The 144,179-nt window shown below is 34.9% G+C and overlaps 9 protein-coding genes and 1 pseudogene across 13 annotated transcripts; 6 read left to right on the forward strand and 4 right to left on the reverse strand.

Moving 5' to 3' along the window:
• Positions 1 to 12,792: 12,792 nt before the first annotated feature.
• Positions 12,793 to 20,498, forward strand: LOC133302049 (PH, RCC1 and FYVE domains-containing protein 1-like). 4 transcript variants are annotated; one of them, XM_061501781.1, is made up of 11 exons: positions 12,793 to 13,066; positions 13,742 to 13,828; positions 13,957 to 14,046; positions 14,148 to 14,234; positions 14,319 to 14,427; positions 15,174 to 15,187; positions 15,657 to 17,717; positions 17,810 to 17,947; positions 19,127 to 19,301; positions 19,380 to 19,593; positions 20,281 to 20,498. In XM_061501781.1, exons 1-11 carry the CDS (start codon positions 13,019 to 13,021, stop codon positions 20,447 to 20,449), a joined length of 3,192 nt encoding a protein of 1,063 aa, XP_061357765.1. In that variant the 5' UTR covers positions 12,793 to 13,018; the 3' UTR covers positions 20,450 to 20,498. The 4 variants fall into 4 exon arrangements, with proteins under 4 accessions (XP_061357765.1, XP_061357769.1, XP_061357758.1 ...); XM_061501785.1 differs by having other exon boundaries at positions 17,825 to 17,947; XM_061501788.1 differs by lacking the exon at positions 15,174 to 15,187 and adding an exon at positions 14,707 to 14,714 and having other exon boundaries at positions 13,016 to 13,066; positions 15,663 to 17,717; positions 19,127 to 19,593.
• Positions 20,499 to 26,302: 5,804 nt separating this feature from the next.
• On the forward strand, positions 26,303 to 42,544 carry LOC133302040 (transcription initiation factor TFIID subunit 4b-like; annotated as a pseudogene).
• Positions 42,545 to 56,459: 13,915 nt separating this feature from the next.
• Positions 56,460 to 57,805, forward strand: LOC133302092 (uncharacterized). The gene is made up of 2 exons (XM_061501819.1): positions 56,460 to 57,044; positions 57,179 to 57,805. The coding sequence occupies exons 1-2, from the start codon at positions 56,460 to 56,462 to the stop codon at positions 57,803 to 57,805; spliced, it is 1,212 nt and encodes a 403-aa protein (XP_061357803.1).
• Positions 57,806 to 78,758: 20,953 nt separating this feature from the next.
• Positions 78,759 to 91,361, forward strand: LOC133302071 (regulatory-associated protein of TOR 1-like). 2 transcript variants are annotated; one of them, XM_061501796.1, is made up of 23 exons: positions 78,759 to 79,264; positions 80,770 to 80,872; positions 81,326 to 81,408; positions 81,495 to 81,653; positions 82,193 to 82,309; positions 82,436 to 82,593; positions 83,147 to 83,301; positions 83,426 to 83,570; positions 83,655 to 83,733; positions 83,909 to 84,010; positions 84,725 to 84,808; positions 84,886 to 84,996; positions 85,622 to 85,975; positions 86,076 to 86,262; positions 86,741 to 87,328; positions 87,483 to 87,812; positions 87,894 to 88,008; positions 88,389 to 88,513; positions 88,599 to 88,744; positions 88,877 to 88,978; positions 89,925 to 90,010; positions 90,282 to 90,366; positions 90,511 to 91,361. In XM_061501796.1, exons 1-23 carry the CDS (start codon positions 78,941 to 78,943, stop codon positions 90,847 to 90,849), a joined length of 4,077 nt encoding a protein of 1,358 aa, XP_061357780.1. In that variant the 5' UTR covers positions 78,759 to 78,940; the 3' UTR covers positions 90,850 to 91,361. The 2 variants fall into 2 exon arrangements, with proteins under 2 accessions (XP_061357780.1, XP_061357786.1); XM_061501802.1 differs by having other exon boundaries at positions 82,193 to 82,291.
• Positions 91,362 to 92,898: 1,537 nt separating this feature from the next.
• Positions 92,899 to 98,887, reverse strand: LOC133302083 (TOM1-like protein 6). The gene is made up of 10 exons (XM_061501808.1): positions 98,682 to 98,887; positions 98,427 to 98,588; positions 97,762 to 97,840; positions 97,519 to 97,617; positions 96,316 to 96,429; positions 95,685 to 95,848; positions 95,496 to 95,577; positions 95,324 to 95,409; positions 94,936 to 95,196; positions 92,899 to 94,378 (listed from the first exon to the last, which is right to left on the reverse strand). The coding sequence occupies exons 2-10, from the start codon at positions 98,543 to 98,545 to the stop codon at positions 93,103 to 93,105; spliced, it is 2,280 nt and encodes a 759-aa protein (XP_061357792.1). The 5' UTR covers positions 98,546 to 98,588; positions 98,682 to 98,887; the 3' UTR covers positions 92,899 to 93,102.
• A 12,567-nt stretch (positions 98,888 to 111,454) lies between these two features.
• LOC133302133 (protein LURP-one-related 10) lies at positions 111,455 to 113,820 on the reverse strand. The gene is made up of 3 exons (XM_061501883.1): positions 113,443 to 113,820; positions 111,956 to 112,183; positions 111,455 to 111,793 (listed from the first exon to the last, which is right to left on the reverse strand). The coding sequence occupies exons 1-3, from the start codon at positions 113,725 to 113,727 to the stop codon at positions 111,650 to 111,652; spliced, it is 657 nt and encodes a 218-aa protein (XP_061357867.1). The 5' UTR covers positions 113,728 to 113,820; the 3' UTR covers positions 111,455 to 111,649.
• Positions 113,821 to 115,897: 2,077 nt separating this feature from the next.
• LOC133302109 (uncharacterized) lies at positions 115,898 to 116,281 on the forward strand. Its single transcript, XM_061501853.1, has one exon. It carries the CDS (start codon positions 115,898 to 115,900, stop codon positions 116,279 to 116,281), a length of 384 nt encoding a protein of 127 aa, XP_061357837.1.
• An 8,741-nt stretch (positions 116,282 to 125,022) lies between these two features.
• On the reverse strand, positions 125,023 to 127,184 carry LOC133302142 (protein LURP-one-related 10-like). The gene is made up of 3 exons (XM_061501895.1): positions 126,912 to 127,184; positions 125,293 to 125,520; positions 125,023 to 125,160 (listed from the first exon to the last, which is right to left on the reverse strand). Exons 1-3 carry the CDS (start codon positions 127,182 to 127,184, stop codon positions 125,023 to 125,025), a joined length of 639 nt encoding a protein of 212 aa, XP_061357879.1.
• A 3,012-nt stretch (positions 127,185 to 130,196) lies between these two features.
• On the reverse strand, positions 130,197 to 132,682 carry LOC133302153 (protein LURP-one-related 15-like). Its single transcript, XM_061501906.1, has 4 exons — positions 132,547 to 132,682; positions 132,117 to 132,301; positions 131,051 to 131,281; positions 130,197 to 130,430 (listed from the first exon to the last, which is right to left on the reverse strand). Exons 1-4 carry the CDS (start codon positions 132,605 to 132,607, stop codon positions 130,323 to 130,325), a joined length of 585 nt encoding a protein of 194 aa, XP_061357890.1. The 5' UTR covers positions 132,608 to 132,682; the 3' UTR covers positions 130,197 to 130,322.
• A 4,366-nt stretch (positions 132,683 to 137,048) lies between these two features.
• On the forward strand, positions 137,049 to 138,548 carry LOC133302163 (pentatricopeptide repeat-containing protein At2g38420, mitochondrial-like). Its single transcript, XM_061501913.1, has one exon. The coding sequence runs from the start codon at positions 137,049 to 137,051 to the stop codon at positions 138,546 to 138,548; it is 1,500 nt and encodes a 499-aa protein (XP_061357897.1).
• The last annotated feature ends 5,631 nt before the right edge of the window (positions 138,549 to 144,179 follow it).

Below are 144,179 nucleotides of genomic sequence, written 5' to 3' on the forward strand. Positions count from 1 at the left end.
GTCTTTGCTCTTTTCTGCAAACCCCTGCATGAACTTTACCACATGTAGCACATAGAGAAGCAGACTTAATATTTCCAGGCTTAGAATTTCCCGCCTTTTTGAACTTACCATCAGACTGTCTAACCTGCAACCCTTTTCCTTTAGAATTCCCAGAAGTGTTTTTAGGACCAGAATTAGGAGCAGATTGGTCCTTATGCTTCCTTCTATAGTACTCTTGAATGTTTTTACACTTTTTAACGAGTGCAGCAAAAGTATCAAAAGTGTGTCCTGCAAGTTTTTCAGAAATATTATCATGTAGTCCTCTATGAAATTTAAATACCAGATCATCCTCAGTAGGTGGAACTCTCTGGAAATGAGAGTATTTGGCCAGCTTATTAAACTTATTCAGATATTCATCAATAGACATCTGGCCCTGCTTTAGTTCTTCAAATTCACCCTTCTTCCTTGTCCGGGCTTCAGCCGGAAAGTATTTCAGCAAGAATTGCCTTTCAAATAAAGGCCAGGTAATAGCATAACCCTGACATTCCAAGGGCTGACGGGTATTTCTCCACCAATCGGCTGCATCATTCTGCAACATATAAGAAGCATACAACAATTTCTGCTGATCATCACACTCCATGACAGTAAAAATGCGATCCAATTCTTCTAACCACTGAATTGCAACAATAGGATCAATGCCTCCTTTATAATTTGGTGGTGCATGTTTTCGGAAGGCATTAAGCATTCTTTCTCTTTACTCTCTATTAGTGGCTGGCTGTGCCACACCACCCCTGTGACTAGATTCTTCATTCATATCATTATTTCCTTCACCCTCCACAACAATGGGATTATGAGGAGGAGGAACAGGCTGTTGTGGTTGTGGCTCAGGCTGTGGCTGTTGCAAAGGCTGTGGCTATGGACCTTGCCCACCAGCCCTCACCTCAACCAAGAGTAATCTCATCATTTCAATATTCGCCATTCTGCTTGCTGCCATCATTTCTTGATTGGCCAACCTATTAGCCTCTAACAGGTCTTGATTTGCTTTCATCATCACTTCCAGCTCTCGCTGCCTAGCTACAGCCATATTTTGTTGCATCTCAGTTAAGGCCGTTATCATTGGATCTGGCTGTGAAGTATTTCCCCGCTGATTTATTCAGGGTCTAGCCAAATCTGCTAATATTGGATCGGTCGGGTTAATAGGAGGATCATAAGTCCTTCTTGGACGAACCATAATTCTGCATATTTCACACAAAGGAATGAGTTAGCTACGCTCACACTCGGTGATCAGACATGCATATCATAGTACTTCAAGAAAAACTCAAGAATATAGCAACCCGAACAATCCATGCAATATTTCACAGGCTCTCCTAGAGAAACTGCTCTAATACCATAAATGTAACATCCCCGTCTCGAGCCGGTTCAATTAACATACATATGATACAAACAGAAACAGCGGAAGACTTAACTTACGAAAATATGAGCTAACTTTTTCTTTTTCCTTTTAAATTCTCATTCATCGTAAACGAAAATCGGACAGAGTTTCCTCTATAAATCGGACAACTAGGGATTTTCCAATCCCACTCAGAAGCATTTCCTGATAAACAGTTTATACAAATATAATCAAATGCCCATCCATGGGCGCATGCATAACTTGGCTCAGTGCCACTATATCTAACAGCATGCAATCCAACACGTAAGCATATCTGAATACTACATCATCATATAACGTTCCTGAATACTCAAATGTACATGCATCAAACTGACAGACATGTACAAAACATATACGAGGCATATACAAAATAAAGGATCAATGTCATGATCCATCAAAGGCGGAAATACAAAACGACATGAATATACTTCCAAAAGGTAGTAGCCTACAGCCACTCAAAATCTGATCCGTCAACTGCCTCAGCCACGTGTCGCGTCCCTGCCTAGTGAGGACTCACCGGGAATCTGGGCACCTGAAAATATGTCCCCAACGAGGGGTGAGATTACAAATCTCAATAAGCTTCAGGTTTATAGAGAATTCTCCATACCCCTGGCTCACTCCTGCATGAAAGTCAGATACAGAGTATACAAATACAACATATAACAGATATCATAACAGAACAGAGCATATATCCATATCATATTAAAGATGTGCGCCGTCATTCCCAAGGGAGGACCCCAAGCGAAAATCAACGCACGTGTTCCCGAGAGAGGACCCCAAAGCGGAACCAGACATATCAGAGGCGTACACCATCAGTCCCGAGGGAGGACCCCAAAGCGGACATCGGGGTACTATACAATCAATGGCCAGAGATTGTTACAGAAATCATATTTCAGAAGTCATATCAGAGCAAAACATATCATGTTATCAAATAACTCTATATGAATGCATCTATACAAAGCATCTAAATCACAGTCATACAGTCCAACCATAGTTCACTAACCATGGTGGAGCACTCAAGCAGGAAAAGACTCCTTAAACATATAGCTTACCTCTTGAAGCTTTATCAATCTGCTTACTTGTGGCACAAGTTACTTTTATATCTTCAAGAGATTTCGATCCTTTTCAATCCCTAGGTACACCTAGAGAAGAATCCACAACAAAATCAATAAAATGATACTATGCCATAATTCTTACATAAGGCATACATTTTATCGTTTATTTTTGTTTCTTTTAATTTTGTCAATCCTATGCCAATTTACAAGTCATATACTAATTCTTTTCAAACTTACATATAGAACCCCAAAGCTAGTTAACATAAAACCACCAATTCTTAGTAGGCATTTCTCACTTTACATATACTTATCAAGTCCTTAACACATCATACAAATCATAATTCCAAGTCCAATACAATTCCAACCCATTTACTTCTTTAAGGGTTGAAAATGACACATGTAGGTGTGTTCATGACCTTTCTCAAGCTATCTTTTGTTAGTGACCATTCCCTTCGTCACTATATCGGATACCCATCATCATCTCTTATTTAAATATCACTAGATACCTCATTTGTACCTATTTCACGATGAGGGCAGATTTGCACTCATAAGTGTTTATCATCTTTTCATGCTTTTATTTCCTTTATTTCTCCCTAAGCATAACTCCAATTAAGTAAATAATCATTAACCAATCTCAAGACACATAAACACACATTCAAACATATTAAAGCCTGATGTTCCTTGTTCTTTTTCCTCTTGGCCCGAATACTTATATATATAGGAATTATTTCTTTTTTTCTCTTTAACTTTCATCACTTTTTCCACTCCTAATTCACACCACTTATCAATGATTACATACTCGGTATTATTTTCACTTGGGTATTTCATCAAACACTTGGTCTACTCATTTTGTTTTACATAGGATGAATTATGTATTAGAGTGAGCCATCCAATTTTTCTTAATTTTCAACATTCATTCTCAATAATTTTTCAACCACTACCAACAACAAGGCTCAATGAACAACTTCTACAACAAAATACTCATTCAAATATCCTTTACAAATCTCCATGAAACTATGAAACTTCAAAAAAAAAAAAAAAACTAAATAATATCTTGAAATTTAATCAACCAAATTCAAGTTTCACACCTTGAATGAGCTTTCCAAGACCTAGAGACCATTTCCCATCATTCAAACCTTGAAAAACCTCCACTTATGTTTCTGTGAACAGTAACAGGCGCATGGAGGGGAGGAGAGATCAGCCACAAGGCAGCCCCATTTGATGGTCTAAAACTAAGGTTAGGTTACTCACTTCCTAAGCTTTCTTTTTTGTGTAGAGAGATTAACCTAAAAGTGGCTAACAATGGAGCTTCATGCTTGCCCTTTCCACCCTTGAAGCGTCGGCCAAGTATAGAGAACAAGGGAAGAAAGTCGCGTGGGAGAGAGAGAGGAAAAGAGGTGACCATATATCTTAAGTGAGAATGTGTTTTAAATTTGTTCTATTGGGCTTTTTAACTTACTAATACTATTGATTTGTATTTTAACTCACTTTGACCCATCTAATTTAATTTAATAATATTAACTTGGATCCTAAATGACTTTTTGGCATAAATTGAATTTTCTCATTTTGGAGCTTTACCGGTAATTTAACAATAGTATAATTTACCGGTAAAATCACTATTCACACATTTTCTCAAAATTTGCTAGATTATACAAAATTTCATTCTAAATTCATATTTGACGTCAGAATTGTCAAATTATGTCTATAAAATCATTTTACTAATTTAAGCTCTACCGGTTAATTCACAAGACTGCAAATTCTCCGGCAGAACGTACTGTTCATAACCTAGTCATAATTACAGCAAAATACTCGAAATCACTCACTGAATCTAATTATGGCATTTAAATCCTTAAATTAAATCTCTAATTAAGATTTACCATTTAGGGTCATTATACTACCTGTGCTAAGAAATTCCACGAGAGAAAGTGGGGGACGGCGAGGCTCTGATACCATGTAAAGAACTGTGGGATACACCACCCCAAAAGCTAGCTCAAAGGATGGGAGTGCCCAAGGCCTTATAAACTCCACATTAGTTGGCTCATACAACCAATGTGAGACTATATATCTCAACACACCCCCTCACACGAGAGCCCATTGGGCTTGAAGCGTGGCAATGCAACAGGCTCAGCCTACCTGTGCTAAGAAATTCCACGAGAGAAAGTGGGGGACGGCGAGACTCTGATACCATGTAAAGAATCTTGGGATACACCACCCTAAAAGCTAGCTCAAAGGATGGGAGTGCCCAAGGCCTTATAAACTCCTCATTAGTTGCTCATACAACCAATGTGAGACTATATATCTCAACACGCCCCCTCACACGAGAGCCCATTGGGCTTGAAGAGTGGACAATGCAACAGGCCCAGCCTACCTGTGCTAAGAAATGCCACAAGAGAAAGTGGGGGCGACGAGGCTCTGATACCATATAAAGAACCTTGGGATACACCACCCCAAAAGCTAGCTCAAAGGGTGGGAGTGCCCAAGACATTATAAACTCCACATTAGTTACACATACAACCAATGTGGGACTATATATCTCAACAGAGTGAATTTGTCTAAAGGACAAAGGGTATATTTACGAGGAAAATGTTATCCAAACTTTTTTATTATGGGAAAATCATTTTAAAAATAAGTATAAGATTAAGAACATTGTAGTTATAAATAATATTTAATATGTGATGCAAATTTTGACCGTTTAAAATGAAATGTAAAATTGTTATTCATATATACACATATTTTTATACCTCTCCCTCTAATATATGAGTGTAAAGTTTCTAAAGTTATTTTAGATAATTTTATCTAATGTTCACAAAAATATACACAAAAAGTATGTGGGGTCCATTTGATCCATGTCAAGAAAAGAGAGACAAAAAGAAAACATGGATCACACACATTTTTTTGTGTATATTTTAGTGAATATTAGATAATATTATCTAAAGTAACTTAGAAATTTTAAACCCATATATATATATAGGGGCAGGATCCTTTGACCCTGGTATCAAACTTTGAAATTTGATACCAAATCCTAACCGTTGATTTTCGCCAATCAACAATTATCATTTATAGAGAATTAACAGTTAATTAATAAGTTTGATTCCCAATAAATGATAACTGTTGATTGACAAAAATCAACGGTTAGGATTTGGTGTCAAATTTTTTAGTTTGGCACCACTGGTAAAAGATCATGCCTATATATATATATATAGGATATATTTTTCTTATTTTGTAGAAAAAACTATCTCATGTTGTAGAAATAAAAGTATAAGTGGGACCTACAGGTAAGAGGAGAGAGAAAAAATAGTGGTGGGATCCAATCCCTTTTTGTGTGTGTAGGAGAATTGTTTATCTTCATGTAAAATGAGATAAACATAACCATATATATATATATATATGATAAAGTACAGTTTGGGTCCTCAACAAAAATTACGAGGCCCATTTTAATCCTTTAGAAAAAAAAAGTCAATTTGTGGTCCCTCTAAAATTCAAAATAGATCTAGTTAGTCGAAATTGTGGTCCCTGTGAAATTCAAAGAAGACTCACGTTAGTCCCTCAAAAAGACTAACATGAGTCTATTTTGAATTTCAGAGAGATCATGAGTCGATCTTTTTTAAGGGATTAAAATGGATACCATGATATTTGTTGAGGACATAAAAAGTACTTTACTCATATATGTATGTATATATATATATTAAAATCATTTTACAGCCGCTATACGTACAACAATGACAGGTGTATAGATATGATTCCTTATATTTAATGCTTTCATCTTTTGTATGGTTATGATTCCCCACATTTAATACTTTCACGTATATGGTTATGATTCCTCACAGTTAATGCTTTCATCTTTTGTATGGTTATGATTCTCCACATTTAATACTTTCATGTATATATATGGTATAATATCCCTAACCTGTTTACTTAGAAAAATTCATGTGATTAAATAATTAATCATGAATTATGGGGTTTAATTAAGTAAAAGGCTTAATTAAGCGAATTTAAGTCACTTTAGAGGTAAAAAGTATAGTCAGTGAAAATTATGGGGTAAAAATATGTGTAGGGAAAAGTACCCAAAATATAAAAGTAAAGTTAAAAATATTACTATAAAAATATTATAGTCTATTAGGCTAAGTTTGGTGGTGAATGGAGTTGAATAGATTGACGAGCTTATACCCAGTTGAAATAACTAACTTATGTTAAGTGACAAAACAAAGACAAACCCACCCATTTCATTCTTCTTCTTCGTTGGAAATTTGGGAGAGGAGAAGAGAAGCCATAGCCTTTGAGCTCCAAATCCTAACTTTTCTATTTCTCATCCAAATCAACTCATTCCAAAGCCAAAACCACTTCAAATCCTCTCCTCTTTCTTAACCTTAACTTATTTTTGAGTGGGAACCATTGCAGAATGAGATATTACTTGAGGAAGGGGGCAAAAATTTGACATTGGTTGAGTCTTCCATTCTTGTGGTTTGGAACCCTCACCTTGGACCATTGTGGTTGGATTGTGGTAAGTTTTCCATCCATTTTGGTTAATTTGAATGAGTTGCATGTTTAGGGTTTTAATTTGAGAAATGCATGAATAGTGGGGTATGTTAGAGAGAGATTGAAGTTAAATTCCTTTGTAAAATTTGTTATGAATGATAAATAAACGATAGAAATTGACTTAGATTGTCATTTGGTTGTTGTTCAATATATTGGAAAAATTCATGCTTGGACATATGGAGTTTCTTGCATTGTTGAGCCATGTATTCGTATATCTCACCCCGTGTTGTGGGGACCCCTTTCAGGTACAGATGTTGCGGAAGCTTCTGCTGGCAAGTGGTCATGCTTAAGTTAGAGGGATGCATAATGATGCTACATTCTTTTGGTTATGCATGCCATTGGGATAGTTTACCATGTACAGGACATGTTGGATGCATCTTTGGTATAAGTCTTCATGATGGACTTAGGAAATGATTATTGACATTTTGTATAGCCCTTGCATATATAGATAGGGACTTTGATAATATGCTATTCTAAGTTCTTTGGCATGTATATAAATTTCGAAGAACATTGGTGTAATAGAGATTTTGACACATTGACGAATGTGATGCTATATTCACCATTTTGAATTGTATAATTAACTGATGTAATTATATGCTAATGGATATCATGTGTGCCTTGAAATCGCAAGGAATTATGTATTGAACTGGTTGTATAATGTCAATTAGGAGAAAGAAGATATTTAGATTGGGAATCAATGTAAATATAAGGATACCATGTCTTGTTGACCATTTTTCATATCCTATATGATAGATTTGGACCCTTGTGTCTTAATGGAAGTTATAAATCTTTTTTGGAAACTGATCCTAATTACCTCTTTGAGGCGAATCAGAACCCCCCGGTATCCCCACGGGTTCGACTTTTTGAGCCGCCTATGGGACTAATCCAGAGTTCGGGTGCGAGTCCAAGGATTACGGTACTTATGCCCCTCCCCAGATGGTGTTGGTGGGATTCGAACCGAGGTCCTCTCCCACCACTCATTTCCCATGCTGGAAGTTATAAATCTTTTCTTATCTTTCCATCGAGACCAAGATTGCGTCAAACGGATAAGTATAACTCAAATTATGGGTAAAATACCAAAGAATAGTAAAATCTCCAGAACCGTGGCGCTTTTGGCGCCACCAAATAGTGGGTTGGCGCTGACGGTGCTGTAACATGGGAAAAAGTAAGTGTTTTGGCGCTATCAGTGCGGGTTTGGCGCTGTCAGCGCAGGACCCCCTGTGAAATTCGGCATTTTTATTCAAAAATTAATAACTTAAGCTACGGTGCTCCGATTTGAGCGCGGTTTGAATCCACGCGTAGTTAACGGAGAGATCTATAACTTAGTGGGAAATGAGGACCATAAAGAAAGTATAAAAATCCTTGAGAAACTAAAAAGTGAAGGTGTTTAGTGTTGAATATTGACAAAAAAGAGCTTTTAAGCCTTGTTGGTCTAAAAGGGCTACTTGACACACTGTGGTAGCAACGTATGGTTTAAATAAATTTTATTAAGTGTACCACTCATAGTTTAAGTTATGATTACAGTTTTTGAATTATTTTAATTACGGAAATGATTTTTAACAGAATCGTTTATTAACGAAAAAGGAAAAAAGTTATCCGTATTATAATTCAATTGCTGTGATTGTAACCATTGTTGTGAAAACCGGACCGGACCGGCCGGGTCGACCTGGAACCCGGTGAACCGGTCATCTAACCGGTACGGTTATCACATTGGATCGGTCAAGTATCAGACCCGGTACGACCCGGTGCGACCCAGCTGGTTTTGATGAAAAATTGGTGACTCGGCCCGGGTTTTTAAAAAAAAAAAATTCAAAAATCTTTTTTTTTTTCCAAAAAAATAAATCATAATTGACATATTTGAATGATCTGTTACTTACTGACTTACATAAGTTATGTACCTACAATCTTAATATTATCTCAATTATGCACTATGCAGGGAATTTTGATTTGATTGTTAGAGATGTCGTTTACCGAACCTGAAACACCAATATAACAAGCATTACGTGTTTGTTTGATCCTTTATTGGACAATAATGTATAATTTATTATTTTTTACATTAAAATATTTAGAATTTTTATTATTTTTTCAGCTATTTGAGTATATTTATAATTTTTTAATATAAATTATAGATTTATATATAATCACCGGGTCATGCGGTTCAACTAGTGATCTATTGGTTGAACCAGTGACCCAGTAACCCAATACCTCGACCGAGTCGTTGACCGGGACGGTTTGAATAACATTGATTGTAACTGCACTTAATGTCATACGTAATGTTAACAAACCGATTCTAGAACGGGGCATTACATATGGCAAGTATTATATATATATATATATATATATATATATATATATATATATATATATATATTTCTACAACCACTTTAGATAAGGTTATTTACAGCTACCCCAAAAACTACTTCGTTTTGATTAATGAAGGGTGTTTATGTAATTTTAGGTGAATTAATGAAGTTTGTTTCAGTAAAATGCATATGATAAAAAAATAAACAAAATTACGGAAACACCCTTCACTAATTCACCTAAAATTACATAAACACCCTTCATTAATCAAAACGACGTAGTTTTTGGGAGTAACTGTAGATAACCTTATCTAAAGTAGCTGTAGAAATATTTAACCCTATATATATATAGCAGGATCCTTTGACACTGGTGTCAAATTTCAAATTAGACACCTCATCTAAGAGCCGTTAGATAAAAAAGATCAACGGTGTTACATCCTTACAAATCAGAGTCGTTAAATCTTTTTTTATTTAATAGCTCTCAAATAAGTGTCAAATTTCAAATTTGTGACACTGGTGTCAACGGATCCTACCCTCATATATATATATATATATATATATATATATATATATATATATAGGGAAAAGTATTTCTACAACCACTTTAGATAAGGTTATCTACAGCTGCCCCTTTTTAACTAAGGGGGTGTATTGGATTAGGATTTTAAAAGACTTTTTTGAGATAAAAAATCCTACAGATTTTAAAAGACATTTTAGAATTGGAGAAACTTTATAGACTTTTTTAAAAGCCTTTTTTTACAATCAAGATTTCATAGGATTGAATTTTAAAGGATTTTAATAGAATTCATACGATTTGAAAAGACAATATGGATTTATAAGATTTTAAAAAACTATATGAATTTTTAGCAAATATTTAATATTACCAGAGTCAATAAAAACAAATAACAAAGAAATGCAATTATATTAATAAAAAAAGTAAACTTAACAACGGGTTGAAAATAATCTCAAAAATTACTAAGCAACAACTCTCCACATATCAATAAAATCTAATATAATTTTCTCAATGAGTCAGAGTTTGAGTTTGATGTGCGAAAATAATAACCATATATCAACGGTTAACTTCCAAGGTAAATATTAATTAATAAGTTTGATTTGTGAAAATAATAACCATTTATTGACAGAAATCAAAGGTTAAAATATGGTTGTAAACAAAAAATAGGTTGTAAGTATAATATTCTCCATAAAAAAATAACAAAGAAATGCAATGAAATTAATAAAAAAAATTAAAACGTAATATAATTTTCTGAATCAGTAAAAAATAATATAATTTTTAACAAACATTCAAAATTACTAAACAACAGTTTTTCACATATCTAATGGGTTGAAAATTATCTTCTTTATTGGGTATCAAAGTTATGCATATATGATTATAAGACATTTTTTTTTAAATATAAAAATAATTCTAAATTTGCATATAGAACCTAAAGTTCATGATAAAATTTCGTTTGAAATTTTTTGCAATTGATCTTGAAAATCTTGGGTTTTTGTTTTACGTGATGAGAGTTTTCTAACCATATATCATATGCATATTTTCATTAAATATTCTAAGAAAATTTTGAATCTGAAATTTTGGGTTTAATTACATGAAAGTTTAGAAAATTTCTCAAATTTTTTTCAGTCGATACATTGAAATCTTAAATTGCTTTGGGGATTTTGAGAAACAAGTTTTTAATTATCTATTGAGACAAAAATTGTTTGAAATCGTTTCCTATAGTGGAAAAATTTCGTTCATGAATGTATTGTTAAGAAATATAGGGTTCATATTATGAAAGTTGCAATCTTTCTGTAAATTGATATTGTTTCATTGATGTAAAACGAAAATTAGTTTGAGAGTTTTAGTTTTCCTTTTATTTTTTCACTGTTTTATGTTGTTTTTAATACAAAAATCACACATTTTTGTGCCAAAAAAAACCGCAACCCATAGCTTGAAAAATCACTATTTAAACTTCCAGAATTTATCAAAAATAGCTCAAAAATAGCTTATTTTTGAGATAGATTATATTAAAATCTTGTTGGTTTGTTTTTTTAGGTTGTTTTGTGATGAAAATTACTCAAAAATATGCTCTCTTTTTTTAGTTTTGACGAAGCTCCCATGGCAGAACCCAATTTCGAGCAGTCAACCTGCCAAAGGAAGAAGAAAACACTGCAACAGAAGAATCTCAAGACATCCTAAGGGTTGGGGTGAGATTGTGAGAGAGACATCCTATTTATATTTTTCAGTAAAAAGTCTTACGAAATCCACACCAATAGAAAATCTATTAAAATCGTCGGATTTTTGAATACCACGAGATTGTGATTCCATTGTTTAAAATCCTGATTGAATACCAACGGATTTGGACGGATTTTAAAATAATCCTTTAAAATCTTAATCGAATACCACGTGACTTTTTTCAGTCCATTAAAATCCTAATCGAATACGAACGGATTTTTTTTGTCCAAAAAACAATCCATTACAATCCTTTAAAATCCCAATCCAATACACCCCCTAAGTATGACCGGTCATACTTAGTTATAACAATAAAGCTGCTCTTTTTTTCTCTTTCCTCAGACACTGTCGGCTGACGTGGCGGAGAGAGAAAATGCAATTTAAATGTATGACCGGTCATACTTAGTTGAAATGGGGTAGCTGTAGACAACCTTATCTAAAATGACTGCAGAAATGTTTTTCCCATATATATATATATATATATATATATATATAGGGGAGGGTTCTTTTGAATCCAGAGTAAGACTTTTAAATCTTATTCCTCATCTTAACCGTTGATGGACGGAAATCAACAGTTGTCATTTGTAATGTAATTAATAATTAATTAATTAATGGGGAAAAAGTTTGCGATGTTACTTTAGATAACTTTATCTAATGTTCATCGAAACGACGTCGTTTTGGAGTTGAAAAATTAAAAAATTAGAGTGATAAAGACTATTATAACCCTGAAATAAATTAAAATTACAAAAATACCATGATTTCCGTCTCAAAACGACGTCGTTTTGATGAATTATCTAAAGTAACATCAGAAAAATCAAACCCTTAATTAATATGACTTACTGAACTATAACCATTGGATAAACGGAAATCAAGGGCTGAGATGAGGAGTAAGACTTATAAATCTTAGTCTGGAGTCAAATCATCTCTCTCCCCGTATATATATATATATATATATATATATATATATATATATATATATATAATAAGTTAGTGACATGATACGTGTTTTTAAGGGAGATCTATGAAGACGTGTGGCAAAAGACGTTTTGTTAGTTGGTTGAGATGGAAACAATGTAATGTAAGTACCCTCCGCCTCTGAACTCGTTTTGTATTCTTTCTCAAAAACTGACCACTTACTTCCCACTCATTTCGCCTCCACTCTCTCTCCCTTCTCTCTCTTCCATAGTTCCTTTGGCCAAAATCCAATTTTTCCCAGAAAACTAAGACACTTGATGCTAATTTCACAACCCCTTTTGACCAATTTTGATGCAAAGGGCTAGTGACAGTTCTTCTCTGAGCTTTCAAGCTTTGGAATTCATTGCCCACTTTTTGTTTTTCTTTTTTCTCTGCATTTTCAATTTTCCTTCAGGATTGTTGGACATTTTGATGAGAGGCCGAAGTAGAAACCTTATCCATCTATGGAGATTTTGATGCAGTTGATGTCGCTTGAGCTTTGTCTTTGGCGGTTTCCTTACAATTTTTTTCAGATGGAATGGCAGATCCTGCTAGTAATGGGAGTCTTGAGCGTGATATTGAGCAAGTTAGTTTCCTCTTCATTTCCCTTAACTTGTTCTCTGAAATGTTTCTGTGAATAATGATCATGTAAATTAAGACATGGTTTATTTAGTTCATTCATTTTTGTGTTTGTTTAGAAAAACCAAAATTTTAGGGCCATTGTATTGGTACATTACTCGCATTCAAAATGTTATCATATACATTGGAATTTAATTATAGCTATTGGTGGTTTCCCTTATATAGAATTGTGTTTTCCTTTTTCTAAAAGCTGTTGGGCTAAAGATAAGGTCTTCCCAATTGCAATTTGTTTGATAAGGAGGAGAAAGGTGGGAAAGAAATGGAAAGAGAAAAATATCTTGTTTTGAGCCATTACAAATCATATTCATGAGGAGGAGAAAAACTCTTAGTTGAATAGTTGCATAATTGAGAGTGTAGAAAGAAGAAGAAAGTAATAAGATATGAAACTTGGATCATATTAAGATGACATAATCAATAGCTAGCTGATGTTCTAAGAGGGATAGTATTGTGCCTTTCTTGATGGTTTTATTGGTGAATAATCAAAATCATTTTATTGGGAAAAATGGCAAGAAAAACATTGTCATTATTGAAAAACATGATCTGTTGATATTATATTTAAGGATTATGCTGCTTAGGTGCTTCACCAACTAGGATTTATTGTCTGTTTCAACTCATTTTGAAGGCACTCATTGCTTTAAAGAAAGGAACTCAGTTAATAAAGTACAGCCGGAAAGCAAAGCCAAAAGTTTGCCCATTCAGACTCTCCCTGGTGAGATTTTACTGATGAATTCAATTTATGTTCCAGCATTAGACATGCACTATTTCAATCTCTAGAGTAGGCATGTGTATGATGAATTTGATATATCTAAATAATTTCATATTTAGTGGCATTAACAGGATGAAACAACACTGATTTGGATTTCTCGTAAAAAGGAAAGGAATCTGAAATTATCTTCAGTTTCACGTATTATCCCTGGACAAAGAACTGTAAGTTAAAATACTTGGTCTTTGGATTCTAGCTGATATTTATGGCCATGTTAATAATATCTTAAATATATCCCTTGTTTTTTATGACCATTTCTTTGCAGGCCGTCTTTAGAAGATATTTGCAACCTGAAAAGGATTATCTTTCATTTTCACTTCTTTATAATAACGGGGAGCGTACACTTGATCTGGTTAGAAAACACTTTGACAGTAAACTTAAATTTCTTAATTTGGTGAAAAATTTGAATATATTGATTCTTTTTTTTGATTTATAGATATGCAAGGACAAAGCTGAGGCAGAGGTATGGTTTGCAGGCCTTAAGACATTAATTTCAACTGGAAAGCTTAATAATAGGCGTACTAGAAGTGAATTACCTGATGTGAGTTTTAATTGGAATCCATTCAATGATCATTTTGTCCTCAATTACTCACTGTTTACGTAATGTCATGTATTCTCTGCTTGTTCTTTCAAAATTTTCATGGATTAATTTTCAAAAGTTTTGCAATCAAAGACTAGCTTACTAGAGTCTTAAGCTATGGGAAAAGTTTAATGTTGGCTTTGATTTCACTACTTTCTGCCACTTCCAGTAATAAATGTACTAACTTAAATGTTGGTTTTATTTTCTTTCCATTTCTTTTTTTACTTGTCACATTTAAATGTAGGCTTTCATGTATATGATTTCATTGAACTCTGCAAATAATGTGAAATGTGTAGTATAGTCTATTTTACTTTTCATTTAAATGTGTTGGAAGTCTCTATCAAATATATTACAATCCAAACACTGAACCAACAACAGAGAACAGGAATTTTCTATATTTTCATGGAGTTTCAAGAAACATTACTGTTGAGATATATAGTGGCGTGGGGACTCCCACCCTTTGAGCTAGCTTTTAGGGTGGTGTATCCCAAGGTTCTTTACATGATATCAGAGTCTCACCGCCCCCCACTTTCTCTTGTGGAATTTCTTAGCACAGGTAGGCTGGGCCTGTTGCATTGTCCACTCTTCAAGCCCAATGGGTTTTTATGTGAGGGGGGGCGTGTTGAGATATATAATGGCCTTGGGCACTCCCACCCTTTGAGCTAGCTTTTGGGGTGGTGTATCCCAAGGTTCTTTACAATTACAATCCAGATGATAGTGAAACAGTGACACAATTACAGCGGAAAGGAAAATTAACAAGTGACTGGGCAATGAAAAACAAAGCAGAAAAGGAAAATGATAGTGTGAGACAATTGGAGAGGCCTCACTCTCGGAGATTCCACTCCCAAGACTATTTTTCAGATGGCCCTCACTCTTCTCCTTCCTTACTATTTAACCACGTCAACCTCACTTCCCACGCCATTCTATTAGAACCAATTGCAAGCGGTCATAACTGCCTTGCTGAGTCAGCCATATTGCTTTCTCTAAATTGTCATTAGGGTGGAATCGTATCACAGTTCTTTGAGATTATGCACCTTCACAAGTCAATCTAATGAAATGCAAGTCTTCTAAGAGGTTGCTGTTTATGTGAATCCTGGGAAAGTGAACCACATATATTTGTTGTGTCATGTAGTGATCATTCATTAAAAGTCTATATTTTGTGAGCATGTTAATCAGGTACTTCTCAAATTTCAGTTTCAGGATGGTGCTGATTTTATTCCAAATGGTCGTCCTTTTGGTGCAGCACTAGAGTTTACTTCAAGCATTGCTCGTGGTAGGTTCTCTACTGATTCAGCTTCTCGTGAGTCAGCAAACCCACATGTTGGGTTAGAGCGTGCAAATATGCAGCCAAGGACAAGTGTTGGAGATGGTTTTCGTGTTAGTGTGTCGAGTACACCTAGCTGTTCAAGTGGAGGATCAGGAACAGATGATATAGAGTCACTAGGTGATGTTTATATATGGGGTGAGGTTTTTGCAGACAGTGGTTCAACTGATGGATTTGGCACTCAGGTCAGTTCCACAACAGACGTGTTGATTCCTAAGCCCTTAGAGTCAAGTATTGTTCTTGATGTTCAACAGATTGCATCTGGTGTGCGCCACATCGCACTAGTTACTAGGCAAGGAGAGGTTTTTACTTGGGGAGAAGAATCTGGGGGAAGACTTGGTCATGGAATTGATAAAGATGTTGGTCACCCCCAAATAGTTGAGTTTCTAGCAGTTACTAATGTGGATTTTGTTGCATGTGGAGAGAATCATACATGTGCTGTATCTACATCAGATGATCTTTTCTCATGGGGTGATGGCACATATAATGTTGGACTTCTTGGCCATGGCACTGAAGTTAGCCATTGGATACCAAGGAGGATTAGTGGCCCTCTGGAAGGACTTCAAGTTATATCTGTTGCATGTGGCACATGGCATTCAGCATTGGCAACTTCTAATGGAAAACTTTTTACCTTTGGTGATGGAACATTTGGTGTCTTGGGTCATGGAAATAGAGAGAGTGTATCATATCCAAAGGAGGTACAATTATTAAGTGGATTGAAGACTATTAAGGTTGCATGTGGAGTATGGCATACTGCAGCTATTGTAGAGGTTATGTTTCAGTCCGGTTCACATGTTTCATCCAGGAAGCTATTCACTTGGGGAGATGGTGACAAATATCGTTTAGGACATGGAAACAAGGAAACATACCTTCAACCCACCTGTGTCTCTGCACTCATTGAATATAACTTCCACCAGATAGCATGTGGACACACTATGACTGTGGCCCTTACTACTTCTGGTCATCTCTTCACTATGGGAGGCACTGAAAATGGTCAACTAGGAAATCCTTCCTCTGATGGAAAAATACCTGGCCTAGTACAAGACAAGTTGGTTGGTGAATTTGTTGAGGAAATATCATGTGGAGCTCATCATGTTGCAGTCTTGACATCAAGAAGTGAACTATATACTTGGGGGAAAGGTGCCAATGGAAGATTAGGACAAGGAGACATAGAGGATAGAAAATTTCCAACAGTGGTGGAAGCCTTGAAAGATAGGCATGTAAAAAATATCTCTTGTGGCTCAAACTTTACATCTTGCATATGCATCCATAAATGGGTATCTGGAGTTGACCAATCTGCTTGCACAGGTTGTAGACAACCATTTGGTTTTACTAGAAAAAGGCATAACTGTTATAATTGTGGATTAGTGCATTGCCATGCTTGTAGTTCAAAAAAGGCATTGAAAGCAGCATTGGCTCCAACACCAGGAAAACCTCATCGTGTGTGTGATTCTTGTTATGCTAAGCTTAAAGCTGTTGAGGCAGGTATTACTCCTAATTTGAATAGAAAAGTTACTACCCCACCTCGTGGTTCCTTAGATGGCAGAGAAAGATTTGGCCTGGGAGAAATAAGGTCTTCAAGGATTCTCTTGCCTCCTACCATAGAACCAATAAAATACCTTGAAATAAGGGCTAATAAGCCTGGAAACTTTTATTCTTCCGGGTTCGCACCTTCTCAAGTTCCAACACATTTACAATTGAAAGATATTGCATTTTCAAGTTCAGCAAGTTCCATTCAATATGCTTTGAAGCCTGCCATACCTCCAAGTCCCCCACCAACTCCACCTCTGAACTCAAGACCAGCATCTCCATATGTAAGAAGGCCGAGCCCACCGCGTTCTGGCACTCCTGGATTTTCTAGAAGTCTTATTGATAGTTTGAGGAAGACAAATGAGATTTTGAATCAAGAAGTCTCAAAATTGCAGAACCAAGTAAAGTTTCCACCATTTTGCTTTTGTATATTATTCTCTGAGAAACCTCATATGTCACCATTAATTAGTTTGTGAATATTCTTTTTATATAGTTTCGAAGTTTGAAGCAGAAAAGTGACATGGAAATTAAGAAGCTTCAGAAAAATGTTCAGGAAGCTACCTCGTTGGCTGGAGAGGAATCCTCCAAGCATAGAGCAGTTAAAGAATTTATTGAGTCCACAGTAGATCAGGTATCTTCTTTATATATATGTTCAAGCAGAGGTATAAATGGGTCTGCGGGCCTAATAGATACCTATTACTCGTCTTATTACATATAATTAAATCTCATGCTTCAAAAAAAGCCTAATTACTTTCTTTTACATGACGTGCCTATTAGGGTTGGCAAAACGGGTCAACCCGACCCAACTCGTGTTTGACCCGAAAAAAACGAGCTGGGTTAGGGTTGACTCGAAAAATAAACGAGTCAGAAAACTCAACCCAACCCGACTCGAGTCGGATTAGGGTTGGCTCAAAAAAATAGAAAATAAAATAAAATTTCATTGATGCTATAACTTCTAAATTTTTTTTTCCTAAATTATTAATTCATTCAATACAAAGACATTATACAGATAAACCATAGAAAATTTTGCATTTGAACTTCGACTTATTGGCAGTTGGCACCACATTCACACTGTCACACATACTATAAAAAAGGTCATTAATGCACGGTTTTGGACTTATTGGTAGCTGCAGGGTATTTTCGTTTGGGTCTACCATAACTCACAAGCCAACCCGTTTGACTCGTGGGTTGGCTCAGTTTTTTTCGAGCTGAAACGAGTCAGGCTGACTCGAGTTACTAACTCATTTTTCCTAACCCAACCCGGCTCATTTTAGCCGGGTTACGAGCCAACCCGCTCATTTTTGCCAGGCCTAGTGCCTATAAACCTACAGCCTATATCATATTATTTATTTTAAATAAAATAAATAAATTATTATTTTAATAATTTTGAATAAAAAAGAAATATTATTTTAATTATTTTTTTAATTATTGAATGACTAATAGGCTTAAACAGATTAACAGACCTTGGTCAAGGCTTTTGTTTATTAATATAGGTCATACAGACTTATAATTTGGACCTACACAATGCTAACAGATCAGAGCAGACATAAAATATTTTACACAAGCTTAACTTATTTAAGTCAAAGTCTAAACCAGCCTCGTTCTATTTACACCCATAATTCCAAGGCTATATCTGAACTTGTTTAAATTTGATTTCATTGCTCCAATTATTGAACAACGATAAATTAATAAAGGGAAACTGGAATAAAATATCATGCAAGTGGAGACATGTTAAGAAATCTTTGGCAATAAATCAAAAAATTTATAGTATATAATGCTAACTAGGTAACTTGTCTTTGGTTTTATCCAGTTGAAGGAAATGACTGAGAAGTTACCACCAGAAGATTTGGAAAGTGAAAATTTGAGAACCATGCTAACTCGAGCTGAAGATTTTCTAAAAGAAAATTCAGAATCTGAAACATCTTCTGTACCATCAAACTTGGAGTCCGAGCAACAAAATGAACCGAATACACCAGCCTCAAATAGTGACTCTTCCAAACTGCAAGAACACAGAATAGAAGAAGATAATGAAGCTGAAGGAGATAACCAATCTCAAGACGGAGGAAATGTCCTTCAAGAAAGTAATAGTTCATCTTTATCCAGTACCGAAGCAACAGTGCCTCCACAAAGCTCTGAAAATCACCCAAAATCACTGGACTCTTCAAGATCAGGGAGAGAAGGAGAAACACAAGTCATTGAACAATTTGAACCTGGTGTTTATGTTACTCTAATAGTAAAGCATGGTGGTATCAAAGTTTTCAAACGAGTTAGATTCAGGTATTACATTTACTTGTTGGTCCAACAAATTCTACATTTTCAATTTCTATGTTAGTATGCTTTGTGATTATGATTGAAATAGTTACTATAATACTACTCAGCTTCATTAAATTGGTAGTATTTTCATTTTTTTCATCTCTATGTGAGGATATGTATATCTAATTATGCAGGTATATATGTGACTAAAATTATAATTACATTTGTACCCAAAAAATAAAATAATAATTACATTGTTTGAATTCCTAGGTCTTAGATTTGCATGAAGATCATTAATAATATGATTTCCATTAGCAAATAAAGAAGTTGCAGAAATTTGAATTGACAAATTCTTTAATTTTAATATCACAAAGTAGGGTCATTCATGTAAGTTACATTCTCAATTTTGGTCGTTGATCCTATTTATATCTAAGAACTCTGATTTATTAGATATTTGAGCTATTAGAAGCAACACAATCGATAACTAAGATTTGGCGTAAAACTTCTTATTCTTGTACCCGTGTAAGAATAGTCTGCCCCAACAAAATAATATTTTTGGAATTCTCATGTGATATTAGTTTGTGTCTATGGGTTCTTATTTGATTATCAGAAAGGTTTTCCATGTCGCTCAAGGTATTGCTTTTTTGGTTCATTCTAGAATATTGATATCTCTATATCTCTCTCAATTTTTTTTATAAATTTTTTATGCAGTAAGCGAAGGTTCCATGAGCATCAGGCAGAAGAATGGTGGAACAAAAACAAAGAAAGGGTGCTTAGGAAATATAGTCTGCCTGCTACTACAAGTCAAGAAGGTACTGAGTCATCTAGCACCCCACCACCTGCTGAGCAAAATATTGAGGCAGCACCTTCCGAAACTTGAATCCTAGTTTACATAGAAATCACCTTAGTTTGTTAAAGTGATAAGACAATAGAAGCATCATTGATCTCCCAAGTGTAGCATAAGCTGTATCTAGGCACATTAATTTTTAGAATTTTGCAGCATTCTACAACATAGCATGGATGTGATCATGTATTCATTGAGGATAGAAATAGTAGTTCGAACTACACATATGACTTAGATATAGGAACATTAATGTGTGCTTTTCTTTATCAATCAGAGAGTCTCATAGATTATGAATTTTACATTAATGATGACAAATTACTTATTTTATCAATATTTTCATAACCTATAGTAAACACCCAAGATATTTGAAATAAGTTTCAAAAAAAGTCATATGAAATTTAAATATAGAAAATATATGTCCTAGTAAAATAACCTGAATAAAAGGGAATGGCCCTATTTCTAACACCTTCAAATTTGCCAATAAGCCAAGTGACTTATATAATTCATCAATCCCACCTCCAATAAAGGAAACCAGCATATCATGGCTTGTATAAAGAAATGCACCCATCACAAGAGTGAGAACCATTAAATTGCACTAGTTATTCAAAAGATTATGAATAACTTGCACTAACTAATAAAGTATCTAATCACCGGCTCCTTCTTATTTTAGGGGTTCATTATAGTAGATTCCATTTTGTGGTTGCATAGTACCCAAATAAACCCATTTATTTGTTCTAGGCAAGAGCCTATCATAGTAAATACCCCAACCAAACCATTTCTGAATAAAATCTCATGAGTTGAAGGGATAAGGTATATTTAAACCTAGTTTCTGCATGTAACATCCCTGTCTCAAGTCGGTTCAATTAATATACATATGATACAAATAGAAACAACGAAAGATTTAACTTACAAAAATACAAATTAACTTCTTCTTTTTCTTTAATCCTTTATCACATGATATATCACATTGCATACTTCTACTAGTTTAATTCTTATTGGACGGAGACAAAAATTGACAGAGTACCGTTTGTAAATCAGACAAATGGGGATTTGCAAATCCCACACTCAAGGTTTTCCTAATAAACAATTTATACAATATGTGATCTCAGCACAACCATATACCATATAAGACCATGTACACATTCATGGGCGCATGCATAACTTGGCTCTGTGCCACTATGTCTAACAACATGCAATTCCAACATGTAAGCATATAACTGAATACTGCATCATAATATAACATGCCTGAATACCCAGATGTACATGTATTAAAGCGGAAAATATGTACAAAACATATACAAGCCATATACAAAGTAACAGATCAGACATCATGATCCACCAAAATAAATGAAATACTAATGCAAATCACAATCCTCCAAAATAATGGTAGCAGACTGCTACCAAAAAATTCAGTTCGCGATACACTCTAACCACGGGTCGTATCCCTGCCCCGTGAAGGCTCAGCGGCAACCTGTGCACCTGAAATGATGTCCCCAAAAAGGGGTGAGATAACAAATCTCAGTAAGCTCTAGGTTTATAGAGAATTCTCCATACCCTTGGGCCCACTCCTGCATGAAAGTCAGATACAGTGTATACAAAACATCATATAACAGATATCATAACTAAACAAAGCATATATACATATCTTGTCAGAGACGTACACAGTCATTCCCAAGGGAGGATCCCAAGCGAAAATCAAGGTACGTGTTCCCAAGGGAGGACCCCAAGCGGAACCAGAACATATCAGAGGTGTACACCGTCAGTCCTGAGGGAAGACCCCAAGCAGACATCAGTATACAATACAATCAATGGCCAGAGATTAATACAAAAATCACATCAGAACCAATCATATCATATTATCAAATAGCTCTATATGAATGTGTAACACCCCGTGTATACCCGAAATATTAACATTACATCGTATTAAGCGGTGCTTAATTAAAAAATGCGGAATATTCTTTTTCTTTTCAATTATGACGTCATTATCAATTACCATCTTGATTACTTAATCAATTTCTTAAAAACTAATGCCTGTATGTAAATTGCAAGACAACTAACTGAAATACCTCAATATATAAATATAAGTGAGTATCTAAGTCACGGATCTACATCTAGTAGTCCGGACAACATCCTGATACATTATTACAACTCCAACTAAAACAAGACATAAACAAGACTATGTGTCATGGACAATCCCCATGCTCACCAAATCAACAGCGTCTCAACATGATAATCCAAATCATAAACTGAAGCTAAAAGCATATAAGCAGCATGCATAACCAGCATCCAACAAGTCAGCATATAATATCATCAATATCTAACTCAGCTCCGGCCTCCTGCCGCCTGAGGTCTCAACATTATCTGAACCTGAAATAAGCATTCCCCAAACGTGGGGTGAGATCTCTAAACCAGAAATCTCAGTAAGACAAGGGGTCCTCAAGGATCTTCCACCCCAAGCTCACTTACATGTGCAATATAAGTTCTAAAAGCATTTTATCAATATAAGTTCTCAAAACTATGCAGTGCAACAGATATCTATGGCATGTGTGTTAACACTATTCTACTGGCCAGAGAAATGTAGGAATACGTCTATACCTACATGTAATACAAGGAACACCGCTTGCATCGCACCCACAGCCTCACCATATTGTATGTTCTACATACTCAGGCTTACCGTATAGGTGGAACACCTCCATGCATATCAACAAGGCACTAATATATAACAGCTCAACAGCATTTCCAAAACATCAAAAGCATGTAACACAACATGCATATAACCATATCCCCATGGGACATGGTGGAACCACAACATGGCTAAACCGAGGACATGAAAGCTTACCTTGCAAGCTCACTATCCAATGCCAAGAGTCCTCACAGCTCAAGTCCAACACACAGCAGATCACAATCTGATTTAGGACCAGCAAGTGTATCAACATACATAACTCAAAAGCATTAACATAAAGACTACGTTCTCCTTTAACGATTTACGTCTTAAGGCTTCCAACAAAGCCACAAGCTCTTAATCACATGATTCTGACTTAGTTCATTATTTACAGAAGTTCAACTTCATCAATCTAGGGTCCACAAACCCCCAATAGCCTACTGTACACACATCACAGCTACAGTTCTTCGAAATCCCAGAATATTCGGATATTCCTCGGGTACATATTCGGATATGCAATATCCGGATATCTCACTGACCATATCCAGATATACAATATCCGGATATCCAGATTCCCATATCCGGATATTTCTCGGGCAGATATCCGGATATTTCACGACAGAATGCAGAAACTGCATTTCGTGAAGATATCCTTCCAAGGTTGGGTTTTTACCGATTTTAAACACTTAAACATGCATTTCTAGGTGTGTTTGACATTACCCAACATTAAGTTATCATCTTTTAGCCTTTACATACATCAAGCTTCCATTTTTAAGCATAAAAACTCAAGTTCAAAGGTGGTGATCATACCATAAGCCAAAACAGAGGATGGAGGTGCTCTATGGAGCACACAACAACTCCCAAGTCTGCCTCAACACTGTGCACGAAAATGCACACCAAGAAGGGTCCTTTCTTCACAAAGGTTGACACTTTGGAGCCCCAAGTCAAGAACAAGACCTTCACCACCCAAACCACAAACTCAGAACCTCAACACCTCACTCACAAAGGCTGGAACTTAGGGAAAGCCCTCACACTCCCTCACCAAGCAAGCTCTCACAAGCCCAAAGTATTTGGAGAAGAAACCAAGGAGAAAGGAGGCTCCTTGGCTCACAACAATGGAGAAAAGAGTGGCAAAAGGTGGCTGGAGCTGTTCAGCAAAAATAGAGGCACGTAGGAAATCTGATCTAGGGTTTTGTGCCCAATGATTAGAGTATATATAGCCACATAAGCATAAAACACGCAGTATTAGCTTTAATTGCTACGCTTAGCATTTTAATCCCAAACTTTGGATTCTTAACCTACTCAATTTTACAAGAATTATCATATTTTTATAATATTTTTCTGAGCACCTTTCCGGTACGCGCTTTTCTTAGCCACTATCAGTTTCTGGCATCAGTACTCATTATTTGGACTTGAAACTCGTTTTACAAGTCCTTCATAACATTCTAGTAATTAACATGCACTTACTTTAGTTTTTCGGGATACTTTTTCGATACGCATTTATACCGACTAGCAGAACTGGTATCTGCACTTTTCTTCCGAAAAGCGACTATCAGCATTCTTAACCACTTATCATAAAATTATTAGAGCCTCATAATAATTATCAGGGTCAATTATGGAATCATTTTCTAATTTTGCATAATTAATTAATTAAAATTCCTTAATTAACGGTGTGAGTTCTTAATCTATACCAAGCATCAATACAATCCAATCATAGTCACTAACCATGGTGGAGCACTCAAGCATGAAAAAACTCCTTAAACATAGAGCTTACATTTTGAAGCTTTATCTATTTGCTCGCTTGTAACACAAGTTACCTATTTAGCTCCAAAGAAAATCCAAAGATGCTCAGTCCCTAGGCACACCTAGAGAAACAATCCAAAATGAAACCCAATAAAATGCTCTTTTTCGTTACGTACAATCAAAAGCAATCCCTAAACTTGATGTATATGGTATCATAATATATTCCTTGTTTTCAGTCCAACACCAATAATCCAGTTTAAAATTTCTTTTATGTATTTTTGGTTTCTACACATACAATAGTAACAAATTTTTCTCTCCCTTAAAATATATTAGTTTCATATACAGGAATAATATTTCTTATAGAAGATAAATTTTATCTCTTATATACAGATAAAATAGATGAAATTCATTTTTTTTCTCTTCTCCTTATATAGTCGCACATATTTTTATGTATATATAAAAGATAAAATTATTTCCTACAATATAAAAAATATTAATCCCTTCATATATAATGCATAATCTATATGAATTAGTTTGCTAGTCATATGACAGTAATCCTTTGCACCTAATCTCTCCTTTGCACCTAATCTCTGTCTTCCTATCAACATAAAGTAGTGAAACTTTCTAAACATGCTCCCTTAAATCCAGAAATTCTGGCTTATAATGAATTTTTTTTGGGTAGATCAATCAAATGATTTTTTTTTTTACTTTAAAAACTATTCTTAAAATAAATTTAACAAGCAGTAATTTTTCGATAATTTTAAAACCCTTTTCAAAATTAATTTATCAAATAGATTTTTCTCTTCTTTCTTTGATTCTGAAAATCAATTCTTATATTTCAAAAATTGTATGTTTTGTGAGGGGGAAGGATAATGTAACAATCAATTAGTGTTACTATCAATGTTACTACCAATCGATTTCACTGTTAGATTGATTATATTGATCCAACGGTTATATTTATTTTCATCTTTATATGGTTATAATTTTTCATATTTAATACTTTTTATTTATTTTGATAATAATATTAATTAGTTGTTACAATATCCTATCATTTTTGTGACAAAAAGTTATTCCATTAGTTGGCAGGGACTGAACAAATATTTTTTATTTGGGATAAGTTATTTTATCTACTATTTTTTCTGCTTAACTTTGCCTACAATTTCAAAACACCATTAAATCAGAATCTTAACTAACATTTTTCTTTCTTTCTCTTCTTGAGATTTTAATCTAACACGGTTGGAGAGTAAAAGACAAAAATAGACAGAAAAAAAATAGTAGAAAAAATATCATATCCCTTTTTATTTTATCGTCTCATGATATTTTAACATCAAAAGAACGTAAGGTGGTGTTTGGTTGCGTTCTTTTTCAAACTTTCCTATGTATCCGAAGGAAGCATTCTGGAAAGCACTCGTTTGGTTCCATAGATTTAGTCTAAATCCCCACCAATCCTAATTGCATTGCATTTTGAATATGCAAGTGGAATGATGGTGTTTGGCACTATTCAGAAAGAATTCTTGGAGGTGATTTTTTGTGAAAACCGGCAAAAGCATTTTGTAGACAATATCTCAAACGACCAGTATACCCTCCAAAGACACAAATTTTTTCTTGTTTTGAAGGTAAAGGGTAGAATGTTTGTTTCAAAAAAAATTTAAGACATGGGTATTTTCGTAATAGCATCGTTCTTTTCCATCTATATTTTACCTACAGCCAAACATAGACTTCATAAATATTATCTAATTTTTTCGGTAATATTTTTTTTAACCAAACAACTTTTTTTTTTTTTATAGACAAGGCCCATTCAAGGACAAGCTGGGCAGCAGCACCCTGTAAGGATGCCAACTGTTAGTTCAGGTGCAAGACAATTGAATGATCCCAATGCTTTTGCGCAGATGCATCAGAGAAGTATGAATGCTGCCGCTGACCAATCTCGTATGACTTCTTCAGCTGTCCAAACTGTGGAGAGCAATGCTAGAAAATCTCAGCAATTGGATGTTAAAATAGAATCTCAAGGATTGCGACCTAACAAATTGTCATCTTCCAGTTCCAATGCTGTTAGTCAAGAAACAGAAAGATCATCAGTTTACATACAAGGGTTTAACAAGCAGCAGCAACAACATCAACATCTACATTTCCCATCAGCATATGGAGGTAGTAGTGGTAATTATAACCCTTTTTCTGGGACAACCAGTAGTTCTACTTCATCTATCAAACTGCAACCACATGATTCACATTTGAGTCAAATTCCACATCAAAGCATTGGTTCAAATCACTTAGGTGGGGCAACACAGGGTTTGAATGTGATTGGTATGCCAAAAGTTGAACGGCAGAATTCTTTCAATGATCCCAAGAGACTGCCAGGTGGATCTATGTGTACTGCTGTAAATAATACAGCATCTCAACATACTTCAAATACTCGGCAACCATCAACAAACAAAGAACAAAATTTGGGCTCATTATCATCTGTTTCTTATGTCAAAAAGGAACTTGGTGACTTGTCTACTGAGCAGCAACATAGGCATAATTTGTCTAAATTGCATGGATTGCCTTCTGTTAATTCTGCACAGATCGAGCAGGGTAGTGTGAATCAAGGAACTGTAAAGGATGAGTTTTCAAGAGGTCTTCCAGCATCCACAAGCATGCCACCTACAACCTCTATTAGCTTGCTGCCACTCAATTCTGCTTCCCCTTCTGTGATGATCCGACTAGACCGTAGTGTCTTGGTAAGTTTGAGACTGATATACATGATTTTGTCTAAGATACAATGGCTAAAATTTTCTGGATTATATAGTATCCAAATTTATCTTTGTTTTCTTGGGCAGTATGCATCCCTTAGTGCTACGTCATGTTGAATGTAAATTTATGAAACATTAATTCTCTCTATGTGTTCAGGAAATTTCATTATGTTTGTTAATTTGTTTATAGCAAATAATCTTTTTCACTTATTGCTCTGTGAAACTTTTTGTATCCTAGTTTTGAGTACGCACAGATAGTTCTCAATCCCCTTCCCCTGTCCCTTTTTTTTTTGGGTAGAGTATTAACTTTACTTTAATGTGGAACTAGGTATCCAAGAATGGATAAGAAGAATTCTGAAATTTCTTTATTGTCAATATTCAAGCAAAAGGTTTCAAAGTTGTGAAAAGGGAGATATTTTTGGCCCTCCACAAGAACTTACCCCTCCCAAAAAAAAAGGGTGATAACCAAACTGGAAATAAAGTGGGATAAGAGTATATCTACCACTTGAAAAAGGGTATTCTGATATATTTTAGAATTGTAAATAATGTGTACAAGGGATTCTCTATTTATAGAGAATATGTGACCTACTTTTAACCTAAAGGCCTTGGCCCAATACAACAAAGGGCTTGGCCCAATACAACAATAAACTAAATAATAACTAAATCAATATTATTTACAACACTCCCCCTCAAGCTGAGGAATAGATATTTATCATTCCCAGCTTGCTAGTAAGTTCTTGAAATCTGTCTGAAGGAAGCCCCTTTGTTAATAGATCAGCTAATTGACGCCCAGTGGGAATGTATGGAGTGGTAATCAACCCGCTATCAAGTTTCTCTTTGATGAAATGGCGGTCGACCTCAATATGTTTAGTCCGATCATGTTGAACTGGATTATGAGCTATACAAATAGCGGACTTATTATCACATAGCAGCTTCATAGGTCCCTCACATTTTATTTTGAGATCATCAAGTACAATTTTCAGCCACAGTAACTCACAAATGCCTTGAGCCATAGCTCGAAATTCAGCTTCTGCACTTGATCTGGCAACCACATCTTGTTTCTTACTTCTCCATGTCACCAAGTTACCGCAAAGAAACATGCAATAACCAGTGGTAGAACGACGGTCAGTCATGGATCCAGCATAATCAGCATCTGTGTAGACTTCTAAAGATAGATTGCCATCACGTCGGAATAACAATCCTTTACCAGGAGTACCTTTAAGATACTGGAGAATTCTCTCTACAGCCTGCATGTGTTTTTCCTTTGGATTGTGCATAAACTGACTGACAACACTAACAGCATAAGCTAGGTCTGGTCTAGTATGGGCCAGATATATCAATTTCCCAACTAGCCGTTGATATTGTCCTTTATCAACTGGAGGACTCTCTTCTTCATAGCCCATCTTGTGATTCTGCTCAATAGGAGTATTAGAGGGTTTACACCCGAGCTTTCCTGCTTCTTTGAGAAGATCAAGAACATATTTCCTTTGGCTGATAAAAATTCCTTTGCTTGAATGAGCTACTTCTATCCCTAGGAAATATCTCAGTTTCCCAAGGTCTTTGACTTCGAACTCAGAGGCAAGCCGTGTCTGCAGAATCTGTCTCTCCACAAAATCATTACCTGTGATAATAATATCATCAACATATACAAGGAGCACAGTAAGCTTCCCGTTTTGGGAGTGCTTAAAGAAAAGAGTGTGATCTCCTTGACTCTGTCTATATCCTAAGGTCATCATAACCTTAGTAAACCTCCCAAACCAAGCACGAGGTGACTGCTTCAATCCATACAAGGCCTTTTTTAATCGACAAACTTTATTTTCCCCCTTCACAGAATCAAAACCAGGCGGGATTTCCATGTAGACTTCTTCTTCTAACTCACCATTGAGGAAAGCATTTTTCACATCAAATTGATTTATATCCCAATTGTAATGGGCAGCAAGGGACAACAAGATTCTCACTGTATTCATTTTTGCAACTGGAGCAAAGGTTTCTTCATAATCAATGCCATAGGTTTGAGTGTAACCTTTGGCGACTAATCGAGCCTTGTATCTCTCAAGAGTGCCATCAGAATTATATTTTAGGGTATAAACCCATCTGCACCCTACTGCTTTCTTTCCGTTGGGTCTATCAATAACCTCCCATGTTTTATTTTTCTCCAACGCATTCATCTCCTCTTGCATGGCTTGAGCCCAATTCCCATCTCTCAAAGCTTCATGTACTGATTTTGGGATTGAAGTAGAATCTAGTGCTGAAACAAAGCTTTTGTGCTGCACAGAAAGATTAGCAGAGGAAACAAAATGGGAGATAGGGTATTGAGTACAAGAGGGACAGGAAGAACAAGATTTCTTGGAACAAGATCTTTTTCCTTTTCTTAAAGCAATGGGTAAATCATCAGAAGCAGTAGTAATGGGTAAGTCATCAGAAGTATCATGATCAGAAATATGAGATTCAGGACTTACCAGTGGTTCAGACGATTGAGGTTGCTGTTGAGGCAATGTGGGCTGTTTCCTTCTTTGATATACCAATTCAGGTGTTACAATCTTCCGTATCTCTTGTGTACTTGATGTATCAGTCATAGGAGGATCAGTCACAGACACATTAGGAACAGGAACAAGAGGAAGAGACACTGACACAGGTGAAGGAGTAGACACTGAAGTTTCAAAGAAGGAAGGTGATGAGTCTTCTGGTGAATCATTCTCCCCCTGAAGATGAGGACCTTGGAAAAAGGACTCAGATTCCTGAAATGTAACATCCATAGAAACAAAAAATTTCCGACTTCCAGGGTGATAACACTTGTAGCCCTTCTTATCAGGAGCATATCCAAGGAAGACACATTTAAGAGCCCTAGGATCCAACTTACTGCGATGCTGTTTATGAATATGAACAAAGACAACACACCCAAACACTCGAGGAGGAAGACTTTGCAAAGTTGGAATAGAAGAAAAAAAAGAAGTCATGGAGTGAATAGGACTTACATGATCGAGAACCCGAGTGGGTAGACGATTGATCAAGAATGCTGCAGTAAGAATGGCATCTCCCCAATAGCATTTGGGTACATGTGTTTGAAACAATAAGGCACGAGCAACTTCAAGAAGGTGACGATTTTTCCTTTCAGCAACCCCATTTTGTTGAGGGGTGTCTACACATGTAAGTTCATGAATCATACCTTGATTTTGTATAAATTGGGAAAAAGAGTGATTGACATATTCAGTACCATTATCTGTCCTTAGTCTTTTGATTTTTTTACAAAATTGAGTCTCAATCATTTTATAAAATTGAAAGAACAGTTTTGGTACCTCAGACTTTTCATGCATTAAGTAAACCCAAGTTACACGAGTGCAATCATCAATAAAAGAAACAAACCATTTATTTCCAGAAGAATGAGAGACCTTAGAAGGACCCCAAACATCAGAATGAATAAGATCAAAAGGTTCAACACTTTTAGTAATACTAGAAGGGAAAGACACACGATGATGCTTAGCAAACTCACAAACATCACAATGATAAGACTCAACAGACTTAGACAAAAACAAAGACGGAAATAAAGACTTGAGTAAACTAAATGGAGGATGTCCCAAGCGCTTATGATGAAGCCAAATCAGAGAATCAGCAGTTGACTGGCCATGTGACAGTAAGATGTGATCCTTAACATGAGTTGCAGGAGATTGTGACACCAAATAATACAGCCCACCTTGCTCTTTAGCACCCCCAATCGTCTTCCCTGTGGCGAGATCCTGAAAAACACAGTGAGTAGGAAAGAAGGTTACAGTGCAATTTAAATCTTTTGTAATTTTATGAATAGAAAGAAGATTAGTAGAAAGTTTAGGGACATGAAGAGCATCTTTGAGATGTAAGGAAGGCTGTAATTTTATGTTACCAGAACCCGCAACTGATGTATGGGAGCTATCAGCTACGGCTATCGTATGAGTGCCAATGGTAGGGTTATAAGAAACAAAGGGGTCAGCACAACAAGCCATATGATCAGTAGCACCAGAATCAACAACCCAAGAATGTTTAAAATCAATACATGAAGTAAGAAAAGAAGAAATTTTGGAGCTCATACCAGTCATAGCCAAATCACTAGTACCAGATGGCTTACTCAGAGAATCAAGTATGGTTCGAAGTCGTTCCAACTCATCTGGACGAAATGCAGGTTGGGTCTCATTAGGTGTAGGAGCTATATCAGAAGAAGTAAAATGCGCTTGACCATGCATCCTTGCCATCTTTTCTAAGACAGTTTGTTTTCCATGGAGGCGATAGCATAGATCCTTGATATGACCTGTTCTTTTACAATAAGAACACCAGCGATCATCTTTCTTAGGTCTAGAAGATGCTCCATCAGAATATTTTGGAAAGGAACTCCTGTAAGTAGAACCATCTTTTTTTGTTGAAATCATAGCAGACCCATCAGTGGGTTTAGAAGCAGCACCATCTTTTGATGATAACATGACAGATTTATCAGGGTTCATCATAACACCCCGACGATTCTCCTCTCCCCGAACAGTATTGAAAACAGCAGAAAGGGATGGAAAAGTTTCTTTGCCAAGTATCTGAACCCGAATAGGATCATACTCGGAATTCAAACCAGCAAGAAAATCAAAAATACGCTCATTTTCTACCTCCTTGGCTAAAGCAGTAGCATCTGCAGTACATTTCATCTTCAAACTCTGAAATTGATCAAGTTCAGTCCATAACTCCTTCAAGGTGCCATAGTACTCAGTCACGGATAAAGAATCTTGTTTTGTAGTGAATATTTTATTGCGCAATTCATAGCGCGCAGCCATATCCTGTTTCAAGGAATAAGTGGAGCGGACAGTTTCCCAAATCTCCATAGCAGAAGACAAGAACATACAATGACGACCCACTTCAGGAGTCATCGAATTCCACAACCAAGTCATGATAAGAGAATCCTCATTATCCCAAACAACAAAATCGGGATCCGTGGCAGCAGGAGCAGGGCCATCAAGATGAGCAATCTTATTGCGACTCTTGATGGTAGTACGAATGAACTGAGACCATGACAAATAATTTGATCCGTCAAATCGATAACTCTGATGTAGATTTGGAAGATCATTGTGACCAAGAGGGGTCACCACAGATGAGGTAGAATTTTTTTCAGATAAGTTTAGAGTTGAATCACCGTCGGAAGCGGCCATACTGCAAAACAACTCAAGGAATAGTACCAAGAAGCCAAAAAATCACGAAAAATTACCAAACGAGGTCCGATCAAAGAGGTGAGCACAGATCCAGAACGAGCTTGGAGAGTCGGTCAAGACTGCACCGGTCCGCAGCCAATAGCAACCGTCACGCGCCGGTGAAGCTGGCGGCGCGTGAGATTCACGCGCAGGGAAAGAAGCGGCGCGTGGAGGCGCGTCTGACGTCCGATCGGGCTGGGCTTTTCAGGCGAAGGTCGTCCAAGGGTTGCGAACCTATCTGGGGCTGATCGGAGTTGAATGGTCGCCAAAAAGAAGGTCAATCGCGATGAACAGTGTTCTTGGTTAGTGAAAAACGCTTCTGTTTGGAGGTGGCGTGGAACGGTTCAGTTTGGGGTCTTGTTATTGAGGAAGATGAGAGAAAAACAAAGAGAAGCAGTGATCTCTCGGTCCAAGAGGTCCCTGGAAAATTTTTCCGTTGGCGGCTGATGGCAGCGAGAGATGGAAAACAAAAAAAGGGTTTCGTAGGCGCGGAAGCAGAGCCCTCAAGATCGAGAGCTCTGATACCAACTTGAAAAAGGGTATTCTGATATATTTTAGAATTTTAAATAATGTGTACAAGGGATTCTCTATTTATAGAGAATATGTGACCTACTTTTAACCTAAAGGCCTTGGCCCAATACAACAAAGGGTTTGGCCCAATACAACAATAAACTAAATAATAACTAAATCAATATTATTTACAACACTACCTAAACAAAGGAATCCCTAACTTAAAATTCCCCAATTTAAAAAACCACAAAAACCCTTCTCAAAATCAGTTTTCTTATAAATTTTAACTAGTCCACATATAATGCAACTGTGTTTATATTTATATATCGATATATATATATATATATATATATATATATATATTCTCCATGTAAGTTGTAGATATATTGCCTCTATATATGGTAAGGCCTTTCTCTTAAACTTCACAGTTCAAAATGGTTTTTTGACACTATATATGGCATCCATAAAATACATGATATACTAGTGTCAAGCAAACCAACTTAAGAATCAAATTTCGTCCTATTTTTTTTTTTTTTTATTAACTATAATTGTGGAGCTGTTTATATATTCCCTTTGATCTTTACTAGATCGTAATTTTTTAGAGTTGTTTAGGATTAGTAACCTGTTACTTAGTTAATTTCATTAGTTCCATTCTAGGGGTGTTTTGATAATTTTCGCATTCATAGATGATAGTCTTTATTCGGGCTTGGGTTTATGTTACTTATATGCCAATGGTTCTTATTTTGTTGTCCAAATTTTTGTCATTTGTCAGACAGCACTAAAAATTGATATTTTTGAAACCTCCATTATCCGTGCATGTAGGATTGGAAATGACTGAGTGGAGCTGAGCTAGTGCTCTTTCACTTTTATCTCAGTTCACTATTTGTTCGTGTTCTGTGTGCTAATTTTCTAAGCTCATGCTTGGCTCAAGTTAGAGTCAAGAGCTACTTGAGCTGGCTCAATGAGCTCAATCGGGTTGAGCCAAGTGAACTCACAACATTAAATGAGCCAATTGGGTTTTAAAAAAGAGTTCCATATTGCATAAAACTGGTTCTATACGTATAATATACTGCCATATTGAAATCAACACTCATGGACCAAAAAATAATGTTTTGTAATATTCTTGTGTTAAAAACTTTGAAGATATGTTTATTATGCTACTTCATGAGCAAATGAGTTGAGCACTAACTAACTCATGCTTATCTTATATTTAAAGTCAACCATATATTCTAGCTCATGCTCAATTCTTTTGCTCATGAGCTTAGCTTATTGAGCCAAAATAGAGTTGAGTCATGAGTCACCTGTAAATGCCTTGAATCATTTTCATCCCTGCTTACTTGAATTCGCAGCAGAATAGGACCCGTCAACCCTGAATTTCCAATTTTGTTAGCCTTGAGATTTGGCTCTGTACCCCACCTTTTGTTTGCAAAGTTGCTCTTTTAGAATAGTGGGTCGTATTGATTGTATACAACTATAAATATATGTACTGCTGTGTAAATAAATCAATTCAGTTTTCACTCTGGACAATTCTGTAACGCCTGGCAACTTGCAAGGATCAACGATTTTTCCCACACACTAACACGAGACTTTTCAGCATGCTTTGTCCTCACTCGTACACTTCCCGGGAAAACTTCCCAAGAGGTCACTCATCTCAGAATTGCCCCAAGTCAAGCACGCTTAACTATGGTGTTCTTCTGTTCCGGGTTACCGAAAAGTAGATGCATCTTGTTAGTATAGGTAGTACCAATTGATTCTTATAAGCTATTCTCAACTGTACCGTCCCATATCAGCACAGTCTCTGGAATCCCTCTCTTTCAGGTATTGATTTGATTCATTTATGTACCCCCGTCGCTGGAAGCCTGCCAGGAGTCGCTTCTTCCCATGCCCTTTCACATCGGCGATCACTCCCCGCCCTCGTTAGCGCCCAGGACGTTACATGCCCACCAACTTCCGCCTGGTTCGTCCTTGAACCATACCGTACTAGAAGAGAGATCCTGCTCTGATACCACCTGTAACGCCTGGCAACTTGCAAGGATCAACGACTGTCCCCACACACTAACACGAGACTTTTCAGCATGCTTTGTCCTCACTCGCACACTTCTCGGGAAAACTTCCCAGGAGGTCACCCATCCCAGAATTGCCCCAAGTCAAGCACCCTTAACTATGGAGTTCTTCCGTTCCGGGCTACCGAAAAGTAGATGCATCTTGTTAGTATAGGTAATACCAATTAATTCTTATAAGCTATTCTCAACTGTACCGTCTCATACCAGCACAGTCTCTGGAATCCCTCTCATTTAGGTGTTGATTCGATTCATTTATGTACCCCCGTCGCCGGAAGCCTGCCAGGAGCCGCTCCTTGTCCATGCCCTTTCGCACTGGCAATCATTCCCTGCCCTCGTCAGCGCTCGGGATGTTACAAATTCAGAGGAATTTCCTTTTCTCTCTCTGCACTTTCTCTCATATTTTCTCATACTTTCTCGGAAAATTCTGATTTCATTACATGTTTATAGTGATATCTTTAAATTTGTTCTTGTATAATTTCCTTAGCCCCACTTCTGAATATGATCAATTAAGCTCTCAGATCCCATCAAATGCTTCTGGAATTAGAGCAAGGATACCTCTTAAAAAGCCTTCGGTTGGCCAGAAAAAACCACTTGAAGCACTTGGTTCCTCACCTCCTCCTCCAAGGTTATATATGTCTTACTCTACCGGATCATTATTCACTTATTTTTTGGGTTAACTTCATAATTTCCAACTCTTTTGGTTTATGCATACTGTGCCTGTTATTGTACAGTAAGAAACGAAAAGAATCTGGGGTATCTGTATAACAAAGCATTGAGCAACTTAATGATGTCACTGCTGTTAGTGGAGTTGATCTTAGGGTATGATACTTTGTCGTGTTGAACTAAGCCAGATAGCTCAATAAGCAGGAAATGTTTACTCTTCTATTTCAAAATCTGGAGTCATTTCCAATGTTTCTCTCTTTTACAGGACCAAGAAGAGCAGTTATTTTCAGGGCCCAAAGAGGACAGTCGAGTTTCAGAAGCATCTCGAAAAGCTGTGCAAGAAGAAGAAAGGCTGATCTTGCAGAAAAAGTTAATTGACCTTAGTTAGTTTTCTATTCATGCCATACCATTTTCCATATGTTTTAGTTATTTCCTTTTGAGCTTATCAGGATATGTACTCGGCCTTATACCTGTTTTATGTTGTTACTCTTGTAGTGGCCAAGTGTGGCATGAAGGGTATGAGCAATTATGTGGATAAATTCTTGTCACTGGTGAGATTCAAGAAAATTTTCACTTTTCATTTTTTGTAGGTTTGCATGTAATCATCTTATGACTGAAGGTAAATGTTCAGTGTGAGGAAAGGATGCGTGGACTGATAAGTAACCTGATTAGACTGTCAAAACCGGTCAGTTATTTTCCCTAGCTCCTTGTACGACTTGTCTTTCATAGTTGTATAATTTTCTTACAAGAATTTTCCTACTAGCGGGTTGATTTTGAGAGCACAAGACATTGGACTGTTGTCACCTCAGATATTTGCCAGCAAGGGATGAGTGGGAGAAAAAACAGGCAGAAGCTGAGAAGCTTCGGAAGCTAAATGGATTGAGTTCCAAATGTTGAAATTGTGTTGAGTTACTAATAGAGATATTTTGGGAAGAGAGATTTTGTATTGATTAACCAAAGAAAATATAATGCAATAGAAGAAAAGAGCTAGCTCCCAGATTTGAGGAATCCCTTAAGCCCCTGGCTCATGTGGCAGATATTCAAAAAAGTCTAGATATATTCCCCTATGATCCTACGATATTTCTATTTATAGAGAAAAAACCATAACAGAGAACAGTAAGGATATACATAAAATTAATTACTTATCCTAAATAGGAGATAAAGATAACAATTATCTTATCTCCTTATCCTAAGTAATAACTTTAGAGTAAACACCCTTTTTAGTCCCTGGCAATATCTACGAAGTCCTTTTCAGTCCCTGGCAATAAAAAAGGACCAAATTGGTCCCTGAAAGTACAAGAAAAGAGCCACTCTACATATTTGGGAGTTGACATAAGGACTAACATGGCCCTTTTTTTATAATTTCAGGGACCAATTTAGTCCTTTTTTATTGCCAGGGACTAAAAAGGACTTCGTAGATATTGACAGGGACTAAAAAGGGTGTTTACTCATAACTTTATAACAACTTATTTTCTTATCTTAAATTCTCTCCCCTCTAACTAACTACTAATACTGATATAGGCTGAAGGAAAATTGAAAACTAACTAATTATCCTATCAGTTACTGTTGTAAATATTAATATTATTTATTTATTTATTATTTGTTGTATTGGGCTTAGCCCATTAGATCAAGTATTCTAGGTCTTGTATTCTCTATAAATAGAGAACCTTTGTACAAAGTATTTACACAATTCTATAATATATCAGAATACCTTTTTCAAGTTGGTGTCAGAGCTCTCGATTCTGAGGGTTCTGCTTCCGCAAATCACCATCTTTAAAAACCAACTCTATTTGCCTCTCGCCGCCACAAAGCCGTCGCCGGAAAAAAAATTTCGGGGACCTTTTGGACTGTGAGGACCCCTGTTTCACTCCGTTTTCTTAGATCTATCATTCTACGGAGGTTACTTTTTCATCAGACTACTGGAACAGCTCAAAAAAAAAAAAAAAAAACGCGGTACTGTTCAAAAAAAATATATATATTCCTGCTTGTTTTTTTCTCTCTTCTCCATGGATCAGCTTAAACCCGCTATTGATAATATGTGTAAGCCATATGACCGTTCTTTGATCTTATCTGGTAAGAACACACGTTCTACATCTCTTCTTGCTTCTTGCACTGATTTTAAAACCTCATGGATTTTGGATTCTGGTGCAACTGATCATATGGCTTGTCGTACTGAGTTGTTTTGTTCTTATCACCCTACTGTTGGTAGTTATACTATATCCGTAGCTGATGGATCCCATAAATCAGTTATTGGTTCTGGTAACATTCAAATTCAACCTTCCTTGTTTCTTAAGAATGTCCTTTATGTTCCTCAGCTTTCTACTAATCTTATCTCCACTCAAAAACTTACAAATGATTTGAATTGTTCTATCACATTTTTTCCTTCTCATTGTGTTATTCAGGATCTTACCACGAAGAAGACAATTGGAGTTGCTAATGAACAGGATGGGTTGTATCATCTCCTTCCAGACCATGCTAGCAAAAATCAGTTATTAATGACACGTCATCCTTCTGCTGCAGAGTCTATGATTTGGCTCCATCACAAGTGTCTGGGCATCCACCATTTAGTCTTTTGAAGTCTATGTTCCCCTCTCTGTTTCTCAATAAGTCGGTTGAGACCTTTCATTGTGATGTTTGTGAATTTGTAAAACACCATCGAGTGTCATTTCCTTCTAGCATTATTAAAAGCAAGGAACCTTTTTCTCTTATCCATTCTGATGTTTGGGGCCCTTCTAAAGTGCACAGTGTTTTAGGTGCAAGGTGGTTTGTTTCTTTTATTGACGATTGTACTCGGGTAACATGGATATACTTGATGAAAAACAAGTCTGAAGTACCAGAGATATTTATTCGGTTTCATCACATGGTTGAGACTCAGTTTGGTAAAGGTATTAAAAGACTCAGATCTGATAATGGTACTGAGTACGTCAATCAACGCCTGTCACAATTCATTTCAGACAGAGGTATGATTCATGAGCTCACATGTGTTGATACCCCTCAACAAAACGGGGTTGCTGAAAGGAAAAATCGTCACCTTCTTGAAGTTGCTAGAGCACTACTTTTCCAGACATCTGTACCTAGTTCTTATTGGGGAGAAGCAGTGTTAGCTGCAACTTTTTTGATCAACCGTTTACCTTCACGGATCCTTAACAATATAAGTCCTATTCATTTCATGACTTCCTTCTTTCCTTCTGTTCCCATATTGCAGAGCCTTCCACCAAAAGTATTTGGATGTGTTGCCTTTGTCCATGTTCATAAACAACATCGGAGTAAGTTGGATCCTAGGGCTCTTAAGTGTGTCTTCCTTGGTTATACCCCTTATAAAAAAGGGTACAAGTGTTATCATCCACCAAGTCGAAAAATTTTTGTTTCTATGGATGTCACCTTTCAAGAATCTGAATCTTATTTCCTGGGTCCTCATCGTCAGGGGGAGAACAGTTCTTCAGAAGACTCGTCCCCTTCCTTCTTTGAGCCTGGATCAGTCTTCTCTCTACCTAGTGTATCTGCTCCTGGTGTGTCAGAACCTTCAAATACACCTGAGATACGGAAAATTTTGACACCTAAATTGGTATATCAGAGGAGGAAACAACCCATACTGTCTCACCAGCAACCTCAATCGTCTGAACCACTGGTAAGTCCTGAATCTCCTGTTTCTTCTGAGTCTCTTGTTTCTCCTGAATCTCATATTTCTGATCATGATGTTAATATTTCTGATGAGTTACCCATTAATGTTGATTCTGATGATTTGCCCATTGCTCTTAGAAAAGGAAAAAGATCTTGTCACAAGAAAACTTGTTCCTCCTGTCCCTCTTGTACTCAATACCCTATCTCCCGCTTTGTTTCCTCTGCTAATCTTTCTGTGCAGCACAAAAGCTTTGTTTCAGCACTAGATTCTATTGCAATTCCAAAATCAGTACATGAAGCCTTGAAAGATGGGAATTGGGCTCAAGCCATGCAAGAGGAGATGAGTGCGTTGGAGAAAAATAAAACATGGGAGGTTATTGATAGACCCAACTGAAAGAAAGCAGTAGGGTGCAGATGGGTTTATGCCCTGAAATATATTTCTGATGGCACTCTTGAGAGATACAAGGCTCGATTAGTCGCCAAAGGTTACACTCAAACCTATGGCATTGATTATGAAGAAACCTTTGCTCCAGTTGCAAAGATGAATACGGTGAGAATCTTGTTATCCCTTGTTGCCCATTACAATTGGGATATAAATCAATTTGATGTGAAAAATGCTTTCCTCAATGGTGAGTTAGAAGAAGAAGTCTACACGGAAATCCCGCCTGGTTTTGATTCTGTGAAGGGGAAAATAAAGTTTGTCGATTAAAAAAGGCCTTGTATGGATTGAAGCAGTCACCTCGTGCTTGGTTTGGAAGGTTTACTAAGGTTATGATGACCTTAGGATACAGACAGAGTCAAGGAGATCACACTCTTTTCTTCAAGCACTCCCAAAATGGGAAGCTTACTGTGCTCCTTGTATATGTTGATGATATTATTATCACAGGTGATGATTTTATGGAGAGACAGATTCTGCAGACACGACTTGCCTCTGAGTTCGAAGTCAAAGACCTTGGGAAACTGAGATATTTCCTAGGGACAGAAGTAGCTTATTCAAGCAAAGGATTTTTTATCAATCAGAGGAAATATGTTTTGGATCTTCTCAAAGAAGCAGGAAAGCTCGGGTGTAAACCCTCTAATACTCCTATTGAGCAGAATCACAAGATAGGCTTTGAAGAGGAGAGTCCTCCAGTTGATAAAGGACAATATCAACGGCTAGTTGGGAAATTGATATATCTGGCTCATACTAGACCAGACTTAGCTTATGTTGTTAATGTTGTCAGTCAGTTTATGCATGATCCAAAGGAGAAACACATGCAGGCAGTGGAGAGAATTCTTCAGTATCTTAAAGCTACTCCTGGTAAAGGACTGTTATTCCGGCGAGATGGCAATCTCTCTTTAGAAATCTACACTGATGCTGATTATGCTGGATCTGTGACGGACCGTCGTTCTACCACTAGTTATTGTATGTTTCTTTGTGGTAACTTGGTGACATGGAGAAGTAAGAAACAAGATGTGGTTGTCAGATCAAGTGCAGAGGCTGAATTTCGAGCCATGGCTCAAGGCATTTGTGAGTTACTATGGGTGAAAATTATACTTGATGATCTCAAAATAAAATGTGAGGGACCAATGAAGCTGCTATGTGATAATAAGTCAGCTATTTGTATAGCTCATAATCCGGTTCAACATGATCGGACTAAACATATTGAGGTCGACCGCCATTTCATCAAAGAGAAACTTGATAGCGGGTTGATTACCATACCCTACATTCCCACCGGGCGTCAATTAGCTGATGTATTGACAAAGGGACTTCCTTCAGATAGATTTCAAGAGCTTACTAGCAAGCTGGGAATGATAAATATCTATTCCTCAGCTTGAGGGAGAGTGTTGTAAATATTAATATTATTTATTTATTTATTATTTGTTGTATTGAGCTTAGCCCATTAGGTCAAGTATTCTAGGTCTTGTATTCTCTATAAATAGAGAACCTTTGTACAAAGTATTTACACAATTCTATAATATATCATAATACCTTTTTCAAGTGTTCCTGACAAGATAAAGGCCTTTTTCATGCCCATTTCTTGTGCATACATGTGTTTCGTATATTTGCATTTGAAACTTGTGTGCCTATTGATTAAATGCTATTTTCAAATATAGATGGAGAGCAATATTGGAGTTGATGGTGACAAGGAGAAGGATGATGGTTGTTCTGAATCAACAAAGGTATTTATGCCATTCTTATGTTTCACCTTTATCAAAATTGAATTTTTTTTTCTTTTATTTAATTTGAAGTTAATGAATTGTGTGTGTAATGTGATCACACAAGACTTTTTTTTTTCATATTTTCATGTTTGTTACAACTAGTATAAATTAAAGTAATTAATATAGATAACACCATAAGTAATAAATGAATACTCACTCCAAAATTTTGATGAATGAGCAGTCGTGACTTTCTTGAAATATCTCATGCAATAAATAAATTTGACTTTATTCCATGCAATTAATTAATACATAATTAATGTGTAGTTAAACAAGCACGACAGTTCTTTCAATGATGATGGAGAGGATGCACACGATGCCCAGGGTAACAACACACACATGCCGAATGCTGACCAGGAGGATGCTTCTCATGCTTCTGATATTATGCTTGCAACAGATTTTGTTGTTGATGAAGATGCAGATGATCCTCCTCCTCCTCCAGCTAATCCACAGGGATACTCCTCTCATGATGTCATGATTTTCCTACAGCAGATGCATCGAGATGTGACCCATAGACTGGATCGCATGGACGGGCGCTTCATTGACTTAGAGGCACGCATCACTAGGATAGAGACCATATTGGATCAAATGAGTAGCACATATATAACATAGATTGTCATGTTGAGAGCTTTATGATTGCATAGACAGATGTTTCTCCCATTTTTGAAGATCCTGACTATGAGGACCTTGCTGCACCTGATGATGTAGCAGATGATGGTGTTAAGGACATGACATTTGATTAGACTTGGATTGTTTGTTTTTTGTTGTTATTTTCCTTTCCTAGTTAGGTTTTGTATTTTGGACTTTTCTTAGTTTCCATCGTTGTTGTCAAAAACTAATCTAAAAGTGTATAAATAGTAGAAACGCACTGTAAAAACGGTCCTCATTCAAATTGGATAAAAACGCCGCGTAGAAACGTAAAAATGGTAGAAATGTAACTGTTTATGTTTTTACCATTTTTTCTTAAACTTAATTTTTTTTTTTAAAAGGCTTTAATATTTTTGCAATGAATATAGATAAGTTATCTACATTCGCTTTCAAAACGACGTCGTTTTGGATTAAAAAATTAAAAAATTATAATGAAAATGACTATTATAACCCTGAAATAAATTATAACTACAAAAATACCTTGATTTCTGTCTCAAAACGACGTCGTTTTGGGTTCAATATAAATAAGTTATCTACTTTGACGGTAGAAAAAGTGAACCTTTTTAAAAACCTATTTTCCATTTTGTTAAATTCAATTTTCTCTTTTTGCGTTTTTAAACTTATGTCTTATATAGTTATGTGATTTGTATTTTTATTTTTTTTGGTAAACTGTGATTTGTATCTTTTAAATATGAAGTTATTTATTAAATTTTGAGTACTGATTTATGTGATTTTTTGGGGGGTTTATATTTCTCCAGTCGCCTGACGTCCAACAATCAAATAGTTACCATATATATATATATATATATATGGAAAAATATTTCTTCGGCAACTTGAGATAAGTTTATCTCCGGTCACTCCAAAATTACGTTTTTTGTTTATTTATTTTCTTATATTAATTGATTCACCTTTGATTGGTTATGATTCTATTTTTCTCTCTCTTTCTTTATTACCATTGATCCATCTTTGTACGGTTATAATTTAGTAGCCGAAGATAAAATTATCTCCGGTAGCTTGAGAAATGATAATCTCATATATATATATATATATATATATATATATATATATATATATATATATGATAAATTATTCTGCTTACTCTTATTTTACCTACCTTTGCGTATCCCTTTCATTACCGTTCGATTACGATCTCATCCAACGGTCGATATTTGCGATATAAAATAAACTCTCTTTTTTCCTTCTTTCTTCTCACTTCTTCACACACCCTTTCTATCTCCTTCCCTTTCTCTCTTCCTCGACGACCAAACCGGCCAAGCTGTTCGAAATGTTAAGCCGTTAATACGTTTTAAAATTCTCTCCTCTGCCAAAACTAATTTGCTATTACAGTGCACGAAAGGCAATACTGTTTATGTGGACTTTAAAAAAAAAAATATTGAGTACATGAAAAACCTAAAAAAAAGTATACTATTGAATGGATAAAGGTGTAGCAAGATAAAGGTGCACACCAAAGGACGGTGCTGCAATTTCCAAATCCTTTTAAATTATATCTTGCATATTTGATTGTCTCATATTTAAGATTTATAGAATTATATGGACTATTTTCGATTATTCTTTCTCTGATGGCCTTTAATTTTGAAGATATTTTGTTTAGAGATAGGTAAAATAAGTGAGGTTTTTTAATTGATAGTCGTATGTGTTTTTCGTCGATTTTCTTGTTATTTTTTATCTTGGTCGCTGACGAAGAGAGAAAAGGGGGAAAATGGTTTATTTTATATCGCAAATATCGACCGTTGGATGAGATCGTAATCAAACGGTAATAAAAGGGTAGGCAGAATAACCTATATACATCGAACGGTAATAAAAGGGTAGGCAAAATAAGAGTAGGCAGAATAACCTATCACTATATATATATATGTGTGTGTGTGTGTGTGAGGCATGATCTTTTTACACCGGTGTAAGGTTAATAAGTCTTACACTGCATCTCAACCGTTAATAGACGGAAATCATCGGTTGTCATTTATAGTGTAATTAATAATTAATTCATATTAATTAATTCATATAACTTCCTAAATATTAACCATTGGATGCACGAAAATCAACGGTTTGAAAGGTGGATGATGCATCAGGCCCATCCTATCTCTCCTAAGAAATTTCATAAAAAAAAATAAGGGGCAGCAAGGATCGAACCTAAGACAACCAGACTTTGATACAATGTAAAGAACCAATTTAATCCAAAAGCTAAGTTGTTGTTGAAGCTACATTAATGATTTTATATATGTATAACGTGCATCTTCATTGTTTTTCATTTCTTCTTCTTTCTCAAGTTCAGGTTCTGCGAGTTCTTCTTCTACTTTTACTACTTTTTCTTCACGCTCTAATTGTTCCAGAAAATATAGAATCGTTTCCCTTAGTTGATGAATAGACTCTCCTAATTTTCCCATCTTTTCCTCCACTCGTCCCATTCATCGCTCCACCACTTCCAATTTTTTCTCCATATTTTTTTTTTAGATATGGACCAAATCCACCCCTAATTCGGAAGTGCTCTTACACCAAATTGATGGAACCCAACAATGTAACAACAAATGACAACAAAGAAATAACACCAAACCATTATATTTGTATTAATATCACAGAATCCAGCAATTACAGTAACCGATAATAGTAAATGCAAACGAGAAGTGATGACAGTGACACGATAACCATGGCTAACATATCCTTGACATATTAAAAAATAAAACAAATAAACCCAAAAGACCTCAACTGCCCCTCAAAGCCAACATACCTAGGCTCCAAGAGTTCCCAAGAGATCCTTCACTAAATTTCCACTCAACCAATACTCAATACACGCCCTTACACCAAATAGAAGAAAATAATGAAGCTGAAGGAGTTGACCAATCTCAAGATGGAGGAAATGTCCTTCAAGAAAGTAATAGATCATCTTTATCTAATACTGGAGATTATTTGTTGTGGTCCGGGACCACCATTTTTTAGGTGGTCCTTTAGTGTAAATGGAGGGGTAAAATTAAAAAAAAAAAAAAAAATAGTAAGGGTAAAAAAGGAAAGGAAAAAATGATGATGTGAGATGGAGCACCAGATCATTGGGTGGTCCTGGACCATAATAAATATTTTCCTAATACTGAAGCAATAGTGCCTCCACAAAGCTCTGAAAATTATCCAAAATCACTGGACTCTTCAAGATCAGGGAGAGAAGGAGAAACACAAGTCATTGAACAATTTGAACCTGGTGTTTATGTGACTCTAATAGTAAAGCATGGTGGTATCAAAGTTTTCAAACGAGTTAGATTCAGGTATTGCATTTACTAGTTGGTCCAACAAATTTTACATTTTCAATTTCTCTGTTAGTTTGCTTTGGGATTACGATTGAAATAGTTACTATAATACTACACAGCTTCATAAAATTACATTTGTATATCTGATTATGCAGGTGTATATGTGACAAAAATATTAATTACCTTTGTACCCATAAAATAAAATAATAACTACATTGTTTGAACAATCTTCTGGGTCTTAGATTTGCATGCAGATCATTAGTAATATGATTTCCATTAGCAAATAAAGAAGTTGCAGAAATTTGCATTGACAAATTCTTTAATTTTAATATCACAAAGTAATATGTTTTTGAATTCTCAGATGATATTAGCTTGTGTTTATGGGTTCTTATTTGATTATCAGAAAGGTTTTCCATGTCGCTCAAGTTATTGCTTTTTTGGTTCATTCTAGAATATAGATATTTCTATATCTCTCTGAATTTCTTTATAATTTTTTATGGAGCAAGCGAAGGTTCCATGAGCATCAGGCAGAAGAATGGTGGAACAAAAACAAAGTAAGGGTGTTTACTACAAATCACGAAGGTACTGAGTCATCTAGCAACCCACCACCTGCTGAGCAAAATATTGAGGCAGCTGTTGGATATATGCTCTTTTGGTCACTAAAGTCCTATTGGGCTTCAGTGAAACTTGAGCCCATGAGGCTTAGGGTTGAGTTATGTCTAAGACCTAAGCGTATATATTCATAGTTTTCTCCTCTTGTGCCTCCAAGGTGAACAGATCATCAGAAACAAACCCCAAGAGGCAGACGTTCATCATCTGAACGGTTGCCCACACAACCATCTCATCCTCCTCGAGAGATAGTCTGGAAGATCTGCCACAGTCCAGCTTCAAGGAGGTTGTTCGTGCTGCGGCGCTGAGGTGAGCTGTTCGTGAAGAGGAATCCTACAAGGGAAGATTCTACACGAGACCTGCGCACCGAGAGGTAATTGTGAAACAAGGATGATTCGGTAAGCATACCAATGTACTAGGTCCTAAATCGCTTCCGCATAAATCTAAGATTTCCTACAATTGGTATCAGAGCCTTGGCTGTACATTGGTATGTGAATCTAGTTTCACTATTCATGTAATTAGTTTTGCTTCTTGAGATGTGGCACCTAGGGTTCTAGGATTATGGTATGAATCTAGCATGTGTATTTTATAATTCATTTTCATAAAAGTTTAAATTCTAATCGGTAAAAATGCTTTAATCCATGGTTAGGGTCTCTCGTGTATTTCTCGATTTGTAACAAGGAGGCTAATCCCATATGATTAGGTTTCCTCCTTGCTGTTTTTATTTATTTTCGGAATTTCTGTGTATTTTTCAAATATTTTGTAAAAGTTCAAGATCGAGAAACCGCAAGTAAGATGCGCAGTCAGTACTGTCGGAGAATTTTCGAGGACTTCCCGATCTCGGAATGGGGCGATCTATATATGGTTGGAAAGAGGACGGAAAGACAAACTCAACAGTGGGTGGATCGCCGCCATAGAACCCTTCACGCGCCTCCACAAGCGGCTGAGAGTGGTCGCCACTCTCCGACAAAGAATTGGAGAGTGAGGGAGCGTCCGGACACATTTTTGGGTGGTTCCGGCTGCGGTGCACTCGTCTCTACGTGCCGGTCCTTCCCCTGGAGTTTCAGCCTGATTTGACTTCGGGTGACGGCGCGGCAGACCTGACGGCTAGGGTTCCTCTTTCGCGTCCTAGGGTTTCTCGCCAAAGGATTGGGTCTTTGGGCTTTTGGGCCCATGAAACCCTAAAGGGGCTTGAGACCGATACTATGGGCTAGGCGAAAGTCGAATTACAAAGTTGTATTATTTAATTTAATTTAATTTAATTTATTGCGATAACATGCCATATAGAATAGGTGGTGCCATATTGTTGCATAACTTGTATGATTGCATGAGCATAATAGCTATTATGTCTTCAGCGACTAGTATGATAGTTATTATGGGATTATTTTGATTTTAAATCATCCTAAGAAATTAATTAATAATTATTATGATTTTTATTAAAAATCTAGATTAATAATTGAATTAATTAATTTTGGATAATTAACATCAAGACAAATAATCGTTATGGAAATTATTTTGATTTCAAATTATCCTCATAAATGATAATTATTATGATTGTTGCAATCTAGATTAATAATTAAGTCAGCTATTTGGATGATTTAAATCTAGAAAAATAATTAGAGAAAATTTCCTAAGAGAATTCTTTTATTTTGCGAGTAATTTGTGGGTTTTCTGAAATGGTCATGGAATAACACACGCTGCATACAACATTAATGTATCATGATTGTTTGGAGCACACGCTGACGTAAAGTGACCGGATTTCAGGACCTTAATGCTTTCAAAATTATGTTAAGCTTAGTGCACGTTTATCGGCGCTCTTACTTATATAGTTTTTGAAATCGAACAAAGGATACTCTCAATTAAATAATTCTTGGAAATTAGAAAATGTTGCTTATGTTGAATGGAAGGAGATTTAAATTAAGAGATTAATTTAACCTTCAAGCGCATTATAGGACCATTAATAAAATAATCATGTGAAGTCCCATCGAATAAGCATGATTGGATTTTATTAGATTGGACTTAAATATCTATGGGAGGAGATTTAAATTAAGAAATTAATTTAACCTCCAGGCGCATTGTGGGCCTATCAATAAAATAATCATGTGAGGCCCCAACGGATAAGCATGATTGGATTTTATTGGGCCTTAATAATTTCAAAATTTTAATAAAGTATTGTACGGCCCATCGTCGATAATACTAAGTTATTAAAGATAATTTTGAAATTAAACAATGAATTCGACTGGGCTTATGAAAATTCTCAAACAAAAATGTTGAATGGGTGAAGGTTTTAAAAATTAATTAATTTTAAAACCTGCGGGCTCCATTTGTGGGTTTATTAGTGAAATGGTTATCGCTGAAGCCCCATCGGATAAGGATAATCAGATTTCACTAGATTAAATCTTAATAATTTCAAAATTTTAGTAAAGTATTGTACGGCCCATCGTCGGCAATGCTTAGACACTAAGGATAATTTTGAAATTAAACAATGGTTAATTACATTCAACTTTGGTAAAATTGTTAACCCTCCCATCGAGGCTCTGGCAATGGCACTGAAGGCCCAAATAACAATTTTGGTTTTTACAAGTGACTTGCCCATCGTAAGCCTTGTAAAGATAAACTGAAGGATTGTTAACAATAAACAAGAGTAGTTATGAGAATCTACTCGCACTTCGTTTGTTTATTGCATTATTTGTTTGTAATTGTGTGCTTTATATGTTTTTCAGAAAATATCTTAGAAATGATTTTGAGTCGAAAACCTCTAGATGGTACCAACTATGAATAAGTGAAAAACAATTTTTTTTTTTGATATTGTTCTAAAACATGGAAGCTAAAATTTGTCCTGACAATGCGAGGGCCATAGCAACCTGCAGAGGATGCGTCTAAGGAAACTAAGATGCATTTCTCAGATTAGGAAATGGCAGATATGGTAGTTCGCTGCTATATTATTGTCAGTCTTTCCAAATACTTGCAGAAGCAAGTGTACATGATTAAGAGTGGAGTAGAAATGCTTCAGACTCTTAATGACATGTTTGCTGCGTCTAGCAGCTCTGCTAGACAGAATGCAGTCGGTGCAGGTTTTGCTAAGAGTCTTGTTAAATCCAAAGGGAAACCCAAGGGTGGTAACAAGAACAAAATGACTTGGTTATCAGTTGTCAAACCAGTTGCTATGAAGAAGCCGCAAGGCAAGTTCTTCAAGTGCAGACTGAAGGGATACTGAAAGAAAAATTGCCCAGAGGTGATGAAAAGAACCAGACATGGGCATATCAAGGCCTGATCAGTGAATGAATTATTGATTCAGGAATCACTGATTATGTTTGTTACTCTTTGTAGTAGTTCAAACATGGCATACCTGTCAGCAATGGACATAGATATTTTAAGCTTGAAAATGGAAACTTGTGTCTGCATTTGCAGTAGGACAAGTTATTTATACGACTATGGTTTTGAGTGACTGTTTATTTGTTCCGGATTTCAAGAGGAATTCAATTTTTGTTAGTTGTTTTGGTTAAAACATGGTTTGACAATGCAATTGATTCCTCAGTTACATTTCGAAGTTCATCTTCGTCTTGTTTTGTTCTGGTACATTGTTTAAATAGTCTTTATTACCTATGTCCTATACCCTTTTTAAATTTGTTATGTTGAATGGAAAGGATGATGAACAAGAACTTTCACCAAAGAAATAAAAGTTTCAAATGAAACATAACTTTGGCCTTTGTGATTGAGTCACATTATCTCAAGTAGGAAACATGTTTTAGTTAAAAGAGGGACTGAAAGTTCAATAATCTTTTAACTAACAGCTACATGTTAGTCCTATTTGGAAGGTAAAGTGGCCAAGCAATCCTACAAGGGCCAAAAAGGTTTGCGTAACTATTCAACTGGAACTGGTACATACTAAAGTATGTGGACCACTTAGCGTTCAGACCATAAGAGGTGATGAGTACTTCATTATATGAATGTTTACTCTGGATTGGGACAGATGAACCAAGTGCGCTATAAGTCTAAAGCTTCTAGAAATTTCCAAGAGGTTTAAGTCTGAGGCAGAAAAGCATGTAGGTGTTCAAATCAAAAACACTTTGGTCTGACTAAAGTGTTGGCTACCTGTCTGGTAAGTTCAGGTCTTACCTGATTTAAGAGGGGATAGTTTTTGTAACTGTCAACTCTAAGAACGCATTAGTTGAATGAAGTTGCAGTATGCAAAAATCAAACATTTCTAGACTTGGTGAAGATCATGTTCAGTTATTCATCTTTGTCAATGTTGTTCAAGGGAGATGCCTAAGAGAAGGAAATGTACCTTCTTAACTTGATTCCGTCAAAGTTTGTTGTAAAGACACCTAAAGAATTATGGAAAGGGTGCAAGCCCAGATCAAACCATATTCGGATTTAGGGTGCTACGACACACGTCCTACAACAACAGTCAAATGAGATGGAATCTTGTATGGAAGAGTGCATATCTTTTGGCTACCCTAAGAGAACTAGGGATGATTTCTTATTTAGTCTTAAGGACAAGATAATCTAAGTGAGCACTCACATGATTTTCTTAAAGGAGGACTAGATAAGAAATTATAAGCTCTTAAGTTAGGTTATTCTTGATGAGATTTATCTCAGATCAAGAATTTCCAGAATCTCTAGAAGCTTCATCCACTGTTCCCTTGATTGTTCAAGGAGGGGATAGATATATCTCTAAGTGAACAAACAAGAGAACCATGATTGGAAATTCAACATGATAATATATAAGTGAAACTAGTAGAAATATTAGTATCACATGTAAAGGAACAATATCAAGGATAAGCGGATCCTCAAGAAATTGAAGATCCATCATTTGACCCACTCTTTGTTTTACCTATAAATACACAAGGTCTAGTGCAGTACATTCGTAGTGGGAGAGAACCTTGTTAACTCTCAAGTTGTTTCTTGTTGAGTGACATTGATCCTACTAGTTACGATAATGCACTAGAAGATGTTGTTGATCAAGTGTTGCTCAGGCTATGAACAATGAGATGAAATACTTGTATTTCAACTCCGTTCGGTCCTAGTAAAGACACCAAGAGGGGTAAAACCCACAAGGTGCATGTGGACATAAAAGGCAAAGAGAGGATGGACAGAAAGGTGAAAACCTTCAAAGCTAGCTTGGAGGCATTTTTTGCCAGACGCCATGCTTGAGTCTATCCAGATTCTCTTAGTTGCTATAAGTCTCAATTATGAGATTTCATTTTGGGAGTTGGATGTCAGGATATCTACATACAACAACCAAAAGGGTTTATAGCAAATGAGTAGGAACACACGATATGCAAGTTGTGAAAGTCTATTTCATAGACTTAAGCAAGCATCCAGGTCTTGAAACATCAGTTTTGATCAGGTTATCAAAATTTTGATTTTGAGAGAACCTTGATGAATGATGTGTATTTGTATGTAAAGGATACAACGGAAGACAATAGTTTTTCTGGTACTTTATGTAGATGATATGCTCCTTATTAGAAACAATGTGGAGGTAATATCAAGCATAAAGAGTTGGCTAAGTTAGTGTTTTGGTATGGAAGTACTGGGGAAGCCAATTATATTCTTGGTATAAAACTCTTATGAGACCGGAAGAATAAGTTGTTGGCATCACCTCAGGCTACTTACATTGACAAAACCCAAAATTCAACATGAGAATTCTAAGAGAAGAATTATAATTCTCAGATGTGGAATTCATCTTCCTAAGGAGTGACCAAAGACTTCTAAGAAGGAAGAATGCATGAGCAAGATATCTTATGCTTTGGCAAAGGTAGACTCACGCATATCATGTTGGGCGTTAAACCAGACATCTGTCACGTAGTGGGAGTAGTGAGATAGTACCATTTTGAACCTAGAGGAATACTAGATTATTGTTAAGCATGTACTCAAGTATCTTTGGAGAACGAGAGATTATATGCTGGTATATTCTAGTGGGAGTCTTGAAAAGCTGAGTTTTCAAAAATTCAGTTATTTCAAGTGGATATTAACTCAAGAAAATCAACCTCGAGCTATGAGTTTTTCACTAAACTCAGATAGCATTAGAGGTGGATCTTGCAGACCCAGTTACTAAGAGTTTGCCTGAATTTGTGTTCGAGAGGCATGTTACTTCTTTGGGTCTTAGGAGGATCCCAGACTTGCATTAAGCAAGTGGGAGTTATTGGTTTCATTGCGCTCTTGGAGTAAGACGATGAAACAATAAAATAATTTTCTGAATTTCATAAATAAGGTTTTATTTATTTATTTTGCGCACTATTTACAAACATAAAGGTCCGGATCAAATTGTGGAGTATATGATCATATGGATACGTTCATGGAGGACATGATCATAGGTTCTCACAATTGATGAATGGAGTCACAGCCGTTAAATAAAGTTGGGCACTTTATTCAGGCTGCAATATTTTATGAAATGATTTTGTCCGAAGCATTGTAAAATATTGATGTGAATTAACATTCATATTGAAAGGATCAAGGAGAAATTTGATTAAGGTTGTTCTTTCTGTCATAAGGAATCAAATTTCCAGATAACTATAGTTATGTAGTTGCCCTTAATCCTGTGTTTATTTTAAATAAATAATTAAATAGTCTTCATTCTTTGATTTACCAACGGGTGAGGTCCGATCTTTTGACGGCCAATAACTCGGTGTTTTGGGAGTGAGATTATTTGATTATCAGTATTTATGAGATAAACAACAAGGAATTTATAGGAAATGTCCCCTTGATATATTTCGGTACTTGGATATTAAAGACACTGGCCAGTGCATGTAATCCATTAGAGAAATTATCAAAGTCAAGGGAATAAATAATTGATTGGGTTACAGAAAACTAATCAATGAATTATAGACATTCTATAAAGGGGCAATGCATATTAATGTTATAAAGGTCATTAATCTTGGAGTTCACGTTCGGGCTTTTAGTGGAGTAGCGCCGAATTAGATAATCTTGTAAAGATTATCAGGAGCCTTGATCAATGACAAATGGTAGGTCCCCAGGCTAGCTCGAGACAAGGGATGGGGTATATTATCAGATGATGATAGCTTATGGGCTACATGGTCTTGGGTTTACGAACTCAAGTTTGTATCTTAAAGAGCAAGTGAGAGATTGTTGGATATATGCTCTTTTGGTCACTAAAGTCCTATTGGGCTTCAGTGAAACTTGAGCCCATGAAGCTTAGGGTTGAGTTATGTCTAAGACCTAAGCGTATATATTCATAGTTTTCTCCTCTTGTGCCTCCAAGGTGAACAGATCATCAGAAACAAACCCCAAGAGGCAGACGTTCATCATCTGAATGGTTGCCCACACAACCATCTCATCCTCCTCGAGAGATAGTCTGGAAGATCTGCCACAGTCCAGCTTCAAGGAGGTTGTTCGTGCTGCGGCACTGAGGTGAGCTGTTCGTGAAGAGGAATCCTACAAGGGAAGATTCTACACGAGACCTGCGCACCGAGAGGTAATTGTGAAACAAGGATGATTCGGTAAGCATACCAATGTACTAGGTCCTAAACCGCTTCCGCATAAATCTAAGATTTCCTACAATTGGTATCAGAGCAACCCACCACCTGCTGAGCAAAATAGCACCTTCCTAAACTTGAATCCTAGTTTACATAGAAATCACCTTAATTTGTTGAAGTGATAAATAATAGAAGCATCATTAATCTACCAAGTATAGCATAAGTTGTATCTAGGCACATTAATATACGAATTTCGCAGCATTCTACAACATAGCATGGATATGATCATGCATTCACTGACGATAGGAATAGTAGCACGAACGACACATATGACATAGACATAGGAACATTAATGTGTGCTTTTCTTTATCAATCAAAGAGTCTCATAGATTATGAACTTTACATTAATGATGACAAATTACTTATTTTATCATTATTTTCCAAACCTATAGTAACCACCTAAGATATTTGAAATAAACTTCAAGAAAAGTCATATGAGATTTGAATATAGAAAATATATTTCTTAGTAAATTCACCTTAATAAAAAGGAATGACCCTATTTCTAACAAAGTTCATATTCAATGGATCACCTTCTTTTTTTTGAATAATTGGATTCAAAGGAGCCAATAAGGCAATAATAAGCCAAGTGACTTATATGATTCATCAATCCCATCTCCCATAAAGGAACTCGACATATCATGTCTTGTGTAAAGAAATGCACCCATCAGAAGAGTGAGAACCATTAAATTGCACTAGTTATTTAAAAGATTATGAATAATTTGCACTAACTAATAAAGTAGCTAATAAAAATTTTCTGATAGTATTTTCCTTTTCAAAAAACGCTCTGCTAGGGTTTTCCTTTTCATGGAGGAAAATATAGCTACTGAAGGCCAAACTTCAAAAGAAGAAGAAGATCTACTACGTAGGAGTAATAAGAGAAATAAAGATGGAGATATGGTGTTTACTGAATCACAGTCTAGGGTTCCTAGACATGAATCTTGGATGGTTGACGACGGTAATAAAAAGATGACTTGGCGAGAGATGCTCATGCAACACAATGGTGAAACAGATGACTGGGAAGGAATGGATTGGAATTTGGAAAAAAATGTTGATCAAAGTGCACCTGCGGAGGAAGAGGATGTGAATTATGGTGGGATTAAAATGTGGACAGAGGAAGATGGTAGAACTCATTTTGGTTGTACTAGAAAAGCAAGAACAAGAATGCTGAAGGTTTGGGAAAAAGCTCTCATTGTAAAACTACTTGGAAGGAATACAGGAGTGGCTTTCATGAAAAAGAAGATTGAAATACTATGGGCTAGAGCTGGAAAGATTAACGTTACAGATGTAGGTAATGGATTCTATGTGGTGCAATTTAGCAACAAAGATGATCTTCTTTTTGCTCTAAATGGTGGTCCTTGGATTATTTTAGGCCATTATTTATCACTCCGACGTTGGGAGCCAGCTTTTAGACCAAATGCTGCAAGTGTGATGAAGATTGCAGCTTGGGTGCGATTACCGGGTATCCCACTGGAGTATTATGATGAAGCCTTTTTCCGCCGTATTGGTAACTGGCTAGGTAAAATGTTGAAGATCGATAAGACAACTAATGAGCATGTAAGAGGACAGTTTGCTCGAATTTGCGTGGAACTGGATCTTGCTCAGCCTTTGAAGGGTGAATATGTGTTGGACGGAGCAACTAAACAGATAAAATATGAAGGTTTAGGCCTTATTTGTTTCCATTGTGGGCGCTATGGACATAGTAAAGATTGTTGTCCTGAGATACCAGTTGAAGGAAAGGATAATCAGCAAAATCAAGACGGGAAAAAAGATGAGGCTGAGTTTCAGAAAAATGGATTAGGTCCTTGGATGGTGGTGCAACGTCAACGTCGATCAAAAATTCAAACTCCAATGGCGGACAACAGGAAGCAGGAACCGGTTCGAAGGGAATCAAGGCGTAATCAAGGGAGTAATCAAGGGAGTAATCAACCGCAATCAAATCAGCCGGTTATGATTGATAATCAATCAAATTCCCGTTACGCTGCTTTAATGGGCTCTAATGAAGATGATATTACTCATGATATCCCAGCGACTAATTCGGATGCTGTTATAAATGACGTCAATATGGTGGGCCCTCCTGTTAATATTGATATTAGTACATCTCAAGGGTCCAAACACAGAAACCCTAGAAGCCGTCCTAATGTTGAATTACAGGAACACCCCAACCGATTTACGTTAAGTGGGATTACGACAGGTCATGAAAAAGAAAATCAAATAAATGGGAAGATAGTTGACAGAGGTACCTCAAACAATAATACAACGAACTTGAGGAGGCAAGTTGCGATTCATAATAGTAAGGACATTGGAGGTAAAAGCGGTGGAGATTCCATGGTGGCTAGGAGTACTGTTGCTGATTATAACAAAGATTGTTATCAAATGGAGGTGGATAAGGATGGTCAAAATATCAACGACTTAGATCATGGCTTGTCCCAACCAAAAGCGCCTGATCCAAGTAGAGATAAAGGAAAGCATATCCCAATAAACCATAAGCTCAATATTGAGGTGGAGATGATTTCAGAATCTGAAACTCAGTGCAATGACAATGGGATGGCAGTGGACCCACAATCCTGCCAAATTACCATTGATTAATGTCTTTAGTTACATGGAATTGCCGCGGGGCGGCTAAAAAGTGCTTCAAATCAACGTTTCAAATGATGGTTCGAAGGCATAAGATTGAGGTGGCAGCTATTCTTGAACCTCGAGTAAGTGGTTCAAAAGCAAAACAGATAATAAAAAAGCTGGGTTTTAATAATTCAATAGTGGAGGATGCTCATGGATTTACGGGAGGTCTTTGGTTACTATGGAATGATGATAGGTGTCAGGTTCAAGCATTAAAACAGACCCATCAATTTATTCATGTTCGTGTTACATTGGCAGATCATCAAGCTTTTCTTTATACTGTTATCTATGCAAGTCCTAGAGAAGAAATTCGGAAGAGACTTTGGGATGATTTACTTCAGTTATCAGAAGATATCTCGGTTCCTTGGTTAATTGCAGGTGATTTTAATGAAATTGCCTTTCCAAGTGAGAAACGTGGTGGTGCTCCAGTTGATACTAGCAGATGTAATAAATTTGCTTCTCTTCTAACTGATATAAAGATGATTGATCTTGAAGGAATAGGTTCTAAATTTACATGGCGAGGACCAAGATTTCTTCATTTAGATAGAGTCTTTAAACGTTTAGATCGAGCTTGTAGCAATGCTGAATGGAGGTTGATGTTTCATGAAGGCCAGGTTCAAGTGCTTCCTCGTATTAACAGTGACCATAATCCTATCCTTATTACCTTAGAGCCAAGCAAAGTTGATGGGGTGGAACGCCCTTTCCGTTTTCATTCTTTTTGGTTGGATCATCAATTTTTAACAATTTCATCAAGGAAAACTGGCGTCAGGATCAAAGAACAGTTGATAGTCTTCGTGATTTCACTCCTCTTATTAAGCAGTGGAATAAAGATGTGTTTGGTAATATCCATCATAAGAAGAACAGGTTGATTGGTAGGCTTGAAGGTATCCAGAGGGCAATTTCTGAGCAGAATAAAAGCCATTTGGAAAAGATTGAAGGCAAGATAAGGGGTGAACTTGAACAAGTTTTAGAACAGGAGGAACTTTTGTGGTTTGAAAAGTCTCGTGCTACTTGGATAGCTCAAGGAGATAGGAATACAAAGTACTATCATACGAAAACAATTGTTAGACGTAGAAGGAGCAAGATCTTGGAGTTGAAAGATGATGCTGGAAACTTGATTAGAGAAGATCACAACATTGCACGGGTAATAAATGCTTACTTCTCTAAACTATTTTCTGAAGAAAACCATGATCGTCCTTGGGTCCAGACTCTTTGGCCAAAGGTGGGCGATGAGACTGCTGTTAACTTAGGTGCTCCAATTTCAAAAGATGAAGTCAGACGAGCTTTCTTTTCTATGAAAGATTCGAAAGCTCCAGGGGAGGATGGCTATACCGCGACATTCTACAAAAAGAACTGGGAATTTATTGGTGAACAGATTTAGAGAGATATCAAGTATTATGCAGAAAACCCTTCCAGCATTGAGGAAGTCAACGGTACTCTGATCACTTTGATCCCCAAAGTTCCTTAGCCAATGTATGTTTCTCAATTCAGGCCTATTTGTTTGTGTAATGTCATTTATAAGGGTATGAGCAAGATCATTGTGGATAGGCTTAAGCTTACAATGGAGAATTTAGTTTCTCCTTACCAAGCTAGCTTCGTGCCAAATCGTCAGCTTCAGGATAATATTATAGTAGCAAAGGAGCTGGTTCATTCTATGGGGAGAGTAAAAGGAAAGAAAGGTACAATGGCAATCAAACTGGACCTTGAAAAAGCTTATGATAAACTCAGTTGGAGTTTTATCTATAAAGTGCTTATTGAAGTTCAGTTTCCTGATTGGATGATTGGTGTTATAATGGCTTCTATAACTTCTAATCGTTCGAGGGTCTTGATAAATGGTGTGGCTTCGGATTGCATAGTTCCTCAGAGAGGAATTCGTCAAGGGGATCCAATATCTCCTTATATTTTTGTGTTGTGTGTTGAGAAGCTTTCCCACTTGATCGCTGAAAAAGTGACTATGGGTTCGTGGAAGCCTATTAGAGTCTGCAGAAGAGGGCCGAGTGTATCCCACCTTTTATTTGCAGATGATATCATTCTCTTTGCGGAAGCAGATATGGAGCAAGCTAAGGTGATTATGGATTGTATTAATCTCTTTTGTGAGATGTCGGGGCAAAGTGTTAGTGCAAATAAATCTTTGATTTATTTTTCCCCCAATACTGATACTCAAGTTGCTACAAGGATTGTCAACAGAATGGGCTTTAAGCGCACTTCTAGTATTGGCAGATATTTAGGCTCTATTGTTAAACAAGGGAGATATAATAAAGCAGACTATGGAGCTATCAAGGATAGGATACGTTCAAAACTGGATGGTTGGAAAAGCCATTGCCTTTCTTTTGCTGGTCGAGTTACTTTGGTGAAATCGGTCATTGCTGCAATCCCTTCTTTCCATATGCAGAATGGTCTTTTACCAGTAACATTTTGTGATGAAATTGAGCAGATACAAAGGGCTTTCATTTGGGGAGATCAGGATAGCAGAAGGCGGGCTCATTTAGTAGCTTGGGATCAAATGTATAAACCCAAAGATAGAGGTGGTTTGGGAATAATTAACCTTCGACTCCAAAATGAAGCTTATATTCATAAACTGGCGTGGAAGGTGTTAACTAAGAAAGATGATTTATGGGTTAAGATTTTAGTAGCCAAGTATGGTAGAGGTCAAGACTTAAGGAGAGGTATAAAGGCAAAATCATATGACTCTAAACTTTGGCGTGATCTTGCTAAATGTTGGAGTAATTTCCTTGCTGGTCTTAGATGGGAAATAGCAGATGGTTCTGAAGTAAAGCTTTGGACTGATAACTGGTTGGGATGGGAGGAAAATTTGCAGCAGTTGTCGAGCAATCAGGTGCCGTGGGAGGAGAGTCAGAAATCAATTGCAGATTACATGGTGGATGATGGTTTCCGTCTTGAAGTTGTTCATCAATTTCTGGAGTCAGATTTGGCTGATGCAGTAACAAATCATCTCAGGCTTATTCCAAGGAATGGGGAGGATAGATTAGTTTGGATCAATAATCATCACTCAACTTCTTCGGTTAAGGTCGCTTACTGTAATCTTATGAACTTCCCAGCAGATGTTCACACTAGCTTATGGAAAAAAGTTTGGTCGTGGAATGGACCAGAACGAGTGAAAGTGTTTATGTGGATGACTTTGCTTGCTAAACTTTCAGTGCGCAGCAGAACCAGTAAGTGGAGCGGAGGTTCAAATGTCTGTCCCAGTTGTCCAAATCATGAGGAAACTATTATTCATGTTCTTCGTGATTGTAGACATGCTAGGAAAATTTGGCAATCTTGGTTTACAGGTTCGATACCCAATTCCTTTATGAATTCGAATTTGCAGGATTGGTTGACTTTAAATATCGATAACATGTGGTCCTCCTATAAAGTGAAGGACTGGAGGGATATTTTCTTTACTACTTGTTGGTTTTTGTGGAAGTGGAGAAATTTGGAGATCCATGAAGATCATTTCTGTCATGATGAGCAATCACAGGCTTCAATTTGGATGTTTGTCCAACAGATTCTGCAAGCCCGAATTTATCAGCGCCGTGGTGATTCCAACGATAGCGTTTGGACAGCCCCCAAGCAAGGGTGGGTTAAGTTGAATTGTGATGGAGCTTCTTCTAGTGGCATGAAAAAAGCTAGTTGTGGTGGTATATTAAGAGATCACAATGGATCCTTTTTGGGAAGCTTCTATTGTAATTTAGGTTCCTGCAATCCTCTTGATGCAGAATTATGGGGATTACTGAAAGGTTTGGAACTGCTTTGGGGAACAGGATTAAAAAGAATAGAGCTAGAATGTGATTCTAGCCAAGCCATCCAGATGTTAAAGGAGCAGCATGAAGATCCTAGGGACTCTCAAGTCACTAGCAGATTGAGATTATGGTTAAAAGCAGATTGGACTATTCATCTTGTTCATACCAAGAGAAAAAACAACAAATGTGCTCATTGGTTAGCTAAAGCTGGGCAGACTAATAATCTCCATTTCAAGATTTTTAAAGATCCTCCTCCTCAGTTGATGGAACTTATAGTTGCTGATACTAGAAATATGTCTAGCTTGTTAGTTTCTGATTTGTAATTTCTTTCTGTTTCCGGGGCTTAGCCCCTCTTTATTTACAAAAATAAAAATAAAAAATAAAGTAGCTAATCACCCGCTCCTTCTAATTTTAGGGGCTCATTACAGTAGATTCTTCACAAAATCCGACAAGCCCATTTTGTGGTTGCATAGTACCCAAATAAACCACTAATAACAGTTCTAGGCAAGAGTCCATCTTACTAAATAGCCAAAACAAACCATTTGTTAATCGGGTCTCATGAGTTGAAGGGATAAGGTATATTTAAACCTAGTCTCTGCATGTTTGGAGAAGCATTTCCATAACTCTTAACACACGTATACAAATCAGAAATGTGATTTGATTAAAATAAATGTTTGGTTTTCTTTAATTAAAATTAAATTTGTTCCTAAATGTACGTTTCGCTGTTAATTTTTATTTTTTAACTATTGATTTCAAATTAATCCAACAGTAACCAATCAGATAATAAGAATAGTAATATTAAAATGATAGTAAATATAACTTTTCTCATATAACCGTTGATTTTACCACAAATTTATTTTTGAGATAAAAAAGTTCAAACAAAATCGCTTTACTTTCAATCTCATTTTTGCCTAAAATTACTTTTACAAAGTTAAAATTTAAAAATAATAATCCAAACTTCTTTTGGGCGGAAAGCATGTCACATCTTTCTGTAGACAAAAAATCAACACCCGTCAGTGCTGGGCCTGATGACAACTAAAATTTCCATCAAAATACCACAATAAAAAAAAAAAAAAAAAAAAACCTTGATATCAGAGACTATCAAATAGGGTGAAAATCTATTTCATCATACCTTAAAATTGTTAGTGTTATTCAACTATAAATCCTCCCACCAGAAGGTTCTATGTGCTGGATCGCAATTGTTTGATGACTACCCACTTGACCCAAAATTGTTTCACTAGTGGACATACTTTTATTATTGTCTCTGCTGGCACTGCTGCCATTGTTCCTCAACTCAATTTCTCAAATGTGCATTCACTCCTCAGCACATCACTGCATATCTTCAAAGCTGTTCAACCCCACAAACAGCAATCTACACATCCATGTGCACCTACCAAATCCAGCATACTCATAATTCGTTTGGCTCATTCCTTATCAAATTGGAACTCATGGCGGTTTAAATAACCTTTTTCATATTCAGAACTCTTGAAGATCATTCTGTAGCAAATTAATTTTAGTCACCACAACTTTGGCGGAGCCAAAAAAATTTGTGAAGGGAAATGAAATTCCTAATGTAGTATTTCTTATTTATGGGTTCGTTTTTTCAGCAATTACTGCAGAGTAAGTCTAATACGACGACATTTTAGATAGGAAATCATGGTGTTTTTGTAATTTTAATTTATTCCAGGGTTATTATAGTCTTTATAATTATAATTTTTTAATCTTTCAATCTTAAAATGACGTTGTTTTGAAAGTAAATGCAGATAACTTATCAGCATTAACTGCAAAAATATTTTTCTGTAAAACTATTTATATAAACGAAAAAATAGAAATGGTGTTCATAAATAAAGATTTTTAAGAATTTAAAGTGGGCCATCATTGTTTATAGGGCTTTAATTTTCTTATGTTGTATGAGAATTGAATTTTTATATTGTGACTCAATTAATTGTGGACCTCACATTTATTAAAAAAAACATTTTATACATAAATTGAAAGATTACAACATAAAAAAATATTTTTCGTACTATGACCAAAAACAATACAAATAACACAACTAAATATAAATTTGACAGGAAGCGGTGCCTTTCGTGGCCTCTCCCTCGCTACACCATTGACCTTGACATAAAATACATAAATATCTGTTATCAAAAAAAAAAAAAAATACATAAATATCAATGCCACACTCACACTGCATCCACTATACAAATCACCTGCTAATTATGTATGATATATTAAACTTAATGGTAACAGATTACCTGCTTTTAAATTTTTTGATTATTTTACAGTTAATGTGAAAATGATAATCATTCCTAAATAAGATCTTATCTTTAGTAGAAATCTTCATTCCATCTTCGAGGAATTAAAAGACTATATAAATGAAACATTGAGGAAGTATATTTTTCCAATGGTATATTTTTCACTTCAACTATGAAAATGATCCATTTTTCGCAGCTTTCAAAACTTGTTCCTCAATGGCCCTTAGCTTTTGACCAAGTAATTAAATTCAACTTGTTATTGTCTTACCCAGCATTCATCTCATCAAATCCAAGAGATTTTGCCAAATTTGGGGCAAACCTTGAACCATCAATGAAATATGTGAATAAATTATATGAGACAAAAACGCACACTAGGACGGCCCCGCAAGAGAGCATCTATGGTCAGAATCTGAAATCTGCTTTTGAAAACAAAACAAAAAAATAGTGCTATTTTAAATTATTAGAGTTAAGACAATGATGGGAAAAAAATGTTGTCTACATGAATTATAGCATGTGTTTGTATCTGAATTCAATAAAATAATTTAAACAAATAATTACAAAATTGAAATAACCATGTTCTTATTTGCATCACTTATGTTTGTACCTATAATCTTAAGCAAGGTATTGGCTTCAAGTTAATATGAATGCAAAAAATTCTCTTTTGTAAGAACTAATTTTACTATGATATAGATGTTTCTGATTCGAATAAGATTTTCTCTCGTGAAGGATATCGAGCTAGCCTTACCGTAATGTGAATGTTTCCAGCTCAAACAAAATTAACTCCCATAAAAAATACATGTGATTTATTCCGGAAAAAAAAAGTAACATGCATTTTATCCTCCAAATTAAATGCTTAATCATTGACGGCTTTTGGCTTTAATATATGCAAAAGCGATTAAGACCCTTGATGTTGTCATGAGACACACGTCATTTACATATATATGATTGGTGTTTTTTGGGCATGCTTATCTTCTCTTTCCTATGTTTTAGTGTTTAAAATTCTAAAATTATTCTCATCAGAATTGGACAATTAGACCGATGACATGAATAACATTTCATTCTCATCCTCAGAATTACTGTGATTAATCATACCCCAACCGTTTGGGAGTTCTTTCGAAACAGATTTGCGCTAATCTTAATACGGTCTCTTTTTAGACAAAAGCTCATACTGAAGTTATTATTATCTCTAATAATATATTAAATTACTCATTAAAAAATATCTCATATATATATAATATGATCATTTTGGGATTGGAAGAAAAAATTTATAATAATAAAGATTAATATAATCCCGAAATAAATTATAATTACAAAAATTCATTTCTCCCAACCTTAAAATAATATTATTTTTTGAGAGAAACTTTTTTATAATAATAAAGACTAATATGATCCTGGAATAAATTAGACTGGATATGCCAGTTACCAGAGAAACATTAAACCCTAAATTTTATATATTTATATATCAGAAAAATATTTCTACAGTTACTGCAGATAAGTTATATGCATTTACTTTCAAAACGACGTCGTTTTGCGATTGAAATATTAAAAAATTATAATTATAAAGACCATAATAACCCTGAAATAAATTAAAATTATAAAAACACTATGATTTCCACTTCAAAATGACGTCGTATTGGACTTACTGCAGATAACTTATCTGCAATAGAAAAAGTGAACCCTTTATATATATATATATATATATATATAGTGCTAATTAATTTTAACATCTAAATAATTTTTTATTTAAAATTGTTCTTTATGTATTTTATTTAAATATAAAATTATTTTAACTTTTAAAAATCCTAAAACAAAGGCAAGTAATAAAAAAAAATTAAAAGTCTATCGAGAGTCCAAACATACGGTAATTTGTATTAAGTTTGCTGGTGTTGCCCAAATAATACCAGGGTTCATCATCAACTTCGAGCCTCAACAGTTTGGGAGTGTAAAAGATTATCACAACAACAAAAAAATTTAGATATTCTAATCGGTTCATCGCTTCGTAATTAGTCCGATTCGAGACGAGTTTCAGAATTAAGACTTTAGATCCCTCCCAACGACGGTACTGAAGAGAATCAAATACATGCTCTCATCCCCAACTGCTCAGTTTCCTCGTGCCAACCGAGCTACCATTATTTAGTAGATTATCACAACATTTAATGTAAGGAAAGAATGTTGAATTAATTAAGAAAGTGGAAGGAAAGATTCAAGAAAGTATAATTGGTTTGTAAGATTCCACCTAAAAGTGCTGTCATCAACATGCCCAAGTCAAAAACTGCTTTTAGTCTTTTTTTTCCCACATAACCCAGGGTTGAAATTGCAGAAAGTTGGAAAGGTGTGGTCTAATGTAAAAAACTAAGATTGAAAGTGGAAGAGAGAGTGAGTGGGTTGCTTTTTAAGTGTGAAATAGATGAACTTTAGGGGAAATGGTATAATGGGTTTATTGTAATTGGATCGAAATATATTGTTTAGAGTACAACCCACAACGAGTTTCTTTCTTCGAAATTGCTTAGTGTTTGTGTGTGTCAGACAAACGTAGAAAGAGAGACAGAGGACAGAGATTCATTTATCTCTTATGTGGCGTTGTTCAAAAGAACATTATGGAACCTTCCTCATTTTAACAATAATTTATGTCCTCATCATGCCTTCAAATTCAACCCTTGTTTCAATTATGAAGTACTTAATAACCACTACTTTCTCTATTAAACCAAGTTTTCCTCAATAAACGGTTGTAAGTTTTTTAGTTTCAGTGAGATAATTGTTTTGCTTCTTACTTATAAACAGGATTTGGAGAGTGTTTATAGTAGTCCTGACACACCTACTCCTTTCATTGAGGAACTATCATTTGGAGAGAAAAAAACAAAATTTCTCTCTCCTCCATGTAAGTTAGTCAGAAAATATCCATTTTCATTGACTTGGACCACTGAATCATAGATAAGTCTGGACCATATTAAATATTTCCCACGATTTGGAAACATTTCAATTTCAATATTGTATGTGTCATTGCCAAAATGTCACTTTCCTTAAACTTAGTCATATCCTTGGAGTAGCCAAAAAATCCACTATGCATACATATATAGTTAAGTTAGTTGCAGTCAAGAGAAGAACTAAAAGAGTACCACCGCTTCATAGTGAACAATGAAATTGCTTTTCTTTTTTTTCCCTATAATTATTCTTCTAAGAACTGTCAAAAAAGAAATTGCATGTTCCAAAAGTTTTTTAGTCGCAACAGGGGGTCAACATTAGTGTCAATGTAGACTCCCCAAAGATGAGGGGAAATGACTATCTCTCGAACTTAATTGACAAGGGTAAGCATGATATGTGCCAATTATTTTTTTCTGAAGGTGCAAAATAAAGGAGATCATATTTAATTTATTTAAATCTTGTCCTTAACAATAACCTGTATATATTATCACTTATAAAATTAGTAGTGTTGTAAATATGCAATCTATTGTAAAATTGTAATAAATGTAAATCTGAACAAACCATTATTTGGTAAAAAATAAAAAATAAAAATCTGATGATAAAATTATTGAGATAGGATAAACTCTGTGTTAGAGAAATCATTTCGATAATATTCATAGTTCCATGAAATGCACACAAGAAATTGAAATATGCAATAACACATAATTAATATGAATCCAACAAGGGAAAATCTGAGCCTAGTGTTAAATACTGTGTCTTTAAGACAATTTTATCCTCTCTATGGTGCTCAAGCTTCGTGGACAAATATCTTCCAAAATAGAACGAATTACCTCTATTCTTGTGACGACACTTTCATATTGAATAGCCCATTGAACTCAATCTATGCTTGACCAATCGCACTAGAGTAGCAAAATGCATATACAAAAACAATAGAAAAAACTATATTTAAAACTCTGATTCTCTATATAATTATAAGAAATGTAAGGTTTCAATTCAAAAGGCACCTATTCGTTAATGAAACAACACATTCGTTCGACGATGAAAAGACACACCTTTTCAAATCAAACTTCTTATTCATAAAAATAATTAATTTAAAAATTAATTCCAACAATCCCCTACGTGAATAAGAAGTTCAACAGTTGAGGCCATATGCTATGAGACTCAAATGCAACGTGCAATTGATCAATAAGGAGGGGTTCGGTGGATGCAATGTCTTGTAAGAGACCCTAGTGAGACCTATCGGATTTACTCAGTCAATAGGTGGACGCGATGCCTTGTAACCGTCGACCTTGTGTGTAAACCAAGACAATAGGAAACACACAATTGTTCCTCAGACATTGTTGGTCCTCCATTTCTGTCCATTTTGGCCGTTGACACCTCCTGGTTCTGCGAGTGCGTTAGAGAATACAACCTTGCAATATTCTCGTAGAAGTGGCCCTCACTTCACACCCACATAGGTGATTTCTAGTGATGTATCTCAACATACATTGTCTGAACACATCATAATTAGAAATCATTAAAAGCCTACTTGCTTATCCTTTACTTTTGCACTGCCTTGTCTAGGAATGGGTATGAGTTTTGAAAAACTCCATAGTGCTTATCTGTCACTCATCACTTGGTTTTCTCTTTGAACCTATTTTGTGGGATCTCCACTCTTCTTGGTAGAGCATCCGCTATGATCAATATTTTAATGGCCTTAAACCTATTCATTTCGACAAACTATACATCGACTCTCTAGTTACAGCTTTAGTTACCACTAGAGAGTAATTGCCTCGCAGTATCATGTCTCCAATATATTTCGAGACTTATCATTATATATAACACAACTTATAATTCTGACAGCTACCTTTCTATCATAGTATATACACATAGCAAACACTGATTTCGCCAATTCGAAATACCCCCAAGGAAGTTACATAGCCACTCAACTACCCCACCAACTATATCTGAGGCAATAGATTCTTGCTTCCATGGTCAACCTTTTCATACATGTTTTCTTGGAAGATTTCCAAGATATAACACCCCCTTCAAGTGTGTACACATACCCACTTGTGGACTTGGTGTCACTAGAGTCGGTGATCCAATTTGCATCACAATATCCTTCAAATACAACAAGATACTTTGAGTAATGTATGGCATGGTCTTGTTGTATTAACATGTATATCTGAGACCTTAGACTTATACACAAGGAATCAATATGCAAGTGCAAATCCAATGAACTCATAGACCATTGTCTTTGCTACGATCTTAACCCTTTTCGGTTTCGAAATCGTAACCTTTGCCAAACATCCTGACACTTTAAGATAACTCAAGGCAGGCTTCCTACCTTTCCATATTTCATAGGGGATGTTCTTTATTTTCTTGTGGTGTACTCCATTGGTTTTATAATTTGTCATTAAAATGACTTTCCCCATAAATTTTTTGGTAAACCAGATGTCATCAGCATAGTATTCATCATTTCTTTCAAAATGTCAAGCTCTTTATACGTAATTGCTTTAGATTGTAGCACATAAGGAGCAATTGTTTGGTGTATAGTACCAAACTCCAAACAAAATTCCTCAAAGAAGAGAACGTTCCTCTCAACAATCTCATTGGATTGTGGAGCATAATGAGTCATTGTTTGGTGTAAAATTCCAAACTCTAAACAAAATTCCTTGAAGGGTCATCATAATCTCCCCCTCGATTGCTCTTTAATGCCTTTATCATTTGATATAGTATTGTTTGGCCACAACATATATACCAAATAATAAACTTCAATTTAATCATAAAATGATATACACAATTGTCATGTCGTTTACAAAATTTAAAGTCATCACATTGACTTTGATAATGCCATCACTAAGATAGCTCTTTCAAATTCACATATCATCAAATATTTCACTAGATATAAGACTTTGATATCCATCAAGTTATAAAATGCATTATGGGCAAGAATTATCATTTGCCAATATCATAAAATAACAATTTACATATATATAAAAACCATACATATCAATATTTATGACATCACAAGAATTGATAATTTCCCATAATAAATAATATAACGATCAATTCAAGCATAAGTATTTCTCATTTCTCAGACTTTTAATTTATGTTACACAAACAGAAATCAAATCCGATTTAATTTACATAAAATTAAACCCAACAAATCAATCTAATGATTAATACCAAAAAGTATGACAGTTATACAGACTAAATGAAATTGGCAATGAATTGCAATTTCAAAATTCTAGTTTCAAAGAACTAGTACAAATCTCTAAATTTGTAATCACAAAAGACAGAATTAAATATACAAACCTTCAACACATTGCTGTATTAATTTGAAGCAATGTGATCTCAAATTTATTGACAATGGACAAGAAACAAAAAAACAAGCCTATAAACTATACAAATAAATGAACTAAATTTGCAATACAAGGTCATAGTAAATTATGTCTGTAAGTCGAAGATTGATATTCAACCATCGAGACAAATTTTTTTTTAAAAAAAAAAAGTAAAATCCAAAAACACGATAATCGAGACCAAATTGCAGGCACGGATATGAAATAATAACAGATGTGACGGAACAACGTTGTTCTATATAGGATACGCAAAAAGAAACTGAGCAATGCACAAAATGCACAAATGATGTTCCAAAACCAAATATTAAAACACAAAAAAGGAGAAGCCAATGCTCATCACATCAAGAATCAATGAGAAAGGAAACGTAAGAATTCACACACTTCTGAAGAAGAAGAAAAAAACACGATAATCGAGAAACAACTTTAAAATCAATAATATATGGGGTTTGCATTTGTCATTTAACATGACACAACAAACTTTCCTACACACACAACATTTTGTGGGGCCCACACTTTTTGAAGAAAAAAGAAAAAAAGAAAATTATGGCACGTAAAACGAATCTCTATAACATTACACAATCACTTTTCCTACAACATAACTCTTATAAAACCCATAATATATTGTCTATTATAATATATATGAAAGACAATGATAACAACAATTGTTAATATGGTTTAGTTTTCTATCAAAGTTTCCCAAAAAAAAAACTAAGGCGTTCAAGTTTCAGAATTATTGAGAAAAAATAAATTGGTATTGACCAAAAGGGATCATCGACGATTTAAAATATAGATTAGTACGATTTATTCAACAAACACATATTTCAAAAACACAGAAAAAATTGTCTTGAACCCTACATTAAAATTGTCTTAAGACTGTTATCCAAAATGATGTTAAAATCAAGGAGATAATCTGTGTGTTAGAGAAATCATTTCAACAATATTCACAGTTTCATGAAATACACACAAAAAATTGAAACATGCAATACTACATTGTTAAAGCGTACCAAAATATATGAATGCAACAAGGAAAAATTCGAGCCCAGTGTTAGACACTATGCCCTTAAGATAATTTTTTCCTCTCTATGGTGCCTAAGATTCGTGGACAAATATCTCCCAAGATAGAACATATCATCTCTATTCTTGTGACAGTACTTCCACATTGAATAGCACCATCGAACTCAACCCATTCCTTATCAATCGCATTAGAGTAGAAGAATGCAAAAATGCATGTACAAAAACAATAGAAAAAACTATATTTAAGACTTTGATTCTCTATATAATTATAAGAAATGTAAGGTTTCGATTCAAAAGGCACCTATTCGTTAATGAAACAACACATTCGTTCGACGATGAAAAGACACACCTTTTCAAATCAAACTTCTTATTTATAAAAATAATTAATTTAAAAATTAATTCCAACATTGTCCAATAAGGGTTGGATCGTGCTCAGACATTAAGTGTCGAGCGTATCTAAATCATTATAGTTATTTATTGGGCATGCTGGATATGATCTGGCTAATGTGGCTGGTTATATGTTGGCGTGTTGAGAAGGTTTTTGAGCACTCATAATTTCAACTGTTGTGATAGTTGTTTGGTAGCTGATCGTGACTATGTATCATCTTCGGGATAAGGAACATTCCTCGAGCTTGCACTGTCATCTCGTGGAAGTTTTTTGTGGTTACAGACTTTCGTGTCTAGCATTAATATGCGTGCGAAGTGACTTTTTTGTCCCTCAATGAAATGTTTGCATTACCCATTGCCTTATATATTTATTTTTGAATTAAAGGTTGTTCTTCCTTTTTTACCCTTGAAACTAAATGTTTGAGGGATTAATAGAGGGTGGAAAACATTTTCTTCACCTCGTTTGCACTTTGTTTTCTTCTATATTTCAACTTCTCACTTCCTCTAAAAATTCTTTTCTTGCCTTCAATATTCTCGATTTATCATGTTCTACAATCCTTCGCACCTTATTACTAAATCTTTGGCTTTTCTTTGGGATTTTATCATATCTTATTGAAAGTTGTCAACTTTTTAAGGAAAGCTTTCGCATTCTGAGTTGTTCACTATATTTGTACAAATATTTTACAAAGATTTCACTTTTTCCGTCAAACTTATTTTCCTTCTTTGTTAATCAGTATGTTGATCTTTCTTCTTCTCGGGTGATTTTCTTCTGGAGGTTTCTTTGAAGTTTAGAGTTTCTTCGATCTTCGTTTCTTTTCAGGTAAATTTCTTACCCTTACTTTTTCTTTGTTCTCGCTTTTTTCTGGCTTTATGTTTTCGGGTTATGTGTTGTGCTTTTGGAATTTGATTTGTTTTGTTGCCATTATTATATGAGTTTGTTGATGGAGAAATGTGAAAGTCATAGTCATAGTGGATGTAGTGGTATAGGTGGGTTACCACTCTTCTTGGTTTGCTAGGAATATTAAGTTTTTTATTGAAATATCACTTGAAAATAAATATTTATTCATTTATTTTCACTTTAAATAGAAATTAATTTGAATCTTTCAATACAAGTTAAATCAAATAAATTATTTAAAAATAATACCTTTAGAATCTAATATATTAATAAAAGTACAAAACTATAAGCCAACAAGCTAGCCTGAATAACTCATTTGAACACTAGTATACATCTTGTCTAAAGGGATGGATTTTTAAATAATTTATATTTTTTAATACAGTAATACAATAGTATAATCGATATTTTTTAATTGGTTTTGGATGTCATGAGGGAAATTTGTGGTGTGACAATTTCCTTCAAAATTATTCATTGAACAAATGTCGGTGGATTTTATAAATAGTAATTAGAAGTAGATGACTTACTAGGGTGTGTTATATAATGGTAAGTTTATAATAGTTTCAGTGCGATTTGGATGTATGTTACATAAAGTTGTTCAAACGGTTAACCAGTGCATTTAGGTTGGCTCGAAGTTGTTTAGGTTGGCCCACTTTCGGAATGAATTAAAAAATGATCAATCTAGCTTAAGTTTTTTGGGTTTATGGCTACTTTAGTTTTGTCTATGATACTATATTTCGTGTAAATTATGGATAGACTTGGTAATTTCCCCATTTGAACACTCTCATTCGCACCTTGTCCAAAGGATTTTTTATTTGCAATAACGTGATCATCACTTTTTCATAGGTTTTTGATGTCATATGGAGTAAAGAAATTTGTGGTGTGACAAATTCCTTCATAAGGATTCATTGAACAAATTTTGGTGAGTTTTATAAATGGTCATCAAAGTAGATGACTTAGTAGGTATGTTTAGAGAAGATAATGGAAGTTTATAATATTTAAAGTGTGATTTGGATGTTGGTCACATAAAGCTATCAAAACAGTTAACCCAGCTCATCTTGGTTTGCTCAAAATAGGTCCACTTTTGGAATGAATTGAACAATGATCAACCTAGGTTGGTCCATTTCGGTGTGACTTGGAGTAAGTTATATAAAGATGTCAAAACAGATAATTTAGCTCTCCTAGGTTGCCTCAAAGTAGGTTAAAATTGCCTACTTTTGGACTGAATTGGAAAAATGATCAACCTAGCTTAAGTTTTTAGGGTTTGTGGCTATTTTAGTTTGTCCATGGTACTCTAATTTGTATAAGTTATGGAGGGAATTGGTATGTGAACCTCCAAAGGATTTTTTTATCTGCAATAATATGATAATTTTTCTTTTCATAGATTTTGGATGTCATGTAGAGTAGGAAAATCTGTGGTGTGACAATTTCCTTTATAAGGATTCATTGAACAAATGTTGATGAATTTTATAAATGGTTATCCAAGTAGATGACTTATGGGGCATATTTAGAGATGACAACGGTAAGTTTATAATGATTTTCAGTGGGATTTGGACGTATGTTACATAAATTTGTAAAAATGGCAAATGCAGCTCATATGAGTTGGTTCAATTAGGTCAGGTTAGCCCACTTTTGGAATGAATTGAAAAATTATCAACCCAACTTAAGTTTTTGAGGTTTGTGGCTTTTCTAGTTTTTACTATGATACTCTAGTTAGTGTAAATTATAGAGAGGTTTAGTAGTTACCTCATTTGAACACTTTTATACGAACATTGTCCAAAGGATTTTTTATTTGCAATAATATGATCGATTTTTTTCATGGGTTTTGAATGTCATGTAGAGTAGAGAAATTTATGGTATAGTAGTTTCCTTCGTAAAGATTCAATAAACAAATGTTGGTGAATTTGATAAATTGGTCATCCAAGTAGATGACTTATCGGGGCATGTTTAGAATGATAATGGTGGATTTTTAATGCTCTCGGTGTGATTTGGACGTATGTTACTTACAGTTGTCAAAACGGTTAACCCAGCTCATCTAGGTTGGCTCGAAGTTCGTTAAGGTAGCCCACTTTTGAAATCAATTGAAAAAATATCAACTTATTTTTGGTTTGTGGTTATTTTAGTTTTGGCTATAATACTCTAGTTGATCTAAATGGGGCTTTTTGACCCTTATGCCCCTTAATTAATAATTAATTACCAAATTGCCCTGCATTCAAAACTATTTCGAAAATTTACCCTCCCCAACAAACATAACACCAATCTGCCCCTGTTTGACCGTTGACCACGAAGCCTACCCGGGTACACCATTACCTACCCGGGTAAATTTTGAAACTTTTTATCTACCCGAGTATGTAGGGGTGTACCCGGGTAGAGTTCTTGAATCTGGCAAAATGTTTGAATTATTTACCCGGGTAAGGAGCAGTGTACCCGGGTAAACATCGACGGTAGGGTTTTAAAATACCCCAGCAGCCCCATTTCGAAAACCCACAAAAGGGGTACCCGAGTAGAGCTGCTGGAGGAGTGTCATCTTGAGCGATTTCAGGCATAATCTTGCACTAATTCGTCTTGTTTGTGATCATCATTCGCGGACCTTGCAACCTCTCTGCCTTCTACCGATTGAAATCGATCAAAGGTGCATTTTTTTTCAGTTTTTTCAATTATGTTATGATTTCTGTTCTGATTCATTGTATTTTCGTTTATATCATTTGATTCTGTCCGAATTATTTTATCAATTTGTATGTCATACGCTTACCCTAACCCTAACCCTGAATCTAACCCTAACCCTAACCCTAACCCTAACCCTAACATGTATCTAATTTCTGATTTTGGTTATTTTTTCAGTTTAATAGTGTGACACAATGACCTCTCGACGCGTTTCAAAGCTGCAAGTGACCCATTCCGAGAGAAGAACCAAGAGTCGTCACGATGGGTCGTCATCCTCTCAGCCCCAGGCTGCTTCGAGTCAGGCTCCGGACTTGACGTTCGGATATTTGTTTGAGGATGACATTCCTTCACACGAGAAGTTCGTGAAGTTTTTCATGACCCAGAAGATCTGCGAACCGAAATCACTGGATTCGGCATTCTTCAACCTAGAGCGTTTTGACATTGTGCCGCTTCTTGAGCAGACACATTTACTTCACCTGGCGGAGATGCGGTGCCCATACTCGGAGGTTATGGTAAGAGCCTTCTACCAGAACCTTGGCTACTCGCAAGGCGAGCTGACTTCCCGTGTCTGCGGGATTGATATCATCATGACTGCTCCTATCTGGACGGAGCTACTGGGGTTCGATTTTGATGGTGTCACAGGAGCAGCACTATATGATGGAGACAACCATCATATATTTGGTGATTATAACCGGGAGACCATTGTTACAGAGACTAGGAGGGCAGACGCTGAGCCCGGTCATTTTGCTCATTATCCTGTTAGCAACTTGTCAGTTTCTGCTCGCATTCTTCATTATGTGGTGACACATATTATTTTCCAGCACCCGCATAATCACTCAAAGGTGCTGGAAGGGGACTTTGTCATCCTGTGGGCCCTCCTTCACAGTCAGCAGGTGAACTGGAGGCATTACATATGCATACTGATGTGGAAGGCAGCCAAGTCAAAGGTGCTGAATTGCCTTTTGCATTTCTGGTGCAGAAGATTCTGCATAGATTTGGAGTGCCTATGGCAACAGAGACCTTGAAGACCGCCAGAGGCTGGAATGCTATATTTGGTGAGAGGCTCCTGAAGCAGTGTGGGATCCTACCGAACAGAGCGGGTATCTGGACGTGGAAGAAGGCACCAGAACCACCTGAGATCCCATTCCACCACGATGCTGAGATGGAGGATGCACCTGCAGGTGATGTGTTGGTCTTTATGAGTTTATGCAATTTTGTGTTGTTTAATTTTTAATGTGGTATTGAAGTTTGTTTTTCATGGTTTATGATGTAGGCCTTGATGATGATGACGATGATGATGGCGTTGCTGAGGTTGATGTCAGACCGACACGTCCCACCCGCAGTCGGCGACCACCAGCTCCTCCTGAGGGTGGATGGACACTTGATCATGTCATGGCATCCTTATATGATCTGACTACTGACTTTAGAGGATATAGACAGAGCACGAGCAAGTGGCGAAACCAGATGGACACAAGGGTTGCACGGTTAGACACAAGGGTTTCGCGCTTGGAGGGTTTAATTGGCGAGGGTGCCAATACTCAGGAGTAGGAGGAGGAGGATGATGACAATGGGGATGACACACAATCGGATGAAGAGAATGGGGAGGACACGCCATCGGATTAGTGTGTCCATAGGGTTTCATATCATTGATTTAGTCTGATGTAATGTAGTCATTTTGGTACATTTAGGAACTTTACCTACATTGCATGGATGTTTTTGTACTGGATGTTCAAAATTTGAATGAATGAAATTTTCGTTTTGCGCACGTTCAGACTTGTTGGTTCTATGCATTAGTATGGGACCTTGCATTAATATTGTCATAATTAATTTGGAAATCAATTCAACCCAAAGTACTTTAATATTCATGTTCAACTTTCATTGGCGCACATCTTGATTACTGCATCCTATTTCTACGAAATCAATCCACCCCCAAGTCATACCGTATGTAGGTATTGCACAACAATTACCAAAATGCAACAAAAATTGCCAAAACAGCATCTGCAACTGGTCTACCCGGGTACCACGAACTGGTCTACCCGGGTAGGATGTACTCGGGTATATCATTTCGAGTTACCCGGGTAGACCAGTTGCAGATGCAGCAGCAGGTGCTGTTCAATCCATTTTGTTAGCATCTTGGTAATTGATGTGTAATACAATAACCTTAACTGACTCGGGGAAGGGGTAAATGGGTATGGTAGACATTCGGATTGCACAATACGGAACGAGTGACTCGCTAAACTTAACGGATAAATTTCAACAATACATTTCAACAACACAAGAATACAGTTCAACAATACATTTCAACAACACAATACATAACTAATACAAGATAAAGTTTAGGGTACAAGGAAACAAAACAATACGTAAAGTGATTGTCATTACAAAACAAAGTACTACACAAAAACAATACGTAATCATGCTTGTCTTAGTCTCAATGGACATGTACGAATGTTATGTCCAACTTGCTTGCAATGCTTACATCTGCTCTGACTGCTAGAGGGTTGAGACTCAACCCAATCCATCTCATTCTGAATCCTTGAAGACTTTGGTCTTCCTTTTGCACGTACCAACTGAGCATCCGGAATTACAGTAGGCCCAACAACGGATGGAATCAACAATTCATTGCCAATAGGAAACCAGTGTGCAGCATATACTTTAGCAATGGTTGGAATTTTGAAAACATGATCCACATAATCATAATGGTTTAGCATGGCTACCTTGCAAACTGCTAATACATGACTGCAGGGATACCTCCTTGCTGTAAACCTACCACACTGACATGTACGATTGATTAAGTCCACTCTCATGATGTCACCGACCTCGTGTGTAGATTGATTGTAGGCATCCTCAACCTCAAACAATAACAGCTCACTATCATATATCCTCACACGATAAGTGCCAGCCAATTCATCATTTTTTTGCAAAGCTGCCTCAACCTTCTTTGAAATTATCCAACCTTGTGAGATATCTTTTTCAATCCCTTCACGTCTCTTGACGAAATACTCAACGAGTCTACTGAATGTCATCTTGACCAATGCAGATATAGGCAGATTTCGTGCTCCACGAAGCACCTTATTCACACACTCAGATATGTTAGTTGTCATATGACCAAACCTACGTCCTGTCTCATCATACGACCTGCACCATTGCTCTTTCGGAATCGCATCCAACCATGAAGCAACTTCAGGATTGTTCTCGATAAATTCCTTGTACCTAATGTCGAAATTTATCTTTGAACATGTGTACCCTGCAAAAAACCATGACATATGCATTGGTTAGTGAATTTCATCAACGTTTTCTTCAAATGGTTGAAAATGTGAGTAATTATACCGTACATTACCTAATTTCATCAACGTTTTCTTCAATTCCACATTCCTAAAACGGGTATTGAAGTTGCTTCCGATGTGACGTAGACAAAATACATGATAAGCATATGGAGGCTGCCACCCTCCGTGGTCTTTCACCGCCCTTATGATGCTTCGATGACGATCGGATATTAGACAAATACCATGCCTATGTGTGACATGAAAACGTAAAAGGCTAAGAAACCAGGACCAATCATCCAACCTCTCACCTGGAGGAACAACAACAAAGTCAATAGGGATGAGCTCAGAAATTATTTACAGTATGAAGTGGCAAAGAAGGGTCACATGCTTTCACATACCCCAAAGCAAAATTATTTACTCACCTGGAGGAACAACAGCAAAGGCAATAGGGAGCAGAATTCTCTCCTTCAGTTCATTGCATGTAGTGCCCACTTTGATTTTCATCGTTTTTGTTTTTCCTTCAAATCGGACACCGTTCGGACCTTCAAAATGCCTCCCATTGTAGTAAATAACTATAGGAACCATGTTTGGACTTGAACTCATCTTTCACACAAAAATTAGATCTAGGTTTTGGGTTTGGAGGTTGGTTCGGATTTTTTAGCACAAAATGGGAGTGTGGAGATGTAATCTCAATGTCCCACCAAGATTCAGCTTTCTGAAATGATGAGATGAAATATGTGTGATGTTTCGGATTAGAGAGGGTAAGAGAGAAAGATTTGGGGTTTCAAAAACCCTATACCTCGCAACAATGGCCGAAACCCATACATATTGGGGTTTCTGGACGCGATTTACCCGGGTACACTGCTCCTTACCCGGGTAAATAATTCAAACATTTTCCCAGATTCAAGAACTCTACCCGGGTACACCCCTACATACTCGGGTATATAAAAAGTTTCAAAATTTACCCGGGTAAGTAATGGTGTACCCGGGTAGGCTTCGTGGTCAACGGTCAAACATGGGCAGATTGGTGTTATGTTTGTTGGGGAGGGTAAATTTTCGAAATAGTTTTGAATGAGGGGCAATTTGGTAATTAATTATTAATTAAGGGGCATAAGGGTCAAAAAGCCTCTAAATGGTGTTGAAGATTTTCATATATATACATATATATATATATATATATTTGGTAACATTCATATTTTTAGTTAATGTATGCTTTTGAGAATATAAAAAAAAAACTATTGAATTATATATGCAAATATATTATTTTTAAATTAAATTTATATAGATTGTCAAGTTATATAAAAATAATGATACATAAATAAAGTGAAAAACTAACCAATAACTGAGACTGTTACACTAACTTTGCATCTAATTAAACTTATAATTTTTATAAATATTTCAAAAAAAACTCACAAACAGAAGTGAATGATTCATTGTATGTCACAATGGTAAGGATTAAGAAGATCAACTAAAAAGACTTTTGGAAAAAAAATTTGGTAAGCAAAGACTTTTGAAAATTTTAACATAAAAAACCTTCAAAATTGAAAATAAAATAATGATGAAGAAGAAAAAAAGTAGAAGACGACAACGTAAATAATAATAAATCAAGAAGAGATGGCCCGAAAAAAAAAAAAAAAGGAAAGAAAAGGCTAAGCTATCTCCAATTCTCCAAAAATTGGGAATTTTATTTTAATTTGATTCTTCTGCCAAAAAGAGAAATTGAAATTTTATTAGTATTATTATTTTTCTCGCTCTTTTTTTTCTTTTCTTTTCTTTTTTTTAATTTTCTTCTTTTCGCTTAACAAAATCACAATTTCGTATCTCGCGTATTTCCGTTTCCCTTCAAGGAGAGACAGTGTTCTGCCGCCACTGTTCTATGCGCCCCCATCATCATCATCACCACCACCATCATCATCACCACCATCTTCATCATCTTCATATTCTTCAACCTAAAAAATCTAGGGTTTAATCATCCCAATCTCCACCAAAAACCCTTCCCTATTCGCTGAATGATCGCTGAGGGTTTCCGATTTGGATGGCATTGGGAGATTTAATGGCATCGCGCTTTTCCCAATCCACCGTTCTCGTCGTTTCCAACCACGACGATTCCACTGCATCTTCCTCCTCCACCATCACCGCCGTCAATGAAGACGGCGGCGATTTCGTTTCCGTTCCCCACCGACGGGACTCCGAAGCTGCCATCGCCAGCAGCAGTTACGGCGGTAATGCCGCCACCAGCATGGCGTATCTGCCGCAGACGCAAGTCCTCTGCGAGCTCCGCCATGACGCCTTCGAAGCCCCCGTCGCCGCCGGCCCCTCCGACAGTGGCTTGGTCTCGAAATGGAGACCCAAGGATAGGGTAAGCTCGCTTTGTTCAATCACCGTGTTTTGTTCTGCTCGTGGAAAATGTAAGGTGGTTGAGAATGGGGTTTTTGATACGGTTTGTGTTATCTGCATTTTGCTGTGACTGTGATGAATTGAGTGAAAACTAGTGTGATTCTTCTTCAAATTTGGGAACTTTTATTTTCTATTTAGAAGAAAGGCCATTTAGGTCACTGTAGTCGTGGATGCCTTTTTTTTTTTTGTGTATGAATAATATCATAACGTACTTGTTATGGATGTAATATATGACCTGTTAAACATGAAATTTTATCATAGAAGGGTTTGGATCCACTAAAGTTTGAAGAGTAAAGTGCCTCAGTGTTAACGGTTAATGAGAAAATCAGGAGAATGAGTTCTGTCATATATTTTATAGAACATAATTTTAAACCATTGGACTTTTTTTATGTATAGTTATCAACTCCTCACTTTACTCTTTAGAATGTACTTCAACATTTTAGAGGATCTCAAATTCAGTCAATCCAAGAAGTAATAATAATAATAATAAACATGACATGTGCTTCACTCTTTTATTAATTCTGAACTTAGTATTTCTGGAAGTCCTATTTGACTAAAGGACTGGCTGGAAAATGGATAAATTATCCTGGAATTGCTTGACTAAAGTAGTGATTTCTGAACTAAGGGAGGGAAAATATTGTTTACGCTTTCTTCTTTAGGATAATAGGCCTTTGTAAATCCTGGTAGCTCCTATCTGGAAGTTGCGTGTTCACATGAATGGGTGGTTGCTAGTTTCTTACATTGGTCATATGGTTGAAACTGGTTGACAGAGGCAGCCTCTGGTCCAGAGGTTTTTTGTGTTTGCAGTTTTCTATTGCCAATGACCTTTATTCGTTTTGGTATTCTTCCTTTATTTACAACTATTTCAATTTCTTTTTTGTGAAAATAAATTTAGGCTTCTTCAACATAAGCAGCTGATTATGTGGTGAAGTGAAATAGTGCATGTTCTAAAGGCATGGTTAATGTCTTCCTTTTTATGCTAATGGAAGTGACTTATGAAGGAAGAAGAAAATTGTTCTCTTCAATAAAATGTCAAATTTCTTGCTGCATTTGAGATAACTTAACATAGAAAAATGTGAAACGTGCTAAACCACTGGTGGCTTTTATGATGAAGATGACTAGTATGATTGTTTTCAGTCCTACAGATGAAACCTGGTTAATTTTTCTATTAACTTCTCTACTATTGGTCCTTTTTGGGGGGCGTAGCTCAAATCATCTGAGATAAATTTCTCCTTCATTTATAGATTAGTGTAATAGTCTACCTTTACAAAGGGAGTGTTTTGGTCTTGTTTTATCCTTTAAAGTTATACTGGCATTTCACATTTTTTCCTAATTTTAGTAAATTTACATTCAAGGGGTCTGTTGTTTTCCTCTAAAATGTTCTAATCAATGCTTCTGAAAGATGCTTTTATATTCTACTTTCGATAAGAAGTATGCTCTGATTTAACTTCTAATTTTGTGGCGCAGATGAAGACTGGATGTGTAGCTCTAGTATTATGTTTAAACATTAGTGTCGATCCACCAGATGTCATAAAGATTTCACCTTGTGCAAGAATGGAGTGCTGGATAGGTCTCTTGTTACCTTTCTGATCTCATTTGTTTTTAAAATTTTGTTTTCTGTGGTTTGTAATAAGTTACTTCATAGCTTTTAATAATAGTATGTGCTTGTATTTTTGTCCTTAAATTGTTTAGTTGTTTCTACAAGTTCCAATTGTTGATCAATCCAAACCAATTGTGTTTACATTTTTTGTCAGTAAAGCATGTAACTATGTGCTGCTTTGCACTTATTTCCTATTGCTGGACTTTCTAATTTATACTTTTACTTGTCTTATCCAACTATTTGTTCAGTCATTTCACTTTTTGACTCCCTAACTAATTATTTCGATTTAGTTGCAGCTTTCTTAATGAGAAATGTAGATAAATTGCTTCTGTTGAACCTTTATGATATATCAAAATTCTGGATGCTTACAACTGTGGTTATTGCAAAAGCAACTTTTTATGCTTACCTTTCTGATTGCTGCAGATCCTTTTTCTATGGTACCTCAAAAGGCATTGGAGTCAATTGGAAAAACTTTGAGCAGTCAGTATGAAAGATGGCAACCAAAGGTGGGGATGTTTTGCTAGCTAATTTCATCCTCATATTACCTTTTGAAATTGATTTTTAGTTAACGTTGTTGTGGCCATGATTACAGGCCCGCTATAAGCCTCAACTTGATCCAACAGTGGATGAGGTTAAGAAGCTTTGTACTACATGTCGTAAATATGCAAAGTCGGAAAGAGTTCTATTTCACTACAATGGGCATGGTGTGCCAAAGCCAACTGCTAATGGTGAAATTTGGGTCTTCAATAAGGTCATTTTCACCCTTTATAGTTCTTAAAGTGATATGTTTATTTGATAAATCAAATGTCACTGTTTCTTAGTGGCATTATGGACCAGTAGACAGAGATGATGCTACATATATGGGCTTCTATATATACATTTGTTCTCACCTCTCCAAAAGATGAAAATGGGAGGATGGAAAATAAGGAGTGATCATGAAAGTAGGAGAAATCTTAGGAAAGAGGGAAAATGATGAAACTGAATTATGAGACGGAAATGGGTGAGAAAGCAATTTTAGTCCATGCAAGATGAAAAATGAATATAATGTATTTTAATTATTGTACTTGTTATGCCTTTTATGCGGGAAAATGAAAATGCTCCTAATTTTACTATTACTATAAACCTTAGTTGAATCTAAATTTTTATTTATCAGAGAATCCTGATTAGCTTAACTCTGTGACTGCTAGAACATGAATTCCGAAATAAGCAAAATGTCCTTAGTTACTATATCATAATGAAGAAAGAACTTCACGATGTCCATATTCTCATTCTTCATCTTCTTATATTCAGAGTTATACGCAGTATATCCCCTTACCAATTAGTGACCTTGATTCCTGGCTGAAGACCCCATCAATTTATGTTTTTGATTGCTCTGCGGCTGGGATGATTGTGAATTCCTTTATTGAGGTATTCTTTATGTCAAAATCTTGTTCATTTATTACTACATTAAGGAAACTGCAAGTATATGGGTACTGATTTTGTCATTTTGTAATTTGGACTTCCAAATTTGTTGCTGGACTTGTTATTGATAAGCTTCATGAATGGAGTGCTTCTAACTCCTCTGGTTCCACAAGGGATTGCATTCTGCTTGCAGCATGTGAAGCACATGAGACTTTGCCTCAGAGTGCAGAATTCCCAGCTGATGTGTTTACATCTTGCCTTACAACACCTATAAAGATGGCATTGCGATGGTGAAGCTTCTCCCATTAGTTCCTGCTTAGTTTATCCTGTTTAGAATGATTCATATGTTAAATATTCAGTAAGATTTAGTGTACCTTATTTATTTATTTACGTTTAAAATATAATAGTACATTATGCATGGACTTTTAAATAATTTATGCTTTTGTAATGCGAGTCATATTAGTTTACCCAATCTTTTGGGTTTGTACGTTTTCCAGATTGAACCCTTAGTTAGCATTATGGTTCTATACTTCATTAATTTTAGTGGCATTTTTTATTGTATGATTTGATCCCTGACGGTATTTTTGTTTGTGAACTGGTCCTTTTATTTTTAGTGTAACTTATTGCAGCCGGAGTTTATGTTAACTGCGGTAGTGATGATAGAAAAAGACCAGCGTAATAATGATGGATTTCACTATGAAGTTGATTTTATGTTTGACACCTGCTCGTTTGTGTTATTGACTGTCTTAATTTCCTCTAATTCCTGAACATTTTAATTGGTGATTAGTGTACATTTCATAGCAAAATGGCTATTAATTTTTTTGCGATGTAATTTGTCTCTAGGTTTTGCACTCGTTCATTACTTCGCGAGACACTTGATTATTCACTTATAGACAAGATCCCTGGCCGTCCAAATGACCGAAAGACACTTCTAGGTGAATTGAATTGGATCTTTACAGCAGTAACCGACACAATTGCCTGGAATGTTCTTCCTCATGGTAGGTCTCAACCCTCCCTATCCTCGCCATTGCACTTACAAAATTGCATGGTGTGTTTTTTAACCTAGTTATTTAGCAAGCAATTTTAGTTGGTATCTTGTACCTCATTGGTTTTGTCCCACAGATCTTTTTCAGAGACTGTTTAGACAGGATTTGCTTGTTGCAAGTCTGTTTCGGAATTTTCTACTTGCTGAGCGAATTATGAGATCTGCAAATTGTTCTCCTGTCTCTCACCCAACGTTACCACCAACACATCAGCATCATATGTGGTATTTTTGGTGACTTTTGTTATGATATTGTAACTTGTGTTGACAAACTTTATCATCAGTTTGTATTTTTTATCCACACTGCAGGGATGCATGGGACATGGCTGCTGAGCTCTGCCTCTCTCAACTTCCCTCATTAGTTGAGGATCCTAATGCAGAATTTCAGGTATCTGGATGTATTTGCTATACCTCTGATGTAAAGTTTTTTTCTGAAATTGAATATTAGATTAAAATAAAAATTTGGCTTGGTTATAATGTTTTGACAAGGAATAAATGTAATACTAAAGATTATTAATAAGTTTCGAGCTTACCTGGTAAAGTTTATCATTGTTCTCTTTCAGCCTAGTACGTTTTTCACTGAGCAGTTAACAGCATTTGAGGTATGGCTTGACCATGGTTCTGAACACAAGAAACCACCAGAGCAGCTGCCTATAGTTCTTCAGGTGCGGCACATGTCTTGGTCTTTGTTACCTTCGGAACCATTGTGTTGGTTCCTAATTCCCTTTGTTATGTAGGTTACATATTTTTGCCAAATCAGCTGGCAGGCCCTGTTCCTTAATTAGGTTTTGGTGGGTAAAATGAAATTGGGTTTTTGTTTTTCTTGGTTAAAATATTTTCAATTTGGTTAATGATCATTATCATCCTTTGATGGAAATTTGAAAAAATATGTATTTGTTATGAGCCTGTACTGTTTTAGCAATATGTCTGGATCCTGAAGCAGTAATGCCAGGGACTTTTTCTGGGTTGTTCATTCAGCCAACAGAGATGCTATTGGAAGCTTATGTGAATAGCAGTAAAATGCTTCTTCTCAAAGTGCTTTGCGGTCAATCTTTGTCTCAATTTTTTATTAATTGCAGGGACTTTCTTGCAAGTTGTTTAACTCGACAATTATTATGTTTTATCTTTATTCTATCTCGGTTCAGTAATAATACTCTTATATGTATGCTGAGAAACTGTGTTGCTTTTGCTACGGTTATACTATCTGAAGCAAAATCTGATTTACAAACTGATTTTCATCCTTTTTGTTTGTCCACTCTTTACTCTCACACTTAGTTCTTCCTTTTTCAGAATATGTTTATTTTATGCTTGTGGGAAAATTGTTTGGCATTTGTTAATGTATTTGCATGTATTGATAAGTAGCTCGGTTCCTATTTCAGGTTTTACTAAGTCAATGCCATCGATTTCGGGCTTTAGTACTCCTTGGAAGGTTCCTTGATATGGGGCCATGGGCTGTAGATCTGGTAATTTTTCTCTCTATTTGTGGACTTTTGTTGCAGTTGATTTACCTATTTTATGAAACCAAGTTTCTTGTTTGTAGGCATTATCTGTTGGAATATTTCCTTATGTTCTAAAACTGCTACAAACAACAACACCAGAACTACGTCAGATTCTTGTATTCATATGGACAAAGATTCTTGCACTTGACAAGGTACTTTTGGAGGAGTTTAATTTTCATCTTTAAGAAATTGTCAATTCTTTAATGTGTCTCAGAAAACAAGAACTTGGTGTGTGTATACACGTTCAGCAGACATGAGTTTTTCTTAATATATAAATCATGTTGAAATTATGACTTTAACAGTTTAGGCTGCTTGTACTGTAGTTATTACTATAGATAAACTCGTGTTATATGTGGTGCTTGACAAGAAGAGAAAAGTAGACAGATAAATTAGATAAGGGAAAGAAAGAGAGAAAGGAACATTTGGGGCCTATATGCAGTTGATAATTTATTCAATACCCTATTAAAAAATCTTTATGTAGGCAGACCTATTATTCCTTTTTTTATGGATAGGAAACATTTATTTGAGATTGCTCATTTTATTAGTAGAATTACTAATTAATAAATGCTAACTGTGTGATGAAATCCAGAATCTGGTCATTAGTGCCTTCTTATACAGTAGAATTATTAACTTAATAATTAGGAATATTACAAAGCTTCCTATTTTGCCCTCTTATGTGTATCCCTTTTATATTTTCTATTACAATTCGGTGTTGAAGTTCTACTTGTTGCATGTCTACTGTGTCTTGCAATGATGATGTTTTGTTGCTGGTTGCAGTCATGTCAGGTTGATCTTGTGAAGGATGGAGGTCATATCTATTTTATTAAGTTTCTTGATAGCATGGAAGCATATCCAGAGCAGCGTGCAATGGCTGCTTTTGTTCTGGCTGTGATTGTGGATGGTCATAGACGAGGTCAAGAAGCTTGTATTGAAGCTGGTTTGATCGATGTCTGCTTAAAGCACCTTCAGAGTTCATCTCCTAATGATTCACAAACTGAACCCCTTTTCCTTCAGTGGCTTTGCCTGTGTCTGGGGAAATTGTGGGAAGACTTCGCAGAGGCGCAAACAATTGGTTTGCAGAAAGATGCTACTTCTATATATGCTCCTCTACTGTCTGAACCCCAGCCAGAGGTTTACTGCCCTACTTGTTGGCGCTATTTCTAGTTACGAGATGATTACCCTTTTGGTATATTAATTAAATAATTGAGTCATCTAATTTGTTGTTTCTCAGGTTAGGGCATCTGCTGTTTTTGCACTGGGTACCCTTCTCGATGTGGGATTTGATTCTTGTAGAGTTGTTGGAGGAGATGAAGAATGTGATGATGATGACAAGTATAGGGCTGAAGTTAGTATAGTTAAGAGTCTATTGAGTGTTGCTTCAGATGGGAGTCCATTGGTGAGGGCAGAGGTAGCAGTGGGTAGGTGATTAAGTATCTGAATTTATATTTTTTTGAGTGTTTATTGTGAAAAGATTTTATGTTCGTATGATTAATATAAAACAGAAAGTACTGAGATTGGTGGTTAATTGGTTTTTTATTGATTTTTAATCTGCAAATTCTTAATCATCTGCGAACAAGTTCCTAATTGCTAGTTGTTTCTGAAGTTAGAGAAAGGAAAAAAAAAACCCTTTAAATGAATTAATTGTTAGAAGTGAATAAAAAAGAAAACTGCAACGAGATAAATGGCTTTACTTGCACTTATTGTTATTATTGTTTTGTTTCTGATTGTTTTCTCTAATTTGTTAATGATGACTGCTAATTCTTATTCTAGATGGTTGGCTTGTACATCTGTCTAAGATAACTTAATGTAGTCTTTATAGTATGGAAGGACTGGTATACTTTAGGAATGGTTGGATGTAAGATATCTTACTGACATAGGTTTCCTTTCAACTGTCAGCTCTAGCACGCTTTGCTTTTGGCCACAACAAGCACCTGAAATCTATTGCTGCTGCATATTGGAAGCCTCAGACTAATTCTTTGCTAAATTCCTTACCTTCGTTGACTAATATAAAAGGTTCAGGTGGTGGATACCCTAACCAGAACCAACACATGCCTCATGGAAATATTGTTTCACCTCAAATTGGTCCCCTCAGGGTTGGAAATGATAATTCTTCAGTGGTTCGAGATGGGCGGGTCTCTTCTAGCAGTCCTCTCACTAGTTCTGGAATCATGCATGGGTCCCCGTTGTCTGATGATTCATCTCATCATTCTGATTCAGGAATACTGAATGATGGTTTCAGCAATGGGGTGATTAACCACAGTGGGCCAAAGCCCTTGGACAATGCATTGTATTCACAATGTGTACTTGCTATGTGTACTTTAGCAAAAGATCCATCTCCGCGCATTGCAAACCTTGGTCGCCGGGTACTGTCCATAATAGGTATTGAACAAGTAGTAGCAAAACCCTTAAAGCCAACTGCTGTCCGAACTGTTGAAGCCACAGCTGGATTGGTTCGCTCATCTTCTTGGCTTGATATGAATGGAGGTAAATCCCCTTTTCCATTTTATTTAATGCTTAATCTCATGGGATAATTTCCAATGCAGTTTAAGTTTATCTCTTTGCATCAAATTTTATTTTTGTGATAATTCCCACTGCTATGCTATGGCTTTTCTGTTAATATTGTATGCTTCTCTGGCAGGTCACTTGCCTCTGACCTTCAGAACTCCTCCAGTCAGCCCTCCTCGCCCAAATTACTTAACTGGAATTCGTAGAGTATGTTCATTGGAATTTAGGCCCCACCTGATGAATTCTCCGGACTCAGGATTAGCTGATCCACTTTTAGGTTCTAGTGGAGCTTCTGGGACTTCAGATCGCAGTTTTCTTCCACAATCAACTATATATCATTGGAGTTGTGGGCACTTTTCCAAACCACTTTTGACTGCTGCAGATGATAGTGAAGAGGTATTAGCCAGAAGAGAAGAAAGGGAAAAATTTGCATTGGAGCACATAGCAAAATGCCAGCACTCTGGTTCGTATTTCATTTTTTATTCAATTAAGCAAGTTCTTTACAGATGTTTGGTTGAGAACTTATGCCATTTTATTCCGTCAGCTGTTAGCAGGCTAACAAATCCAATTGCTAAATGGGACACTAAGGGTACACAAACAGCGTTGCTGCATCCTTTCTCTCCTATAGTGATAGCTGCTGATGAGAATGAACGTATCAGGTATGCTAAGCTCATCAATGCCATTATTAGTTAAGTGGAGACTGTTAGGCTTTAGACAAAGAGTATGGTGGAGCTTTTGTGTGTAGAAAATTTTAGGACAATTAATTTACAGGCCTGAAGGCCGACTGTGGAAAATTGGTAAGAGTCATAAATATTTACATCTTGTTCAACTTCAGGATTGTTAGAACTCAGGAAGATTGAATGGCATTTATCAGATATGGAGACTTAGGAAATTAAACATAATTTTTAGACGGTAGGAATTCTGTGTTTTGACTAGTTAGAATTATTTTTCTGCTCTTGATGAATTTCGTTGCTTTTAGACTTTGTATTGCTTCATTTTGATTTTTGTTGTTGGCTAATGTTCATTCGGTTTTCCACAGGATATGGAACCACGAAGAGGCAACACTTCTCAACAGTTTTGACAATCATGATTTTCCTGACAAAGGAATTTCTAAGCTCTGCCTAGTGAATGAGCTTGATGATAGCTTGCTTCTTGCTGCTTCATGTAATTTTCTCTACCGTTTATTATTATGCCTTCTATTCTCAAATTATTGTCAGAATATTAAATTTTTGGGAATCTTATGATGCAGCTGATGGAAACATTCGAATTTGGAAAGATTATACTCTGAAGGGTAAACAGAAGCTAGTCACTGCATTCTCTTCAATTCATGGTCATAAACCTGGTGTGAGGAGTCTGAATGCAGTTGTTGATTGGCAACAGCAATGTGGTTATCTGGTATATGATTCTTTGATTCTATATGGCATTTTGGGATATCCTTCTCTGAAACCTCTAAATCTTCCCCCATATTGTGATGTTAATGATTTTTTTTTTCCATGTTGTTTCTTGTTACATTAATACATTTGCCAGTATGCATCGGGTGAGATATCTTCTATTATGCTATGGGATCTTGATAAAGAGCAGCTTGTTAATCCTATACCTTCATCATCAGACTGCAGTATCTCAGCTTTGGTAAGCCTCATCTATGCGTGTAGTTTGACTTGGTAACTATTATGTTTGCTCAAATTATTTTGGCTTGGAGCTAAGACGAGGTTATACTTAAAAAAATGGACGAAGTTTGATTCTGGAGACATTTGGCTTAAAATTTTTTATTAGGTTCTACATGCCAAAAGGGGGGGAACTCATGACCTTTCATGGTTCGAATCCAGGAAATAGTCTCTTTGCAATTTTGCAAGGGTAAGGCTGCGTACAAGAATTACCTCCACTCCACACTCGCTAGTTGGGTTTAACGGAGAGTGGTTTTAGGTTCTACATGCCAGTTACATTAAGAGGTCTTAACGAATGAATTCATTAGTTTTTGTCTTCTTTTTTTTGGTAATAATGACCCGATATCTGTACTGTTACTTAGAAAAATCTTTTTTTCCTCGTAATTTTTTTTTTTTACTTGAGTTCCTTCAATTACCTGGTTGTGTTTGAACTTGAAGACTTAAACCACCATATTTGATTTACCTTTTCTAAAATTCAATTAATTTGCCTATCTCTGTTGGTGTAGTTTGCCCTTGCCATTTCTGGGTATTATGAGTGAATGTTACCTTTTCATACTGACCTTCAATTCCTCTTTAACTGTCTGAAAGATTGAGGAGTGGGTTTGATGATATGGTTTATGATTTTCTTCAAAGAACTAAGAAACTTTGATCTCATTGCGGTATGCTCTCAGATAATTTATATTTTTCATTTTCTAATTGTTTAAATCCTTGGAAGGGGCTAAGGAAGATATCTGAGCCGAATGCTCATACAACTCTTGGGTTGCACGGTTGTGCACTATTATATCTTTGAACAGTTAATCTGCTTTCGTTGTTATTTTATTCAAAGTGTAACCAGATGATGCATATATACATACGAATTTCTATAAACAAATTTGTTCCTTTGATTTATGTTAGTATATCTCGTGTTTCAGGCTGCATCTCAAGTTCATGGGGGACAATTTGCAGCTGGTTTTATAGATGGTTCTGTCAGAGTTTATGATGTTAGAACACCTGAAATGTAAGCACCTCAGATGAATTATGGTTATTGGTTCTTCTTAGTTGATGAAATTGAATTGAGCAACATTTTTATTTGTCAGCTCCTATAAGATATTACGCTTTTGTCTTCGTTACCTGCATGTATCTAAATATAAATTCTGACTTGAACTATCTTCTTTAAACTAGTATCTTAAATTTTATCTGAAGTATAAACCTTTTTTAAGGTTAAATTAGAAGCTTTTCTCTCAAGCTTCAATATCTCTGTAATGACTAATGACAATGATGCTTCTTAGGCTTGTCTGTGGATTACGACCACACACACAGAGAGTAGAAAAAGTTGTGGGGATTGGCTTTCAACCTGGATTAGACCCAGGAAAGGTAATAAGAGCATCTTGCTAGTGTCAGTAATTTTTTTCAATGACCTGTACGTACATGTCTGTAGATCCTGGTAGGCATTCAGTGACTATGATCTATGAATTTGATTTGAAATGAATGATGAAATTATGTCACGTTTTCTGTCAGATTGTTAGTGCTTCTCAGGCTGGGGATATCCAATTTCTTGATATAAGAAATCACAGCAGCCCCTATCTCACTATTGAAGCTCACAGGGGCTCACTCACCGCACTAGCTGTACATAGACACGCTCCAATTATTGCCAGTGGTTCAGCCAAACAACTCATTAAAGTTTTTAGCCTGGAGGGTGATCAACTAGGCACCATTCGTTACTATCCTACCCTAATGGCCCAGAAAATTGGTTCCGTAAGCTGCCTCAGTTTCCACCCATACGAAGTATTACTTGCTGCTGGTGCTGCAGATGCTTGTGTCAGTATCTATGCTGATGACAACACCCAAGCAAGATGAATCCATATTTTTCTCTTTGATGATTTCATCGGTTGTCTCCTGCTCTGAAGACTGCATCAAACATCGCTCAGGTGTGCCTCGCATATTTCTTGCAGTTGGATAATCCTGTGGTGATGCTTTAATCCCTCTCCGCTGTGAATACATCTGAAAATATTGGTAGGGGTACATTCCGCTGATAGTGTATGCAAGATATTCATTAGCCTCCATGGTAGAGGGTTGCACTAAACAGGTAGAGAATCGTGCATATTGTTTGGAGGCTTCGGCAAATAATGTCATCTTTCGTAAATGTGTGTAAATATTATTTTATCCATAATTATTTTTCATTCCCGTTTTGCGTGTTGTTATTTTCCACCCTTTCTTGATTTGTAAATTTTTTAGCCGAATACATAAGCTAGTTTGCTGATAGATGTGGGGTGATAGACTCCTATAAAATGGGGCTCGTTCACCCCGTGATTGTAATGTCTGTTGAATTGGCGGACCCTTGTTTTAACCAACATGTAATTAAATTCAAGTTTGTGTATGTGTGCTATTTCTTCTTTGTCTCTAGGGTGGACAATTTATCAAGCTGAAGACACGGTGTAGTTTCTTTTGTAGCACAGGATGTCTTGTTTCCAACATACATGTTGTCTAAGGCCACAACTGAATAATTTAAATTCAAATATTGCTTTTGGTGCGCAGACCTTTCTGAATGGAGGTGGTAAGCGTGAAATTTTCACGTTATACGATCACGTTATGGCTTGTTTATTTTCTCCAAAAGTTGGTACAAGTAGAAAATTTTCCATTTGGAAAAATTGCCTTGAGTCGTGGGATTTTACTGTTTGCGAGGAAATTAATCCAATATAAACAGGCCATAAAGAGGTACAGTTATCCTGCATAGGACATTTTGTGGGGTTTTGTGCAGGAATGAGTCCTCCGAGGCTTGCTTAACTGTTCTGGCACGTTATGTGAAAATCAAATTTGGAAATGTTTTTTTAAAGCCAAAGCTCTGTAAGATATTAATTATAAATGATTTTGATTACAAAATCACTAATATTCAAAGTCCAAACACTAAAATATTTAGCCAAATTAACGTAGTAGAGACTTGTAAAAGGAATTTGACATAAGGGTTCCCTTCAATCAAGTTAGTTGATGTTTATGGGTGTCTTGAGAATCCAAAATTAAGTCAACAACTCCCTTAACATTGCGAAAGTCAAAAGTTTAACAAGTTTCTGGATTCTGGAAGTTATTCCTGCTGTCCTCATCATCATTATGTAAGTGTAAGTACGTTGGTTCATGATAAGTAACATTCTTTGTCTACGTTGCACCGACATTTTAAAATATCTGAAGTGTTACATCCGACACTTTCTAATATCCGGATACTTTCCGTCAGAAATATCCGGATAACGCTCCGATATCTATAATATTTGAAATTTCCTTAAATATTATAAAAAAATTAATCGATATTTTATCAAACTGATATAATAAAAATTAAAAATAGATACTGAATAAATCATACTAGAATGTATAAGAGATTTTCAATTTAAAAATATAATATTAAATATTTACATCTTATGTTTTTTTGTAAAATTAATGGATATTGTAAAGTTTAGTTTTAACTTTTTTTGAAAACGTCCTAACGTATCAAAATATAACATTTTTTAAAATTAACGTATGAAGTATGTATCATGTTTCGTGTCAGTGCAACACAATCCCTTGCTATATGAAAATATTTATAAAAAAAAAGGTTCAACATGCGTAAAACAACAAAATGATACAATAGCTAGGATCAGATTTGATGCAACTTAGCCGATAGAATGAATCTAAATTTGTCTGTTAATTTCAGAGAACCATTATAAAAGAAAAATATATTTCAAGTTTGAATTATACCTGTTCTTCAAAATTCAGTATCCGACGTGCCAATCTATGTATGGATTTGTTTGTATTATAGACATGTAACGTTTATAAGGTCAAACCCTACGTTGAACTTGTAACACATTCTACTCTAAACATGATTTCACATGCCATTTGTCATGGTTAAAGACCAATGAACTTGAAAATGAGAAGCACTACCAGAAACTAAAATCTTATATCAAAGAATGTTCCACGTCTGTCGTCTGAGGTAAGACTCAAAACAAATGACTTTATGATCTACACATATGTAGGATATCAATCTAAAGAACTAACATAAGCTGCAAATGTGAAGAAGCCAACAGTATGTGATATACAGCATTGATATCAACCTCACAATTTTTACATAAAAACATAAATAAAATCTCACTTATGCCCCCCTACCATACCAGGTCCCATTGTCCCTCCTGACAAGCTGGATGATGTGCCACTGCTTGTCATCTTTACCCTTCCATCTGTGCTTCCAAAAACATTCAAATCTTCAAATAACCTGTAAGATGGAACAAAGGGCTTTTGTCCAGTTCCACTGGCAGGTGGAGTCCTCAGTCCAGAATTCCCCCTAGGATCTCCTCCACTAATACCAGATGAAGGGAATGAATAATTATGTTGCAATGGCCGAACCCCGAGTGTCGTGCTGGCTTGAGGGGTTGAAATCATATTTGTAGCAGATAATTGGTTTTGATAGTTGGGATATCCGGGTGTAGCAGCCCATGGCGGAGGAGGATATCTTGCTGGGTATTGGAGATGTTGATTCTGAAATTGAGGCTGTGGTTGAGATTGCTGAATGTGTTGGTGTTGGGGCTGAGACAGTAACTGAGGTTGAGGTTGAGGTTGTGGCTGAGGCCGTAAATGCGGTTGGGGTTGGGGCTGAGGTTGCAAATGTGATTGGGGTTGTGGCTGAGACTGCAAATGTGGTTGAGCTTGTGGCTGGGGCTGATACTGTAATGGTCGGGGTTCATAATGTTGTTGCAATTGTTGTTGAGGAGGACTATATTGAAGATGTTGACTCTGCAACTGTGACTGAGGTTGTCGTTGCAATGCATGTGGGGATTGTGGTAAGGGTTCTGATTGAGGCTGAGGCTGAGGCTGAGTCTGTAACTGTTGGGTTTGTTGATGATGCTGTGCTTGATCATATTCATAGTGTGTATGTAATTGCTGAGGTGAGGGTGGGGTTGGAGGTTGGGATTGGGATTGAGGTTGAGGTTGAGGTTGAGGTTGGGATTGATACATCTGTTGTTGAGACTGGGTTTGAAATTCTGACTGAGATTGAGGTTGAGCCCAAGGGACAACATAACTGTTGAATGACAAATTTCCAGGATACGTTTGGGGAGCATAAGAATACCCTTCTGTTCCTGATTGAACAGGTATCTGATGCATGCCTTGGCTAGAAGCTGATGGCGCATAATTTGTCTGTGGAGAAGATGGTGCCAGGGACAAAGTGAGACTCAGTAAGTCAATAAGGTCCTGATCTTTTGCAGGACTAACTGTTGTAGGTGGGTCAGGAAGAGCTAATGCATTGGATGGGACAGAGGTTGAGGGCTCTGGCACATGTGGAGTTGGGCTGCTAGGGTTCATTGACCCTGAATTTTCACTGGATCCAGTTGTAGCATCTTTTGAAGTCACTGACTGTGTCTTAGAATGCCTGCATTAGTAGTAAAAAGTTCACACTAAATTAAAAATTCATTAAGAAATTCACTGACACAATTGAACAATTTCATTACCCCCCCCCCCCCCCCCAACCTGCAATACATGTTGCATATACAAATTTACAGAAATTCTCAACAACATCAACATCAACAACACCTTTATCCCAAATTAATTGGGGTCGGTGGTAGACAGAAATTCTATGATGATTAAAAAAAAAAAAGATAAAGATAAAAACTTACACTAATAACACAGTTTTGCTTGCCAAGCCAAATAGGATAGAATGGAATAACTAGGAGTTTAAATGTAAAATGAACAGAAATGCTTTATGCAATGATTCCTGTTTCAACTCAATGAAACCAAGAGTAGATAATTCACTTGGCCATGCAAATCCATACATCTATAGACCTAAATGCATGCGGAAGACATTCTAAACAGTTGTATTTTTGGATAAGTTACACTTCCTATTTTCATATGAATGGAAAAGAAAATTGTATTTCCATAACCACGAGCAATGAAATATCAATTTAAAATATATTATCAGTTCTAAGTGACCTTCGAGCGAGCTGTGCAAATTCATCTTCTTCCTCTTCATCACTCTGGTCCCTTGTTTCAGAAAACACTAGGGCTGAAGGGCTAGCTTTAGGTGTTGAAACAGAATCTCCTGGGCTGGAACTCTTAACTTCAGTTGTTAGAGTGCTGGAACTTGCACCTTGAATTGGAAGGGGAGTACCAGAAGCAATTGCATCATGCCTTGCGAGCAAACTTTGAATACTATCATTTAATTCAAGGCCTTGCCCAAGAAGCTCCTCATCCCTACAACATAACCAAGATGATAACAAGGATTATTCCACATATCCTGTGGACACAAAGACTTCATAAAGCAATGCACAAGTATATTTGGGTGAGTGCCACATGATATAGCCAGTTGAGTGGAACTAACCCAGTTGTTGTTAGCATCTGCATCAATTTTTTCTGGTTGGTGCGACAGCGATCAACAAGATCAACAATTACTTCATCTTTTACAGCCTACAAAGCATAAAAAGTAAACACTTAATCATTTTATTTAGTTCCAATGAGGATTCAAGAAGGCCAAGCAACACTGTTTAACATACCTCGCGGTCACTAGGATTCACAGCCAGTAGCATGTCACTCAAAAGGTCCAAAACATGCCGCATGGAATCCAAGCTTGACAAACTAAGAATTTCAATAAAAAAATTAGCCAGCAGACAAAGTTGAGCACACAGAAATTCAGGAACACAGGACAGCAGCAGAAGCAAGGATGATACAAATCAGAGTTTCACCTTAAACTTTCTATCTCTGTTGCCATTGTTTCGTCAAGTGTTTTTGACGAATTGCTTGGCATCCCGTATCCAGCTTGCATGTTTCTTAAAGTTGGATGGGTAGGAGGTGGAGTAAAAATTGGAACTGCATTTGATGACCGCTTCGGAAAACCTACTCCAGATCGCTGCCATTTATAAAATCCAAATGATGATATGTTCTAAAGATCATTTAATTATTATTCCAATGCAACAAAGGGGATGAGGATTCGGGTTTTGAAGGGGACAATTCCCCACACTGAGGTTTTGAAGGAAAAAGTTAACCTTAAAATTCACCCAATTTAATTATTTGTCCCTAGAGAATTGCAAAACCAACAAATTAGATTTTTAAGCATTTAATTATTTTGAGGTGTCAAATTCAGTTACAAAATACAATTTATAAAAACACATAATAAGAAAATGTGTCTTGAAATTTGTAAAAGTTAAATGTCACCATTAAAATGGAACAAAGGTGCTATTATTTCACAGAATATCCACAAATGTCAAGTGAATATCAATTTTCGCAAACTAGCTTCCACTTTCCACGAGCAACTATCAAGGAAAAAATGGATAAAACCAATCAAAAAATTTATAGAGTAGACAGCTGTATACTCACCCTTAATTCCTCATATGCCCAATAGTACTGAGGATGTTTTCCACCTGGACCCCCAAATGCCTCTTGCCACGAGTCCAGCAATACTAAAATTTTATCCCTCACTTGCATGTCTGCCTAAATTATCATCACATGTATTTCAAGTTAGACGAGACAAATCACTAAGGAAAACAAAGAAAAATTATAATTAGCTCAAAATAGTGGTTGAATAGATATAGAGCACCACTATATCCAAAGTTCATCAATACTAAGCTTGCTTTGATGGACTAAACACCATACATACTTAGGGTAATTAATAAATACTAAGGGCATCAACTCAACATTATGACATTTTATTTTGACTGGGAAATACCACCCATAAATATTCAGATAACTTTGAACCCATGAGGTCTAAGGTTGGAGGTGACTAGCTTTAAAATATACAAATATAATGAAAACAGGTTAAATCTAGGATCACGGACTAAGGGAAACCTCCACTGAACTCTACAACACACGGATCATTAATGATGTATAGCAGTAGCCCACGGAGCTTGATTCAGATATAAATTGAATCAGGCAGAAGGTGCAGTTGAAACAACAACATCATCAGATGCCATAACAAAGTAAATTAAATCACAGATATTTGCATTGAACTTTGATATCAGCTACCTTGATAGGGAAATTTTCCAAAATAGTCCCTCATAGGTCAGTTCAGAAGAGAGAAACAAAAAAAATTATTTCCATAGTCTAAAATAATTGCAAGTACTTATCATACAATCAATAATGTCTCTTAAGAACATCATCTTCTGAATAAATATATTTTTTACTATTTCTTTTGAGTTTTAACTTTTAAATTTATCAATATGAAGATTATAGATAATAGACAGAGCCAAAGAATAAACACTTTGGTTTAGAGTTTGTGAACAGAAAAGGTGGATTGATGGATGAGAAGATTTGACAGCTGTATCAAACTGCAGGCTTGATTAATTATTTCAAAAACTGTGCTAACTGATCAATTTTACTAACACAAATCTTGCACAAAACGGTCAAGCCCAAACATAGATTATCCCTCTATACAACAAAACAGATGTTTGGTCCTAATGATCTGAGCTAGTTTATAACAACAAATTTCAATGAAGAATGCAATAACAATTTGTTTCAAGCATCAAATAATGCAAATTAAATCAGAACGCGTCTGAATGAAGCTTCAAACTAACACCACCTTACCTTCTTCCTTACGATTTTGATCATCTCCTCCAATATGTTCCTCTCAGCAATTTGAAAGTGCACAAAATCACCACAGTTCTTCACCATTGTCTCTAGAAGCTAGGGAGTAGAAGATAAGCAGAAACCATAAGACAAGTTCCAAATAAAAATGAATTTGAAATTTAAGTATGGCAGGACACAGCCACAAACAACTTGAGGCGAATATGTAAAGGTTAGTCTGAAGACCAGTGCCAACAAAAGTACCGTGAGAGCTAGTAATTGAACTTTAGAGCTTTTATGTTGTAATCTCTTCTTCACAGCTTTCACCACATCTTTTGGCTGCCTGAGAAATTAAGCATATGGCACTCATCAAAGATTCAGTAAAATAAACTATAAATTTCCCAAAGACTAATTTATTGAAGGGGAAAAAAAAAAGATTAGGGAAAGGAGAAAGAAGCAAGTTGACAAACTAGTTTATACTATCATCCAGTAACTTTCAGTTTTTCCTAAGAGAAAATTGAGACTAAATATTATTGTTACATATAGAGACCAACAATTTTGCATGAGAAAAAAATAAAAGCAATCAGAATTTAAAAAAAAAAAATCATATAATTAGCAGAAAAGAACAACCAGCTTCCACTATTTTCCATATAATCCTCAACTGATTCTTCACAAGAACATGAACAAATCCCCAACAACCCCCTCCCCCCAAAATCAAAATAAAAAAATAAAAATAAAATAGAAACTTTTGACCCCAAATTTCATCTCATAATAAAAGCCATAAACATCTGCATGAAACTTCATATTTAAAAGAAGAAACATCATAAGCATGTGACAGATGATCAAAGTCAAACCCTTCAAAAAAAAAAAAAAGGTCTCGAAATTGATATGCTAGCTTTCTCGTATTCTTATCGTTGAAGATTCATTACCAATGATTAGAATTGATGGAATCACAAATTTCGATGTTCATGGTCCAATCAGGACCCAAAAGAAGATCGCTGGTCGCCTTCTCCACTGCGACAGTAGCTGAAGAAGAAGAAGCAGCCATGATATATTCCCCTTCTCTCTCTCTCTCTCTCTCTCTGAACTTTCTAGGAGCAGCAAAACCAATTCTCGATCAACGACCCAAAACACAAAAGCAAACAAAGAACCAAACTTTGAAGGAATTATCAGAAACAAACCACCTCGGTGATTGTTCGGAAGAGTGAAAGATTACGAAACCCTAGCGAAATTCATCAAAGGGAACAATCGAAAAATAATAATAATAATAATAATAATCCGAAAAGTCGTCGCTTGTTTTCTCAAATAGGCAAGTTCTTCCTTTTTCTCTCAGCTAAAAAGGGGTTCTCACAAGTTTTCCTTTTTTCCATTATTTTCTCGCGGAAAAAGTATTTCCCGGAAAGTTCGTAATTTTCCTTCCTTGCTTGCAATCTTTGTGGGTGTTATTCCACGCACTAGATACCCAGGCACCACGTGGCAGTTCATCCTGTAAAGCAAATTTTTTTTTTTTTAATCACTCAATTATGAACATGTATCATGGTGAGATCACCCATGAATTTTTTTTATGTATTATTTTAAAAAAAAATCTAAATCAGAAATTGAATTGATGAGAATTTTAAGCTGTGATCTAATAGATTTGATTACCAAAGATATAATTTAATTAGTTTGATTTACAATTTATTTATAGTTATAACACATAATATTTGTAATACAAATATAATTAATTAAGGATCGAATGAATAAACTCACTTAGATTAATTATATTTTAAAGCATTACTTTTAATATAAAGAGACAATAATCATTTGAATCAGTCGTCAATGATAAATTTTGTGAATCCATTTAATATTTTGATATTTAATATAGTTATTAATTTCTCTTTAATTATATTTTTAGAAAGTAATTTAATATTAAAATGATATTTGCTTTACAATATAGTGGACTAAATTAATTTCTGCAATTTTTAAAAAACTAATTTATTACCCAAGATATTCTTAAACGAATAATTTAAATATTTATTTGTAAAATGTTTGAACGGCATAAAAAGTGTCTTTAGTATGATCTTGTCGTTATCTTTCTTTTGTAAATCATATTATGTATTATTGTAAGTTATGTTAACATACCCTGTATTCAGAATGGAGACATCTTATTTTACTTTTTTTTTATGTGGAAAGGAAACAAATTATTCCAATGATGGTAGCTTTATGTACAACGAGAAAGTTGCACTATTATTCTCTATTGAATTTTTTATTAAATTAAAATAGAATATGGCATCTTAGATTTTTTTTTTTTTTTGGATAACATTGCATCTTAGATTTTAGGATGCTGGTGTATGTAACAAAAGAAATAGTCTGACAAAAGGTTGCTTGAAATTTGAAATATGTAAAAGGTTAACTTTATAAACTTAGGGAATTAAAAAGGAAATGTTTTCACTCACTTTTGAATTCATTAAGATTTTCAGCATGTAGAAACTCAAGAAATAATTCTTAAACATCAGTTTTTTTTAAAAGAAAAATGAGTAGATATTCTTCATTGATTAATAGCATTATATGAGAAAGTTGTAAAGTGAAAATGACACACTCAAAGCAAACCAAAAAGAGAGGTTGGAGGAAGCTCATCAAATTACCACCACTACCATTCTCCTCTATGAATAATCTAGAAAAGCCACCTAAGAATTAATATTAATCCCATAAATAATACTAATAGTAATAACATTATTACGTGCTTTCTAAAAATCTCTGTAGTGTGAAACAATTAGAAAAGAAATGTGCCTCTAGGATCATAGAGTATTGCTCAAGTAAACCTCAAAGTTAGTGTAAATTTTGTTTTCTTCCTTTTGTCTCTACAAATTTTCCTGCTCTGATATTATAAATAAAAAAATTATTTCATTTAATAAAAAATAAATCAGATTGGTTAGATTTCAAAAAGAAAAGTTGAAGGGAAAAAAATAATCAGAAATCATAGTTTATTATTCATTATTTTCCAAAATTTATATCAGTGTCTTATAAAAGCTGAATTTCACATACAAATTCACAGAAACTATAAAACTCATAAAACTCTGTAACTATGATGACTTGATCATTAAAAATAGTTAGAAGAAGAAGAAGCGAGAATCTGTGCTCTTAAGGGGAGTTGAAATTTCACATTACTTAGTTGTATGATAAATGATAGGGTTTTGCATCTATCATTTAACATGACCACAACAACTTTCCTACACACACAATATGGGACCTGCAATTTTTGAAACCAAAAAAAAAAAAAAAAAAAACTCTGGCACGCAAAACGAATCTCTATAACATAACACAATCACTTTTCCTACAATATAATTCTTATAAAACCCTAAATGATATATGCCACAAAGAGAAAAAGATTGTGGATTCCAATTATATTTTTCTCTTTCATTTCACAATGTTTTTTCTCTCCGTGACAAATATTGTTTATCTGCTTTAAAAGCAAAAATATATTTCCTTATTATTAATAGAAAAAAAATATAAAAATTTCATGCGACCAAATTAAATAAAATTTTAAGGGATAAGATATTATAACAATCAATTAGTGTTACTATCAATGTTATTACGAGTCAATTTCACCGTTAGATCGATTATGTTGATTTAACAGTTATATTTATTTTCATCTTTGTATGATTATGATTTTCATCTCTGTATGATTATGATTTCCATATTTAACGTGAAAACATTAAATATGAGAAATTATAACCATACAAATGTGGAAATAAATATAAAGTATTAAATATGGAGAATCATAACTATACAAAGATGAAAATAAATAAAACCGTTAAATCAACATAATGGATCTAACAGTGAAATTGATTGGTAGTAACATTAATAGTAACACTAATTGATTGTTACAATATACTTCCCCAAATTTTAATATAAAAAGATCCATTCTCTTAGTCATAAATTCCCCACGAATAGAGAGCTATATACGACCATTGAAAGCGAAACGACAAAAAAAAAAAACAAATGTTATTAGAGGTATAGCGGCGGCTAAGTGTGGAGTCTGTTTTATATGCAATTCCACGAGTGAGTCAAGAGTTTCAATGGAACATTATTTTCTTCATCAATTTACCAATAAATCGCCAACTTTGAACATTGACGAGCTACAACTTTTGGCCTTTTAGGTTCTCTTTGCGGCCACGCGCAACTGGCCAATGCATTATTCTTTTTTTTTTTTTTTTTTGTAGTCATTTATTCCATCGGCCAAAGAACAAAACACGTTGTAGTTTCATAAAGGTTGATAAAATAAAATAAAATCCTAATCGTGATTGTAATGGAAAGAAAAATGTGTACTCGGTGATTATAACGCTTGGTTATTTTACATTTATTATGAAGTTATAATTACAAGTGTACTGTTTCAAATCATTGTATTATAAGACATTCATATGATGCGTATAATTTAAAATAAATAAATAAATAAAACTATTCAAGACCCATATTACGAAAAGTATCATGCTTTATTATATATGGAAGCATATAATATCAAGTGTTAACAATTGTTTTTTCTTTCTCGTACAATAATAGAATCGAAGGATTTGGAACTTTTACTGGCCGAAAAAACCTAGGATGAAACTCAAAGTATAGGATCCAAACAAAGTTTGATTTGCAAGTTGTTCACTTAATGCCACAAAGAATATCCCATTGTGCTCATTGTTTTGTCAGCTGTGTGAAACACACCCTAAAGAACTTAATTATATGAGAAGAAATTGACCCAAGCTATATAGCTATTACTTTGATGTTCACATTCACATTATTGTTGACTAATTAATTAACTTAATTATTAATATACTTTCTTGTTGTTGATGATTATATAAAAACATTACATATTCGATTTCTTATCACATTATTAAAGCATTAATTAATAAATCAAATTCAAAATCTTATAGATGATAGAGCACGAGGGGAGCGGAATGTTTTCTTTCCTTCTTATTTGATTTCTTAATTGTCGTTATTCTTTCTCTTGTTAATTATTCATTAGAAGTTGTCAATTTAATTCCATTTTTTAATGTGGCAGTTTTCTTTAAGAATAACGGGTTGGTGGTCAAGTTTCTTAATGGTTATCCTTTAATTATTGGGTGGGACAAAGTTTTGTTCATTCTTTACACGTATCAAACATTGGTTCTGATGATAATCTGACCAATAAATAAAATAATAAAAAGGATAATGTATACCACATCCTGACAACAAACATATATTAGTATTGAATTAGATTTTTCAGTCATGAAACATGGTAGCCACACATTTATAGTTTGGATTTTGAAATCATTGACCACTAACTTGAGCACTAAAATTTTGGATAGTCCTCACCACTAATATATATGTCACTTGATGCTTAATATCCTAAATAAATCTTTGATATTACTGTTACACTAAAGATTTAGTGCATTCTATTAATAAAAGTATTACATGTTAGTTAAAGTTTTTTTTTCTCTGTCAAATCTTTTTTCTCTCCAATGATATATAATGCTCCCATTAATAAAATGCATTGAATCTTGATGCAACAATAGCACCAAAAATTTATTCATCACAAAAACAATTAAACAGCTTGAGCACATGCACCCACAATGTTTCTAAATGCATAGTATATAATTATACATGCACACTCGGGTGTCTTACACTGATATGCATACTCAGCAATTTTACCTTGTAAAAGGTTCGACATTAATCGGGAATTTTATGCATTCACCCAATCCTATTAAAGAAAATAAAAATTTCATTCTTTAAAGTAAAATAATTTATATCATTATTATCGAAAATTAATTTTCTCTTTTTCTCTTTTTAAATTTTCTAATATTATACAATTAATTATTTTAAATATAAATATTCATCAAGTATAATATTCATATTAGTTATTAATTACTTATTTTTGAATTTAAATTTTTAATTTTTCACTGAGACTGTTTTCAAATTTTAAATAAGATTGCCAATTATACCTCTAAATTAATTAATAAGCAGTCCATTTTTGTATTAGCAAGAAGTTTAACAGATATCGGGGGAAATGGACACAAAATCGTCATAGAAAAAGAGGATTGTGTTATTGGAGGGAGGGGAAATGTTGATGGTGCCACTGGCTATCATCTCTTATCAACTTCAAAAATCATTTTACTAATAGTTTTGGAACATCTGATTAGATATATATGGGCTTTATTATTGAACTGTCCGGCAAGTCAAGTCCATTAATTTATAGGAGGACAAATACTCTCAATACACATATGATTCTTCCCTCACTCCATGTATACATAACCCTTACACATGATAAGTCATGCACTTGCACATGTTAGAAAGAGAGATATATTATTGGAGGGGGGATGTTGATGATGTCGGTGACTATCATCTTTTATTAACTTCTAAAAGCATTTTACAAATTATTTTGGAGCGGCTAGATAGATATATATGGGCCTTATAATTGGATTTTCTAGCAAGTCGAGTCCATTAATTCATCAGAGGACAAATAGTCTCTATACATCTTATTCTCCCCTCACTTCATGTATGCATAACCTTTACACATGATGAGCCATGCAACTGCACATGTTAGAAAAAGGGTTATGTTATTGGAGGGGGATGTTGATAATGCTAGTGGCTATCATCTCTTATTAACTTGAAAAAACATTTTACTAATTGTTCTAGATCGGTTGGTTTGGTGTATATATATATGCCTTATTATTGGATTGTCTAGCAGGCTGAGTCCATTAACTCATCAGAAGACAAATGGTCTCCATGCATCTGATTCTTCCCTTACTCCATGTATGTATAAACCTTACACATGATGAGTTATGCAGCCGCACACGTTAGAAAGAGGGTTATGTTATTGAAGCGAAGGATGTTGATGATGCCAGTGGCTATCATCTCTTATTAACTTGAAAAAGCATTTTACTAATTGTTTTGGACCGACTAGTTAAGTATATATGGGCCTTATTATTGGACTGTCTGACAGGCCGAGTCCATTAACTCATCAGAGGACAAATGGTTTCTATACATCTTATTCTTTTCGAACTCTATGTGTGCATAATCCTCACACATGATGAGTTATGTCGCCTCATATGTTAGTGAAGTCCACAAAACTAAAAACGATTGTTACATCACACTTCTTATATAGGAGATATCTCCTCATGCTAATATATATATACATCAATCCTCCATTGAGAAATCACCTTATTCACTATTGCTCACCTATTGTTATCTTGCAGAAATCTCTCCTATGCAGCTATAATTGAGCTCATTTCAGCTCATGCTTGATTCTTAGCTTGCCTTTGCATGGCTTCACGATGACCTCCATTAAACTATAATTTATATTATTGACTTAGCTAGTCATTGTTATAATGATATACTTTGACACATCATATCACTCTTCCTGCCCTTAACAAGTTCACTAATGTATATTTTTTTATTAAGGATTGATGAACAATATATAATATATATATATATATATATATATATATATATATATATATAATTTATTAATTAATGCACTTTGATTACAATTTGTTTAAATATCTTAGAAAAATAATTATACAAAATCCAAAAAGAAAAATAAAATGTTAAAGTAGAAAAAGTCAAGAAAGATAAAAAAGAGAAAAATTAAATGTAAACAAAAATCGTAATTCAAAACAATGAAAATAATAAAAATTTAGAAAAATGCTATATGGCTGTTTTAATGAAATAACTTTTATGTTATATACAAATTTAAATTTTTTTTTTTGGTAATCAAATTTAAATTCTTTTAAATTAAATATACTTCTTTATAAGTTTAAATAATTTTTATTTTAATACATTTTAAATATTTTTTATAAATTAATTATTAATCTCATATATTAATCTCATAATTTTAAATGTTTTTTATATTAAGTATTTTTTAATTTATTTTTAAAACTTTTACTTGAATCTAAAAATGCCTGTAATTTTTTACATCCTGTAATTAATACATCTTTTCAACCAAAAAAAAAAAATACATCCTGTAATGTATAAAAAAATACATTTTGTAATATCTAATATTTTTCATATAAATTCACTTTAGAGTACTCCCTCCAAGAAAGGGAATATCATAATTCCTTTTTGGAAATTACAGATTTTATGTCAAAAGTTATAGACTAAACAATAGAAGTTATATATTGATTAATAAAAACTATATACTACAAAAAGTTATAGACTAAGTAATATTTTTTTTTTTATAAGTTAATTATGTCTCCCCTTTATTTAATTTATATTTTTAAATTAAAAGGAGAAAAACTCTATTTTTTATGAGTTTTAATGAGTATGTACAAGTCATGAATAACTTATTTAAATTATGTGGATAAATTCAGTTTGCAAGTTTGAAATAATTTAAAAGCCTTTTATCCGGATTTAAAAGTTTATAGCGTGACTATTTCAAATCCAAATCATTTTTTCACCTTTCTCATGAAAATTAAGACTTAAGAGTGACACTATTTGTTTTGAAACAAGTATTCCTATTCAAGGTTGATCTTGAGAAAGCATACGATAGGATCAGTTGGAATTTCCTTCAGGATACCCTATATGATGTAGGGCTTCTTGAAAATTTGATAAGACTAATTATGTGGTGTGTTTCATCTTGCACTATGAATGTTCTTTGGAATGGGGCTTGTACTAAAGAATTTCGGCCAACTAGAGGCTTAAGACAAGGAGATCCTCTTTCTCCTTATCTTTTTGTCCTCTGCATGGAAAGACTAGCCCATCTCATTTCTCAGGCAGTGGATCAAAGGAGGTGGAAGCCAGTGAGGATTAAAAGGGGAGCTCCACAAATTTTCCACTTATTTTTTGCTGACGATCTCCTTTTGTTTGCAGAAGCTTCTCAGGAGCAAGTGTTAATAATTCAACAGGCCTTACATATATTTTGTGATTCATCTGGTCAAAAAGTCAATCATAGTAAGACTAGAGTTTTCTTTTCTCAGAATGTGGGTCATACTCAAGCAAACCATCTTAGTGGGCTTCTTGGTTTTTCTTTGACTGCGGATCTTGGAAGATACTTGAGAATTTCTTTGCATCATAAGCGAGTGGGTCGGTCATCTTTCTCTTATGTTTTGGATCGAATGAATTCTAGAATTGCTGCTTGGGATCATGCCAGTCTATCTCTAGCAGGTCGTGTTACATTATCTAAAGCAGTGTTATTAGCAATCCCATCATATCCAATGCAGGTTTGTTCATTACCGCAAGTCACCTGTGAAGAGATTGATAGGAAGATTCGAAATTTTGTTTGGGGTTCATTTCCACACTCTAGACGTTCTCATCTTGTGGCCTGGAAGCAGATCTGCATGGATAAAAAAAATGGAGGCCTTGGACTGCGGAGTATGAGGGAAATGAACTCAGCATTTATCATGAAGGTTGGGTTCAACCTCGTAGCTCATCCAGATGCCTTGTGGTCAAAGTTCTTACGTGCTAAGTACAATGTGGAGGCAGGCATGACACCAATTATTCATGCTCCAAACAGCAGCTCCCAGCTTTGGAAGGGAATTACGCGTCATTGGAATATTATAATGGATCATAGTCGGGTGCAGTTAGGCAATGGTCAGTCCACTATGTTCTGGCTTGATAGCTGGCTGCCCGATTGTGGTCCTTTGATCTCATATGCAGGTTCTCAGTTTTCTGTTAGTGATACTCTTTAGAAGGTGGTGGACTACGTGGATGAATTGGGGCAATGGAAATGGAATTCTCTTCGACAATTGCTTCCAGATTCTGTGCTGCATCGATTTATGAATTTTCTTCCTCCTTCTAGTCAAGATGGCCAGGATCATTTAATTTGGAATGGAACGACAGATGGCAAGTTTACTGTTAAGTCAGCATATGCAATATTAGCCATCAATGATACTACAATCCAACAGTTTCCTTGGGAAAGTGTTTGGAGATGGCAGGGGCCAGAAAGAATTCGCTTTTTTCTTTGGTTAATGGCAGGGGAGAAGCTGATGACTAATGTTTGTAGACTCCGCCGTCATATGGCTCTTTCAGATCTGTGTCCTAGATGTAATCAGTCTAGTGAAACTATCCTTCATACTATTCGCGACTGTCCACAATCAAAGGATGTATGGTGCATGATAATGCCTCATATAAATCAGCGTGAATTTTTCAACCTCAACCTGCACAATTGGATCATTTCTAATTTAGACAGCTCAAAGGATTGGGGGATGGGGTCGGACTGACCTCTTTTATTTGGAATCTTAGCCTGGAAAATTTGGAAATGTAGGAATTCTTGGGTTTTTGAAGGTGATCGCCAGAATGCTTATTCACTTATCCGTTCAGCAATTGGTTTCAGAGATAGTGTCGCTCTTGCAGCTAACCCTGTTTTTGGAGCGGGCAATCAACCAAGGAATCGAATAGAGAGATTGGTTGCTTGGTGTTGTCCTCCTGTGGATTGGGTTAAGCTTAATGTTGATGGTGCATGTGATGCTAATGGTACTAGGACTGGGTGTGGAGGAGTTTTTCGCGATGCCTCAGGAACTTGGATCGTCGGATTCTGTAAAAATTTAAGCTCAGGTACAGTTTTGCATGCTGAGTTATGGGCTTGCTTGGTTGGTTTGGAGCTAGATTGGGATAGAGGTTTTAGGCAAGTTTGGCTCGAAGGAGATTCTCTTTCAGCTCAACAGCTCATTACAAATGGGTGCCACCATGATTACCCAGCGGCTAATTTGGTGAATCGTATTCGAAATTTGATGCAGCGAGATTGGCAGATTTATATGTCTCACATTCACCGTGAAGGAAATAGAGTAGCGGACTTTCTAGCCTCTTACTCTTATGGTTTCTCTTGGGTAATTCAGGAATTTAATTGTCCACCGTCAGGTTGTATTGATAGTCTGTATGGTGACACTATAGGTGTTCACTGGTCTAGGCTTTGTGCCTAATTTCTTTTTGTTGTGTTTTTGTTTTAATTTCCTATTATTTCCAAAAAAAAGTATTCCTATTCAGGTGTGAGATTATTTCGGGTACTTATTATAACCGTGAAGTACTTCAAGCGACTATTAGTACGTGTCAAAAAAATTTAGCGGGTATTAAACATTAAATTATATCCTTTTTAAGTGCTACAACATAACAAAAGTTATTTATTAATGTTTAAAACGTGGCTAATGTGGCTCTGCAGCCAATACTATAAAAATCCATTTTTATAAAACTTAATTTCTCAATTAAGCCACACGTCATGGTTAAAATATATTTTACATTAGGTTATGTGTTTAATTTTTATATTTGTATAAAAAAAATGTATTGACACAATTGAAATATCATGAAGAAGTTGCAATATAATTTTAGGGATTTGCATCTATCATGTCACATTACACACAAAAATTTCCTACACATGTAACATTTTGTGCGACTCGCACTTTTTGAAGTAAAAAAAAAAAAACTAAGGCACGCAAAATAAATTTCTATAACATTATACAATCACTTTTCCTGCAACATAATTCTTATAAAACCCATAATTTTATGTGTAAAATTAAGAAGTGTCAATTAGAAGATTGTAAGTCTATACCTTTTTTTGGGTAACAACTCCTGTTTGTTCTTTTATTGACGTGGTTTACGTATTGGCTTGCAATGATGAGGACTTAATTATTTTCAATTAAGGATGCACAATGTTTAAAGATTTTAAGGGATGACTAGATCGAATTACTTTTTTAAATATTGCAATGATCGAGCAAGTCATTTTCATCTCCAATCACCATCATCCCCGTAAACATAGAAAGTCCACAACCCTATATGAAAAATTAAGTCCTTTTTGTTATAAAAAAAAAAATTAAGTCCTTTTATTTATAGTCGATTTAAGACCACATAAAACAACTCATTATTAATTGTTATTATAGATCCTTACGAATATCTAATAGTTTAATAAATGGCATCTAACTGGAACAACATAAAATTTGAAAAGCATATGCTCATCTTAATTCACTTGTTAATTTTGAAAGTAAAAGCTAGTCAATCAAAGCATTTAATTAAGAGAAAGAAGTAGACTACCAAAAAAAGAGAGAGAAAGAAGTAATATATATATATATATATATATATATATATATGTGTGTGTGTGTGTACCAAGGAAGCACGGACACTTGTAAAAACAGGAAGAGTCGGGTCCGACACGGCGACACGCTCCGACACGGTGTCGGACACGCGGTTGACTTTTTCCGACACGCGAATTTGACCGTGTCCGACACGGTCAAATGGCATTTTCGTAATTTTCTTTTTATTTTTTTTTTTAATTTTTTTTTAAAAGTTAAAATATATTAATAAAGCTTCCACCTGATCATATCAATTTTTTCTTTTTTTCTTTTTTTCCCTTAAGTAGATAAGAGATCATCTCAGCATCATTGTTGTCAATTTCTATCACGCTCTTGTTGTATCTTCTTCTCTCTGATCTTTCTCTAATATGATTTGATCTCTCTATCTGATATTATATCTCTCTCTCATCCCAGTTCTTATTTTTTTTATTAAAGCTTCCATCTTTATAACGTGTTGATGGGTATTATTAATTTAGTTTCATTTTTTTTGTTAAATTATTAAATATTAAATGAAATATACACTATATAAATTAAAAATATTATTTAATATTAAAACGTGTCCCAACGTGTCGAAATCCATAAATTTTTAGGATTGACGTGTCGGAGTGTCGTGTCGTATCGTGTCACGTGTCGCGTGTCGTATCGGTGCTACATAAGTGTGTATAATCCAGTCATTGATGTTATCAAAAAAAAAAAATCCAGTCATTGAATCGAATGTAATATTATTTTAAAAAGATTATATATACTGAATTTTAGATAATCTGAACATTTATAAATATGCAATTTAATAATAGATATATTTAAATATCATATTATATATTAAAATAAAGTGGTGCAAAAAAGTATTGATTAGTTTTAAAATTATATAAAATTTTAGAAGCATGATATACTTGATGGGAACTTTCAATCAGCAGTTAAATTGATAAAATTTATCGTTCACCAAAAAATATTAAAGGGTGTGAATATGCCAAATATTTGAATGCTTAAAATAAACAAGAAAAAATAAAATTACTAATATGAGTCATTTTTCAAAGGAATTGATATTATATAAGGATATGCAAGTTTATTCAAATAAGCTTAGCAATAGAGAAATTTTTTTAAACTACTATTTTTTGGTTAGAAAAAAGTAGGTTCGGAAAATTTATCTATTTCAGTTAATGCTTATCAATCTGTTCAACTTGCATGTCCTTAAATAATAACAATTAATATGTGCATATTATTTGTCAATTTTCCAAAGTAATAATGTAAAGGGTAAAACACTGTTTTTTGCTGAACTTAACATCAATATCAATTTTAATAAACAGATTACATTCCCATGGAAAACAAAATTATAATAAAAAGAAAAAAACTATAAATTATATCAGGCCCAATGAAACCATTCCCATTGCCAATAAACCCAATTGTGCAAAAGTTAAGAACATTAACTTCGACACCGAGGTCTATGACAAATAGGTGGGCCGAAAAACTCACGGGCCAGGCTATTCACAAACTAGGTTGGAAGAATACATGTTCAGCTTCTAGTAGCAATCGAGTTTGTAATAAGTGAAAATCTAGATATGATTAACGCAAGGCAATCTAGATATAATGGATAAAATAAATCAAGGGTTAAAAGTTAAAACTCTATGTTAATCTGGATTCTGGGTGATGCAATCACAAATGTAAAGAGCGCACCAGAGCATTGACAGAATAATACCAAGGAACATCCACTGCATCGAAATGATTGAAGATGTTTAGAGACAAGCGACTATTCTCACTAGTGAGGATATGCATTATAATATTTTCAAAATATTCTTATTAATTCTAATCTAGAAATAAAAATAGTTAAAAATTATATTTAATAAAATTGATTTTTTTTTTTTTCAGAAATGGAATCGGTAATTGTTGGGACTGAATTATAAACATACATACAATCGCAAGTAAAAAAGAAAGAAGGGAAAAAAGAATAGAGACACAGATTATCATGGTTCATCCAATATAGAGACATACATAAAATAATTAATACACGTGAAATATATAGTACCATTGATATAAAGTACAATAGATCTTGACGTAAGAGTGGATCCTCTTATGTGGAAAAGTGATCATGTGATCATATTATTTGATCATAACCACTTATTTAAAAATTATACATTTTTCTTTATAACATTCCTCTAATCTACCTTCTCATCCTCGTTAATCTCGTCAAGAATCACAATTAGCGCCACTATAAATGCATAATCAATATTGGGATACACCGTAACTGTGAAATTGTCTTTCCCAATCAGAATACTCTGAACTGTATGCTTTTTATGCATCTGCAATAACATTCCCGCGAAATATATTTATTTTATTGGTTAGTGTTAATATTGTAACATACAGTGGTAATTCACTGAAAGTAGTTAATTAAAACCGATTGGATTTTTGGTAAGGAAAAAAAAATTGTTATTTTGGTTATATAAACAGAGGAATTTTTTTACCTGGGCAACAATGGTGTCGGATTCACCAGCATAAACAACGCAGGATCGTTCAAACCAGCTACCTTTAACCTTAAAGTCACAAACATCTTCTTTGGTATTATTGGCTAAGAATACATTTAATTTGGTCTTAAACTGAATAAGGGAAGATCTCTTCAGAGTAAATATTAGATCTTTGGTTTCTGTGCTTTCACCCCTAAAAGCTTGCCATCGATCATGTGCACTCATCATCTGCATCAATAATACAGCTTACTTGTAACATTAAACTAACTCAATTTTAGATTGTGATTGATGGGGGTATATGAATTATAGAGTTCAATGATGATGTGAGGATATTACTAAAAAAAATAAAAATCCTGAATTTTTTGTTTATAAAATACTTTGGAATAGTCACCCAAAAAATAAAAACAAAATAAATTGTATATTTAATTAGCAATTCACCAAAGAATTTGTTTACACAAATAGACAGTTTACGGTATTTTACATTAGGATTGTGTGAACAATTAAAAAAAATAAAAATTGACTATTAATATTTTTGAAAGTATATTCTATAAGCTTATTTCCGGCTCAAACTGTTGCTGTCAAAAGGGAAAAGTCTCATTTGCTTAAAATATTCGATAAAATTAATTAAGATTTTCGCCTTTGAAATTTCACGTTTTCGATATTTGTTGCAAAAACTTATTTTATAATACACAAAAACTTTGGTAATATCTAAAAATGTTAGGGGGGTTTAAAGAGAGAACCAAACACATGGATTATGTGATTTTGTAACCCGAAAAATATGCAACATATAATAGGTTAAAATAAAATTATAAGCACAAAATGCGAAAATGAATCAAATAATAAGGTTGAAACATGTGTTTATCTTAAAAACATTTTTAATTAATTGGGCTTCGGCCCTTTCATTAACCAAACAAAAAATATTTTTAATTAATAAATAATTGTAGACAACATGCATGAAAAAGTCAACTTTGTTTTTTATAGTATAATTCCCCGCACATCACATGCAACGAATTGGCATTAAAGTAAGGGATTCGATTTTTTTTCATATTATATCATAATTGAATTTTTATGTTGTGATTTAATTAATGGTGGATCTTATATTAATTAATTTTTTTTTATACACAACATAAAAATTAAATTATCATGTAATATGAAAAAATATTTTTCAGTAATACAAACATAACTGATATATAAATATTCGGGTCTTAAAATAAAGATTTTATATTATTAAAATATGAAAACTAAATTTTTTATTATCAACATTTAATGAAAAAACTAAAAATCTCATGATCACGATATATATACATGTATATTGTATACTGTTTATGATCTGTGATTCATCAAAATAATATTAATAATAATAATAATAATCGTTTTGAAAATCTTGGTATTCTTTTTAATTTTCTGATATTTGCAGGAATATAGAAAATGGAAAGAAAAAAAAAAACAAGAGAAAGTGGGTGGAAGGTGGAGGGACAATTACAAACCTTCCGGCGCAGGGTGACGATGGGTTTACCGGCGGCGTCGATCAAGACACGGCGGTCACGGAGGGTTAAGAGAGAACCCTTAACTTTGAAGACGATGTTGCCGTTAACATCAGTGACTACAAAGTTGCCGTCAGAGATGGTCATCACCTTCTTCACCACAGCCAGATCAACCGGGTACGGAGCACAGTACTGAGGGCCTATGACGGTGGTTGGAACCGCCGGCATAGGGGCGGAACCAGAGGCATAGGGCTGTGGTTGTGCTGGATAAGGATTAGGATAAGCCATATTGGGGAAAAGACTTTGTGGGTTATGGGGTTGATGAGGGGAATGACTTTTATATAAAGAAATGATGAGGAACTATGAACCTGCTTAAAGAAATGATGAACTTTATATAAAGAAATGATGAGGAACTATGACTTTTATATAAGGGAAAAAAGTTTCACAGATTAGTTTAGACAACATTATTTAATATTCATCGAAACGACGTCGTTTTGAAGTTGAAAAATTAAAAAATTAGAATGATAAAGACTATTATAACCCTGAAATAAATTAAAATTACAAAAACACCATGATTTCAGTTCCAAAACGACGTCGTTTCAATGAACATTAGATAAAGTTATCTAAAGTAACTTTAGAAAAAACAAACTCTTTATATAAAGTATTTCTTTCAGTTAATAAAATTATGTCGAATGAGTTCAAAATGACGTCATTTTGTAATTATAAGATTAAAAAATTATAATGATAAAAACTAATATAGCCTTGTAATATGTTATAATTACAAAAATATCTTGATTTTCGTCTCAAAACGACATTGTTTTGAACTCATTGGAGATAACTTATATCTATTGACAGAAAAAATCATTTCCCCTAAAAGTTATATATGACTTTTTTTTTCTTCATAAAAGTTAGAAAAAAGTTCAACTGATTTACTTAGAATCACTTCTATATTTCTTTTATCATATATGTTCATGTTATTTGTAAAAGAATATATTTTTTATCATAAATATTCATGTAATTTTTTATTTTTTTACAAATCATGGAGATATAAAAAAAAATCACAAGAATATAGATGATTTTAAAGCAAATCAAAAGAGTCTCGGTGAATATTCCCCTAAAATTTATATATGACTTGATTTAACAATTAATAATAGGCTTTAATATTTCTACATTAAATATAGGTAAGTTATTTATATTAACTCTTAAAATGACTTTTTTTTTAGTTAAAAAAAAAATATATAATAAAAAAGACTATTATAACCTTGAAATAAATTATAATTCAAAATACTTTAATTTCTATCTCATAATAATATCATTTTGAGCTCAATATAAATAATTTTTCTATATTGACGTAGAAAAAAGTAACTCTTCATAATATTCTCATAAAGTTTTACGTCAATTGACTCATTCAAAAATAAGGTTATACTATTGTTAGCCTTTTATCATTCAATAGTCAGAGTTTTTCAATTCCGTGTTGCCCTTTTTTATTTTATTTTTGAAGTTATCCGTATTGTACTCGGTTGCTTAATATATAATATAGACGAGTCAGCATCTCTGGGTGCCAATTCTGTGTCTCATTCTCATAGTTACGAGAAAGTATAAACTTTGGCATATATATATATATATATATATATATATATATATATATTTTGTAAATTGCATCCGTCAATGACACATATTTTAAATAAATGTGTGTAATATACAATTTATTAAAATAAATGTGTAACACATATTTTAAAGTTATGTCAGTAGATTAATTTTAGAGAAAAATATTTATCATTTTAAATGATACAACTTATATTATTTTACTTTAACAAAAAGGCGGACTCATATTTTTATTTTATTTTTGTACACTCTTTCTCTCTCATCTCTTATCTATTTTTTTATCACTTAAAATAACATAATTTTACATCTTTTAAAACGACACATATTTTTCCCTTAATTTTATAACATATAGCAATAAATATATTATTCTAAATTTGTATTGTTAATGTTAGATTAGGAAGTTTAAATTTAGAAAGTTGTTGTAACAAAGAATATTTGTTTTTCTGTTTCAGCAACAAAGTATTTGATTCTTTATTTTGTTAGAGGATTTTTAGGAAGTTTAAAATCTTGTTTTGTGTATTTATACACCTCAATTGAAGAGGTAAAGATATCAATGAACAGAAGTATTTCAGTAGTATCATTCTTTACATGGTATCAGGAGCGTTCTGATCTAGGAACCTTGTTTTTTTTCAGATTTTTCTTTTTTTCCTTTACCCAGAAGGAAAAAACCCGTATTGTTTTTTTTTCTTTTACCCGAATCCAACCCGTATACCCGCATTCTTTCTTCCTCTGTAACCAAATACCCGCACCATTTCTTGCCACCCGAAAGTACACCCAACCCGTATACCACTTCTTCCCGTTTTTCCCACCCACAAACGTCACCGTTTTCCTAATCCCTAATTTCTTTCACTCGATGGCATCTTCACCTCCTTCATCGCCCACCGCCCCTACCCCACCTTCCTCAAACATTATTATCCAACAAGATTCCTCCTCCTTTTCCATCACTGTTGTCCTTGATGACCACAATTATCCGCTTTGGTCTCAGTTACTTGATATGCGAATTGGTGCGCGAAACAAAACCGGGTATCTCACCGGTGCCACCAAGCAACCACCGGCGGCTGATCCTTTTTTTGATACGTGGGTGACTGAAAACAAGAAGGTGAAAAGCTGGTTAATTGATTCCATGTCTCCTCCCCTCATGCAGCGCTTCATCCGAATCGAGTGTGCATCGGAGATTTGGGATGCTGTCCGGCGAACCTTCTTTGATGGTTCAGACGAAAGGTTCTCTTTGAGTTGAATCAACGGTCCTTCAACACCAAACAAAATGGCCAGCCACTGTCCACTTATTTCAACGACCTTCTTTCCATCTTCCAGGATATTGACCATCGGACCTCATCTCAGGCAGGCACGGTTGCCGCTGTTGTCCAGATGCACTCAGCCATGGTGCGTATGCGGGTGCATATTTTTCTCTCTGGTCTTGATGCTGAATTTGAACAGGTCAGGGGTGAGATTTTAAGAAAGGATCCTAAGTTGGATCTTGAAGCTTCATACGCCTATGTTCGGCGTGAACAGCAGCAACGTGTTACCATGAATAGACCTCTCTCCACTAATGATTCCTCAGCCATGGTGGCTCACAACTCACGGTCATCCTCTACCCCTCTGAAGTCTCGCAGGGATGGGTCTGCTTCTAAGATTATTTGCTCACACTGTGGCGACTCTGGTCACACAAAGAATCGATGCTACGAAATCGTTGGCTATCCCGATTGGTGGGATTTCACTAAGAGGCCTCGCCGGAAATCCTTGAACAGAGCATCATCTCCCATCACTGATTCGGGCCCTCTTCCTTCAGCCAATGCAGTTTATGAAGGCATCCTTGGTAAGTCTCATGCTCTTTCTACATTATCTGCAATTGATTCATGGATAATTGATACGGGTGCCTCTGATCATATGATTCGATATCCCCATTTATTGTCTAATCTCATCCCTTCCCCAAAGAGTGTAATTTCTACAGCTAATGGTGGGACATCTGCCATTGTTGGCCAAGGCTCCATCTCCCTTTCCAATCGGTTACATCTCTCCTTTGTTTTGGCTGTTCCATCTTTAGATTTTAATCTATTGTCTGTTAGTCAAATTACCTCTAATTCTAACTGTTCTGTGAATTTTTTGCCAAATATTTGTATCTTCAAGGACAACCAGACACAGGAGATTCTTGGTTATGGTGTTAGAAGAGGAAAATTGTATTACCTGGATGCTTCTCAATTCGGCAGTCTCTCCTCTCCTTGTGTGGCTGCTACCTCTGTTATGGATTCTGCAAAAAATAAAGTCTGGCTTTGGCATAGGAGACTAGGTCACCTTTCCTTTAGATATCTCCATAAATTGTTTCCTAGTTTTTTTAATAATTTGAGAGTCAGTGATTTTCATTGCTCGGTTTGTGAGCTGGCCAAAAGCCATAGAATTCCTTATTATCCAAGTTTGAATAAAAGTTGTGTTCCCTTCCAAGTTATTCACTATGATGTATGGGGCCCAGCAAAAATATCATCTTTTTCTAACTGCTTTTATTATGTAACATTCATTGATGAATGTACTCGTATGTGCTGGGTAAGTCTCTTGAAAAATAAAAGCGAAGTTTATTCTGTCTTCAAGAAATTTTTTTGCATGGTTCAAAATCAGTTCAACACTAAAATTCAAATCCTTCAGTCTGATAATGGAATGGAGTACATGGCTGGTGCTTTTTCTGATTTTCTGACCTCTAATGGAATTATACACCACACTTCCTGTTCCTACACACCACAGCAAAATGGTTTAGCCGAAAGAATGAACCGTACCCTCATGGAAGTAGTTAGAGCCTCTTTATTTGGAATGCATGTCCCTTCCTCCTATTGGGGTGAGGCTGTCACTTCTGCTGCCTATATTATAAATAGAACTCCCTCCAGTGTCCTTAATTTCCAAACCCCTTACCAGACACTTACCTCTTATTGTTCTATCCCTCATCCATCTACCCTTGAACCTAGAATCTTTGGATGCACTGCTTATGTTCATATCCCCAAAATTCAGCGATCTAAATTGGATCCTTGTGCTAGAAAATGTATTTTCGTTGGGTATTCGGACGTACAAAAAGGTTATCGTTGTTATGACCCTATTTCTCACAAAATATATGTCATATTAGAAGTCAATTTCAGGGAAAATGAGCCTTATTACTCAGGGGGAGCCTCAACTTCTTCTTCTGAGGGGGAGAATCCAGCTTCACCAATTAATACAGAAGATGAAGTTTGGCTCTCTAACTCAGCCCCTCTCTTGGATACTCAAAATGCAGCAGAAACCGCAGGAAAAAATGCAGAATCCGAAGGGACAAATGTAGCAGACATTGCAGCACCAAATGCAACACAAAATGCAGAATCTGAAGCACAAAATGAAGCTGAAACCGAAGCAGAAACAACAGCTCAAAATGAAGATCCTACTCTAACACACATAACCGAAGGCTCTCCTATGATTGTCCCTGGAGTTCATCCCCAAATTCAAACAGAACATGAGGTAACTCTTATCCCTCCTGCTAATACACTTGACACACATGTCAGAAAATCCACTCGGATTAACAAAGGTATTCCAAAAAAATTCTATGAACCTGACCCTAAAGTAACGGCCAAATATCCTCTTAGCAACTATGTATCTACCCAACACTTATCTGAATCATATGCTTTATCTGTTAATCAATTATCTAGTGTGTCAATTCCAAGTAGTGTACAGGAAGCACTTGATGATCCCAACTGGAAGAAAGCAATGAATGATGAGATGGAGGCACTTCAAAAAAATTCAACTTGGGAATTAATACCTCTGCCAAAGGAAAAAAAGACAATTGGGTGTAAGTGGGTATTCACAGTAAAATTAAAGGCAGATGGAAGTATAGACCGGTACAAAGCAAGACTAGTAGCCAAGGGATATACACAGAAGTATGGGATTGACTATCAACAGACGTTTGCCCCTGTAGCCAAACTTAATACTATAAGGATTTTACTCTCACTAGCAGCGAACAGGGATTGGCCCTTGAAACAGTTTGATGTAAAGAATGATTTCTTAAATGGTGACTTAGAGGAGGAAGCTTACATGGATATACCACCAGGAGTGAAACTAACTCAATCAAATGGAGATCTAGTTTGCAAGCTGAAAAAGGCCTTATACGGACTCAAGCAATCACCAAGGGCATGGTTTGGGCGCCTCTCCTTAGCAATGAGAAAGTTTGGGTACAAACAGAGTAATTGTGATCATACCCTGTTTTATAAACATAGAGCAGGGAAGATAACTATTCTGATAGTTTATGTTGATGATATGGTACTAACTGGAGATGACATTGATGAGATGAAGTCCCTGGAAAATCGGTTGGCAACTGAGTTTGAAATGAAGGATCTAGGTCCTTTAAGATACTTTCTTGGGATAGAAATTGCAAGATCCAAGAATGGCATATTTCTATCTCAAAGAAAATATATACTAGATCTCTTATCAGAAACCGGAATGCTAGGCTGTAAACCAGCTGAGAATCCCATTGAAATGAATCATATACTTGGAGTGTATCCAGACGAAGTGAAGACTGACATTGGAAGGTATCAAAGACTAGTAGGAAGACTCATTTACCTTTCACATACTCGGCCTGACATTGCATATGCAGTAGGGATGGTAAGCAGGTTTATGCACTCTCCTAGTGAAGATCACATGAAGGCTGTATATCGGATTCTAAGGTATTTAAAGGGGTCACCTGGAAAAGGCATTCTGTTTTCAAAAAACAACAAGAAAGGCATTGAAGGATTTACTGATTCTGATTGGGCTGGTGATAAAACGACTAGACAATCTACCTCAGGGTATTTTACACTAGTAGAAGGCAATCTAGTCACTTGGAGGAGTAAAAAACAAAAAGTTGTTGCAAGATCCAGTGCTGAGGCAGAATTTAGAGGTATGGTATACTGTGTCTGTGAATTATTGTGGATTAAAAATATTCTGAATGATTTGGGAATTAATTATAATATTCCTATGAGTCTTTACTGTGATAATAAAGCTTCTATTGAAATTGCTCATAATCCGGTTCAACACGATAGAACGAAGCATGTTGAAGTGGATAGACACTTCATAAAAGAGAAACTGGATCAGAAAATTATCACCACTCCTTTCATCAGATCAGAAAACCAACTTGCAGACATCTTGACAAAGGCAGTCTCTGGAAAAGCTCTAAAAGATGCAATCAACAAGTTAGGCATGTATGACATCCATGCACCAACTTGAGGGGGAGTGTTAGATTAGGAAGTTTAAATTTAGAAAGTTGTTGTAACAAAGAATATTTGTTTTTCTGTTTCAGCAACAAAGTATTTGATTCTTTATTTTGTTAGAGGATTTTTAGGAAGTTTAAAATCTTGTTTTGTGTATTTATACACCTCAATTGAAGAGGTAAAGATATCAATGAACAGAAGTATTTCAGTAGTATCATTCTTTACAGTTAACACGAAAATGCTCTAGCCTCCAGGTGCTGAAATAATTGGCACCTTTGTCTTCATGTACTCTGTTTTCTCTGCCATTGGCCCCAAGAGAAACCCCGTAACTACTGTGTCTTTGTTTGTTAAACTGCAATGGCACATCAGTTACATAATTTTTTTCAGGAAAGTGTATCAACCAGGAACTGGCCCATACTGACCTCTGTGTATGTGTGTGCAATTGTATGGGTGTTTTAATTTCAATGTTACTAGTTTTACTAATTTTGCCTAAAAAATTGTTTATAACTCTTCTCCATTCGTAAGGTTTATTTAGTAATTTTGTTAATACTTACATTTGTATAAAGAATAAATAAAAAGTCAATAAGAAATTCACTAACTGAAAACCAAAAGTGTAAAATATATTTTAATGTTTACTCGAAGATTCTGGGAGAGCTACTGTAGTTCAGCCCCTAGCTGGATATTTTGAATGCTAACCTTCATCTCTGTCTCTATTATATCAATTCTTAAACTCTATTAATTTCAGTCAAGAGACCATTATAAATGACTAAGTTAGACTAACTATAATAAGTGAATATCATGTTTCAACTCAAAACTTTAAAGTATTAAATTTATGGATCCTTCCACTTATATAAATTTCAGTTAATCCATTACCACAATTAATATGAGATTTCATTTGGTTAACTGACAGCTTAATCAATTCTGACACCAAACTTAACTGAAGTATAAATTATTCTTTATCTCATTGGTCCATTGACTTTCTAAGATTAATGCTTTGTGGCCTAGATGACCGTAGCCACTTGAATTCATTGTTGTGAATTGCGATCTCTTCAGTTTTAACAACTATCGTATTAAATTAATATTGCTATTCGCAAATCATAATTTTATATCAATTTCTTACCGAATACTGCTGGATTAACATGTATATTGTTTGAAATTCGTTAACTTAACAAGTTCTAACCAAAGAGTTATATATCATTAACCAGTGTAAAATGATATAAGAAATTTTGTGTACAACCATTTCCATATAAAATCGTAGCAGGTCCCTCTCTATTGTTTGAATATCGATCTTTGCATTTATTTTCAAACCCCTGTAATGTAATATTTTAAAATAATAATAATAATAAATAAAATAGAGGAAGATTATACTTACAACCTTTTACAACCATATCTTAACACCGTTGATTTTTGCCAATCAACGATTATGATTTTCGCAAATTAAACTCATTAATTAATTATTAATTCACAATAAAAGATAACTGTTGATTGGTGGAAATCAACGGTATTAAGATATAGTTATAAGAGGTTGTAAAAAAAAGATTGTAAGTATAATTTTCATCAATAAAATATAAGATATCTTAGATATTTAGAATAAAATATCTTAGATATTTAATAAAAGTGATGATTAGATTTCTTAGATTTTTATAAAGGTAATGATTAAGATTCCTTATATTTTTATAAAAGTAATGATTATATTCGTTAGATATTTATAAAGATAATGATTAAGATTCCTTAAATTTTTATAAGAGTAATGATTAGATTCCTTAGATATTTATAAAGGTAATAATTAAATTTCTTAGATTTTTATTAAAAATAATGATTACATTTTTTTTTTAAATTCTATAACCCCCAATAAACTTAACGGTAAGAAGAAGAGAGTGAAGGAAAGAGAGAGAAGGAAAGAGTGAGAGAGAAGGAAAGAAAGGGGAAGAAGAAGAGAAAAAGAAAGAAAGAAAGAAAAAAAGAAAAGAATACGGAAGCTAATATTGAGAGTAAGCAACTCTTTCTCTCCTTTACTTTTAAAATTGATTTTTATTTATTTTAGAAAGCTATGTTGGTTATGTTATTATTTATGTTATGTTAAAATTTCTTTAAAAATTGTGAATATGTCGTTACTCTGCCAAAATTATTTTATGAATTCTTTCTATTCTTTTACTTTATTTTCAGTATTTGGCTTTGTGAATTTGATGAATTTACTTATATCAGATATGAAAATGATCTTGAATCAAGTTTATAGAAATTAAAGAATTTCTTTTGGTATTAAATGAATACTAATGGAATATGTAATCTTTTACTGAATGATTCTGCTGTGACTGACCCACAAGGGGATCAGAATGGTTATAGGGTAAGGGACGCCTTATCATAGCTTGAGCTCCGCCATACAGAATCATTCACATACAGAACCCACAGAATTTGAGCGCTTACAGAATTGAACATTAGTCATTTCAGTTAAAGATTACACGTTTGTATATATGTATCTAGAACCCACAAAGTTTGGGTAGAACCCTCAAAGGTTTGGGTATAGCTGAATGAAAAACCCACAAAGGTTTGGGCTTATATTTATTGTTTATGATATTATTTTCTTATTATAAATTTTATTCTGTGAGAATGATATTTTTCACTAAAGTGGCTGGATTGGTTATAGTTCAAAAACCCTAATATTACAGAGATTTATCTCACGTGTGTTTGTTTTTATGCTAACCTTTCTAGAGTAAACGACATGCCACTAGGGATAGCTTTGGAGTAGGGTAAACACTATGATTAAAGATTTTGAAGACTATATGGAGTTCAGTGGAGCAATTAATAGGAAAAAAAAATATTTCTTTTCAGTTTAGATTAAGGTGTATTTTCGATATAATAGTGAATTTGAGTTCTGTACAATTAAACTTTAAGAATATTTTGTCACATGTCTTATTTGATGTTATGTTTGAATTTTATTATAATTCATATTCTCTTATTTAAATTAAGATTTAAGAACTAATATAATATTCTCTATACTAATAAATTATAAAGGATGTTACATGTAATGAAAGAGTTTTTATTTATTATATTGTATTCATTTCCATTTCATTGGAGACATGAATTATCTTAGAAAAGAAAAAGGTGAGATGCGGTATCTAAGCCTAGTGTCAGGCCATGATGTCTTACTAGTAGTTTATCTTTCTTTCTTTTTTTATTCTTTTTTTGTGGTTACAGCTTGTCCTGTATGTTCAAAGTTTTATGAGAGTCGATTATTTCATGTGAAAAAATGGTCATGTGATCATGTTATACATTTTTTTTTCTCTTATCTCATCATCAATAAATGGTTGTAATCAAATAACATGACCACGTGACTACTTTTTCACATAAGAAAATCTACTCCCAGATTTTATTGCGTATATTTTCTCCTATTGATTTTTTTTTAGGTGGGGTTAAATACCATACTCCAATCTCTAAGAAGAAATATAAATTCCATCACCGATAAAATCTTTACATCGGTTAGTGGGAATCAAATTCACGCCCTTGCAAGATATGAGTCTAATCCTATTCCTTAGCCAACTACACCAATATTGATTTTCTCCTATTAATTTTTACCCAAAGGAACAATAATAGTCGCACTAGATAGTGCATATATAACCAAGACAAACATTACAAAGGTGTACATTATGGCTGTTGGGTTAGCATGTGTAGACAAGTTCAACATATTTAAACAACTGTCATGGTTTCCACTTGTTTCTGAGGACCGTTTCCTTAGTTGACTTCTTTTGATGTCTCATTCCTCTACTTTTTCTGTTGTTTTGATTAATTCAGCACCCCTTGTGCATTATTGGGTTAATAGTTTCTCGTTGAGGAGAAAGTGAAACTATTAATTTTCCTATTGAAAGAAAAAGTGTGGAACCCACCAAGTAAAAAAAACAAATAAAGTCGGCGAGACTCTGTTGCATTATTTCCGGGAGAAGAGTACTAATGACACGTAATAAAAACTTTTACGTGCACATGTTTCTATTTACCCCAAAAAAAAAACTACATGCTTTGTAGTAGTCTCAGCACACTTACTCCTTTCATTGAGGAGTTGTCACTTATAGAAAAAAAAAAACAAAATTTTTCTTTTCTCCACACAAACAAGTCAAAAAATATATAATTTTCATTAGCTTGAATCACTGAATTATATATGAGCTCGTTTGTTTCGCCTTCTAAAAAAAGTAACTTTTATTTATTTCTTATTTTAGAAGTACTTTTTATAAAAGTTAAAGATATTTATATTTTTATAAAAATATTTAGTTTTTGAAAAAAATATTTGACTTTTGACTTCTGTTTTTTTTAGTAGTTAAAATTTTTAGCTTTTGAAAAAAGTAGATTTTTGACTTTTTTATGACTTATGCTTTTTTTAAAAGCAGACATCTAAACGAACTAAAAATGAGAAGTACTTTTTTTCAAGAAAAAAAAAAGCAGTTTTTGGAGAGAAAAAAGTCCATTCAAACAGGCTTATACCTTTTAAGTGCTTAATATACAAGTCTTAAAATATTATTAAGCATACAATAATTTTATGAAGGGTAAAGTGTGTGTCATTTTAAAGGATGTAAAGTTGTGTCATTTTAAGAGAGAGAAAGAGATAGATAAAGGAAGAGAGAGAGTTGACAGAAAAAAATAAAGGTGTGAGTCCCACCTCTTTGTGAGAGTGAAAGGATGTAAGTTGTGTCATTTAAAAGGATAAACATTTTTCCCTTTTATGAAATAGTATCACCTAACATAAGGAGTACAATAGAACTTACTATATATATAACATTACCTCTAATTGATCATCATACTACTCATCATCTCCGTTAATCTCGTCAAGAATCACAATTAGCGCCACTATGAACGCATAATCAATGTTGGGATACACTGTGACCATGAAATTGTCTTTCCCAATCACAATACTCTGAACAGTATGCTTCTTATGCATCTGCAATAGCATTCCCGCAAGATGTTTTAATTATTTTCGATAAACAATTAGCATAGTTAAGTGATAATTCACTAAAAGTAGTTAATAATAACCAGTTGTTTTGTTTATCTAAACAGAGGAATTTAAATTTACCTGGGCAACGATGTTGTTAGATTCACCAGCATAAACAATGCAAGATCGTTCAAACCAACTACCTTTGACCTTAAAGTCACAAACATCTTCTTTGGTGTTATTGGCTAAGAACACATCTAGGTTGGCCTTAAACTGAATAAGGGATGATCGTTTCAAAGTGAAGATTAGATCTTTGGTTTCTGTGCTTTCACCCCTAAAAGCTTGCCATCGATCATGTGCAGTCATTATCTGCATCAATAATATATACATTTACTTGTAAGTTGTAACATTAAATTCACTTAAATTTAGATTGTGATTCATTTGAGCTATATGAAGATTAAGAGTACTGCTGAATTTCTTGTGTATTAATGCTTTGAAAAAAGATATAAAAAAAAAACAAAGGATTTATTTCTTGAGATGCATGGTCCTACATCAAATGATGTGATCATATCTAGGAGAAATTCAGAAATATTACGAGAATATTAATACTCTCAACAGTTAAAATTTGATTTTAAATTCTTTACTAATATCTTAATTCAATTTAATCATTTCATTGGACTTGAAAGTATTATTCTCAAAACATTATAATAGTTGTGTGAATTTTATAAAAAAATGCTTAGTAAATAATAATACTTGTGGAAGTGGATTCTAAAATGTTGTAAAGATTTAAGCCATTTAAGCCACGAGAACAATGTAGTGGTGAGGGTCTTGAGTAATTAAGTTCAAAACTCAATGTCATTATTGTATAAAATAAAATAAAATATTGTAAAAATCCTGGTCCAAAATTGATTTTTTTTTTTACGGGTGAAATATTTGCAGTCAAAAGTAAAATCAGATATAGATTAAAAATATATGTTAATGATTTTTCAAATTTTTTATAGTCTATAAAAAACTAAAATTACTTCTTTTAGATTTTAATTCTTTTTAAAGTAAACCATATATATTAGTTTCAGTGTAGAGCATATGTACTTTTGGTTTAGGAATTGGAAGTGATATATAAACATTACAAATACATAAATATTAGGGTTTCAATATAAAGATGTTATACTATACAATATGAAAATATAAAATTTGTAAACATCAGCATAATAACTCTACTCTAATGATCGCGAGTCACGACATATATGTATCTGTATGATCCTAAAAACTTTTTGATCGCAAGAAACAAAAAATAAAAAAATGGAAGAAAACAAGAGAAATTAGGCTTTCTGACTCTTCTAAAGCAAAATCACAAACATATCACCGATTTATTTTGTTTTGGTAAATTATTATCAATATGATGAGAGTGAAATGCATATAGAAAACGTGCGCATTTAAGACACGTATAATTTTCATGCACAACTATTGCATAAAAATTAGCACAATACAAGACGTGCATATTGGCCGCGCATTCAAGTCACCCATATATCATATGGGTCTTGTACAACACGACAGATGATAGATGCATTTTGGTTTTTGTCCAAATCGCACATGGAGTTATGCATGACTTAAACGCACAATTCTTTGTACACGTTTTACTCACATTAAATTAATAAATAATTGAACAAAAATTATACCGTATGTCTTAAATTTTGCATCAGAGTCTAAAAGCTTAACAATTAAAACGAGGATATAGGTGATTGCTAGAAAAAGTTACAAACCTTCCGTCGTAGGGTGACAAGGGGGTTGTTAGCGGCGTCGATTAAGACACGACGGTCACGTAAGGTTAATAGAGAACCCTTAACTTTGAAAATAATATTGTTGTTCATGTCTGTAACCGCGAAGTTTCCATCTGAAATGGTCATCACCTTTTTCATGACGGCCAGATCCACTGGATACGGAGCACAAAATTGAGGACCAATGACGACGTTGGGAATCGCCGGCATGTTAGGGGGAGCAGAGGGCTGTGGCAGAGGATAATATGGATACGCCATGGTTATTGAACTAAAGAGAAAGAAACACCAAAATGATGCCCTTGACCTTTTCTTCTGGCTCTTGTGTGATCTGCATGTGGGATAGGATGGTTGTTTATATATATATATATATATATATATATATATATATATATATATAGTCAAAGATCCTATCTCATGTATAATATTAAATCTTAATTATTGATTTTTATTAATTTAATCGCTATAATTTATTGAAAATTAATAATTAATTAATAAGTATAACCCAATAAATTTTAGATCAATGAAAATCAATTGTTAAAATTTGATGTCAAATTTTTTAGTTTGATATATATCTCTCTATAATTAATCTTCTTTTAAGGAGCTCCTGTTAAGGGATGTCTCCACGTTTGTTTCTGATTGTTTAGTCTTTGTTTTTTTGGGGTGTGCTCCTCTTTATTTACAAAAAAAATAAAAAATAAATAAATGATAATTATGGATTAAGAAACGGGAAGTTGTTATGGGACATTGATATTAATTATCGTATCTGGTTTCTCAATATGCCTAAAGTTTATTAAATTACGAAGCTACAGAGAAATGAGTTTTTTTTTTTTTTTTGGTTAGATGAGAAATGAGTTATTTATTCGTATGAGATGCTACGTTTGGCTTTTTTTTTTTTTTTTTCCTTCTGTATTTTTTTATACGTACGAAACTAGCTATCAGAATTCAAGAGGAACGTGACAAACCAATAATGGAGATTGTAGTTATTTTTATTTGAATGAAAATCTAAAATATAATCATTTTTGAAGAACTAAAATATATAAGACAAACTCATGAGTCTTAGCTCAAGTAATTATTTAGGATCAAACTTCATTGAAATTGTCATTTATCTTCTTATACTAAATTTTATTTCTCGTTTATAATAAATAAAGAAAAAGTCTTTAACGCCATTGTATTGCTAGCTCCTAAATGAACATGAGAGGAATTGAGGCTGAAAAGAAATAAAAAATAATTAAATAAAGAAAAAAAAAGAAAGACAAAAGAAAAAAAGAGGAGCTGATAATCCAAATTAGAATAGGTGTGTAAGCGTTTTTTTTTTTTTGTTGGAAATAAGATTTATAAAGTAATTTATAGGTGTGTAAGCGTTGAAACCCTTTTAAGAGGATTTTAATTTGGGGCACTAAAATGACCAAAATTGGGGTATTGTTTATACAAAAATAAAAAAAGAGAGGCTAAATTACATATATTACATTTCTCAAGTTTGGTATATGAAGTTTATTAATTAAATGAGGTATTAGTTAACAAAGTACCACTCAAATGCATTCACATGAGGTGTGTAAGATGTTAAAATAAAACTTTATACACTACCATTGCATTTAAAAAAAAAATTATATAATAAACTTGAAAATTGACTACATTTTAAGGGGGGGCGGTTATCTTCTATGATTTAGGATTTTTTTTTCCCACCAAGTCTAACACCTTAATTATGTGTGAATTTTACTCCTTACGGTAGTTTATAGGAATTATGTGCTACAAAATAAATGTTGAGCACCAAGGTGAAAATGAACTACAGTTCAGAACTGGAATCTATATTTTACCATAAACTTATCTAGGACTTTTTAGAAAGTTAGCTAATTAAAGAATTGTGTACCAGTATACCCAGAAAATAATTAAATATTCATCATATCTTGCTTTTGGTTATCATTATTCGATAGTTGACCTAACTATTATTTTTAGAGAATAATATAAATTATTAAAAAGGTCATCACTTAATAGCTTAATTTTTAAATTAAATTAATTCTTTACATGATATCAAAGTCTCATGTCTTAGGTTCAATTCTCACTGTAACATCCCGGGCACTGACGAGGGCGGGGAGTGATTGCCGGTGCGAAAAGGCATGGACAAGGAGCGGCTCCTGGCAGGCTTCTAGGGACGGGGTACATGAATGAATCGAATCAACACCCGAAAGAGAGGGATTCCAGAGACTGTGCTGGTATGGGACGGTACAGTTGGGAATGACTTATAAGAATTAATTGGTACTACTTATACTAACAAGATGCATATACTTTTCGGTAGCCTGGAACGGAAGAACTCCATAGTTAAGCGTGCTTGACTTGGAGCAATTCTGGGATGGGTGACCTCCTGGGAAGTTTTCCCGGGAAGTGTGCGAGTGAGAAAAAAGCACACTGAAAAGTCAAATGTTAGTATGTGGGGATAGTCGTTGATTCTTGAAGTAGCCGAGCGTTACAAGTGGTATCAGAGCATGGCCTCTCTTCCAGTACGGTATGGTTCAAGGACGAACCAGGCGGTGTGGTTCAAGGACGAACCAGGCGGAAGCTGGTGGGCATGTAACATCTCGGGCGCTGACGAGGGCTCGGAGTGATCGCCGGTGCGAAAAGGCATGGACAAGGAGCGGCTCCTGGCAGGCTTCTAGGGACGGGGGTACATGAATGAATCGAATCAACACCCGAAAGAGAGGGATTCCAGAGACTGTGCTGGTATGGGACGGTACAGTTGGGAATGGCTTATAAGAATTAATTGGTACTACTTATACTAACAAGATGCATCTACTTTTCGGTAGCCTGGAACGGAAGAACTCCATAGTTAAGCGTGCTTGACTTGGAGCAATTCTGGGATGGGTGACCTCTTGGAAAGTTTTCCCGGGAAGTGTGTGAGTGAGGACAAAGCACGCTGAAAAGTCTCGTGTTAGTGTGTGGGGACAGTCGTTAATCCTTGCAAGTTGCCAGGCGTTACACTCACCGTACTCCACTTTTTTTTTATTGGAATTTTTGTCCACACTTCAAATTTAATGGGTGGGTTGAATTGATTCTTTACAACTATCGTTAGCTCACCTCATTTAATCAATTAATTATGTTTTGAGGTTGTCCTACCTAAGATTTTCTCCAACTCATATATGAAGTTACTCATGTAATTGTGCATTATTGTTGCTGTAATAACTAACGTGCAAATAATACTTTAAAGCATTAAAAGAATTTACAAAAAACAATTAAAATAAAAGTACAACATAATCTCATTTTTATCCCTTACATCTGATGAAAAAAACGAAAGAATACACTACTTAAAGAAACTGAGATACACAACTATAAGTCTATAACCCATCAGAGAGTTTTAGCCCAAATTAAGCTTAATTTTCCCCTGTGAACTTTCCTTGGTCGTGGTTAATCAAAAGTCACAATTAGCGCCACAATGAATGCATAATCGATGTTCGGACACACAGTGACCATGAACTTCTCCCTGCTAAATATAGTCCCAAGCTTCTTATTTATCTGCAATAACAATTATCTCCATAAATTTGTATTTTCAACTAATATTAGCACTTCTTTCTAGCGTCTATAATTTGAAAAAGAAAAAAAGATAAAAATATCTTTAGCAATTTTATTCAAAATATTGGGCCATTAGGGGGGAATCCAAACTACCCCCATAAACAAAACCAATGGTCCTATTGCGATCCAAAATTTTAATAAGGCAAGAAGATTGCAAGTCTTTCTACTTTATTTCACATGAAACTTTTTTCCTCACACCTATTCTCAACAAAAAGGATTAATTTATCTGTACTAAAAAAAAAAAAGGATTAATTTATCTTTTTTTTACCATTTTTCTTTTTTGTTGCAGAGAACTAAGTAAAATAATAAAGGGAAAACTTCACCAATATCTCTGTAGTTTGCTTCAAAATCACTTATATCTTTGTGATTTTTTTTTATCACATATATACCTGTGATTTGTAAAAAGGTATATTTTTTTTTATTACATATGCAGTTTTTTATTTTTTATAGAGCACAGGGGTATATATGATAAAAAAAAACATATAATATAGTAATTCTGAAACAAACCACGGCAGCATTGATTCAACTTTTTCCAATAATAAATTATGTGTCAAAAAACAAACCTGAGCAACAACAGTAGTGTCAGACTCGCCCTTGTAAACATCCCAAGATGTTCCAGACAAATTTGCTTTGACCTTGAAGTCACAAACTTCTGTTGTATTATTTGCCAAGAACACATTTAATTTGGTCCTTAGATGGAACATTGACGAGGATCGCTTTCGAATAAAGATCAGATCCTTTGGTTCCTCACTTTCACCTCTAAATGCTTTCCAACTATCATTTGCTGCCAGTAGCTGCACGACAAAGCAGTCACTTCCAAGTTAAATTTCATAAATTTGAAATACTACTCTCTCTTTTTTTGGTACATAATTTGAAATACTACTTAATTAAATGTTGATTCATGAACTATTATATATATATATTTTATAATTTTGTCCTTCAATCTAATTGTAATTTCAGATTTATGCTTAAAAGGATACATTTTAATGTCTTACATGAGCTTTGTCAAATACTCCATATATACCAATTACCAAGTGCAAGTGTGCAACACAACATTCCTTGAAAAGATACTACTCACCCACAACACAATAATAAACCACTTTTCCCCGTTAAATCCTGACTCTGATGACAATTTCGTTATGTAATTTTACCTTGTATATATGCAAAATGATTATTTTTCTGAATTCAAATTCATGACCATTCGATTACAAATGAACAACTTTAGCATAAACAGTTTAATTAGCATAATTGCTCGAGAATCACCTACAATATATAGAGATATTTTTTTTCATGTTGTGACACATATGTGGTGGGACCCGCCATTTAAAGAAAAAAGAAAAATGAATGTCACGATTTTCGATGATTGTGTAGGAGATAAAACTACTCTTATGATGCAATATAAGAGTAGTTTTTCCCTACATATATTATAATTAATCCCACCAAAAACTTTTATGCACATTCACTTTGATTCTATCACACATTAACCAATATAAAGAAGAAGAAGAAGAAGAAATACATACTTGAGATGTTCCTACTCATTATTAGATACCAACAATAAGGGAAAAATAGAGGAAAAGCAACAGAAATTCATAGCAGAAAGAAAATTGAGATGGGAGTTGATGAACCAACCGCTCTGCGAAGATGGACAATGGGGTTTCCATAAGCGTCAAGTAAGAACAGGTGTTGGCGAGGTGTTACGAAGGTAACGAGAGAACTCTTAACCGTGAGAACGATGTTTCCATTAATGTCTGTGACAGTGAAGTTATCACGCCTAGTCCTTTCCTTTGTGATAATTAAATCAACGGGATGTGAAGCTGTAACAATAATGGTAGTTTATAAATATGTAAACTGTGCTTCTAAACAGGATTTATTGATCATACAGAATGAGCCTAGCTAAGTACAAAATGGATTTACAATGAACAAAAGGATGATGATGAGAATGAAATTCTGTCTTAGAACAGAGAGAAGTAATAGACAGAATTTTTTTTTTTTTTTTTTTTAAAGAGTTATTAATAAACATGCACAAAATGTGCTAGTTGAAGTTCATAGAGGTGCATACCAGGAGCACAGTACCGAGGATCGATGATGGCTGTGGCAGAAGATGGAGGTGGATTTGCCATGATGGTTGAAGTTCAAAAGGGTGGTGGCAGAAGAATGAGTTTTAGAAACGAGTTTCTTTGTTAATATTGTTGATGTAGAATCTGAGGTACTAGTTGGGTACAGAAGCTTTGTTGTAATATATATGTTACAGGATCGGAAATGGTCAACCATGTTGAAGGGAGGTTTCTTTGCGGATAAGGATTAACTTTGAATTGTTTTGAACGCGATTTGAACTTTATCTTTTGACTTCTGCGTTGTACTTACGTCTAAGACACTTTCCAAAGTTTATTGTCATTGACATTTCAATCAGACACGCTCTTTGACCTGGTAAACTATACGAGGAACATGCACGGGTGGACCTACATGGGGCTAGTGGTGGCCCCCGCCCCCCTTAAAAAATTATTTATTTAAAATTTTTGCATATAAAAAAATTAATTTAAAGGCGGGTTGTAACATCAGACTAGAAAGATACACATAATATATATATACAGTGCCTGGTTAAGTGTAAAACTTGTTATGACAAGCTTTACGTTGTACAAAAGTAATAGCATTGTAAATGATTACAGAATGTTGTAGCTATCAACGAACGGAGATTTTTCAAGTTAAAGGAATACAAAGAGAAAAGTATTGAAGTGAAAAATGAAGCTTTTGACCGGTACATGCAAAATGTAGATTTACTAGAAGTATTTTAAATGGAAATAGGTAGTATACCCTAGAAGTATTTACTAGAAGCTTTTTACCTATTTATGACCGGTACAATTAGAACTAGGTAGTTAAAATGGAAAAATATTTTAAAAACTGAACTAGACCAACTAGTGTTAGTGGTCGGATTTTGAATCAGTTATATTTTAGTTTGATTATCACTCAGTTTATCTGTGATTCAAAAACAAATCTAATAGCTACTTGAATTCTGATTTAATGTTGAAACATTGGCCAAAATGAATTGGAATGTCAGTGATTATTGAATAGACGAGTACATATAATTTTTTCGCCCCCCATTATAATAATTCTTGGGTCCGCCAACATGTCAACTTTGTTGTTTTGAATAATAAATTTTTTTGAGAAATGAGACCTTTCCAATACACATACATCTCGACTAACATATGGAAAATTAAGACAGCAACATGATAAAAACAGAATTATATTGCATACTTACATTAGTGTTTAATGCATTAGTCTTTACTCCTCTTTGTTCTTTTGTTGATGTGGTTTACCGATCCGTTATTGATAACGACTTAATTATTTTCAATTACGGATGCATTGCTTAAAATTTTTAAGGGAACACTAGATTGACTTGCTGTGTTAAATATTGCAATAATTTTACCAAAGACAAAAATTACAATAATCGAGCAAGTCAATATCACCATCATAAATAAATTAAGTCCACATGAGTCAAGACCACAACCATACATAAAAAAGCATATCCTTTTAATAGATAGTTTAAGACCGCTAAAAACAACACATTATATTGTTATCATATATCCTTACGAATATCTAATAGTTGTTTAACAAATGGCTCTAACTAGAACAACATTCTTGAAAAGCATATGCTTATTTTAATTCACTTGGTAAATACGAAAGGTAAATACATTACTAGAAAATTCCCAATCAGAGAGGGAAAAATTCCCTTGCAAAACAGTAAATTTCCCTTGTAAATAAATTTGCAAGGGAAATTTGTCATATGACAATTCCCTCGCAAATTGCTACGGAAAAGTTCCCTTGCAAAAAAGTAAATTTCCCTCGCTAACAACAGAGCTATCTACAGTGTTTTTCCCTCGCAAACTTCCGTAGCAAAATTTGCAAGGGCTGTATTAAATTTCCGTTGCAAAATTGCAAGGGAACATTTTGATTTTCCCTCGCAAAAGGCTACGAATTTTGCAAGGGAATTTTGAAAATTTCTGCCACAAATTCTGGAATTAAAATAAAAAAATAAAAAAATGTATTAAACTTTTGTTAATTTTTCTGTAAACAACAAGGATTTCAAATGAACATAAATACATAAATTGAGCAACAGAAATCCAAAAAATACTGGATAAACAATTAAATTAAGATTAAATAGTATATCAACAAAAGTGAACAACAACAACCATCAAATCTACAACTAAAATGTCTCTAAAGTTCTAAACAAAATAAAACATACAAAAAATATCTGATATATCTCTGAAATCCTAAAAGAAGTAAAACATACAAACAACAACTAGTATGCCTCTAAAATCCTAGCAAAGTCATCATCATCATCAGGGTCATCATCCGGCGCCGGTCTCTTCGACTTGTTGCAGTTTGCTTCCTTGTCCTGCATTAAAAGTCGGAGTTGTTCCTGCATTTGTTTCATAATGTCAGCTTGCTGCTTCATAAATTCCGCTTGCTGAGTTAATTGCTCCGTCGCAGCATGCAATTGCTCCGTCGCAGCATGCAATTGCTCCTGAATCTAGGAGTGGGACACCCTCATCCTTTTAAGCTCATCTGCAAATACATTATTATAAAACAGTAAGTTAAATGTTTAAAATAAAATATTAATAGAATAGAGATTGAAAACATAAAAGAATTAACTATGCATTGAGTTTACCTGCAGAAACACTGTCAACCTGGGTAGAGGGCCGCTTACTAGACTTCAGCCGGCTAGCATATCCTCCCAGCCCGACCACTCTTTCTTTCTTGTTGAATCCACCTGCAGTTGTAACCAACATGTTCCCATTATCGGAATAGGAGGAACTGGATTGACCGTCTGTCGTCGCCTGTGCGGACCTCTCCTCTTCAAGTTTTTGATAATTTTCCTGTAAGTAAAGAAAAACCAGCACACATATGGATATGTAAAACATGACATAAACCATCATAGAAAAAACAAACGTCAAATAATAAATGATCAAATCGCTATTAGCTCCACTTTGGGGTCTGACCACCGCCTTTGACCAGGTTCATAAATAACACGTGAAGTTAGCTAAGAATATTAATATAATTCTATGCATGTTTTGGTATTAATTAGTAATTTATTCATTTTATTGGAATACATATAGTACAAATGTTATACATACACTTAACTAATTTTATACTTAAATTATAATTTTTTGAATACATATAATCAAATTATGCAATCAGATCCCAAGTCATGAGTACGGGAGATATTGTTGCAAAAGTAGGTTTTGTCAAGATTAGGATAATTAATTATTTGAATAAGGCTCACAAATTTTAAAAGCCTAGCTAATTGGACTTTTCTATAGTCAAAGTCTAATTGGAATTAATGAACACTGTTGTACGACTACCGATCACGTAAAGGAAAAAGATTTGGACTTTTGATTTTTCTCATTAAGTGGTGCAAAGTAATGCTATATATTATTATTAAAGAAACCGAAAAAATTCAAACTAATTAGTTTCAATTTAAGGTTATTATTAAGGGATAAATAAGAATAGTATTGTAGAAAAAAAACTGGTGTCATGCAACCACTTGAGACAACACAAAGTCCTTAAAAAGAGTGCATCTTTCACTTTCTTTATTATTATCTAGTTTGTCTTTTCTTTGTAGAAAAAAAAAATTATTCATGTAACATGACAAAACCAAAGCCCTGTTATTAATTGATCTTGTTTGAGGTTTCCACTATTATTAATTAGTCTTGTTTGAGGTTTCCAAATCAAAAAGTTTATACTTCCTAGGAGCATTGAAACTCACAACCACTACAAATAATATTTCTACCTAAAAGCACAATAGTTTTTCAAATTAAAACTAGTACCAGTTCAGCTTTCAGAAACAATGTTTTCAAATGAGTAACCAACATGAGGTAAAAAAGGACCACAATGAAACCTATTAGTGAACTTAATTTGAAACAACTGAAAATACTTAGCTACAGAGCCTACACATGTAACCCGGGAATATGGAAGTCAACAGCTAAGGCATCATCGCCATCAGACTTAATTGTTGGGCAGAAAATGAGTAGAAAAAGAAGAGCAAGGAAGGAAATGACTAGTGTACAATGCGAAATTTTAGAACATTCGTAGATACATATTCAATAATAGATATTTATTTTTACTTTAAATATCATTTTAAATCCTCATCAAATTTTAGAATGCCCGCTTTAATCCTTAGCAAATAAAAAGGTTATTCGTGGTCTTAAGAAATTCAAAATTGACCAATTTAATTGAAAGTGTGACCCCTCACAAATTTAAAAAAAAACCCACATTAGATCCTCAAAAACAGATATCGTGAGATTTGCCGAGGACCATAAAAGATATACTCTTATATTTACTTTAAATATAATATTATTTATTAAAATAAAGTAGTGAAATAAAATATTAACGAAGTTTAAAACGTATTACATTTTACAAACATGGTATACCTTATGAGAACTTCCGATTCAACGGTTAAATTAATAAATTTTAAAATTAATAATAAATGTAAACATGTAAAGATTTCAAAGAGGCCTCGACGCTAATTTTATGTTTGTTGTTTGAGTTCCTCATCAAATCCAAATGGTGAGACACCCTTTATCGAAGAGTGCCAACAAATTCCTCAGGAAATTCAGAAAATGGCCATATTCCCCTTACAAGACCTCATGGCACCACAACTTTTGTGAACAACAAGCCATGCAAACCCTCAAACAATCAACCATTGAAATGGGTTCCTCCCAACAACCCCAAAGACACAACCTTCACTACCCTTTTCTTCTCTCCACTCTTCTTGACTCCTTCAAAGCCTATAGCTGTGACCCTATTCCAAAAGCTTACTACTTTGTCGTCAAAACCTTAACCAACACCTCCCAGTTTCACGACATTCCTCCTGTTCTCGACCACCTTGAACACATGGAGAAGTTTGAAACACCTGAGTTCATCTTTGTGTACCTTATTAGGTTCTATGGTCTTGCTGACAGAGTCCAAGATGCTGTTGATCTGTTCTTCAGAATCCCCAGGTTCAGGTGCACACCAACTGTTTGCTCCCTGAACTTGTTGCTCTCATTGCTTTGCAGGAAGAGAGAGTTCCTCAAAATGGTTCCCCAGATCTTGTTAAAGAGCCAGTATATGAACATTCGTATTGAGGAATCGACTTTTCGGGTTTTGGTCAAGGCCTTGTGTAAAATTAAGAGGGTGGATTATGCCATTAAGATACTGAATTGTATGATAGAAGATGGGTATAGTTTGGATGGGAAGATATGTTCTTTGATAATATCATCATTGTGTGAACAAAAGGATTTGACCAGTGTTGAGGCTTTGGTTGTTTGGGGAGGTATGAGGAAACTAGGATTTTTCCCTGGTGTCATGGATTATACGAATGTGATTAGGTTCTTGGTGAAGGAAGGGAGGGGCATGGATGCTTTGGACATTCTGAAACAGATGAAAGAAGATGGAATTAAGCCTGACATTGTTTGTTATACTATTGTTTTGAGTGGGATTGTTGCAGAAGGGGATTATGTGAAGTTAGATGAACTATTTGATGAAATGCTTGTATTGGGACTCATTCCTGATGTTTATACTTATAATGTGTACATAAATGGTTTGTGTAAGCAGAATAAAGTAGATGAGGCGCTTGAGATTGTTGCTCATATGGAAGAGTTAGGATGCAAACCGAATGTGGTTACGTACAATACTTTATTGGTTGCATTATGTGGGGCAGGGGATTTAAGTAAGGCAAGGGGGCTAATGAAGGAGATGGTGTTGAAGGGTGTTGGGCTCAACTTGCATACATATAGGATCATGCTTGATGGCATGGTTGGTAAAGTTGAGATTGGTGAAATATGTCTTCTGTTGGAGGAAATGTTGGAGAAGTGTTTTTATCCTAGATCTTCAACATTTGATAATATCATATTTCACATGTGCCAAAAGGGCTTGATTACTGAAGCACTGGAATTGATGAAGAAAATTGTTGCGGAAAATTTTGCTCCAGGAGCCAGAGCTTGGGAAGCATTGCTTCTTAACTCAGGATCTGAACTTACTTATTCAGAAACCACATTTGCTGGATTGTTGAGCCCAAAATAACAGATCTGATTTGGAACTTTACTGGGCTCTCTTTATATTTGGTTGAATAGCTGAAACCAAATCTGCAGTTAACAAACTAGAGAGGCATGAAATCTTCAACCTAGCAAGTGGAAAGAAAAATCACTAGGTGTGCTCAATCATGATTCTTGCGTAATCTATTTTCGAGTAATGTTCATGAGGCAGCTCCCTTTGCAACTCAACAGAAAAAAACATATATTTTAACCTCGGATTTCATGTACAGAATCTGATTAGTTTTGGTGGGTGATTTACTTGTCTTTTCAGATCAAGGCTTCTTGGTGTTGGTGGTGAATGGTGATGCATTTAATGAAAAGTGTTTAGAATTAAAACAAGTTAGTCTGGTTTGTAGAATAGCAACTTTTGAGCTCATATGAGCTTGACAAAAAAGAGAATTTACATATGTTTTAACTTGTTTTTATGCCTTAATCCCGGGACCTGTCCTGAATCGGACTAATCGTAAAGCGATGAACCGATTAGAATATCTTAAAAAAAAAGGTAACTCTAGAGTTTTACAACCACTGTCTGTTTTTGTTTTTGTCCTAAAATAAGTTTTGATATGCTTTATTGGAGTGTAGATAAGTTCAGGCTGTTCAGCAAATTGTTAATGGCTAGATAATGAACCAAGCTTCAATTAAGGTTCCTAATGTGTGTAAATTGAGCTGAACATTCATTATTCAGCTCACACATCCATGACCTTAAATGTATGAAAATCTAAACACCATATTTGTATATATATTTCTGCATTAATGATTATGCATTTAATACTTTATAGTTTATTTATAATACTTTTCAAGTTATCTCTTTCTCAATTTTATGTTTAAAACTTTAACTTAATCTATAAGAAAATTCATAAGATCATAGATTTAAAAATATTTTATCATATTATATATAAGTATTCAATAATTAACAATAAGTAATTTTTTTATTTTCAAAATACTTAATAGTATTGAGTAATAAAAAAATAAAGTGAAATGTGATCGAGTTTGAACTTGACTATCATTTTGACAAACCTTAATATAATGCAATGTGATTCACTCATTTTAAATTAAAAAAAAAAACTTAAAATCTAATGAGAAGCTAAAATGCATAAACAAAGTACTGTGTCTTAAAGTCATTTGGAGTAAGTGAGAGGAGGGAGATTTTTATAAATTAGATAACTTTCATATCCTACTTACAGCAGATCTTGTTTGATAATATATAATACAACAACTGAGGTTATTTGTACTGCAATAATCCACTTTCACTGTGGTGTTATATATAGTGCTTTGACTGCTTTCCAATCTGTTTTGTGTGAAAATCAGATTTGATGTTTCCTCAAATCTATACCAGGAAATGCCTTAGTTACTATGGTTTTATTTATGGACCACACCTCTAGTCTCCATCAACCTTTATAAATTACGAAAATGAAATTAACTATTGCAACTTCAGCTGTAACCCGGACACTATGGCAAAAGAAAAGTGATATTAAATAGAGTAAGTTTAAACTCTAAAAGTGATTTTTAATGAGTTTTCTCAAAAGTATATTTAAGAAAAACTGATAAAAAAGAATTCCTTAAGGAAATATTTTTTGATACATTCCTTAAGGAAATATAACTCCTAAATAATTTTTTTTTTTTTTTTTTAGTTTTACAAGTAATACACATGTGGCTAGGAACATGTTTAATTGGTGAATGTACTTTTTAATGTCAATGTGCATACACTGAAAAGAAGAATGGTTTTCCCTGCTTCGCGATGTTCTTGTGAGCTGTGATTTTGTCTCTTTGGTTGTCTAAACGTCTGCTTGTGTTTACTAAACCAAATATATGCAAAATTGAAAGTATACACATGCACTTAATCAAAATTATGTGGTCACATATGATATAGAGTGAGTAATACGATTAGACAATATACACTAGATTATGATGTATATCACTAATAGCATCAATACATTATCCTCAATAGACAAAGGGTTTTATAGCTCTCCTGTTATTGCAAAAAAAAACTTCTACAACAACACTAGGATACGGTTCTGGATCTTGGTATTTTTTTTTTAAAAAAAAACAAATAAAACCCACTTGCTTGTGTCTGCTGCATCCAATAAAGTTGTGCAATCGTTGCAGAAAATTTGCACCCATAAACAAAATACGATAACTTTATAGAAAAGTTTGAGTAATTTCCTTTGATAGTGAATATTTATCAGAAGTTTTTTTTGGTGGGTTTAAGTGTTGATCTAGTATTTTTCTGCCTTTAATGTTAAACCAAACAAAAGTAGAAAAGGGTGGGGGATTATATATGTATATGTGTAGAATAGGAGATTTGAATTCAAATTATTGTTGTAATCAGAAGATACAGAATTAGGATTATTAGGAATTTGTTAGTTTGTTATTTAGTTTGTTAATATTTTCTTATTTAGTTTGTTAATATTTTCTGTTATTCCATCTCTGTATAAATAACTCACATGATGAGTATTCTATCAATGAAAAATGTGAATTATCACAAATTGACATGGTATCACAAGCGGTGGTTCTGATCTTGGGCAATTCCCTCTTCGTTTTTTAATTTTTTCTTTCTTTCTCTTTGAAAGATAAAGAATTATTTTTTTAACCCACCCATATCCCGACCCGGTTCTTTTTTTTTTATCTCTTCTCACTGTTCCTTTCCCAAATTCATTTCTCTCAACACCTAATTCTTCTCAACAATGGCTGACAATCCTGATCCTCTAGAAATCAACCCCACCATACCCATTCCTCCTCCTCCACAGAATATTGTCATTCACCAGGACCACTCTTCTCTCCCGTTAACTGTTATTCTTGATGAAACAAGTTTTCCTCTTTGGTCCCAACTCATGGATATGAGAATTGGGGCGCGTAACAAGACCGGTTTTCTCATCGGTGACAACCTGCAGCCCAATCCCGGAGACCCATCCCTCGAATCATGGATTACTGACAATAAACGGGTCAAAAGCTGGTTGATTGACTCGATGAGCCCTAATCTGATGAAGCGGTTCATTCGATTGGAGACGGCTTGCGAAATTTGGGAGGCTGCTGCCAAGACGTCCTACGATGGCTCTGATGAGTCCTGTTTATTCGATCTTAACCAGAGGTCCTTCACCACAAAGCAATCTGGTCGCCCCCTTGCCACGTACTACAATGAACTCTTGGCCATCTTTCAAGAAATTGATCATCGCTCTGCTTCCTCTGCTTCAGTGGCTGATTTGGTTCACCAACACTCTCTCGCCTCTGGGTCCACATCTTTCTTGCTGGTCTCGATTCGGAGTTCGAACATGTCCGTGGTGAAATATTACGCAAAGACCCCAAGCTTGATCTGGAAAGATCTTATGCGTATGTCCGACGAGATTATCAACAACGGCAGACGATGAATCCTCCCAAACCCTCCTCTGACACTGCTGCCTTTCTGACTCATTCCCCTCGTCCCAACCCCAGACCTCGCCGTGACAATGCTCCTCTGACAAAATCCTCTTCCTTTACTTGCTTGCATTATGGGGAGTCTGGCCATTCCAAGCAGCGCTGCTACGAGATAATTGGTTACCCCGATTGGTGGGACTTCTCTAAACGACCCCGTAAGAAGATTCTTCCCAAGAACAATCTCCTTGTTGCTAATGCGGACACTCAAATTCCCAAGGCCAATGTCGTTCAAAGCAGCATCTTAGGTAAGTCCCTTGTTCTTTCTGCTCATTCTATGAATACTAGTTGGATAATAGATACTGGTGCTTCTGATCATATGGTTCATGATTATGCCTTATTATCGAATTTTCTACCTTGTTCGAAATCATTTATTACTACTGCAAATGGTGGTACATCTCCCATTTCTGGACAAGGCTCTATTTCACTATCCTCTGACTTGTCTCTTTCTCATGTTTTATGTGTACCTTCCCTGGAGTTTAACCTGTTGTCTGTGACACGATTAACCTCTGATCTCCCTTGTGTTATCACTTTCTTTCCTTCTTATTGTATTTTTCAGGACACCCTCCGACAGAAGATACTTGGTTATGGCATTAAGATTGGTGACCTCTATTACTTGGACCTCCATCGAATTTTATCCCCTCTTACCTCTCAGACTTGCATATCTGTTTCTGACTCTCCAGCATTGTCTCAAGTTTGGCTGTGGCACCGTAGATTAGGCCATTTATCATTTCATTATCTGCAAAAATTATTTCCCCATTTATTCTCTTCCATAAAAGTGTCTCAATTTCAATGTAACACTTGTGAATTGGCTAAGAGCCATAGAATTCCTTATTTTCCCAGTATGAATAAAAGTTTAATTCCCTTTGAAGTAGTTCACTCTGATATTTGGGGCCCTGCAAAAATTCCTTCTATTTCGAAATCTCTTTACTATATTACTTTTATTGACGAATGCACACGTATGACATGGATCACTCTTTTATCTCATAAAAATTGTGCTTTTGCCGCTTTTAAATTTTTTTGCAATATGGTTCACACTCAATTTCAATCTACTGTTCGCACTCTTCAGTCTGATAATGGCTCAGAGTATCTCAACTCCTACTTCACCGAATACCTAACCACTAAAGGCATTAAACACCAAACCTCATGCCCATACACACCCCAACAGAATGGCCTTGCTGAGCGAAAAAATAGACACCTTCTTGAAGTTGTTCGTGCCTCTTTGTTTGGCATGAATGTTCCTCGATATTATTGGGGAGAGGCTGTCATTTCAGCCACCTACCTTATCAATCGTACCCCTTCTCGCACCCTTAATTTCCTTACCCCACTGCAGAAACTTGAATCATTTTTTTCCATTCCTCATTGCTCGAATTTGGAACCCCGTGTGTTTGGATGTGAAGCGTATGTTCATGTACCTAAAGTTCTTCGAAATAAATTAGATCCATGTGCAAAGAGATGTATCTTTGTAGGTTATTCGGATGTTCAAAAAGGGTATAGATGATATGATCCCTCTTCTCGCAAATTGTACGTTACTTTAGATGTCTCTTTCCGGGAGTATGCTCCTTTTTATTCAGGGGGAGTCTCCTCTCCTTCTCCTCAGGGGGAGATTTACTATGGAGGAGAAGTTTCTGTCCATATTCCCACACCCTCATATAATAATCAGGCTTCGGACTTCAGCCCTGAAATGCCTGCAACTGTACCTGCTGTCCCTGCAACAGAATTTGGTGTCCTTAACTGCAGCACAGAACTTCATACAGCAGAAAATCCTACACAAGACTCCTCAATATTAATGCCCATAACTGAGCAAGCTTCTCCGGATGTCCAGAACAACACCAATAACCTGGTAACTGAGGTAATCTCTGATCCAAACTCCTCTACAATTAATTCTTCTACTTCTACCCAACTTCCCTCTGTATTAAGAAGATCAAAGAGAGTTACCAAAGGTGTTCCTCGCAAGTTATACGAACCAAACCCACATGCCTCTGTTAAATATCCAATTGGAAATTACGTGTCAACCACTAAATTATCTGAATCATATGCATTAGCCACTAATCTATTATCTAGCATATATATTCCTACGAATGTGCAGGAAGCAATGGCTGATCCGAAGTGGAAAGAAGCCATGGGAGTGGAAATGGAAGCTCTAGAAAAAAATTCTACTTGGGAAATTGTTCCCTTACCTGCTGGAAAACAGAGTGTAGGCTGCAAATGG

This window comes from Gastrolobium bilobum, unplaced genomic scaffold, assembly GCF_033153095.1.
Source record: "Gastrolobium bilobum isolate Gb01-03AN ecotype WA unplaced genomic scaffold, APGP_CSIRO_Gbil_v1 utg36412, whole genome shotgun sequence".
NCBI lineage: Eukaryota > Viridiplantae > Streptophyta > Magnoliopsida > Fabales > Fabaceae > Gastrolobium > Gastrolobium bilobum.

What these genes read in the sequence shown, in the direction of transcription:
- LOC133302083 (XM_061501808.1), bottom strand. Translation starts at nt 98,545, where the DNA reads ATGGCTGCTTCTTCTTCTTCAGCTACTGTCGCAGTGGAGAAGGCGACC. An exon ending in TCAAAATCGTAAGGAAGAAG is followed by an intron (nt 96,430 to 97,518) that starts GTAAGGTGGTGT and finishes ATGATAATTTAG; the next exon opens with GCAGACATGCAAGTGAGGGA. An exon ending in CAGATGCTAACAACAACTGG is followed by an intron (nt 95,197 to 95,323) that starts GTTAGTTCCACT and finishes GTTATGTTGTAG; the next exon opens with GGATGAGGAGCTTCTTGGGC.
- LOC133302071 (XM_061501796.1), top strand. Translation starts at nt 78,941, where the DNA reads ATGGCATTGGGAGATTTAATGGCATCGCGCTTTTCCCAATCCACCGTT. An exon ending in CTGGAATGTTCTTCCTCATG is followed by an intron (nt 83,302 to 83,425) that starts GTAGGTCTCAAC and finishes TTTGTCCCACAG; the next exon opens with ATCTTTTTCAGAGACTGTTT. An exon ending in TTGGCTTGATATGAATGGAG is followed by an intron (nt 87,329 to 87,482) that starts GTAAATCCCCTT and finishes CTTCTCTGGCAG; the next exon opens with GTCACTTGCCTCTGACCTTC.
- LOC133302142 (XM_061501895.1), bottom strand. Translation starts at nt 127,184, where the DNA reads ATGGCGTATCCATATTATCCTCTGCCACAGCCCTCTGCTCCCCCTAAC. An exon ending in TTGTCACCCTACGACGGAAG is followed by an intron (nt 125,521 to 126,911) that starts GTTTGTAACTTT and finishes TTATTGATGCAG; the next exon opens with ATAATGACTGCACATGATCG. An exon ending in CTAACAACATCGTTGCCCAG is followed by an intron (nt 125,161 to 125,292) that starts GTAAATTTAAAT and finishes ATGCTATTGCAG; the next exon opens with ATGCATAAGAAGCATACTGT.
- LOC133302153 (XM_061501906.1), bottom strand. Translation starts at nt 132,607, where the DNA reads ATGGCAAATCCACCTCCATCTTCTGCCACAGCCATCATCGATCCTCGG. An exon ending in TCCTCGGTACTGTGCTCCTG is followed by an intron (nt 132,302 to 132,546) that starts GTATGCACCTCT and finishes TTATTGTTACAG; the next exon opens with CTTCACATCCCGTTGATTTA. An exon ending in TTGTCCATCTTCGCAGAGCG is followed by an intron (nt 131,282 to 132,116) that starts GTTGGTTCATCA and finishes TTTGTCGTGCAG; the next exon opens with CTACTGGCAGCAAATGATAG.
- LOC133302133 (XM_061501883.1), bottom strand. Translation starts at nt 113,727, where the DNA reads ATGGCTTATCCTAATCCTTATCCAGCACAACCACAGCCCTATGCCTCT. An exon ending in TCGTCACCCTGCGCCGGAAG is followed by an intron (nt 112,184 to 113,442) that starts GTTTGTAATTGT and finishes TTATTGATGCAG; the next exon opens with ATGATGAGTGCACATGATCG. An exon ending in CCGACACCATTGTTGCCCAG is followed by an intron (nt 111,794 to 111,955) that starts GTAAAAAAATTC and finishes ATGTTATTGCAG; the next exon opens with ATGCATAAAAAGCATACAGT.
- LOC133302109 (XM_061501853.1), top strand. Translation starts at nt 115,898, where the DNA reads ATGGCATCTTCACCTCCTTCATCGCCCACCGCCCCTACCCCACCTTCC.
- LOC133302092 (XM_061501819.1), top strand. Translation starts at nt 56,460, where the DNA reads ATGGTTCGAAGGCATAAGATTGAGGTGGCAGCTATTCTTGAACCTCGA. An exon ending in TTCATGAAGGCCAGGTTCAA is followed by an intron (nt 57,045 to 57,178) that starts GTGCTTCCTCGT and finishes AATTTCATCAAG; the next exon opens with GAAAACTGGCGTCAGGATCA.
- LOC133302163 (XM_061501913.1), top strand. Translation starts at nt 137,049, where the DNA reads ATGGTGAGACACCCTTTATCGAAGAGTGCCAACAAATTCCTCAGGAAA.
- LOC133302049 (XM_061501788.1), top strand. Translation starts at nt 13,019, where the DNA reads ATGGCAGATCCTGCTAGTAATGGGAGTCTTGAGCGTGATATTGAGCAA. An exon ending in TTGAGCGTGATATTGAGCAA is followed by an intron (nt 13,067 to 13,741) that starts GTTAGTTTCCTC and finishes CTCATTTTGAAG; the next exon opens with GCACTCATTGCTTTAAAGAA. An exon ending in TTGAGTCCACAGTAGATCAG is followed by an intron (nt 17,948 to 19,126) that starts GTATCTTCTTTA and finishes GGTTTTATCCAG; the next exon opens with TTGAAGGAAATGACTGAGAA.